Genomic DNA, 144179 nt, shown 5'->3' on the forward strand with positions numbered 1-144179 from the left:
CTTGAAAAGAAAGAGAGTGCAGAAAAATTCATCCAAATTAGCCTAGCTTTGTCCTTAAATGAAGAGTAATGGATTAACTTTGCTTTGATTTAGATAAGCACCAAAAGAAATAGTCACTGTCTCCAGGAATTATTCACACACCTTCAACAATGTAGTCTAGAAGTCCCATTCTCTCCTGGCCGTATACAGCAATAGAAACTCACTTCCTGTTTTCTCAAGCCAGATTCCCCTATCAATTCAATTTTTCCCTAGAAGACTCTCACTGATTTCTCAATGCTCAATGTAGTCAGCAAGAAAATTGGTCCTGGAAAAAATATTTGACTTTCTGCATAGAAAATAATGGTCTCTTTAAGATTGCAAGCCCACTGTGGAGGAATTTTGGCTTATTTTATGTTTTGTACCCTGATGAAGCACAGGAAATAGGAAAATAGATTATTTTTCTTGGCAAACCTGGGGTATGTTTGGTTTAGCAATTGGACAATTTTTAGTTTAAACTGGGCAGCAAACATGAAGCCACTCTCAAAACTGTGTGTCAGGTTCTCAAGCATAATTAGGAAATTATATAAATAGGAAAATTCATCATCACTCAGGGTTTTTTCTGAAATCTATGTGATAGAAGTTCACAGGAAGTAAAATATGTTGGGTTTTTTCTTTTTTCTCTTTTTTGTGATTGATTTTGTCATAAGAAGGCTTAGAACCTCAAAGAAACTTGAGAGATGGCGAGGTCCACAGTGAACCCAAAGAACAGCACTTGTTAGCTAACTAGAAGCTGGCATCTTGCTCGCGTTGGTGCCATACCACTCAGCATTGAAGATATATAAGAATAGTATAAAAGGGTATTTTAAAATTATTCTTATATGGGTATCTGATTCAAATTTGAAATGTAGATGTCACTTTTTCATCACTCAAACAGGTGACGCTCCATCTGGACAGAGTCTGATATATAAGTCTTATTTGAGGCTTGCCCCTAGAACTCACCATACATGTGTCTCTTTGCAGAGAAAATTTTAGCAGAACCAATAGGGGTCAATCTGTTTTTATCTAAATTATCTTCTAGCTTTTATATTCTATTCTATGATGTCTATCATTTTTAATTTTTTAAAGACTAATTTTTCCATATAATAATCATTCTGGGATGTACAGTGAGATCTTACTTGGAAAGATAGTTCATATTCATGTGAAATGTAAGCATATTATCTCCATTGAAAAATCTTCCTCAGTTTGTATTTGGTATTGACATTATTGTCTTCCAATAAAAGACTATAGAAAATTTGATATAAACATAGAGATATATTAATGTTATTCAACAAGAGAAGTATATATATATATATTATCAAATATAATAACCAATATGATAATAATGATTATCAGTGCTTGTTGTCTGATGTTAGCCAATGTTCTTTAGGCCTCAAGGGCAGGTCTGCATATATGATAGTCTCTGAAGTCATAGTGGGAATTTTGTTTTTGGTATGGATGTCCAATTAATTGAATTAATCAACATATGCCAACAGTTTGTTTATTACTTTGCAGCTCAATCTATTGATCAACGGCTTCCGTTCCTAGATCCCACATCTTACAGATCAAACCTTACATCATAAGGGCATTCATGGAGCTTCTGTTTCCATTGCTACATACTTTATTGGTCTGTCTAATTTTTTGTAGATTTATACAATTATACTGTTTTAATCAACTGTATTGAGGCATAATTTACATATAATAAAATGTACATATTTCAGGAGTACAGTTTAATAATCTTTAACAAATGTATACAGTCATGTAACCACCATGCCAGCCATGATAGGGAACAATTCCATTAGCTCAGACAGATTCCTTATGACCTTCAGTCAATTTCCCCAACCGAAGCCCTAGGCAACCAACTGGACTTCTTTCTACTCCTATAGATTTTTCCTTTCTAGAGTCTCACATAATGGAATTAAATATATGCACTCCTTTGCTTTATCTTCTTGCACTCAACCTGTTTTTGAGATATATCCATGTTGTCGCCTGCATCAGTGATTTGATCCTTCTTATTGTCATGCAGTATTCTATTTTATGCATATACCACAAATGTCTATCCACTCACCTGTTGTGGGCATTTAGGTTGTTTCCATTTGGTACTATTATGAATAAAATTGCTACAAACATTTGTGTTTAAGTCTCTATATAACCGAATGTTTTCATTTCTCTTGGAGAAATACTTAGGAATATAATTTGGTTTTCTGATGACTGTGTTTTCAGCTAGGTAAGAAACTGACAAACTGCTTTCCACGAGATTATACAAATTTTAATTCCCATGAGCAATGTTTAAGATTTCTAGTTGTTCTACATCTTTACCAATATTTGTTTTTGTCAATCTCCCTAATTTTAGCCGTTCTAATGGGTGTGCAGTGGAAGGTAAAACTAGTGAAGAATGTTGCTTCAATAACGTTTCATTTCTCCTGGAATTAGGAGCCCACTAACCCATTATCTAACATCTATTTAAAATGAGGATCATCTCAAATGAATCTTGTGATTCAAGTGCATTAACTATTTTTTCAAGACTTGGGTCAAAGTGACCCAAGTTACTCTGGGTCAAATATGCCAAGTTACTTTGGCTCACTTTTGGGTCAAGTCTTTAAAAAATAATGCACTTGAATCACAAGATTTTTCACTATTTTGATAAACAATAGAATTTTTTTACCTTTACAGAAGTAATTGATTAAAATATTGAGTAAAAATGTACCTACAACAAAGGCCTCAAGTATGCCAATGAATAAGCATGAACTTTGGGCATGATTATGCAGACAGTAAAAATATTTATTCATTTGTACAATGTCATCATCTGTCTCATATTTGTCTACTTTTTCCTGTTGAGAAATGAGAAACTTACTCAAAATCTTCTTGGACATTTTCAGCTTTCTAGCTGCCAGCCTAAGGATAAAGCCATCAAGTAAAAGAGCACAGAAGCCCCGCCATAATAAATTTCCTCATTTTTTAAAGGCCTCCAAAAATGAAGATGAGCAAGTGTTTTTAGAATCTCCTAATCTATCAATTTACTAATTCTTCTGACTTTAAAAAGTATAATGAACACATTCTACCCCCTTGTGTCCATATTCTCTCCTCCCCCAACCCCCAACTTTTTACTCAAAAACCATCTGCTCAACTGTTTTCTGGGAAGCAAAATCAAACATGACAACAAATTTTAGTAAGGGGCTTGGATTGACCGAAAAAACAAACACAAACATTACATCAGTAAATCAATCTGGATTCATTTTTCTAAAAGATCTTTAAAGAAAGTGCTGTGAGGATACCCAGCAGATATTCCAGGACAGAAGGATGGGTAAGTTTCCATACCCTAAATCCTGTGCATTTGTAGATTACAACATCCAAGTGAATGAGAGTCATATCAGTATTCAGGTAGCCTAGCTGCTATGCCTCTTCAGGCTATCATATATAAAACCAGAGGCTGGGCGCAGTGGCTCACACCTGTAATCCCAACACTTTGGGAGGCCGAGGTGGGCAGATCACCTGAGGTCAAGAGTTCAAGACCAGCCTGGCTAACATGGTGAAACCCCATTTCTACTAAAAATACAAAAATCTGCCGGGCATGGTGGTACACACCTGTAATCTCAGCTACTCAGGAGGCTAAGGCAGGAGAATTGCTTGAACCCGGGAGACAGAGGTTGCAGTGAGCTGAGATTATGCCATTGCACTCCAGCTTGGGCAACAAGAGTGAAACTCCATCTCAAAAAAAAAAAAAAAAGAAAAAACAGAGCAGGTCTGAGCACTGAGCATAGGTTGGTCCGCATATATGCTTGAGATAATCAAACTTACCACTATACAATATACTATATGATTACTGGGTACAGTTTGGTATAGTACATTCAGGCATCTCCCTCGGTCTGGGTAGACCAATATGAGCCCAGACCAGGTACACTCCTGAACTCAGTACAGTGGGATAAAAAATAGGCCGGGCGCAGTGGCTCAAGCCTGTAATCCCAGCACTGTGGGAGGCGGAGGCGGGCGGATCACGAGGTCAGGAGATCGAGACCATCCTGGCTAACATGGTGAAACCCCGTCTCTACTAAAAAATACAAAAAAAATTAGCCAGTCGTGGTGGCGGGTGCCTGTCGTTCCAGCTACTCGGGAGGCTGAGGCAGGAGAATGGCTTGAACCCGGGAGGCGGAGCTTGCAGTGAGCCAAGATCGCGCCACTGCACTCCAGCCTGGGCAACAGAGTGAGACTCTGTCTCACACACACACACACAAAAAATAGGGTTGCTCTGATGTACCCAGAAGCCAAGTCATCAAAACCTTAGACTGGGTATAGGGCTTGTCCCTATATACATACATAATAGATATAATGCCTGTTATCTCCCTTCCTTAAAATGTTGAAATATCTTCCTGGCTCTCCTATTCTGTAATTCTTTCTACTGTCTATGACTTTTCAAACATGGGCCATGATGTTTACCCCATCATATTTATTTTGTTAATTATATTTAATTAATTTACAATAAAAATGAGTTCATTGATATTTAAAATTATATTATAAATATTTATAAAGATTATGCTTGTTAATGGTCTTATTTAACTCTTCTATAAGCTTTCTAATTTTAAATCCTTATCATTTACTGACAGGTATGTTAAAATTTCCAACTGTGGTTGTAGATTTATAAATTCCTTCTTGTGATTCTATTGATTTATCATTTATAAATCTTAAAGCTCTGTTACTAAGTGTTGTTAGGTGTTATCTAAAATTTTTATAGTTTCATGTTGAACAATTTTGTCTTTTTATCATTATCTAATGATCTTCCTGATCCCTAACAGTGGTCTTTGCATTAATGTCTACATTATCTGTTATTGATGTGGGTAGACCAGATTTCTTTTGCCTAGTATTCATCTGATGTATATTTTCTCACACTTTTATGTTCAAAATTCTATCTTTGCATTTTACGTATCTCCTGTCAATAGCATATTTGCAAAATTTTAATATTCTGTCTGACCAGCAGTAATTTATTTGGTGTTGGGGTGAAGTGGAGAAGGAGATGCATTCTTTCCCTGAGACAGCAAAAGCTGAGTTAGGTACCTAGAGGTACACACAGCAGGGACTTATGGGAGCCAGCCCAGATATTGGTTTTCTGAGGCTCAGAGGACAATTCCGTATTCATCCATAGGCCTACAATGCCTGCTTTCTGCCTTACTGATGGAAAACCAAGCATTAACTTCAAGTAGACCCTTTGAAAACTCACCTGGAGCCAGGAAGGGTGGGATTGAGTAGGTCAGGAGAAGTAGGGACTGCTACCCTGGATGAAGAAATTTCTCTGTAACTAACTGGCTTCTAACACTTCATCCCTGAAAAGAAGGGGCATTGCACAAACAGCAGGGAGAGGGGATTTAAACAAAAGACTTCCAGGGACTTTTATTCACTCAAAAATTAATTCTACACTCTACTGCTTTGGGGCTAGGCTATTTTGTTACTAGAAAATAGGTTATTTTGTTAGAGGAAAAGGAAATTCTTCAGAAGTCCTCTCAGTTACTATTCTGTAGACTTTCCATTGTGCTGGGAAAAGGGGCTTCTAAACTTCTGAGTGCCATTTTTATACGTAAGGGGGAAGAAACCCAAACCCTCAGCCTTGTGTAGCTAAGCAACAGGGAAAACATGTTGTATATACTTCTGGAAAGAGCAGAGCAGTCACACACATTCCATGTACTCCCTCTTTTCCTTTCTGCAGTTTTCTTCCTCTTCTCACTGCCACATTACCCTCGTCTTTGAATTTCTTTTGCTGTAATGCCACACAGAGAACCTGAGCCTCCTGATCTGCAGCCCAGGACTCTTGCCAATGTATCTGAGTTGTTGTTTGATAGTATGGAAGGAAAAGGGACCCTGAAGTGTGACACAGGTACTGTGTTAATATTTCATGTATGTTGTCTCCTTTAATTTTGCCACTCATCTCTGATGTAGGTATCATTTTACAAAAGAAGAAAAAAGACTCAGGGGATAAGCAACTTGCCCAAGATTACACTGAAAGTAAGTAGCTAAACAGGAACTGGAACCAAGGTCCATGTTTTTTCCATTACATCATGTTGTCCCCTGAAATTCCCCTCTGAAGAATTCCTGTTAATGCTTGCTATTCTGCAGCAGAATCCTCCCAGACCTCACACATGTACTTCTCTTTTGCCTCATCTCATGCGTCAAAACTATATCCTATTCCTTTAAGACCAAGCAGTTGTATCCTGAGACTTTGCTGAAGTTGCTTATCAACTTAAGGAGATTTTGGGCTGAGACAATGGGGTTTTCTAGATATACAATCATGTCGTCTGCAAACAGGGACAATTTGACTTCCTCTTTTCCTAATTGAATACCCTTTATTTCCTTCTCCTGCCTAATTGCCCTGGCCAGAACTTCCAAAACTATGTTGAATAGGAGTGGTGAGAGAGGGCATCCCTGTCTTGTGCCAGTTTTCAAAGGGAATGCTTCCAGTTTTTGCCCATTCAGTATGATATTGGCTGTGGGTTTGTCATAGATAGCTCTTATTATTTTGAAATACGTCCCATCAATACCTAATTTATTGAGAGTTTTTAGCATGAAGGGTTGTTGAATTTTGTCAAAGGCTTTTTCTGCATCTATTGAGATAATCATGTGGTTTTTGTCTTTGGCTCTGTTTATATGCTGGATTACATTTATTGATTTGCGTATATTGAACGAGCCTTGCATCCCAGGGATGAAGCCCACTTGATCATGGTGGATAAGCTTTTTGATGTGCTGCTGGATTTGTTTTGCCAGTATTTTATTGAGGATTTTTGCATCAATGTTCATCAAGGATATTGGTCTAAAATTCTCTTTTTTGGCTGTGTCTCTGCCCGGCTTTGGTATCAGAATGATGCTGGCCTCATAAAATGAGTTAGGGAGGATTCCCTCTTTTTCTATTGATTGGAATAGTTTCAGAAGGAATGGTACCAGTTCCTCCTTGTACCTTTGGTAGAATTCGGCTGTGAATCCATCTGGTCCTGGACTCTTTTTGGTTGGTAAACTATTGATTATTGCCACAATTTCAGCTCCTGTTATTGGTCTATTCAGAGATTCAACTTCTTCCTGGTTTAGTCTTGGGAGAGTGTATGTGTCGAGGAATTTATCCATTTCTTCTAGATTTTCTAGTTTATTTGTGTAGAGGTGTTTGTAGTATTCTCTGATGGTAGTTTGTATTTCTGTGGGATCGGTGGTGATATCCCCTTTATCATTTTTTATTGCGTCTATTTGATTCTTCTCTCTTTTTTTCTTTATTAATCTTGCTAGCGGTCTATCAATTTTGTTGATCCTTTCAAAAAACCAGCTCCTGGATTCATTGATTTTTTTGGAGGGTTTTTTGTGTCTCTATTTCCTTCAGTTCTGCTCTGATTTTAGTTATTTCTTGCCTTCTGCTAGCTTTTGAACGTGTTTGCTCTTGCTTTTCTAGTTCTTTTAATTGTGATGTTAGGGTGTCAATTTTGGATCTTTCCTGCTTTCTCTTGTGGGCATTTAGTGCTATAAATTTCCCCTACACACTGCTTTGAATGCGTCCCAGAGATTCTGGTATGTTGTGTCTTTTTTCTCATTGGTTTCAAAGAACATCATCATCACTGGCCATCAGAGAAATGCAAATCAAAACCACAATGAGATACCATCTCACACCAGTTAGAATGGCAATCATTAAAAAGTCAGGAAACAACAGGTGCTGGAGAGGATGTGGAGATATAGGAACACTTTTACACTGTTGGTGGGACTGTAAACTAGTTCAACGATTGTGGAAGTCAGTGTGGCGATTCCTCAGGGATCTAGAACTAGAAATACCATTTGACCCAGCCATCCCATTACTGGGTATATACCCAAAGGACTATAAATCATGCTGCTATAAAGACACATGCACACGTATGTTTATTGCGGCATTATTCACAATAGCAAAGACTTGGAACCAACCCAAATGTCCAACAATGATAGACTAGATTAAGAAAATGTGGCACATATACACCATGGAATACTATGCAGCCATAAAAAATGATGAGTTCATGTCCTTTGTAGGGACATGGATGAAACTGGAAATCATCATTCTCAGTAAACTATCGCAAGAACAAAAAACCAAACACCGCATAGTCTCACTCATAGGTGGGAATTGAACAATGAGATCACATGGACACAGGAAGGGGAATATCACACTCTGGGGACTGTGGTGGGGTGGGGGGAGGGGGGAGGGATAGCATTGGGAGGTATACCTAATGCTGGATGACGAGTTAGTGGGTGCAGCGCACCAGCATGGCACATGTATACATATGTAACTAACCTGCACAATGTGCACATGTACCCTAAAACTTAAAGTATAAAAAAAAAAAAAGACCAAGCAGTTGTGGAAATGGTTAATAATTTTCTCAAGGTATGGGTTGAGCCCATGCCCCCCGTGCAGCAGAATTAATGGGAGACTCCTGGAAACTGCGGTGATGGCAGGAATAAGTCTCTGCTTGTGGCAATTTAGGTACAGTAGTAAACCAAGGGAGACATTTTTGGTAGAAGTCTTTTAGACTCTTGGTGTCTTTTACATCTAAAAGCTTGCCTGGACAAGTTGAATTGCGTGCAACAAAACTTTCTGTAGTTTTCTTAAAAATATATTACGATTTCCCTTCTCCCTACTTATCTAGAGCAAAGACAAGGATTGCACAAACATACCCACCCCAATCCCACATCTCCCTCTGCTGAGGTTGTAAAATATACCTTCCCATTCTTTCTTTCTACATTTAACAAATTTTGAACTATAATAATCACAGAAAAGTACAGAGGTTAACACCATAAACATGTTGTACTCACCACCCAGCTTTTTTCAAATTTAATATTTTGTCATATTTTATTCTCATATTTTTAAGAAATAAAATATTTCAGATGTATTAGAAGCACCCAGTATACCTGTCCCAATCCTATCCTCTGCCCTCTTGTTCAGAAGTTGCTTTTGCTGAAACTGTTTCTGAAACAATTCAGAAATTTTATGAAATTATTTCTCACTTCTATGATTTTTTTGCATTTTTACTACATACATATATGTTTACAAACAACATACTATTAGAGTGTGCATTTTTAAACTTTTTATAAAGGGTGGCACATCTTTCTACAACATGTCCTCCCCTCAAAGTTATGTTTCTAAGTGAATAAATGTAGCTGTGTTTCCTTCATTTTCTATTTCTGAATAGTATTCCATTGTTTGAACATGTCACAGTATGTTTATTCTCCCATTGAAGGACATTTTGTTTGTCTCCAATATTTTGTTATTGCAAACCATGCTGCAATGAACATTTTTGTTCATGTCTTCCTGTGCACATGTGTGAGTTTCTCTAACTGTCCAGGATTGCTAGCCTTATTTTACCTCTGCTTAACTGAATGACACTAAGCAAATAAATATGTGACTCTAGGAAATAGTTTTCAGATGCCTTTAATTTGTCGATGACCTAGCTATCTTCCTTTTAGGAATACTGACTTTTTATAACTAAAATAACAGTTTGAAATATTTTCCATCAACTCCAGAGTGTCAGGCATTAATTTCTTGAAAGGGTTATTTAGTGTATTTATTTGCTATAACATTCAATTTACTTTATTAGGTTATAATCCAAGGGCATAAGGTGCCACAAACTATGTATTACATATTCAAATATCCAATATGGGAGAATAATTTCCCTGTTCATTGAGAACTATAAGTCTGTGAGTTACCACAGGGATGTTGAAATGCTGGTGGTATGGAAGGAAGAAAGGAATGAGGGAAGGGAGAGTAGGAGGGAAGGGAGGGAGGGAAAGAGAGAGAAAGAAGAGGGAGATATTTTTACATTGGGCTGCATTGCAGTAACAAATAGACCTTGCCATGTAATGGTTCAACAGAATGGAACTTTATTTCTCTGTGGTACAACACTCCTGGATGGTTCCAGGTCAGTGAGGGTTGCAGCGTTTCTTTATGCAGTCACTTTTCTGTGTCCAGGCTGACTGTTACTTTACTGTCTTTAAAATGTAGCTTCCAAAGTTGATCAGAAGTTGTCACCTTAGACAGCCAGATGGAATAAATAGCAAGAAGAGTGAATGGGAGGTCTGAATGGGAGGATTGAAGTTGTCAAATTCCATTTATGCTCACATTCTATTGGCTAGGAATTAGTCATGAGACCAGATCTACCTGCAAGAGATGCTGAGAAATGAAATCTACCTGTGTGCCCAGAAGGAAGAGCAAATGGATTTTGCTAAAATGCTAATTCTCTCTTCCACAGGAAAGAGGAAAGAAGTTGTTATAGTTTTAATTGAAGTATTTGCAGCAAATATTTGCCAACATTAGTAAGAAGAAATAGGTAATACCAATTGAGCTAAAAACAATTTGCAATCAAAAGTGCTCTCTTTCTTCTTCCTTTCTCTGGTGTATCTGTGCTATTTTTGTCTGCCTACATTTCATTTCCTCATCTATCTTCTGATAACAACAGATCTCCACTACCCAGTCCTCATAGTTTTGAGAAGGATGCAGCCTAAGCCCCCCAAAAAGTGGAGTTGGAAGTAATGGCTGATATGCAGGAAGTTTACTTGGAAAATGATTCCACAGAGCTGGAATGAGGGGTTGAGAGAATACAGGTAAAAAGGATGCATGATCAAGGTGGCCACCACTTCAATGGTGACTGATGGTCAATAATTGTATGCATGTAGATTAAAAGTGGGGAGCATTTATCTGTTTGTTTAGTTGAAGTTCTATCTTCAAAGCTGGTAGAAATATCATGGAGACTGGGTACTGCAGTAATGACTGGGCTACAAGTGGGGACAAGAGGAGTTGCATTGGCACCCAAGTGGTGTCTAAGACAGGCAGGCAATGCTGGTCTGGCTACTCAGTACACCTGCACCTCCAAGGCACAATGATTGGCTCATGAGTGTACATACAACAAGCCAAGAAAACAGAATTCTCCCTCGGGATTTTTATAATAGCAGCTTGTTTCTAAGGTCCTTCTTCCAAAGCTAAATGGAGGTAAGTCTGCACCTTCAAGCAGCACCTTTCCCTACTGCAAGGAGAAAATTTGCCTGCAGAGGTGGGAGATGGAGTCCTGGTGACATCAAGTCTCAGTTCCAGGACCTGAGGTTCTCAGAGTTACTCTGATTCTTATAAATCTCCCTTTCATCCTGTGACCACATCCCATCCATCTAATAAATATTCTGATTGACTATCTTAGCCTAATTTGAGTTGGGTTGCTGCCACTTACAACTGAAACGTACCTGAACAGAAATGTAAAAATGGATAGATGAAAGTGGAGTGTTACTAAGTACACACCTTCAAATCTAGACCTAGATGACCTGTGGTAGTTTGAAGAGCTGGAGGATCTCAATTTGAGGCCAGCTACCCAAGACTCCTGAGTGTCATACTGAGGGTCAGAATCTGCCAAATGGTAGAAACATTTTCCCATTTTCAAACAAAGTCAGGAATTGTGAAACGCAGTGAAAAGTACTGAGGCTTAAGAGGAGCTAGAGAAATGACGGCAAATCTTCTTTCCCCAGCCCCTTCCCAATCCCTTCCTGCTGTCCTTGCTCCCCACGGGCCAGGACTCCACTCCCAGTCTCGCTGTAAATTACAATCTGCTGGGATCTTGCCTGACAAGGACAGATTATCTCTGCCCAAGACTCTTGTGTCATTCTATCCAAAGGCAGAAGATTAGAATGAAGCCTTTAAATTGAGGTCCTAGGAATGAGCAGACCTCTGTGTCCTGTCAAGAAAAAATAAAAATAAAAAAAAAGTGGGGTTGGGATGGGTTCAGACTCAAGAATATAACTCAACAATATTTCTGACTCAACAACATTAATGTCTAGTTATGGAATATCCAGAAATTGAATCAAAAAGCAGCCAAGCCAGATCTTAAAGTGTGTATGTCACTCATCCACAGGGATAATATAGCAGTGCCTGTTTCCCAGGCCTGGGTGTGCATGGCAAACAAAGGGTGAAGTAGGCAGATGTGTGTGCTGGATAGACTGACCAATGAAACCACTTTATTGTCAAGGGATTGCGTGCTCCGTGTTCCTGGTGTCACATGCTACAGACAAGTAAACACTATATATCTTCCCATTTCCTCTTCCTTAAATGAAAATTTTATTGTTAGCCTCTCTTCTCCACACCCATTAGGAATGGTTAAAATACCTTAGCTATAGATGACAGGATCATAAGTTAGACCTACAGATCTAACTGAAAAATATGGGTGCCTCAGAGTTCCGAGATAAGTGTTCTTGAGAGTTTTTGGCATCATGTTAAGCAGAGGCACTATGAATGGGAAGAAAGCGGTGTGTGTGCTGGGGCCCCCCGCATGGAATGTGTTGAATCTCTGCTGCTTTTGTCAGTCCGTTGTCCCTTTCCTTCTGGTATAGCATTTCCCTTCTTGTAGAAGGCTGCTCCTGCTCCATGACTATTTCCCTGTGGTACTCATGGATCTGCGTATCAGAGTGTCCCTCATAAAGCAGTCTGGTCAATCAGAGGATCCCCCACTCCCTGACCACAGTGCTGATTCAGAAAGCCCCATAAGCCTAGCCAGGCCAACCAGAATCTTTCCCCTGCATTGTTCTGCTTAGAACCAGCATGGAAGATTCTTTGCCGCTCATTAGAATGTGAATCTCAAGCTGCCACTAACCATACTATTTGTCTGCTCAAAGGCTGATTAGTTGGAAAGAATTAAGATAAGAGAAAGTAAGAGGCCAAAATAAGAGAGGGAAATAGACAGAATGCTGGAGTGTTGAGCTCTTGTCCAGTCTTGTGCCCAGGGAAAGAGTACAAATGGAAGGTCTGCATATTTATATCCATATATTTATGTTATAAATCAAGCTAACAGACTGTTAAAGTATGTTCTAGTCTCCTACTATAACAAACATACCTTCAAAATGACTTGAACAGCCAGGTTTGCTGTTAGGATTCTCATACTATTTGGAGTTTCTTTCCAGAACATGGCAGTGGTGGAGAAGGGGGTTAGACCTTGGCCCCAGCCTGTGGCCTTCCCATTTCTCTCCTCACCCCAGCCCCATCGTGCACCAAAAGTGGATGTGTGTGTAGGGGGTGGGGGCAACTGCAGCACACATAACCCAGGTCTACCTGCACACTCTCACCTCCACCAAAAGTAGTCTTTTGACTACCCCTCAATGATATATGAACCACAAGAAGAGCCTGTTCAGGCCCTGAGAGTGGGCTTGGGATCACTTGTTTAGGGAATTTCAAATCTCAAGTACCGCAGTGTGGTCAAGAACTGGGGGTGTAGGCTCCAGGTGGGCACATGCAGGTGGCTCCATAAACTCTTTTCTCAGGAGAGGGACACAGTCAGATGAATATAGGTGAGGCTCAGGGCATGGCATATGGGCCTTGCCTGATAGAAGGTTAAGGACTTATCGCTATGGTTTGGTTGTGTCCTCACCCAAATCTCACCTCAAATTTTAATAATCCTCACCTGTCAAGGAGGGGACGAAATGGAGAAACTTGAATCATGTAGGTGGTTTCCACCATACTGCTCTCCTGGTAGTGAATAAGTCCCATGAGATCTGATGGTTTTAAATATGGGAGTTCCCCTGCACAAGCTCTTTTGCCTGCCACCATGCAAGACAACTCTTTGCTCTTTCTTCACCTTCCACCATGATTGTGAGGCCTCTCCAGCCATGTAGAATGTGAGACCCACTAAGCCTCTTTCCTTTATAAAATACCCAGTCTTGGCCAGGCGCGGTGGCCCATGCCTATAATTCCAGCACTTTGGGAGGCCAAGGCAGGCAGATCATGAGGTCAGGAGATCGAGACCATCCTGGCTAACATGGTGAAACCCCATCTCTACTAAAAATACAAAAAAATTAGTTAGACGTTGTGGCGGGCACCTGTAGTCCCAGCTACTCAGGAGGCCGAGGCAGGAGAATGGCATGAACCTGGGAGGTGGAGTTTGCAGTGAGCTAAGATCACGCCACTGCACTCCAGCCTGGGTGATAGAGTGAGACCCTGTTTCAAAAAATAACATAAAATAAAAAATAAATTACCCAGTCTTGGTTATGTCTTTATTAGCAGTGTGAGAAGAGACTAATACAGTAAATGGGTACCAGTAGAGTGAGGTGTTGCTGTAAAGATACCTAAACATGTGAAAGCGACTTTGGAACTGGGTAACAGACAGAGGCTGGAACAGTTTGGAGGGCTCAGAAGAAGACAGGAAGATGTGGGAAAGTTTGCAACTTCCTGGAGACTTGTTGGATGACTTTGATCAAAATGCTGATAGTGAATGATATGGACAATATAGTCCAGGCTGAGGTGGTCTCAGATGGAGATGAGGAACTTGTTGGGAACTGGAGCAAAGGTGACTCTTGCTATGTTTTAGCAAAGAGACTGGTGGCATTTTGCCCCTGCTCTAGAGATTTTTGGAACTTTGAACTTAAGAGAAATGATTTAGGGCATCTGGCAGAAGAAATTTCTAAGCAGCAAAGTGTTCAAGAGGAAGCAGAGCATAAAAGTTTGAAAAATTTGCAGCCTGGTGATGCAATAGAAAAGAAAAACCCATTTTCTAAGGAGAAATTCAAGCTTGCTGTAGCAATTTGCATAAATAACAAGGAGACAAATGTTAATCACAAAGACAATGGAGAAAATGTCTCCAGGGCATGTCAGCATGTCAGAGACCTTCACCGCAGCCCTCCCATCACAGGCCTGGAGGCCTAGAAGGAAAAAATGGTTTCATGGGCTGGGCCCAGGGCCTCTTTGCTGTGTATGGCCTAGGGACTTGGTGCCCTGCATCCCAGCTACTCCAGCCATGGCTAAAAGGGACCAAGATAGAGCTTGGGCTATGGCTTCAGGGGTGCAAACCCAAAGGTATTGCAGCTTCCATGTGGTGGTGAGCCTGCAGGTGCACAGAAGTCAAAAATCAAGGTTTGAGAACCTCCACCTAGATTTCAGAGGATGTATGAAAATGCCTGGACATCCAGGCAGAGGTGAGACTGCAAGGGCAGAGCCTTCATGGAGAACCTCTGCGAGGGCAGTGCAGAAGGGACATTTGGGGTGAGATCCCTCAAACAGAGTGGGGCACTGCCTAGTGGAACTGTGAGAAGAGCACCACCATCCTCCAGACCCCAGAATGGTAGATCCACTGACAGCTTGCACTGTGTGCATGGAAAAGCCACAGACACTCAAGACCAGCCTGTGAAAAAGCAACCAGGAGGGGCGCTGTACCCTGAAAAGCCACAGGGGCGGAGCTGACCAAGGCCATGGGAGCCCACCTCTTGCAGCAGCATGCCCTGGATGTGAGACATGGAAGAAAAGGAGGTCATTTTGAAGTTTTAAGATTTAACCGTGCTGCTGGATTTCAGACTCACATGAGGTCTGTAGCCCCTTCATTTTAGCCAATTTCTCCCATTTGGAACAGGTGTATTTACCCAATGCCTGTACCCCCATTTTATCTAGAAAGTTACTAACTTCCATTTGATTTTACAGGCTCTTAAGTGGAAGGGACTTGCCTTGTCTAAGATGAGATTTTGGATTTGAACTTTTGAGTTAATTCTGAAAGGAGTTAAGACTTTGGGGGACTGTTGGGAAGGCAGGATTGGTTTTGAAATGTAAGGACATGAGATTTAGAGGGGACCAGGGGTGGAGTGACATGGTTTGGCTGTGTCCCCACTCAAATTTCACCTCAAATTGTAATAATCCCTATATGCCAAGGGCAGGGCCAGGTGGAGATTACTGAATCATGTGTGTGGTCTCCTCCATACTGTTCTCATGATAGTAAATGAGTCTCACGAGATCTGATGGTTTTATAAATGAGAGTTCCCCTGCACAAACTCTTTTGCCTGACACCATGTAACACAACCCTTTGCTCTTCCTTTGTCTTCTGCCATGATTGTAAGGCCTCCCCAGCCCTGTGGAACTGTGAGGCCACTAAACTCTCTTTCATAAATTACCCAGTCTCAGGTATATCTTTATTAGCAGTGTGAGAACAGACTAATATACCTGCCTTAAAAGGCCTGCAAGTTTGTGTACCATCTAAATTCATATGTTGGAACTTTAACCCCCAATCGGATATTGCTAGTAGGTAGGGTCTTTGGGGGTAATTAGGTTTAGCTGAGGTCATGAGGGTGGAGCCACCACTGTGGAATTGATGTCCTTATAAGAGAAAGAAACTAGAGCTCACTCTTTTTGCCGTGTAAAGCCACAAGAAGATGGCTGTCTCAGGAAAAGGGCCCTCACCAGACACGGAATCTGCCAGCATCCTGATCTTGCATTTCCCAGCCTCCAGAACTGTGAGAAATAACTGTGTGTTTTTAAAGCTACCAGTCTATGGTATCTTGTTATAGCAGCCCAACTTGACAAAAACAGGTATAGGCTTTGTTCCAGGGTCTAGGATCCCTGGGGCTGTCCTGGCTCTGGCAGCATATCTCGGCTGGGTGAGCTGTCCTTCAAATAAAGCCTCTTTATAAATTTGACTAGTTTGATGTTTCTACTACTTGCAACTGAAAGAATCCTTATTAATAAGCTTATAATGCCATGCTAGGGGTTCCATTTTTTAAAAGCATTTATTCCTACCATAACTTGCTAAATCAACCTTCCCCCTCCAGCACTCTGGTGAACGGTACTTTTGAAAGTCATGAATCCAATGGTCTTTCCTCCATTCCCAATTAGCTGGCCTTATCTATAATATTTGAATATATTAAACATTCCCTTCTTTTTGAAAACCTCTCTTAACTCTGGAATAATAAATAAGCTTAAATCTCCTATTTTTCAAACAGCTTCTTTTAAATACACTTTATTAGCCATCTCCCCAACTAGAGATGTTCTTCAAAGTATAGTCTTCCTCCCTGGCTGAAACTACTTTAAGTCATTTACTGGGAATAATTATTTGAGTCATAATGGCACTCTCTCATTTCAATGAACCCATTTGTTATTGTACCTCTAAGTATCACCTCCTTAAAGATTAATTTCAAACTTATATCTCCATCTTCGACTTTGGTACCAAGTCCCATTTTTATGTCTTCACTTACTGCATGCTTACATTTGGATTTTCAGCTTCAATAATACAACAAAAACCGTGCTTATCTTCTGTAGTTTGGTCTTTTCCATTTTGGGTAGATTTTGTCAGTTTTGTCAGTGATTCATTTTCCCAGTCCCCAGGTTTTAAACCAATATTACCTTTGACTCCGTTCTCTTTTTCTTGCTATGAAGTCCCAGTGATTCTTTCCTTGCAAGATGTTTTCTAATCATCCTTTCTTTTTTGTTCCCCTTGCAGCAATCTCTATATTATCTGCTTCCAGTTCCTGTTCTGCTCTAGTTTACCTTCATTCTTTTACCAGAATACTCCTGCTAAAGTAGCATTTTTTTTTTTTTTTTTTTTTGGGACGGAGTCTTGCTCTGTCGCCCAGGCTCGAGTTCGGTGGCGCAATCTCGGCTCACTGCAAACTCTGCCTCCCGGGTTCACGGCATTCTTCTGCCTCAGCCTCCCAAGTAGCTGGGACTACAGGCACCCGCCACCATGCCCGGCTAATTTTTTGTATTTTTAGTAGAGATGGGGTTTCACTGTGTTAGTCAGGATGGTCTTGATCTCCTGACGTTGTGATTCGCCCGCCTCGGCCTCCCAAAGTGCTGGGATTACAGGCGTGAGCCACCGCGCCTGGTCTAAAGTAGCATTTTTTCACATGGCTTTTTTTTCTGCTCAAAAGCCTTCAATTGATCTCTGTGGCCTGAGGAAAAGTCCAAACATCTTTGACATGTGGTACCCTGCAAGATTAAGCCTCAACTTGCATCTCTAGTATCTTCCATTCAACTTTAAAATTAACTCTCCATCTCATCCAGGCCCATCTTGCCATACATCTTTGAACACAAATTCCTCATTCCTATATCCCTGCCTTCACCCCTTCTTCTCCATGCCCTCACTTGAAAAGCCATCACCTGTTCTTCACCTGTCCGGATCCTTACTGATAAAATTCAAGTCCCAGTTCCTCTGTAAAACCGGTCTCCCACTTCAGCTAACAGCATGTTCTCTCTCTTCCTCTTCTGAACTCCTTTTATCTGTTCTGTTTAATACTTATTAATATATTATCTTGAACTGTTGCTTATTTTTGCATGCTAGGGTTGCTTTTTAAACCAGATTTTAATTGATATGAAAACAGCATCTGTGTCTCACAATTTGGTTTTTCTGTCCTCCCCATGACCACACACCCCATGCTATGCACAATGGATGCTTAAGAAATTTTATTTTTCTATTTCTTTACTCCAGAAGAAACAGCCATGCTTATATGAAGTCTTTTCCATATGGTGTCCAGTATTGTGAATGTTAAAGATATTGATTTTAAAAATGCTAAACTCTCATAAAAGTTCCACTCTATTCTCATCTATTATAATAGTAAGTGTCCCCTCTTCTTCCTACCATTGTCTTTTTTTCTGAGGAAAAATAGATTATTTTCCTGTTTTATGGAAAATAATATCACACTCAGATAAAGTTATCTTGTCTATAAGCCCTTCTTACCTTCACTCTTCTGCATGTAATCTCAGATTCTAGCAGATCTGTGTTTTTGAAGTTCAAAGAGAAAAGAATCAGCAGGCTTAAATGTATATAACAAAAGACATGGTAGTGTCCTTCTTTCTTTTTATTGAAAAGAAATCATTTCTATTCTAGCGCAAACAATGTATATTTTACAACATAAAGCAAGATATAATTTACATATTACATTTCTTATGAGATCTTTATACCCTAGATGTCATTCCCTTTTTTATTAAGTCACCTCTTCTGGTTTAATTTAACCTGCCAAGTACCCTACAAATCATCATCTTGTTTGAAGGGAGATTGAGGACACAGGCAGATAGTTCCTATGTATTCACCTGTATCTGGTATCATGATGGTGAGGAACAGGGATATGTCTTGACATTTGCAGCCCTGAGGACCTCCACTGACAACTGGCTTAAGATCCAGAAGGCATCTTTTCCACATCACGTACCAAACTTGTATTTTAAAAAATTGATAATAAATGAACAAAATTGAGAGCTTGTACAACATGTATATTTCTTGATCAAGTGCTTAGATAATACATGCTTATGGTATTGGTTCACCAGCAGTGAATGTTTCTTTGGCTGACCAGCACTTGTTACTCTATGATATTCCCAGACATTGCTTGCTTGAGACATTGGATAAAACCACCCTATTTTACCTATCATTTGGGTTTATGCGTTCAGGCTTTGCTGTTTGCCACTGGAAATGGATGTCTGGATCAAAATTTCAAATGATTTTGTTTCACATGTCCCTCTATCTAAGGTTTTCCCCTTCTCAGTAAAACCTTTTCATGTATGATTTCTGTTCCCTCCCTATAATTCAAATCTTCTTAGCCATTCTCTCCAAGCTCCAAACCTCCAAAGTTCACCAGTTTCTTGGATTATACTCATTTCACTTAGAATGTTTCAGTCTGTTGGGATGTACTGCTCCTTCAAAACTTGATAATCCACAGCAACTAATGGGACAAATGGATGAATGGGGGAACTCTTCAGGAAGCAAGTAATGCGTGCTGTTCAGCAAGCCTACATGAACCATTCAGTAAGAAATGTTTTAATAGTGGGCTAAAAGAAGAAGGAATCAATTGGTGAAAGCAAAATGTATAAGATGAGCTTCATTATTATTTAAAGAACTACAGAATCAACATTTGAAATACAATTTCAGATTGGTGGCTGTTAGATTGAAATAACATCACCATTAGCTCAATCTGATATGCCAAGGGAAATACAAATGTGTGCTAAAAGTGCATCTTAAACCCAAAAATCCTTGCCTGTCACTCAGACTACAAAGTTGGCATGTTTGACCAAAATTGATCCAAAGTTTTTTAATCACTCACAACTAAAAATTATTAGAACTAAGCTGGTCAGGATGAAAATATAAATTAAAAAAATCTGTTCTATGTGTCTTAAATTATTCTTTGGTCAAATGATGTGATTTTTGAGAGATCTGAAAATATAAACCTATTTCTCATTTCCAAATACAAGGTTATAAGTATGTACAGCAAGGTAGCATTTTCTTACTAGAAAACAAGGCTTTCAGGTACCGTATCATTCCATTAACATTGTACACTTTTATAGTCCCTTTCCTCCCATGGCTACAAAGTGCTGGACATACAGAGAATACAGGAAAGAATAAAGGAGCAAATGAATAGAGCCTCACAACACCCCTGTGAGGTAGGTAAGTATTGTTAATCCCATTTTACAAATGGGTAAACTGAGGCACAGCATGGTAATGTAGTTGGTCAAGTCCACCTGGCAAGTTACAAAAGCATGGCTGGGAACAAAGAAAAAGAAATGAAAGATCAGTCCTGGCTCCCAGCCCTAGACACTAAACTTTATTTCAAAATATTAAAAAATAAAAATAGCCCACAATTGCCTTTTAAATGTTGGAATTTAGAAAAACCTTTAGGTATTCCTCTTAAACATGTGCCTTTCTTTGATCTTCCTGCTAAGTGAAGAACGGATAGATGACTAAATGGTATTCCTTACTCTCTCTAACTGCAATTCCCATGATAGATCAGATGTATCAGCATTTCACCAGAGCTCAGGCTCCAAACTCAAGGACATTTTTATAGCCTCAAATGGTTTCTAATTCATTTAAAGCCCTAATGTGAAAATGGGACCTGTTCTCAAACAGCTGCCCTATTAATTATTCTGTGGCTTTAATGAAAACTTCGTGTAGAAAAAGAAAAGCAGCAAGATCCCTAATTAATGTCTCATCACTATAGAGATAAGAACAGTGGTGATGGTGTGTAATTTGCTTTTTGTATTGTTTGGGAAATTGCAAACTTAAGCTTGCAATATTATATATATATATATGAAATATATATATAAATATATAAATATATACAGTATATATATAAGTGTGCATCTCACTATCCTTAAGGCACGAAAGAGATGTGGGCATGTCTTTTAGACCTCACTCTTTGTGTTACTAGAGAAATTTCTCTTCCTCTCTCAGGTGAAAAATATTTCTTCTACCAAGTAGTCTGTGACAGCAAATCATTCAAAGACAACAAATATCTTTAACTTAAGATGATTGATTGATTGATTGCGTAGGGTGAGGGTTGGTGGTGATAGTGATATAATCTGTAGCTTCAAGCTTAAATCTATAGCTTAGATGTAGACTTTAGTGCTTAGAATTAGCCAGACGCAGCCAATTACATTGGACTAGACAGTCCAGTGACCAGATGTTGTGCACAACTATTTTTTCAGAGGCTGATGGAAAAACCTTACCATGACCAACAAAGATGGAGACAATGAGAAAGGGAATTATGTCTGTCCAGCACAGATTCTTCAGAAAGACTTTGGCTTTTCAAAAGCTCCTAGAGCTTCTATAAAGAGAACTGGGAAGAGGACAGGGTAAGGCACTAAGGTTCAAACAAGTCAATGAGGACAGTAGAGGCAATCATTCTGGAGATATATATATATATATATATATATATATATATATATATATATATATATATAGTTTCTTTGGCTGCTGTAGTTTTTTTTAAAACTTCATACAATCATGGGGGTGGGTGGGCTGAACCTAGCTGAAGAAGCCTGGAGTACATTAAGCAAAGCAAGAATAGAAAGAAAAACAAAATAAACACACACAGAAACAAGTGGTGGTGGTATCCCAGAGGGAGGAGGAACATTTGTTAACTAATTTTCATTTTGCTCCTCTCCTGCTTTTCTCTGCCATGGTCCCAATATTTTAGTTCTGCTTTGTTTGTTTGTTTGTAATTTACTTTTTTCCCCCAGCAGATGAAGAAATAACAGAGCGGGATAGGTGTCTTATGGTTTTTGATTTCTTCTTAGGCCTGTTTAATTATTTTTTTTCCTCAGTTGACTGTTGGCACCTGGTTCCTCTGTAAACTATATTCCTTGGCCTTCAGTCTCAGGTTGGCAATGCTGTTGGCCATGTTGATGCCCTGTGCAGGGCTATTGTTGGCACATGTGGCAGAATAAGTAGCCATGGCGCTGTAGGGACAAAGGAGAGAGCAGGGAGAATAACAGGCATTAGTTTCACAAAGCTGCAAGTCTGTGCCCCAGATGGATGTACTCTCAGCATGGGGGCAGGCAGGGGCAATGGCTTGGACTAGATGACCTCTAGGGTCCCTTACAGCCCCAGCTTTCCATTCGTCTAAGGTACTTAGGGAAGAGTGGTCATGTTTTGAAGAGCAGGAGAAAGTGGTGTAGAGTGAGGAAAGGGAGGGAGAGGTATTTGTTGTGGTGGATACAGTGAGTAATGATTTATTTCTGGGGTGAGAGAAGAAAGTTGCTCAAGTTGAATAGCAGGTGTTTCATCAGCTGACTTATTAAAACAGTATTTAATCTCTTGTCCTGCCTACCTCCCCAGCCTGTGGGAGCAGTGGGAAATAGAAACAAGCATTTGAAAATAAACTAAAGGGAATTTTGCTCCTTCACTCTAGATAACTGACCTTAATTCTAACACATTTTAGATAATAAATACCATAATAAATAATGTGCCTGGAGAACCAGTTAAACAACCTAACATACGTTCTCTGCCATTCTTAATTTACTGGTTGATAGCACCAAGCATTGCTGAATCAAGAGGTTACTAACCCACTGGCCTTGATTTTAAAACCTCCTCAAAAGAACTTGAATAGCACACACTGCCTTTTGGGTCAGTTATTTTGAAAATGTTTAAATCTCCTAGATAAACTATCAAAGTCTCCATTTTCAGCATTCTTGATTTCAGAGGTAACTGTTTCTCACTGTCTTCATTGCTGAGAAAAATCTGAAGTTGTTTTTCATTGTCAGAGATTACAATTAGGACCTAAGAACACCGCTAGGCAGAAATTTATCATTGGTGGGTTTCTGTTAATTGCATCCATGAATCTCTGTTAAAGGAAAAAGAAATGGTTTCATAGACTTAACAGCAAATTAGTCTTTCTACGAAATAGTTAAAAGCATACGTATTTTACTTCAATAAAAATGTTTTCAGTTGCTTCTAAGATTAGCAAAATCCCTTTCAACTCAGGGCTGGAATGAGATAGACTTATAAATGGAATGACATGTGCTCTTCTGTTGCCTGCATTCCAATGGAATTTTGTCAGCCACATAAGACTTTGTGGTTCTGGGGATCAAGTGACAAGATCAGAAAGAGAGAAAAGTAAAGCTACTCCACAAATAGAATATATCATTGATACTTATTTGGGACACCACGGAGTCAAAACTCATAATAACTTATTTCAGCTCAGTTACTAATAATTAACTCAAGAAAATTAAGTTGAGAAATATAATGATTCCCAGATCACTAGGTCTTTCCAGAAATATACATCTTTAATTTAAAATCTTTATAGCCCTGGTTAAGTGTATGGGTGACTGTGTGTGTGTGTGTGTGTGCACACATACATGTATGTGTTCTGACACAGGAGACTCAGAAAGGTTTCAAAAGGATCCTACCTTCTTCTATTTCAGTTTTGCCTGCTTAACTCTTACTCATCATTTCGTGATAGATGATCTCAACCCTCTAGACAAGGCTACGTTCTTTTATAGCACACTAAACTTTTGCTTTTAGCACTTGATTCAAGTTTAGTTAATAATTTGTTTAGTATCTATCACTGTTTCAACTATAAGCTCCATAGATCAGACACCACATCTGCCTTGTTCACAACTGTTTCCTCAGGTAGAAATGACACCATATCTAGTACCATGTGTTCAATGAATAGACAGATAACTAAGAAATATCTATATATAGTATGATTAAATTGATTCCTGCTCGATGTCATTGGTTTCTGTCATTCTGCTGTGAGCAATGATTTCTAAAAAAAAAAAAATCTTACCAATATGCTTTTATTCATAGGAACTGGTACTTACTGCCAATTTTACTATCTTAATAGAAAGTGCAAAGTCAGTAGGACATGACAAAAGCAGGAGCTGGTGACTGTGTATACTTGGATCCATCAAAAAATATATTTCACAATAAAAACTGAACAAGTTATTAGTACAGTTTAGACTATCACTTCTACCACTGCCTACCAAGGGATAGAAGCAGAAGAGTTCCCAGTTAAGGTAGGTTTAAATTAGAAGTGAGATAAATGACCAGAACGATACACTAAAGTGGGACAAGTTTGTTTTAGAATATACCAAGAAATGTCATTTATTTTCAAAGCCCATATATGTATTATCATTTAGTTCACAGTTCCATTCAAGACCTTACCATAAATGTATGTAAACCCACAAAACCTATATTCAAAAAATTTCTAGGGTATACCAAGAATCCGAAGATCTAAGTATCTGAGAAAAAAAAGACTATTGGATTTGGGAAATGTACCTAAGTCATAGATTATTATAAAATCAACCAAGTCAACCTTTCTTAATCAGGTTTCTGTGAGAGAATTAAGCCCTAAAGATGATGCACAATTAGTGAAATTGTAAACACATAGAAGAGAAGCTGGAATTAGGAGTTGTCTGTATTATTTGCTAAGTATTGAGAACAAATTTGAATGGCTTCTGAAAACAGAAAGCTAAAACTTATGAGAGAGTATAAAGAAAAATTTTCTCATCCTAAATTGTAGATTGTCGTAGAATATTGTGCTTTTAAGTACTTGGTCTAATTTTCTGATAGATGATGTGTTTTTTGAGATTCTGGACAAGCAAAGTCTTATGTAACAGAAATGTGCCCTTTCTTAGATAATCAAAGCTGTATTCCATCTCTTTAGCCAAAAAGGGAGATTAGAACCTTGGGGAGATTATTTTAGTTTACTGAAGATGCTATTGCTATTTCCCAGAAATGTCTCCTATAATAACGATTACAAGTTGTCTATTGCATAACCGTTTTTGCTGTAGTGACTCTGTAGTTTCAGAGTCAACTAGCTTTACCACCTCATATTCTAGTCTGAGGACTTAGCAGGGTAACACATTTCTTGGAAATACTGAGTTTCTCTCTCGAATGTAGGCAAGACTGTAATATCCCAAATGAGATTAATGTTAATGCACTTTCTATCTCAAAAACAAATTAATGGGAATTCAGATCATCTATTACACAGAAGACTGGATATTCACTGGCACATTTTTCACATAAATGGCAGCCTGCTTTTCCACAGTAAAGAACAGTGCCCTCGTCTGATTATATGGTGGCATTGTATAAGAACACCACCAGAGGCAAGTCTGTGACAATGCCTTATAGGTATCCCTCAAATTAGTGGATTAAAAAGTAGTTGTTTTTAATGAATGAATTTAGCAATTCCCTAGGAACTTGATAGGTGATAACATTTTTACTTGATAAATGCTTAGGAAATGTATAAACTTTCAAAATTGATTTAACTTGTTCCAGCATTCTATAGCCGCAAGAAGTAGGATAAAAGAACCAAAGCCATCTTATTTCACAGCCTCTTAACAAATGTTTAGAATATGTAATCCTACAAATAGGGATTCCAATAATATTTTGTACACATACTAAATAATTGCAAGTCTGTTTTCCAGCAGTTTGACATGGATCTAGCTTCTCAATTTGAGCTAAGAGTGCCATATAGGCAAGCAGTGAGCAGTCCTTGGATATACCAGTGAAAAGCAAAACTTGTATCACAAGTCAGAAAAGACAGAATTAGTGAGTGAGTACTCTAAGAGTAGCGTAGTCATTCTTCAAAAATGGCATTAGAAGTAAGATGCAGAGGACCTGCCTCCTAAAGTGTCAACAGATGCAAGAGAGCCTTGAGTGGCTGCCAATATGAAATTGTTTGTGACCATCTGCTTTCCATGTCATGGAAACTTCTGAAGTTCTGCTTTAGGAAAAGAAAGAGAACCCTGAAATGTTTTCTTAAAAGTCCAAAGAGGGTAATTAACTGTTTTCAACCAATTTATAGGGCCATTCAGAGCATGTAAAATGACCAGTCCTTCCTATACAGGATTAAGCTTGCTCGGGTAAAATGGTGAGATTGAAGCTAAGTGATTTGTACAGATTAAGCACATGACAACAACCAGAAGCCTGCTTAACAACAACCAGAGATCCTGCCTGTTGGTCTTGCCTTCTAAGTAAAACCCACTTATTCTTGGAAGTGGGGTACAGACATAAGTTCTGGGACTGAGTTTTTAGGCTTTGGCTAAAGCCCCATTTTTAGTTAGTTTTAGTTAAGTTCTTTGTGTCAGTGACCAAGAAACCACATTACTGAATAAAGTGCATTGAGAAATTAGAGATTAATAATAAATGCTTGCACCCCATCTGTTGATTCAGCTAATCTGCCCTGAGACTTACACAGAGCTGACACATTTAAATCAGCTTCAAATGTTTCCATTTACTTATTTGGAGATTCCTAACAGATGCAACACAGCCATAGAGAGCAGAATGCAACCACTAGCAGAGGTGGAGTACTGTTTTCACTGGGACAAATCATTTTTTATCATTTCAACCTACCCTGAAAGTTGTGAGGAAAAAAAAAATGTGTTAAAATGACTGTCAAACATTGAGGAAGTATGGAAAATACTATTCGTACTACGATTTTAAAGCCAGGAAACGTATGGACAACTGCCCCTCTGCTTTCTAAACACCTATAGTGTTAAGTCCCACAAATCACAAAACAATTGATAGCTTGGGAAAAAAATAATACCTGACTCTATTTTCAACTCTTTGTTTTCTATTTGGCCCTTTGAACAAATGATGACAAGATGTGTACAATTTCACCCTAAAGACAAATCTGTCAGCCGAGAAGTCTATGAGTTTTCCTGAAATCCTTGGGTTTCACCAGCTCAGGATTTTTTCAAAGACTGTAGGGGTTACGGTGTTCAAGACTGTGAGGCATAGAAGTTGCAGAAAGTCTCTGGTTTGTTCTTTTGTCAGTGCAAGAACAAAGGAGGCATACTTGCTTCACCTGATAAAATGTAATACCAGTTTTCCTAGGGAAATTTACTTTCAAAAAGAGATCTGGTAAATTCTTTGGAAAGGGATCTTTTGTGATTTAAATAACTAACTTCTGTTTCTAACTTCTGTTTTGAAATTTAGAAGTTGATTTTCTAATACATATATTTATCTCTTAAAGTGAACACTCTTGCACATTTCATTGGTAAGCTTTCCATTTGTACTGTATGTTCAGTGATCTTTCTGCTATGTTTAACTTTTCATTTTAGAAATACTTCTATATATAAAGCCTCTTGTATCTTTCTATTGTTGCAAGACTTTTTTTGAAGTGCACACTGCTTATCGATAGGTTCCAAACACCCCTGTGAAATAAGCAATAGGGAGATTATTGCTAGCTTCATGTTAGATACAAAGCTACATAAGAGAGCAATGATCTGACTGGCCTGAGGAGCAGCAGAAGCCAGGACAAGAACATAGTTCTTCCGAACCCCGTCCTGTAACCTAAAAAGTCTCGCTATTCAAAATGTGTACCAAGTGTCAACAACATCAGCATCACCTAGAAGCAAGTTAGAGATACACAATCCAAGCTCCAACCTGGAATTAGTGAATCAGAGTTTGCACAGTCATGCGATCCCAGATGTTTCCTGTGCACAGCAATCTCTGAAGAGCCCTGCTCTAGATTAGTATCACACTATGCTTCATTTCGTGGACATGCTTTCTTGCAGCTCTGGTTACCAATAATATTCCTCACTTGAGGACTTCACTGCTGAAATTTCTAGAACTGCAACCCCCACTTTCTTAAACACTCTGAATTCCCACTTAAACCCTACCCCAAGCAGCCACCCTCTTCCCCCTCTGACAAGTTACCTTTTCAGTGTCTTCCGTTAGAATCCGTTATGAAGCCCCTCGTGTAAACAACATCTTGGGAGGGACGAGGATCTATTTTTGAAAGTGTGAAAGGGAGAAATAAGCCAAATGCGTTCAGCAGATGTCAGGCAGCACCATGACCACGATCGAATGAGGGGAGGAGAAGGATGGGGAGGGAAGCTGTGGACAAGGATAGCTGACCTCTCTTTCACTCATCACTAGCTTTCTTTTAAGCCCAGCCCTCCCTCTGGATATGGCACTTCAGGTAAATAATGCAAAACCAGGCCATTCACTACCCACTTCACCTAGGAAAGGATGTCTCTGAGAAAATGTTTCTTGGCTACTTCATCTCAAATAACAGTCAAAAGTTCAGGACTTGGTTGATCACTGCTACCCAAGAAGCAAAGCACTGCAAGATTAGTGAGTCTGAATAATTCTGGTGCTTGTGTGTGCTTTCACTCTTACAAGTTGCCTAAGAAAAATAGTTCTGAGTTAAGCAATGGGTGTGTGTGCCAAAAACAAGCTTCCTTTAACTGGCCACGGATGTAAAGAAGGCACCTGCCAGGAAAACAGTGTCCGTGATAGGGAATGCTTTGTCCCTCTGGTGACTCAGTTGCCTGCCTAATGTCATCACCTCTAACATGCTCAAGGGAATGAGTGAGGTCATGACAAGCTATAATTAGAGCAAACTATATGTCCCAGTTTGCTAGGGGCAATCCTGGCTTATACCTGTTGTCCTAGTATAATTATTAATAATGCTCCCCTTTCACTCTAAAAAATGTCCCAGTTTGAACAATAAATTACACATCCATCACTCTGGATGTAAAAGACACCCAGAAAAAAGTATGTTGGCTATTTTCCAAGCCAAAATTCTGACCATATGCAAATAACTGCTTTTATGCCTTGGTTTTCTCCTTTCTTTTTTCAGGGGATAACTGTGGAAGTCAGCAAACTATCCTTTCTGGCAAAACTGTCTGCTCACTGTCTCTGGCTTGTATGACCAAGCCACGTCTATCAGTCCAATGGGATGAGGTACCCACAGAGTGTGGACTTCAGCTGCAGGCATGCCTCACTGATCTGAGATAGCTCTTGCATAAAAAGGGGATTTTAGATAGTTTTCCAATCTTATACTTTTTTTACTACTTTCAATACAATGCAAGGTTTAATTTGAATGAAAATATAGTCGTGTGGCTTAACATGTTGGATGAAAACAGGGAACACAAGCATTAGTTCTAATTCTCCTTGCTGAAGACTTAAATTTGGGCAAGTGTTTAGTCTCTTCTTTGGAAGCACAGCAAGACAGAGCTATCACACAAGAGTGTTCCAAGAATTAACCAAGAGAAATGCCTTTTAATGAGTGTCACATGTGAGATAACTAACTTGACATAATAGTACCAACAAGAACAGTGAGTTAATTTTTCATAACACAAAAAGTCTATCATTTCCTTTGCTTTGGATCACTTGTTTTTCTTTTTTATTTCCTTAACAATATTTCCTATGAAGCTTCAAAGTGTGAAATCATAACATAGTTTGGTTCTAAACATAGCGGAAAATTCTCCAAATAACAGAATAGCTTTTTGCTACTTTTAGAAATCAACCAAAATATAAACACTTCAGTCAACATTGGATCAAAAAACATTATTATTGATTAAATTATTGTTTTAACATCACTTTTCTGCTTATATCTGAAGATTAATTTATTCTTCATACAGAATATGAACATATTTTATGATTTTCTAAATTAATTTTTACAAATCCAATTTCTAAGAGAGAAATGATATAAAAGCATACCAAGAAATGAGTTAAACGTACTAGGTTATATGACTTTAAGTGAAAAGAGCGGAATACAAAATAATATATACACTAAAGCTACATCTATATAAAACATTGAACTCTAATCACAAAAATGAATATACTAGTTATGTCAAGATGGTGAATTATGGATGTTTTTAAAAATGTATCCAGTATATCTACATAATTCTTTCCATTAAAATAGAATATTTCCAAAAAAGGCACGCATAAATTGCCACGTTAATAATTTCAGTTAGATGTCCATATACTAAACACATATGATGCAGACACTGAGGCTCAAATGGCTGAGGTCCAAGTAATATAACCCTATATTAATTCAGGAATGATTTCATCCCCATTCATGCAGTGTGTGCTGTGTGACGCCTCTCACTGGTAAGGACCACGTGGCAGCCATCTGGATTGTTTATGGCTGGTATGAAAAGTTCCTATGGAGGACCCAGACAGAAAAAGGGGTTCCTGGTTGTGACCAAATTCAAACCAGAGATCTTGAAGCATCAGGCTTTGAACCACACCCATTTTCCAAGCCATTTAGCGTGTTCATGAATACACTAAATTTCTCTTATACCAATATTTATAAGAGAAATAAAGCAGCCTTTCATTTATTTAAAATATTAGAGAATATGTGATTTTACAATGGTCTTCAAAAAATGTATTTGTAGTAAATCTTATAGGAGAGGAGTTTAAATTTAAAATAGGGCACACAGATATAACTAATGTTTCAAGATCAGTAAGGCACACCACATCTGAGTGCAATAGGGCCCAGAATAAGACTTTCTTAGACGTAGGGTCTCTATGTGCTAAGACCAAAAGAATTCAGGCTAATTTTATAACAGGGGATTAAAACAAATTTCCAAGTGCATTTACCATGTTTCTCTAAAGGAACTGATTTGGAACAGAAAGAAACTTTTAGATGAGGCTTTTTGCTTTGATTAAAGCTAAGAACCTTTGAAAAACACTTGCATTTCAAAAATGTAGCATTTCATGTCAGAAATTCAACTTCATCTGAGACATAATCTCCTATATTTCATTTAAAACCTCTCCTTAAACCAATAATTAACCTTGACAATAAAAAGGTAAACAAAAGCATAATAAATGAATTTTTGAATAGTTCTTCCTCCACTGAAATCAGCCAGGGAGAACACGTAGGCTTGGCCTGGTTTCTCAGAGTACTCAGGTATATTTTCAAAGAAAGGCACTCTAGACTAATCCAATGGGTTAGGAATTTGTGTCTCAGCTTCCCTTCTGGCAGCCTATATTTTCTGAACAGCATAATAATTGGAGGTTAAAAGCCTCTTTATGAGATTGAAATAGTACTCTGTTACTTGTTTCTTTAAAAATGTTCAACTTTTTAATATAAAAGTTTAGTGTAAATTATACATTCCTTTTTTATTTAAAAGAAACACACACAGACACACACACACACGCACACACACAAATACACACAAACTGATCCCCAGAGAAACCTTCAGACAAGTAGACAAGAATTAGCAATAGATTAGGAAGGCATTTGGCATTATAAGAAATTCACACCTACTAATAAAGAACCTTGGCCATGAAAGTGATCAGAATGAACTTGGCTTTTCTTTCCTCCTCTCTCTGTCATAGTCCCTCTCTGTCTCTCTCCTTCCTTCCTTCTTTCCTTTCTTTCTTTCTTCCTTCCTTCCTTCTTCCTTTTTTTAATTCAAAGCCAGTTTTACTGCAAAGTTTGCCTTTGGCCCTATACTTGGAGTTTTACAAGTTACGTCCCTACATTTGCGTAATACAACGAATTTAGCTTAAATTTGGAAACAGGGTAAAGTTTTGTTCCAGAATTGTTGCAAGAGGAACACTGGGCACAGCTTAATGATCTTTTCTTTTAGATTCTTCCTCATCTTTGAAACCTTTGCAAGAGTTCCTGAGTCCAAGAGGAGATTGGTGAGATAGCCTGCCCCTCTCACTTCTGCCCCAAACCCTGCTGCTGGGGCAGCTTATAATCTCCTGGGAAAATGTGGGGATGTCAGCAAGTTGAATGTCTCTGAAGAGATTAACCCAGTAAGAAATGTCGGTGAGCTGCACAAGCAACTTGAAACATGACCGACCGCTGAGAAACATGTGGAAGTGGAGCAAGGGAGAGTGGGCCAGTCATTCACCTGTACGGAGACGCTGTCCCCCAGGAGAGATAATCGGTGGGTCTCGGAGCAGGACGAGGTACGATGGGCTGCTCCACAGCAGTCACGTCTCCTGAGTAGGATTTGAGGAGGGAAGCGTTTTTATTGGCTAGCATGGCTCTCTCATTCCTGCGGAACTTGGCTCTTCGGTTCTGAAACCACACCTGGAGGATTGTTAGGAGGCAAGAAGGCATAAGGAAAGAGAGGAAAAACAAAGAAGAAGGGGTTACATGAATGAAATTCTGCTTGATTTTACTATATAATGCCTTCCCAAAGAAGATATAAGATGGCTATGGAATTCTCCGTAGAACAATAGAAACATGCCATCCGCCTTCCCTCATGAGGGCCATTCTTAAAGGTCAAGACTATTACAACAAGACCATGCAATTCTCCAGTAATCGGGTCTCCAGATATGGGATCTGTGACTTACCCACGGGACAGCAAAATATGGGTTATAATCCCTGTTACAATTGTAATCAAGAAAAGTGAAGAAAAATCTCATTAGGCTTCTGCCACAGAAATAATGACTTTTCTAAAAGCTTTTTCAAAATTCTTCAAAATGTGAAAATTTCATCTGGTTTCATAATAATTATATTTTAAGAAAATTCCCCATCTCCCAAAAGTAGATGTTCCAACAAAGATTTAAGAAGGAAATGTTTTATTTGGGAGGTGCAAGGACCACCATTTGGGGAGCAAGGAAGTAACAGAGAAGAAAAGGCAACCACTAAAGGGTGTACTACTAAACCAGCTATCTCTGTGGTAGCTCAATCCTGCAGAGACCCTGAAGACTAAGACTAACGTAGAACACACACTTCAGAGTTATCCCTCTTGGAGGTGATAGAGCTGGGTGTGTGTACACTGGATCCTGTCAGTCATTGTCTATTAATGTTCCAGCACTTCTGGAATGCTGAAGGCAGGGCACTGTCCTGAAATTCTAGGAAGAAACTGCTGGCACAGAAATGCAGGCACTGAAAGTTGGAAGCTGACCAGACTACACCTAATTGTAGGGTTCAAGGGAAATGGACAGCACTGACAGCATTTGCTACAACTAATAATAAACCTATCATTTAATTTTATTTATTTTTATTTTATTTTATAAGTTCTGGGATACGTGTGCAGGATGTGCAGGTTTGCTACATAAGTCAAACTGTCTCTGTTTGCAGATGACCTGATCTGATCCTGTATCTAGAAAACCCTATCGTCTCACCCCAAAAACTTCTTAAGCTGATAAGCAACTTCAGCAAAGTCTCAGGGTGCAAAATCAGTATGCAAAAATCCGAGTATTCCTATACACCTACAACAGAAAAGCAAAGAGCCAAATCATGAATGAACTCCCATTCACAATTGCTACAAAGAGAATAAAAAACCTGGGAATACAGCTAACAAGAGAAGTAAAGCACCTCTTCAAGGAGAACTAAAAACCATTGCTCAAGGAAATCAGAGAGGACACAAACAAATGGAAAAACATTCTATGCTCATGGATAGGAAGAATCAATATCACAAAAATGGCTATACGGCCAAAGTAATTTATAGATCTAATGCTATTCCCATCAAATTACCATTCACATTGTTCACAGAATTAGAAAAATCTACTTTAAAATTTATATAGAATGAAAAAGAGCCCGTATGGCCAAGACAATCCTCAGCAAAAAGAGCAAAGCTGAAGGCATCACACTATCTGACTTCAAACTATACTACAAGGCTACAGTAATCAAAACAGCATGGTATTAGTACAAAAGCACACACACAGACCAATGGAACAGAATAGAGAACTCAGAAAAGACTGTACATTTACAACCATCTGATATTCATCAAGCCTGACAAAAACAAGCTATGGGGAAAGATTCCCTATTTAATAAATGGTGCTTGGAGAACTGGCTAGCCATATGCAGAAAACTGAAACTGGACCTCTTCGTTACACCATATACAAAAATTAACTCAAGATAAATTAAAAACTTAAGTATAAAACCCCAAACTACAAAAGCTCTAGAAGAAAATATAGGCAATATCATTCAGGACATAGGCATGGGCAAAGATTTCATGATGAAAACGTCAAAAACAATTTCAACAAAAGCAAAAATTGACTAATGGGATCTAATTAAAGAGCTTCTGCACAGAAAAATAAACTATCATCAGAGTGAACAGGCAACCCACAGAATGGGAGAAGATTTTTGTAATCTATCCATCTGACAAAGGTCTAATATCCAGAATCTACAAGGAGCTTAAACAAATTTATAAGAAAAAAACAAACAATCCCATGAAAAGGTGGGCAAACGATATTGTTTTTTAAGTGTTACCAGGGCTAGGAACTTATATAAACACACTACATACATTATTTCTAGTCAACATGACAATTCCACATATTAGGTTTTATTATTTCTATTTTACAGTTGAGGAAGCAATTTCAATGAGATTAAATACAGTCATGCACCATATAATGATGGACCTCATATACAACGGTGGTCTCATTAAATTATAATACCAAATTTTTGCTATTTGATATGATTAGATACGCAAATACTTACCATGGTATTACAATCGCCTACACTATTCAGTAGAGTAATATGCTGTACAGGCTTGTGACCTAAGAGCACTAAGCTATACCCTATAGCCTAGGTGTGCAGTCAGTTATACCATCTAGATTTGTGTAAGTAGACTCCATGATGTTTGCACAATGACAAAATTACCTAAAAATGCAGTTCTCAGAACAGATCCCCATTGTTAAGCATTGTATGACTGTAATCTGTTGAAATTCACATAAATAATAAATGGCTGAGTTTCTGAACTCAAGGACATCCAATTCATGATCATACAACTCTTCTAGAGTGCTATGGAATTCTACTCATTCATTTACTCATTCAAGAAATCTTTATGGAGCACCTGCTATGGTCCAGGCCCAGTACTAAATGCTGGAAAGAGAGAGATGAGAAACTTATTCTCTGCTTTTAAGCAGATCAAAACCTATTAAATGAAGACATGTAAATTTGAAAAACTACAAAACAAGTATTTTAAGTGCAATTATAGAAATGTATAACAAGGTATGGGAGAAGAAAGTTCTTTTTGTGGAGTGAGCAGTTGTACAGCTCGAGGGGCCAATATACACATAAGTTACCACGTGATCAGTGCCCTGTAGAGCTGTGCAGCATGAAGGGCCTGGGTGGAAATTGGCCAAGGTGGAATCTGGACTTGGCTTCCCAGACTCCTAGCTCTTCTGTTTCTAATGTGCCTTCACATTGCTCTTAGAGCTATCATCTTAAATGTTAATACAATCACCTTATTGCCTTGTTTTATATCATCTACTGGCTCCCCGTTACTCACAGAATAAAATAAAAACTTCTTAACCATAGAACTAAGGCTGTTCAGGAATTAGCTCTTTGTCCATCAATCCAGCCACAAACCACATCACTCTAACCTCATACACTGGCCCTCTAGAGCACCAGCTCCTACCCTGTGCTCAAAATTACCTGTGGACTCCTAAATGTGTTAGGCCCTTTCCTACCTAAAAATATTCACACTGGATATTTCCTTTGCCTATTATATTCTTCCCCGCTTTGTCCAGGTATCAAAGCCCATATATTTTTTTCAAAGTTCAACTTTAACATTGAACATGACTTAAAAGTCATACTGGCTACACTACTTTCAAGATTTGTCCTGTGAGTTGTTTCATTTCTCTGCTCCTTTGTCTCCTAATCAATTGGAGATAACAATATCTACTTACAGGATAGTTTTGAGAATTGGCCCAGAATTAGTGCCTAATAAACATAAATTCTCTCCCTTTTCCCCCAGGCAGATTAGATCATTCCTTCCTCTGTTCTATCACTAACTATTGTACATTCCACTGATGTAGGAATCATATTATGATATCATAAGTGTATGGTTTGTACATCTATCTTCTCCACCCCAGTCCAAACATCCTTAAGGAGAGGGTCAGTATCTTATTCATCCCCAGCAAAACAAAACCGGGTTCAAGAGTATAATATGTGCTTGATAAGTGTATGAGGAAAAAAAGAGGAAAAGAAGAAAAAAATAAATTTTGCAAAGATGAATAAAACATGGCCTCCATCCAAGAGGCCTCCTCAGTCCTGTGGGGGAAGTTGGCCCAGATACAACTCAATATAATACATTTCATGTTATGATAAATGCCATAAATGCAAAGAAGCCCAGAATCAGAAGGGATTGGTTCAGACTGGGAAAAGGTAGGCTTTCATGGGGGAAGAATGAAGTCATGAAGGGAGAACTCTGCCCTACTCATTTAGGAAATGTTCACTATTCTAAAAGTCATTAAATCATAGCAAGGTGGGAAAAGAGAAATAAAAAATAGTTCCAACATATAAAAAAGGTATTTCCCTGTCATGATAGGGGCAAGACAGTCCCCCAACCCCAAAATTGGTCTTTCATTTTTTTTTTGAAATGTCCACCATTGCCCTCTGCAGGTTTCCTTATTTAAAATTTAGATCACCATAGCAAAAGTGGCACATTAGTGTGCTGTGGGTTACTGGACTAAAAGTATTCATTACACCACCACAAGCTGAGGCGTGGCATAAAAGACATGGGGTTTTTGAGGAGAGAGGAAAGGATTTAACAGCAGAGTTAGAGATTTGCGGTAAGCAGTGTTGAGGAAGAGGGTGTGGGAAGACAAATTGCATAATCTGCACTGGATGGCGAATGGGAGAGCAAAACTGAGTGTTGTCTCTATGGGTCACTCTCACTTGAGCCCAAAGGGGCACCTGCACTCACACTTCCTCCTGACCTACCCTCAGGGGCCCCACAGGCTCCCACGACTTTCTTCTTTTGTCACTGACGTTTTTCTTTTTTCTCTTGGGGAGTACTTCTTGATGAGTTCCCTGTTTCCCCGTGGGAAAGCGTTCACACTTTCTCTTCAGGCTGAAGGGAGCACCAGGATCTCTGCATCAACTCCACAGTGGTCTCCCACTGTGTACTGTGCCTCCTCCATAGACACAGGCCCTAATCAATGGGCTAGGAATCTACCCTGAGGTCTAGCTCAAGTTCTGGCTGTTCAAGAGGGTTATCATTTGCAGAAAGAAATTATTAACACTCAGACTGAACATAGATATACAAACAATAATTTTGTAAGGAAGACAAGACAGATTGGACCTACCCACCTTATCAAAACAGCATCTTGCTACTGGCAATATGGAAGACAAGATCTTTCAGCACAGACACAACAAAGCACTACTTGAAAAGGCATTTAGCCAAGAGACTCTTATTCATTCAGTTTTTTTGGGAGGCGGCGGGATGGGGAGTGGTAATTAAAAGCATGAACTCTGGATCTGCCTATCTGCATTCAAATCCTCTTTCAGACACTTCCTAGCTATGTGATGTTGTGCAAAATACTTTGACCTCTCTGTGTCTCAGTTTTCTCATCTGCAAAATGAAGAATACTATCCACATCACTGAATTGGTGTGAGGATGAAATAAATTACTTATGTAAAGAACACTACTTGGCATATAAGGGCTCCAGTAGTGTTAGTATTACATATTGTTATGACTGTTAATCACAGGTTGTATCATGTTCTAGATGTCTGGCTTGCAGTTGGTGTGTCATGGCACTAATGTTAGAAAGAATGGCTATTCTCTTTTTCCTGCCTTTCATGCTCTTACCTTCTTTCAGTTCACAGAGACACTGAAGGAAAATAAAATCATCCACTTAAGTGTGCTCTTAACTCAGTTCATAAGTATTCATTTCCCACTCCATCAGTGCTCATACTCATGTGTACTTACAACAAGTTTCTTGAAGACTGGGGAGGAGAGCTGAGGTAGGGGACAGAGAATTCATCTCTTTAACCACTTTGAGATCAGATTGAAATCTAAGGGTGCAGAGTAAAATACTCAGATGGACAATGTATATCACATAAATCTGGAAGTGTCAGAAAGAAAGAGGTGCTGGGAGAGGAACCTGTAGCAAGGATTATTCTGCCCTACCTGAAGGCATTCAATTTTATTTTAAAAAATACTTGCTGCCCAAAGAAACACAGCTGGAAACAGGATTCTATCCTCATGCTGACCATATGTAACCCTTATAAGTACCAGCTCCCATCTGAAGCCTATAACTTGGGTATTATTTATTTGTTTGTTTTTTTATTTATTTTTGAGTCAGGGTCTCACTCTGTCACCCAGGCTGGGGTGCAGTGGCATGATCTCAGCTCACTGCAACCTCCACCCTCCAGGCTCAAGCAATTCTCCCACCTCAGCCTTCCAAGAAGCTGGGACCACAGGCACGCACGATCATGCCTGGCTGTTTATTTATTTATTTTGTATTTTTGGTAGAGATGAGGTCTCACTATGTTGCCCAGGCTGGTTTCGAACTCCTGAGCTCAAGCAATGTGCCTGCCTCAACCTCCCAACGTGCTGAGATTGCAGGCATGAGCCACTGTGCTGGGCTATAATTTGTGTTTTTAAACAGTTTTCAGAGATGTGCCTCTGAGGAGGGTACTACTTGGTGCCAGCCTCCCACAGCTTGAGTTACCTGCACTCTCGCCTCGGTGAGGTTCACCCGGCGGGCAAGGTCTTCTCGCACAAAAGCATCAGGATAGTGTGTCCGCTCAAAGACACGCTCCAAAGCCTGCAGCTGGCTGCTATTGAAGGTTGTCCTATTCCTTCGCTGCTTTCTCTTCTTTTTTTCTTCTGAGTTCAGCTGGTCATCTGGAATAGAACACAATGATGAAAAGAAGCCAAATTCACTGTAGGAGTCCCAGTTAAGACTTTTTTACGGTATATCTATAGTGAGATCTTGCTTCATTTGCTCACATCTTTATCAAAGTCCTATAGCCAAATGCCACTTTGCATGTGCAAATGTGGCCATTAGTGCTCTCAAGTTCATATGTCAAGAATCCCAGCAACTCTAATGCTTGGCTGTTGCCTCTAAATCTGGGACAAGATCTGAACTGTCAGAGAGACATTACTTGCATGATCCTTGATGCCTGTTTGTCAAGGAAAATCTTACCCCTGCCCACGTTCTTTGGACTTCTCTAGAGATAAAGGAAGAAGAGTAAATAGTTTTGTACCTTATTTGTCTTTGACAATATTATGCTCACTCATATAGTTTAATAATCAAGTAGACCAATTATCTCCTGGTTCCTTCTCTCCTAACATATATACATGAACACAAATATAGAGTTATAGAGAGGAAACTATGTTCAAACCACATTACAGGGATTTGTTTTACCATGCACTCTCCTTGAAGCAGCAAGTAATTTCTAACAGCATTCACTCAAGGCTCCATGCTGTTGCAAAGGCAGGCTTCAGAGGCCTCAGCCTAGATCAGGACTAGTGCTACAATGCCATCAACCCAAGCTAACATTAGCCTGGGGCTCACTCCCTGAAAACCCAAGAACAGGAAACAGTTCAGAAAGATCCCTGAAAATGTTTCACTCAAACTTGAGTTCTAGGACCCTGAGATCTTAGGGACCTTTGAAGAATCACAACTCCATTTTTACCTGTCAAGATCCTTCCTTGGTTTTCTCTGAGTTCGCCTGAAGGTAGCGTGGTGAGATAATTGTCCAGGTTGTCCATAGCAGTCAGAGTGTAGTATGCTCCTCTTCTGCTGCCCCCACCCAGCCCAGTCAGGAGTGATGTATATGTGAAACCGAGTGGAATACCAGCTGTGCTGACACCTCCATCAAACTATCACCCTAAGGCCTGAGCTCTGCAGAGCCTGTGTAGGTCCCGGAGATTTGCAACACCATGCTGCCAAAACCCAAGTCACATGCTCCATCTAATGAACTTGACTTACATTCCCCATAGCTTTTCCCCAAAGAGGCTCAGCCCAAAGAAAATTATGAAGCGTTGGAGTGAGGATGGGGAGAACAAGGAGAGCTTGGCCATTCACTATTTAGAAAGTACTTTTGGCTCTGTCTTCTAATTTGCAAATTATCCTGATTCTCTCTGATTATAAACACACAATGTACTCAGCAAAACTATTAGCACAAGTCATGATGACACCTACCTCAGCTATAATATTGTTTTTATTACAAATTGAGGGAATGATCTAGATTTGTGTACAGAGTCAAAATGTAGCTTAAATCCAGAGGCCTGACAACTGAGGCCTCTAAGTCTTTTGCTAAGAGAATCCTTCTTCATCAATGCTTCCTTACCAGGAATACCCTTGAAGCTTAGAATAGAGACTGCACATTTCTTCTTGATAATTAAAGCACCCAGATATAGTAAATGCTTGTTGAGTTTGTTTTCAGGGAAAACGTGAAACTCCTCTTGTCCTTAGAAGACTGTTTCTGTAGAAAAAAATGTCAGATGATCTCAACCAGATTCCTCCAGCCAAGAAGCTACCATACCATTCTCTCTGCTTCATGGTTTTGCACAGTCAGCCTTCTCTTTGGTATTTTACACTTGTGGTGCCTTACCTCAGGGCCCACCTTTGGTGGCACTTCTGTGACACTCAGTAAGAATGTAAGATCAGCTGCATCTTGGAAATGGAGCAAATTTAATAATAATTTTTGAGATCTACCAATGCCTAAAATATTCCAACCAACATCACTGATTATACCACTAGCTATTAGCAAAATTAGCTTGCAATAAGATCAGCACTAGAATTCAAACACCTAGGATTAAATACCTCTCAGTAGTTACATTGCACTTGCATTCTCCTTCCTATTTAATATTTGGAAGCATTCCTCCCATTCCTATTCATTTTTCCAAATCATTTTGTCTCGTACTTCAGGTCTTTCTAAGTAATACAAGCCCTTGTGATAGCACAATTATCTGAATTTCATGCCCCCGAAACAGAAGTCTGCAAAAAAAAAAAAATCCTTAGCTTCTGTACTTTGTTTTAACCGAGACCAATTAGACACTAAGCCATTATTTTTAATCATATAGAGAAAATCCCCTATTAAGCCAATCCCATGACTTGTTTTCTTCTCTCAAAGAAAATTCTTTCTTAGGTGCAACCACAAATTATAAATCTTTTATGTTGTTTCAAAAGCCTATTTCTTCTTGTACTGCCAACTGCAATCAAGACCAAGAATATTTTATGTTTTGTTCTTAGTATTACAACCTGCTACATAATCTCAGTAGTTCTTTGAAATATTCCACTGTTCAATCAAATTCCGCTGACTGTCCACCATAAACCACCAACTCCCCTGATGTGGGAGTAAGGGAAATGGAGAATTATAGTTTATGACAGGGAATAAATAGCTATGATGACCTGAAGCAATTCCAGCAAAAGTTTCCCAGTGAATGTTCTTGTTGTTTTTAACAAATGAAAACACTAATTCAGATCATGTTGAAGGTGAGAAAAGACACAAATAACAGGGATCCAGGGAGTCTGGCTCTGGCAAATGTCCTTCAGAGTGCAAGTATAATAGAAAGAGACGATGAGTGGGCAACAGAGACAGCTCGAGCAGCAGTCCTGGGGATGGTCTGTCTTTGCTCACTAATCACAAAATGTGAGCTCCCTGTTTTTCCCCAAGAATGCAGAACAGGACCCAGCACAGTATCTTCAGCAGTACAAAAGCAAACATAAACACTGTAGAGGTTTACAAATGCAGGGTATCTGAAGGACCTGCGATAAACACATTTATCAGATTCTTGGCTCTGGTTGAATACAGGGGAGAGAAAGCAGTATATTTTTACTAATTCCAAGAGGGTCATCTTTTCTTGCAAAAACAACTACAGTGAAAGTTGATTTTGAAACATGCCGTCTGAGGATACTGACATCCAACTGGATATTAGAATGCATCTCATTCTTTGGCATTCTAAAATGGGAAGGATTCACCAAGTTGTAGAGTAACCAGCGGAAACATGAATACATTTTTTTTTTTTTTTGAGATGGAGTCTCGCTCTGTCGCCCAGGCTGGAGTGCAGTGGCGCGATCTCGGCTCACCGCAACCTCCGCCTCCTGGGTTCACACCATTCTCCTGCCTCAGCCTCCCGAGTAGCTGGGACTACAGGCACCTGCCACCACGCCCAGCTAATTTTTTGTATTTTTAGTAGAGACGGGGTTTCACCGTGTTAGCCGGGATGGTCTCGATCTCCTGACCTCGTGATCCACCTGCCTCGGCCTCCCAAAGTGCTGGGATTACAGGCGTGAGCCACTGCTCCTGGCCTACATGGATACATTTTTTATCAAAGTCGCAATGTTTCAAATCCAAAGTGTTTATGGATTTTATAATTTTTTTGATGATTGAGTAAACTGAAAATATGTAGTTATTGTCACTCTTAGTAAAAACAAGCAAAACAGCCTTATAAATAGGTGTAGTCTTGCTGGGATCATGAGTCATAAAATATTGGCATCTAATGAAACCCATGAAATTGTCGAATTCAACCATCTTATTTTACAGATGAGTTAAATTAGATCTAGAAGAACAACGTGACTTGCCCAAAATCACAATGCGGACTTGGGACCTCCAGCCAGAGCGAGAAACCAGGATTCCCAATTCCATTCCACTCTTAAGTGCAGACGACAACATACACGCTGTGCAAGAGAGAAACAACGAAGCATCCAACACATAAATGGAAACCATTCCCCAGGGAAAATATTTATAGGAAAGACAGATTTTTCCATACTAGCTGTTATAAAGAGGGTCTGAGAAAGAGGGTCGATGAATATCACGTGTTGTCCTTTCTACCAGAATAGCCATTAAAAAATGCAACCATTCTCATCTAGAAAGCCATTTTGATCCGGATGTTCTTGCATTCTTCTTTACAATGATATCCATAAGTCCTTGCTTCATCAATTAAATAAGTGCAGGGTTATTTTAGCTTAGTAATATGCCCCATCTTCTATCTTCTCCCACAATCATAGGAGATGATTTTCACTTTAGGACACAGTTTAAAATCTCTCTGTTCCTAAAACGCATCTCAAATCTTACCTTCTCTATAAACCTTTTCTGACAGCACCAATTCATATGGATTTCTCAGGCTCTAAATTTATATACATATATTAGTATATTATCAAATACTTTTTAAAAATTATGGTTCAATATTTTCTCTGTAAATATTTTGTCACCTTAATGCATTCAGGTATTTCTATAGAAAAGAGATAGGATTCCTTGACATATTACATTACAGTAAAAGTTGAAAGAGTTATAGTAATGTCATGGTATAGAAGCAGTCCCAGAACATTAGAATTTTGGTGATTTATTTAAAGTTTTAAAGGACTGAGTAATTTCTGAATTCCAATTATTCTTTTTAACAATACATAGCAAGTAATTATGTTAGCATTGTCTTTTGTCTCTGGATAGTTTTACCCACAGAGGAAAAATTCTTTTGCAGTGTTTCTTTATCAGACAAGATAGTCACCAGATTTAGAGAGGGAAAAAGCCTTGTGGTCTGATTCCTCTGCAAATGTAGGAATTATTCTTTCATTTTTATCCTTTACTAGAAAAGCGGCTGCAGGATACATGAATTACTTAAACCACCAAGAAAATACACAAGAAAGAGGTACTAAAAGAGATGGGTGTTTCTAATGGATCACAATGTTAGAATACATATGAAGAACTTCTTGAGAAAAGAAGACTGTAAGCCCAAGGTAGGCTACCCTCTGTGCATTCAAATATGAGTTAAAGAGAACAATAGCCCTGACCTTGGCTCTAGTATGAAGTTCACTCTGGACTCCTCATGTGGCTGCTGAAGTTGCCCTAGAGGGAAGGTGGAGAAGAAGGCATAAAGTGCCATCCTCAAGCATGGGGACCTGACAGCATGTGGTGATCCCTATTCACTAAGGCCTTGCTCTCGCCATGCAAGCTTCAGCTAACTCCAACACCTCTCACCCTCTTCTGCTCTGCATCCTGTGGGAGGAACCTTAGAGATTCCAAATCATTGGTCAGCCAAACGTAATTTAAAGGTACGGTAAAAACATATTTTAGGAATAAAATCTGAAGAAAAATGCGTTTCCTATGCCTGGGTCACATCAGTTTGGGAAAAAATCTGATGCAAGAAGATAAAATGCCAGCTCCAGTAGCAGAAACCAACTACCACATCAAAGTTTGTCATCTGCCTTTTGGTTGAAAGCATGGCAGGCAAGCGGATCTAAAGTGCAGCCCGCTGATCATTTTATGGGCATTGAAGAATGTTTTCAAAGGAACTTATATTGCACAACAGCTACTTACTTTAATGGGATTTGTGTGGTTCAGGCCCTGTAACCTTTGGAAAATTGAAAGGAAGTGTAATTGCAAAAGCCACTAAAAACCGTTTAGCTTTTATTGCAAGGCCTATGAAAAGCAGTGAAATAGAGCTGTGGCATTCATTTGAGTTTCTTTGGCTACACTTAGCATTAACTGAAATTAGGACAGCATCTTTCTAATATGTGTCCTGATAAATGGCACATGGGTCACTTAACTGGGAAGATTGTTGCAATATAGACTGAGCTTAGTGCATCACAATGACCAAAGCCAAGTTTAGCAGCACACACACGTCGTCTCAACAGCATAGTCCTTCAGCGGTCCTCCATCATTGACTCCCAGCACGTATCAAGAGCGAACAAATCTCTGCCAATACAAATACCCAACTGTGCAGCTATTGTGCATTATCACAGCACAGCTACCTGAACTATAGCACACTAAAGCCCCTAAACTTTGTATGGTCGTCTTTACTGTCATCTTGGTATAGACTTGGTTCATTTTTAGTCAAGTATCAGACTAAGCCTTAGCAAATAGAATTAAAACATCTTATATGTGATTTGGGAAATGGCATATGTTCTCTGGAGAACAAAATGCTCTAAGAAGTGTGAAATTACATTATTTTGAATGGTTTCGATCAAAGAGATGAGTCAGTGGCTCTGTGTAAAGCAACAGTGGTTCTGTGTAGATAGCTCAAAATTTAACTTTCTCAATATAGCCAACCCTCCTTTCAAGTAGAAAACACTCAAGAATCTGAGGTACTCTAAGGTGATTTGCACTGTTTTTAGCTTCTTTGTTATATATTTCTTTTCACCTCTATAGAACAAATACTTTTCTATAGCACCAAAAACGTTAACACAATCCATATCACCTTAAGCGCTTTAACTCTCTTAAGACATTTTCCTTAAAGGATTATTGATCAGAACCCCTGAGAATATCCAACACAAAGCAAGGTTCTCCATGTAGTCCCATATTGGAACTGTACTTACTTCTGAGGCTATGTTGATAAATCTCCCCGCCCCACCGCATTATGTGGGCATTTTCCGTGTGATGATGAATCTGTTTTAGACTATAACTCCAGAGCACAACATTTGTGTTTGTATTTAATTTAAGCTCTTATCAGTGTTCAGTAAGTGAATAATCAGACATGAAATAATACTACTAATAATAATACTAATGTATTCATGAATCCATAATTTACTAATACGAATAACAATAATGTATTCATGAATATGTTAGAATTCTTACTGTAAGAGATGCATTATTGAACAGACTACCCTCTCTTTGATAAAGACATGAAATTCTGGCTTCAGATATGTAAGCTAACTCCAATTTTTCTATGGATGAATTACCAGTTTACTCATTTTTTCAATTCATTGCAGGATGCCAAAAAAGGGGAAAATAAGAATCTTTTTGTCAGACCCAACTAGCTATAATTGGGATGGAAGCATAGTTGGAAGTGGAGTGGAGTAGAAAGTAAACCAGCTTAGAAATAAGAACAACCTTTGTTCTCATACAGATCCTGCCACTGACTAGCTGTGTGGCCTTGGATAAGATGTTTCACTTGTCTGAGCCTCAGTTTCCAAAATGATAAAATGGGAGTAGGATCACCTGCATCCCGGGGTCATTTGAAAATTTAATAAATGCATAAAAGGCACATAGGCTGACACATAGTAGGCATTTGACAAGAGGTGGAGTTTACTGCTACCAGTGCTACCATAATGTGTTCTCAAAAATGGGCTGGTCAAGCCATTGCTGCTGTACCTTTACTCTTCTGCTCACTCTTTGTTGTTATTTAGCTGTTCAGTAAGATTTCTATCACAAAATAACTGGAGAGAAAGTGAGAAAGCTATTCAAATACGTTTATATGGCTCGGTCACGTTTGACGGAGAGCATAACAGAACTAGGAAACTGGAAAAATGAATAAAAGCTTTAAAATTCAGCAAGAACTGAGATATGGGGTAGACTCAAAATTGCACAAGGATATATATCATGCACAGGTGTTTGTCCCAAAAGTTCAATTTGGGGCATTTTTTTGCTATTATTCAATTCTTGGCTTTCTAAAAAGCCAACTTGCCTTCTTAAATTCAAATTTTGGGGAAAAAATCTAGAAAGCAAATAGATTCTAGTACTCAGACGGATAAGCAATTGGTACCTTTAACAAGTAGTCTCACTAGAAATTAGCTTCAGAAAAAAAGACAGGAAAGAAAAGAAAGCCAAGAGCTAAAGACAGGTTATGAAAATTCAATTATTTCCCAGCCTATTTGCTTTTGGTTAACTAATTTGATTGCCATATGCCTAAAAACACAACAGTTGAGTCATATTACTCACTATTTATTCAGTGACTCTTTTAAAAAGAAATGTCTGATTATTTTGGTAAATTCCAAAAGGATAAGAAGAAACCAAAGTTCTGGGAAAAGAGTGAGTTCTGACTGAAATATTAGAAGCTTTCTAAACTTGCAATAATCCAGATGTGTGGTCCCCTTGGAAGTGCCTGGTATTTGACTAGGAATTTGACTAGGATTACAAACAGAGCTGAGGATGAGGCATATCCTCTTGTCTTCTTCTGCTGAGGTTTTTTTCCCTTTGCACTGAGACTGCTGTCACTTCATAAAAGAGACAACATCAATCTTGCCATTACCAGTAGAAACTAGCGTTTTCATGAGAGGCAAGCATCATATGTCACCTTTTTCAATGATTCCTTATCTTTTTGGTTATAATTTTTAATGTTCTAAAGAAAAATCTGGTAAGCACAGGTTCTAAAAAACCAAGACTGGAAGCAGACAGGAATGGAGATGTACATAGTTAATGAGTAAGCTCAGCTCTTAGAAGGACAGGAGTGATGGAGCAGAGCTTCTCTGCTTAGATAGAAAGACAGCTACAAGGCATTTGAACTTACGAGAACAAAAGTATGACTTGAATTTTCTTATAATTTTTTATCTTGTGTTAAAAGGACAAGGTGCTTATAGCAGAGAAAGCCACAATAACAGAGAATTAGCTTTCCATCACAGTAAGAGATAGAACCAAAGGTAATTCTGTAACACTATATAGAATAAATGAAGAGGGCTGAAAAGGATATCAAAGTTCTTCTTGGTGTTACTCTGGTCTTGGATGTCAAATAAATCTGAAGATGAAAACATGCTAAAATGGTCAAAATAAGAAGCTTGATATTTTAAAATACTTTTAGATGAAATAAAATTCTCTTTAAAGAACAAAAATTCAAATTTTGTTTAAAAAATAAGAAAAGTCGAAGTGTAAATAGTGGCTTAAAGCTTGACTTTTTTGAGGAAAATACCATTCTTTAACATCTGAAGCTTTCAATTTCCGTATCTGTAAAATGGGTTGTTGGCTTAGTCAGCTCGGGCTGCCAAAACAAAATACTATAGACTGGGTAGTTTAGACAACAGAAATACGTTTCAGAGGCTGGAAGCCTCAGGAAGAGGGGCTGGCCTATATGGGTTCCTGTTGAGGGCCTGCTTCCTGGCCTGCAAACAACTGCCTTCTTACTATATCCTCATATGGCAGAGAGAGCAAAAGAGAGCAAGCTTCCTGGTCTCTTCTTATAAAGACACTAATTCCATCATGAGGACTCACTCATGTGACCTCATCTAAACCTTATTACCTTTCAAAGGTCTTACTTCCAAATAGTGTCACACTGGGGGTTACGGATTCAATATATGAATTTGGGGAGGATGTAAACATTCAGTCCATGACAACTGCTTTAAGATACAAGTGATACATATATTTTTAAATGATACAAATTGTGACAACTAGCTGTACCATTTCCTTATATTTTATTGTAAAATATGTATTATGGAGCAATAATGGAAATGGCTTTGGATTGGAAATAAGGAGACTTTGATTCTAATTCAGGGGAGTTACTGGGAAAGCCTGTGATGTTAGCCCTCAAGTGTCCTAACTGGCATAATTGTAAGTTGGGCTGTGGGACTAAGATCTGTTTCAAATTCAGCATTGTGGAGTTATAGGATAGTTTTTACACTTCCAATGCCTAGCCTAATAAAAAACTTTCAGTAATTTCTCATTTAGCATGATGACTGAATTATATTCTTTTGGTGGTGATGGTGTTGGTGGTGTGTTTTTTACCTTTTTGAGAAAAAGTTAGGCTGGATTTTATCTTGCATAAGGGCTGTAATGTAATTACCAGGCCTGAGGAAAGCTTCAATGATTGACATATTCCTCCATGCCCACAGCACTCTTCAGGAATAAACTCCAGACTGAAATCAATGTGAATCTTTAGAAGACATTAGTTTACCTCTAACCACAGTCTACAGAAAGAAGAAACCTAAGATGTTTTTTAGAATAACTATAAAGAGTTATTCTATCTTCTAAATTTACTAAAGGGAAATAAGAATAGCTACATACTTCATTTCTCTGCCATCCTTGACCTCTTAACCATGAGTCAAGTGGCGTCAGCCTTGCTGCAAACACTGCCTATATCAACCATTTTAGGGTAATCCCAAAATGGATGCCACTAACAATGGTTACATTCAATCTTGACTTTAGCATCTTCCCTATCACTTTATTCATTCATTTGAACAAATATCTATTGAGCACCTACATGCCAAGCAATGAGATGCTCTGAGTAGAGAGAAATGTTGTATGTTGTCTGCACTTCAAGATACTTACTTTCTAACTGATCTGGAGAAAGAAGTCAAAAGCACTTGACAAGTAAAGTAATAGTAGAAAAAAAATATTCCAGTACACTTGGTGACCATCAGAGCCAGGAACGGGCCAGGAAGGAGGACAGATATACCAAAGAGAGTGCAAGGTTAGAAAACGCATGGGCCTCTCTTTGTCATACCTGAAGCTTAGCATCCTTTTCTCAGCTGATCTATTATTTCTCACCCAATCACTCCACTCTAGTTGTACTGCTAATGGTGATAAAAACATAATTTTCTTGTCCTTTTCATTTATACTTTTCTCTGACCTTGTCTTTCTTTGCCTAATAACACATCACAGACCTTACCCATACCTACTAACTTTTACATTAATGGCCCCTTCTCCTTTCCTAAGTCTCAGCTGACCTGTCAGTTCTTTGTAGGAACCTTCTGTGATCAACAACCAGAAGTAGTCTTCTCACTATTCTTCATCCAGCATCTTAACCATTTGCTTTATAACACTTATGACAGTCTGTAATTATTTATGTTGATTATCTCACACTAGAATATAGCTTCATGAGGGTAGGCACCTTACCTGACTTGTTAACTGTGCTATCCCAGCACCTGACATTAGTCTTCCATATTTTGGGTACTTTTCTTAGAATTATTAAATTAATATGTTAGACTCTGCTTGGTGAAAGTGCCTACTCTGAACAACCTGGTCCATTCACACTCAGCCACCAAACCTGACCACTCTTTCAGGGATCAGTTTCTGTAATAAGGTCTTGACACACAAAATTTCCTGCTTACTGCATTTTTGTAAGGCATGTAAATTCCAGGATCAAGTGTTATGCAGATTTCTCATGCACTTTCTCAGTGAATGACTTTGCAGCAGTAATTATTCTGATTAGAAAGTAAGCCTTGAAGGCAGGTGAACAAAGTGTATAGAATAGAGCCCTAAACCTCTTAGTAATGTTCAATAAGTGTTTGACTTTGATAATGATGATACATATGGAATTATTGACCATCTTGCTCCTAGAAAAGATAAAGGAAGTCTCAAAAGGCGTGACCTGATACAGTTATTTCTATGTTCCAAAAAACATATTTAGCTTGAGGTTGTATTTTCTTCTAGTTAGTCATTTCCAGTCACTGTGTTTTCTGTTCCCTTTCTCTGGCAAAGGAGCTTGGGCAAAAGCCTGGCTAATTCATTCTCCAATATACAGGAACATTATGGCCTGTCAACCACACCTAAGCCTTAATTATATGGTGATTTCCTCTCCAAGGATATGTGACTGTTTTAACTAGTAAGGAAGCCGATGCACTAAGGTCATATGAGAAAAAAAAAAGTTACATTTGGGTAAAACACCCAAAAATTCATGTGGAATAATCTTATTCCATTGAATCATGTCCCCTGTTGTTGAACAGCCCTAAAGAAGTCCTTGTTAATAGTCATTCTGTCTGCCTGGAGTGGAAATCTATGAGTAATCTGTGTGTCACTGTGACTCATGTAGTGACCAACACTTCCAAATCCTCATCATCTAAAATCTGGCAAGAAGAATTTACACTGCTCAACTCATAACAGGAAGAAAGTAGGATGAAGGAAAGACCTAAGAAAAAGTTGTATTGATTAAACATAAAATGATAACCAGAAAAGGAAGATAATCAAGGTTAAGGAAGGACAATGACTCTTTAATCACCATCTGGGTCATTCTCTTCCTTGGCATCTGTTTCCAATATGACTTACATGGCAATTACAGATATATTTCCTCATATAACCTTGGGTCTTTTTTCAGGTTTTCCCTATTTCTAAAAATTTTCCAATTTTTAAATTACTTTGAAAAAGGACTTTGATAGTAATATGTTGAACCAAGAACAAGGACAAACTGGATATACTAGTGTTTAATTCCACTGCAAGAGCATTTCCAACAATTGGTAAAAGTTTCATTTACAAGCCTTCTTATTTCTTTTCTTTAATCTATTTGATTAAAATGGCACTGGGTATAATTATGTGGTTAATTAACTCAGAAGTCAGCACCTTTAAAATAAAGCACCCTAGGAATAAACATGAAAATTTCATAGACTCAGGAGATTCTTATAGAAAACATATACTGGTTAGATAAGTAAATGGAAGAAAGGATTTGAGAAAATCAGATTTTATAAACACAGTGTTTGCATTAAATCAATTAAAGAAGATGTGTGCATGGTAACTGATTTGGGCAAAGGTGGGGACATTCTAAGCTACATTTTAATTTTTTTTTTAATCTGGCCAACAAGAGAGTTAAAAGGAAATATTTTCCTTTCTTGCTATTCAGCTGTGTTCTGCAGACCCCTGCTGGGCTCCTTCACTTTATTCTATTTGGTTATTTCTATACTAGGGCTTTTTAGTAGTAGTGGTCATACTTTCCCTGATGATATCATTAAACTTATTCCTTTACTACAGATCTGTTAGTTTGAGGAGAAAGCTTCTTGACTAGAAGGATTATTACAATTTTCTTTCCTAGAGACATCCAGGTATTTTTTTTCTTTTTCTTTTTCCTTTTTTTTAAGGACAGGGTCTCACTCTGTCACCCAGGCTGGGGTACGGTGGCATAATCACAGCTCGCTCCAACCTCATTTACTGGGCTCAAGTGATCCTCCTGCCTCAGCCTCCCCAGTAGCTGGGACTGCAGTTGCACACCACCATGCCCAGCAGTCTTTTTTTTGCTAGGTTTGGGGTCTCACTATGTTGCCAAGACTAGTCTTGAACTCCTGGTCTCATGCAATCCTCCTGCCTCAGCCTCCCAAAGTGTTGAGATTACAGGTGTGAGCCACTGCGCCCTGCTGAGACTTCCGGTTTGAGCGCCAGTCTTAGGTCTTCCCAAGACCAAATGGCACTGAGCTTTTCTGGCCATGAAGTGTAGGTGGTCACCAAGTGATACGAATATAGGTAACTTCTTGACCTGAGAGACCCCATTTTTTATATCAAAACTTATCTCTAATTAATCATAGCCCCAGACCAAATTTATACAATTATAACTTTATACTCTTTCCCACATTTTCAGCAATTCAATGTTAGTAAAGTTTTTTCATAGAAATGTATGAGAAGTCAACTTTATATAATGGGGTATAGGGGAATGTCAGTGGATCAGAAGCCAGACAACATGAGTTCTCTGCCTCTGGCCCAAAAAAGTCATGTGATCTTGAGAATGTAACTTTGCCAATCTAGGTTTCTATTACTGTTGCTGTTGAAAAAGGGCATAGTATTAAATTGTTTTTAATAACTCTTTCTAATTTTAAATTACAAACTCCTCTTCAAGTACTTGACCAATAGATACATCTGTGCCTTCAAAGAGGTATATAGTAAAGAATAGTATACTTAATTGCTAATTATCTCCATTTTTGGAATCTATAAATTTAACAATGGATTAACTAGACACTGTGTAATTCCATGGATATACATTCCTGTGGTCAAATCTGCAATGTCTTTGACTATTTTTAAATAACACTAGTAATGATATTTGCAGATATCAGGGTTATTTCAACATTGCATGAATGCTTATTTTCTTTTAGATAACTTTTAAAGATAATGTTCAGATTTAGCAGGTATTCAAATACTTAACAAGAGACCAAAGAAAACTGTTGAAAAACTATTTATAAAGTTCCAGAGTTTTTTAAAAATCTAACATTTAAGGGTGGGGGGCATAATTTCTTATAAAATATTTGTGTGTGTGTGTGTGTGTGTGTATGTGTGTGTGTGTGTGTGTCTATGTGGGTATATGTGTGACTTAGCCCAGAGAACCCAAAATTGAACTGGTAACAGCAGTGCTAGAAACATGAGAACTAGAAGCAGATTCAATTGCTCACGTGAGAAGGAACAACTTCTTGCAATGCAAAAGTTTTACTTGTTTGAGTTCTCTGCATAGCCCACTAAAACTGCTGAGACCTACTGTCATTACCTAGTACAGTACTAACTGTATCTGGTAGCTCACTTTGACATAGTAGTTTCTGGTAGGAGCTCCCAGACAATAGGTCACATGATATCACTGCCTGCTGAACTTAGCAGTAAACAAAAAATATATATTTTAAATAGATATTTCAGGGCCAGGAGAGGTGGCTTACACCTGTAATTCCAGCACTTTGGGATGCCAGGGCGGGTGAATCACTTGAGCCTGGGAGTTTGAGACCAGCCTGAGCAACATTGCGAAACCCTGTCTCTACAAAAATAACAAAAATTAGCTGGGTGTGGTAGCATGCTCCTGTAGTCCCAGCTACCTGGGAGGCTGAGGTGGGAGGATCACCTGAGCCCAGGTGGTTGAGGCTGCGCTGAGCCCATGATTGTGCCACTGCACTCCAGCCTGGGCAACAGAGTGAGAACCTGCCAAAAATATATATATATATAATGTCTAAAATTTAAATAAACCAAGGCAGAGGATGTAAGGTTCCTAGTGAAGTAAATAGCCAGATTATGCTGGTTGGCACAACCATGAGCTATATAAATGAGGTCTTAAATTGCTATGTAATGCACACATGGAGTAGGAAAGTGGCAAAGTGGTGACAAAAAAAAAGAATGGGGTACATTTAAGGTGAATCACTAAGGATGTTCTCCCATTACATTGTGAGAGTTTATATATTGAGACCATTCCACTAGGACCCAAATAACATGTGTGCCTTTGGAACTCTTTGCAGTGTACGTTTCAAAGTTCAGACCAAAGCCACTAGGTAAGTTTTATGGGTCCCTCTAGAAGAGCAGTTTCTTGTCAGGGCTGGAAAAATAATGGCACAAAGCATCCAGTAACAACAGGATCTAGGCCTGTTAGTTTGATCCCAAGATGATGCCCCTTCCAAAAGGAGAGAATCCAGAAAAAAATTTATTCTCCAGACTGAGTGTGAAAGACTAATATTGAAGATTTGGAAATGTTTTGGGTATAGTCTATTACACACCAGGTGCAGATCTGTTGGGGAAAATCTATTTACCATTTTATTTGTTCCAACAAAGACTCTCATGAAGTTGAGTTTCTCCAAGATCATCATTTGTGGAGGCTAAGGACAGGAAACAGGAAAGATGTATGACACCAACTTTCCAAAGTCTATCTTGCTTCTCAAGGTTCCTTTAAGAACACAATACAGCTGAGAAGGCAAGTTTGCATTCAGGCCTATACAATGACTGCAGTGACCAATGGCCAATAAATCAATTACATCTTGTGTACCCTACTTAACCTATGAATATGATGAATATTTGGAGTGTGTTTTTTGTGGTCTCATGCCAAAAGTTAACCACAGCTTAGAGATTCTTGAACTTTAGAAAAATAAGTAGAAATCTATGTCCCCCACTTTATTCTCAGTGTAGTTGGAAAGAACAGAATTCCATGAGAGAGAAACTTAATTGTGTTCATAACTTCCCAGCGTTGAGAGGTTGCATTTATATAGGCCTTTCTTTCAAAGATCATAAAACACCTCACTTATGTTATTTCATTTATATTCTAAATGTGTGTATAGTATAACAAAAGGACACAATACAATTTTAATTTTAATTTTAAAAAGTGTTAATTTAATAAATTTAAACAAAACTAAGCAAAGTTATATTTATCTAGTTTAACACTTGGGGAAATCAATGTTTAGTTATATTTCAGAATAAAAATGGTCAGTGGGTAAGTTGACTAGTTTTATCTTTAATTAAAATTTTTATTTTTGCTTTGCTTTTCCCAGTACTCTAGGCCACATTAATTATTCTCCTTCCTTAACTCTGTACTAGGGCTCGATTCACACAATTTAGCACATGGCTGTATATTTTCATGATGTCTTCTTTGTTTTCTATGTATTTTGGTCTCAACTACATATTCAGGGAGAAGAGCTGACATGGACTGGAAATGACATTAATTAGAAGACAGAGCCTTGAGAGCCAGTCCTGTCACTCACTGTCTTTCAGCAAACTCACTCATCTTGCCTGAGCCCAGGGCATGCAGCTGATATCTGGTAGTTTGGCTACAGAGCCCAAGTTCTGAAATAAAATGTAAAATACCAATGGAAAGTGTCCTAAATGCTTTAAAGAGTTGTTGTGAGGTTCAAGTAAGATGACTTAAAAAAAACACTATTACATAATGTATTATTATTATAAACTCTGTGAAGACAGAGACAATATTTTGTACTTTTCCTATATACTTTCCAGGAACTAATGTAATGTCAAGTCAATATGATTTACCAAGTAAGTACTTAATAAATATTTCTGAATAACAAACAATTATTAAGTACTAACTACTTGCTAAGAACCTCTGTTAAGTGCTCTGCATGGACCATTTTGTATTTCACTACACTAGGAGGTCTTGCAGATGAGGAGACCAAGGCTCAGGGAGCTGATCATCCAGGCCCAGGGCACACAATGGACGACGTCTGGTAGTTTGGCTACAGAGCCCAAGTTCTGAAACACTTGACATTCGTAGAACCAATGATCCTGAAAGAATTCAGAAGTTATAAAATTTTCTTCCTATAAACTATTAAGAAGTGGAAGAACTTTTAAGAAATGGATAGGAATTCGTGGCAGTGTATTGGGTATAATTTTAACCCGGAAATTAAATTAGATAGACAGATAAACTTCTTGATATGATTGGATTGCAATTCTATGATTTTCATAAGAGATGTTTTCTTCAAAGAAATGCCTCTGAGCATTTGATTTGGCTTTGCAAACTGAAGTTCCAGCCTGCAAGATATTTCTGTTCTTCTCTTGATCAAATGGTTATAAATCCCTCTCAGAATAGTGGGAGCATTAATCTAATTATGCACGAAGCCAATGAGAGCAAGATAATTGCATAGATCTACCCATCCATTTCACCCAACATCGTAAATTATTGAAATGCTGCAACCTAGCTTTCTGGGTTTTAAAAAACACTTTCCAAGTTTTAAAAAACACTCTGCTATTGCCATTTATGGGAGACCCACATTATATTGTCTTTTTGCCTTAAGTACCATAAAACTAAAATTTTAAATTTGAGCGTTTACCCTTTAGAGGGTGCTCATGTGACAGAAGAATGGAAAACATGTGATACGTTCTTACATGAACACGGGCAAAAGCCTCAATCCTGGGAACTAGTTACCCTCACTCTAAAGAAATTAAGTTGAATAGTTCTCTTTTTACTTGTTATAAATTACATTTGTTAACAGAAATATGGATCTGCTTTGCCTGCACACACACTCATTGTACAGCACTGCCAACTCCATAGGGAGGAGTCCGACAAACCCGCTTCTTAAAAGTTCTTCCAAGTAGAGAGTACAATTGTGGTTATTAGAGGCTTGAAAGGGTGAGGGGAGGGGAGGACAGGGAGAGGTTGGTTAGTAACAGATACAAAATTACAGCTAGATAAGAGGAGTAATTCTAGTGTTCTAGTTCCAACTAGTGTTGTAGTCTCCAACCCCCAGAGCCGTGGACCGGTAACAGTCCGTGGCCTGATAGGAACAGGGCCACACAGCAGGAGGTGGGCGGCAGGTGAGTGAGCATTACTGCCTGAGCTCCGCCACCTGTCAAATCAGCGGTAGCATTAGATTCTCATACGAGTAGAAACCCTATTGTGAACTGCGCATGCGCGGGATCTAGGTTGCAGGTTCCTTATGATAATTTAAATTAATGCCTGATGAGCTGAGGAGGAAGTTTCATTCCAAAACCATTCTCGCCCCCTCCCCCCGCCTTCCCCCATCCATGGAAAAATTGACTTCCATGAAACCGGTCCCTGGTGTCAAAAAGGTTGGGGACTGTTGTTCTATAGTGCTATCGGGTGACTATAAAATAATTTATGTATATCTTCAAATAGAAAAGAGGATTTTGAGTGTTCCCAACACAAAAAAAGATAAATGTTTCAGATGATGGATATGCTATTAATAATTACTCTGATTTGATCATGACATTGCATGCATGTATCAGAATATCATGCTGTACTGTATAAACAAGTACAATTACAATGTGTCAATTAAAAATAATAATATAATAAACAAAATATATTTTCTGTCTGACTTTAGGACATTTGTAAAACCTGTAGTTGAAGCATTCTCCCTGTTGCAATAACCCTTTCGAATAAAATCTTTCCTTAAAAAAATTCTTCTACTTCTTAATAGTTTTTGGAAAGAAAATTTCATAAACTCTAAATTTGTAATTCTTGAACAAAACAAGCAAAACATTTGGCCTGAGTAGAAATGGAATGATCAGATGCCCACAAGTTAAACTGATTTCATGCCCAAGGATTATATGAGCCTTTAAACCATGGAATTCAAATTAAGTTGCAATGACAAATCACAATTCAGAGTTCCTATGTTGTGTTTTCTTTCTATTTAATGTAATATATGCTTACTACTGGTGATGAGTACTGGCTGGTAAGTATGAAAGGTCAATCTTTCCCACAGGGAGCTCAAAATTTAGTGAGGAAAAACAGATATATAAGCAAGTAACTTCAAAAATGAGTTATGTAAGATAATGGAGGATATATATTGTAAAGCTGTGATGCAAAGGAAGGATCAACTGTACCTTAATAGATAATAGATGAGTCATAAAGAAGAGGAACTAATTGCACTAGATTTTGATGGAAAAATACACATTTTGACCAGTGGAAAAATACTGTTTGTAATGGACAGAGCAGGGCGATAAAGGCAGTATTACTCATTCCTAAAAGTGGCTTTTTACCTCATTTATTCCTCATAACAGCCCTATGAAAAACTATGTCACTGTCCTAATTTCAGGAGTTCAGAAAAATAGACTTCTCAGGAATGCAGTGCTGGTAAGTGATATGATCATGATTTCCCTATGTTGTCTCAGCCGAGCATTTGGGAGCTTTAAGAAGGGAAGATGAAGCCGTAGTGGGAAAGTAGGGCCAGATGGTAGAGGACCTTTCCCAACATGCTAAGACTCTTTGAACTGCATCCTCCAGGGTAGGACAGTCAGTAACGGGTTTTCAGCAGCAAAGTGGGTGATAGGGGCAGTTTTGTCTCCAGGTAGCATCCTGGTAACTTGGAGTTTGGTTTTGGCTGGGCATGAGACAAACATTAATGCTTTACAGATACAGAAGGACAGTACTAATAATACGGCCTGTCTACTACTTTTAATAGATAGGATGCTCAAGGCCTCTCTGACTGCTCAACTTTGACCACAATATCTCTGTCCATCATCTCCCACTTTCTCCCCTGTATAGGTCTGTTTTTAATTCTCCTGGTCATCATTCTTTCAATCTATGACATACACGTGTATCTAAATTACTAGATAAGTAAAGCAGGAATTCAAGACACAAGGACATGTCATTTTTTAATGTATGGAAGAGCTCTGAAGGACTTTCCAAATGGTCTGAATATATATCCTAAAGGTTCTCCCACCCTATAGTAGAACCTGCAGTAACACACTCATCAGCGGTTCTATACTAGCTAGAAACACCTCCACCTGCCAACATTTCACCTGAGACCTACTGGACTTCCTGGGCTCAGGAATTATTTCCTATGAATGAATTTGGCTTGAACCAACTCATTCACAAAAAAAATAATTTCCAAATGCATAAAATTGAATATGGTGTTTCATTTGCTTAAAAAAATGGCCATAGGAGGCCATAGGACATTTTTAAGTTTGTAACCCCATCAATACATTTAAATATGATTATAGGCATATATATGAAAACCCTTGAAATCCATCCGCTTGGCTGGGCTCAGTGGCTCACACTTGTAATTCCAGTACTTTGAGAGGTTGAGGCCAGCAGATCACCTGAGGTCAGGAGTTCAAGACCAGCCTCGCCCCATCTCTACTAAAAATACAAAAATTACCCAAGCGTGGTGGCAGGCGTCTGTAATCCCAGCTACTTGGCAGGCTGAGGCAGGGGAATCACTTGAACCCAGGAGGGGGAGGTTGCAGTGAGCCTAGATCACGCCACCACACTCCAGCCTGGGTGACAGAGCGAGACTCCTTCTCAAATCCATTCACTTGCACTTTTGAGGCACACTGGTATTTCTCGGTGCACTTTTGTGTTGCTTTGTTTCATTGTGAAAGGTATGAATCTCAGTTTACATCCAAGCAAGCCAATCTTTCTTTGAGCCCATAGGAACCTGATTTCTCTCATTTTTGCCATCCTCTGGCCCCTTTTACTATAATTTTCCCTTCAGTCTTGTGGTGCACAGACCCTTGGGGAAGCCTTTCCCCAATCCCATTGCCCATAATACAGTTTTCTGTGAACAGACTAGAGAGCCATCTTCTTGCCATTTATCTAGAGGAGCTGTGTGCAAACTAGAGCTCATGAATGGGACAGAGAAAGAAATGAGACCCATTTAAAAACTCAAATAATTCTCATTCCAAGGAAGTAAACATTTGCCCCTCTGAAAGGGTTTTGTAAAATAATAAAATAAAAAGTAAAATAAATAAAAATCCTTATTAATGTTCACTAGAGAAACAGAAAAGTCTTTTCCACAGAAAAGTCCTTTATGTGCTGAAATTGGCAGCTGGACGGCCTGAGCATTTATCTCCTGCATAGAAAGTGCTCTGTCAGGAAAGCTGTGACTAACAATAAGCTGAAAAACACACCACAGACTTCCACTGTATTTTATTTGGCAGAGAGGAATTATTCCTCAGCACAAAGTATTTGCAACTGGCATCAGTTAAACAAGAAATTACAACCTTTAAAAGCCCTATTTATCATTAGCTGCAAAAGTGCAGACTTCACCGTCAATTACTCTGACAAAGGATTACAGACCATCAACACTGCACACAGGATAACAGTCTTGGCAGCCAAAAGGCCTTGCTGAGGGGAGGATTAGACAGCTAGCTAATAGCCCGGGGCCCCTTCTCCAGACACCCCCTTGACACTTCCTTAGCCACCCTCCTCCCCTCTCAGGACTGACTCTCCTATCTCCAGCCCTTGTCTCCCTTCACCTCATCCAGTGGAGACTGCTGGACTGACAAGGTTTTGGCAGAAAGATGTGACAGTTGTGCCACCGTCATTTCTTAAGAATCATTGGCCAAATCAAATCAGCAACAACTTTACGCCAATTCTGCTCTGAATGTGTTCTGTGGATGAAAATGGAAATTACTAGATAGATATCTGAAAGCTGAAGAAATAATACGGTGTTACTCCTCTCAGCTGCTTTGCAAGGCTAAATGGTCAGGAAAAAAAATAGTCTATTTTAATAAGCAAAAGGCCTCTACTGTGATTCTAAAACAACTTTCTAAACCCTGAATAGTGCCTATGTATTCTCGGAAGAAGCCTTTTTGCATTGAGCTGAAGCATTTCCCCATCTTTAAAGGATTCCATTCTTTAGGATCCGAAAAATAAAGAGACGCTTTGTTTTTCAGTTTTTAATTTTTTTAAAAAGTGTTTTTTCTCAAGTGGTTATATAATGATAAGAAATCTCTTTCAAGAAACATATATAAGTATATAGCCTTATTTAGCTTTAACTTTCCAAAAAAGTACAAGGTAATAATCAGTGTTTCTGTCACCTTGTTGCCAGTTAAGTTAGTTTGAAATGGTCCTGGAGTTTCTCTCAGAGGCACAAAGCTTACAGATGATTATTATTCTCTTCAATATTTTTGTTTTTGTTGGCTATATTTGTCTCCCTTTACAAATGTGAATAATTCTTGAGAATAAAGTAAAATAGCGTAATATGTGTAAACCACTTACATAAGATTTGGCTCATAGTGTTTAACAAATGATGATGATACTGATCTTGGAGATGATACTAACAAAGATAAAGATGATGATGATGGGGAGGTGGAATATGCAGTATTAAAAGATATGTTATATAAAGGCCTTTTAATAATACAAAAGAACACAGTGATTTATATATAGATCTAGATCTATTTATATATGTATATATAGATATACATATTTGTATATCTATATATTTATACAGAGATATATTTCTACATATTTATATATACATATTTATATATCTTTATATGTATATATTTATATATCTATATATGTATATATTTATATATGTATATATTTATATATCTATATATGTGTATAGATATCTGTATATGTATATATATGCATATATAAATTTATGTATATTTACAGATACGTAAAATATATCTTTTTTTAAGGATTCCAGCTGCAAATATGGTGTATTCTTAACTATATAAGAAAATGTTCAGCAAAAGATTGGAAGAAAGCGCCTTTGAATAATGCAAAGATTAGAAGAAAAACCTCTGAATGATGCAATAATGAAGACTTTTTCCCTTATCTTCCTTTCTATATATTTCTCTAATTCTTTAAGATAAGCTTGTCTTACATGTATTATTATAAGAAAATAGAAAATACAGGCAAGTCAATAAATCAAAACAAAAATATCACACTTGGAAGATTATGCATTTATAAAACTTTTACACATGCAATATTATAACCCTTCAAGGGAGATCATTGTTCCCATTTTACAAAAGTAACTAATGCTCAAAGAGATGAAGCTGTTTTCCCAATGGAAATTAGTTCCCCAGCACAGCCAAAGCTAAGAAAGACATGGCTTATCTTACTCCTAGGCCTCTGTGCTTTCCATTTCTCCTGGCTGTCTCCTGCCTGGAGAGCGTGTGCATGCATGTTCACATTCCATATCTTTTCCAGTTAATGTGTATTTAAGAAGTGGCTCTATTCATGTATGAGGCCCCTAATCTCTCCAGATTAGAGAATGTTCCTTCACGTTTGGTCTGCTATGTTCATGAAAACTATCACAGGGCTATCGCTTGTAGATGACCTCCTCCAAAAATCACAGGAGTTTGGATAGTTTTATTTAGCTCTATTAAGTTCAAAAAATGTGCCAGGCAGATTCTCAGTCCAAAAATAATCTCCTTTCATTGGTGTTCTAAATTAACTCATGGAGGAATGAGCCGAGCTAAATTAAAGCTTTCATACAGTGAGGCCCAGGGATTTTTACTGAGTGGTAAACGTTTTCTTTCTCTGTGAGAACTTTACTGTTTCCTTCCTCTAAGAGAGGCTGTGCTTAGAGGCAAAGAAAGTAGCTCAAAGCAGATTTGTGAGAATTCATTTTATTTGACAAAGACTCTTAGTGTAAGCCCCCAGTGTGGAACCTTTAAAATTTTATAGGTTTTCCTACCTTTTAAAGTAATTTGCATGTAAATAAAGGGATATTAATCTCTAGCACAAATGGCAAAATGTGTTCTTTGCCCTTTTTTTAACTGGAAAATTGAATTCGTAAGAATCATTGAGTGAGGTATTTTTACTTATGAAAGACTTCAAATAGTTTGACAAATCTTGACCACATCTCTTCTGGACTGCTGGCTGCACCTTATGTTATCTTTTCATAACTATTGGAATACTGTGGCACATTCCTCTCTGAGAACTGCACACTAGAGAATAGGCAATGTAGGACGTAAAATATAATGTTAAAATTCAGGGTTGCCTCTTTTTCTCTAATATAGACATATCTCTGCTGGTCATGGTTAATGACGTATTTACCACTATTCTTGCAGTGTGGGGATAACACCCACAGGGTTTACAAATAGACCTAGACAAGCATGCCTGGCTTGTCCTACTGCCATATGGCCTGGATACTTTTCATGTGTCACTCTCTCCTTTGCTCCTGCCTACCTTGCACCTTGAATGAGTGACCAGTGCAGGTGTGAGGCACATGCTGATCCCTTCTGTCTCTTTTTCTGTACTGGTCTTTGGACATGTCTACTGCTAAAGATAGAGAAAACTAAAAGGCCAAACAAAGCCTTTATGTTGAAATGTAGAGAAAAGCATGTTTTATTTTATTTCTCCACACTGGACATCTGGATGATCCTAGAAAAGTCATCCTAAATTGCTCCAAGCATGTGCTATGCATTCAATAAAGGTTCCATCAAAGGTCTCAGAGAATAGAGAGGGGGGGAAAAAAAGCATACCCAGGAAAATAAGGGAAGAGAGAAAAGAAGGATGGGGATCATGATATTTGAAGGAAAAGATGCACGTTCATACTGATCACACAAAGAAATGTGTGTGAGAGTGAGGGCAGGCACTCAGGGACTCTTTACAGATTTGTTGTTGACTGGAGAAGTGTTTGAACTAATAGGAAATATAATTGATTGGAATTGATATGTTTAATTAAGTTGCAAAAACTCAAGCCTGGCCACATAAAAAATTGTGGTCTTGATTCTGAAGAAGAAAATACCCTCTTCTATTCAACTGTGACTGAGGATCCCACACATCCCCAGCAGAGAAGAATAGCCTTTCTACCCCTGGACAATTACTCCTTCCACCAAGCGTATGTCAACAGACAAATGACACTAGTGTCAAATATGTTCTAAAAAGGTTTTGGTAAAAAGAGAAAAACATCCAACTGATTGAACCTTAGGTATGTAGTATTAAAATAGCATCTCGTTTAGAGTGTCTACAACCATAATGCAGCTATGGGAAAGCCATTGGTGGGACATAATGAGCATTATGTAGGGGCTCAGTTTCCAGTCACAGTTGTGCAGCTAGCTGGTTGATCTTGTGCAAATCACTTCAGTTTCCTCATTTTGCCAGTAAGAGATTTGGAAGGGCACCCTCTCTAGCTCCTTCTGTCTCTAATAGTTCATGGGGTATGGTTGTTGCATTTAATCATAACAACATCAGATATCTTGCAAATCAGGCCTTCACGGACATTTAGCAAACCATCTCCACCATCACTGAGGAGATAGACTCTTCCAGTGCAAGTCTTTGCAACTACAAGTAAGGTCAGATCACCGCAGCATATCTCCCAATGCATCGGATTGTTAGACTATGTCAGTTTCTCCAACTTACTACATGAAGAGGCTGACTGACATATTAGAAGCATTGATGCCTTTAGCCTCCTCTTAATTCCTAAGTCTACTGTTATTCTAAAAACAACAAAATCCTTAGATGTTATCATACTTTTAATTTTTATCTATAAGGCCACTTCAAGCACAGCTGTTACTCATTAGATCCAGTGGCTGAGAGCATTTGATTACTACAGGAAAAGGAAAAAGGGAAATCAGTAAAGTTTCATTTACAATCTGCTTTCATTGTAAAATAGCAGAAGTCCTGAATCAACAAGAAGATTTGCTTGGTACTAAAAGCATAAATATGCTTTCTTAAAACAGCGGTAAATACTGTGGGCACATTTCCCAGATTTAAAGTACTATCCTAATTCTGTCTTATTTTCCCCATAAGTACCTCATACTTCTCAACTCGTGTGACTAGCTTTTGAATAAGCAAATGCAATTATATAGGGAATATGCCTCTCCTAGATGGAAATATAAATTTTGCATGCACATACACATAGAAATTCACAGAATTTTCATATAAATTTCATAAGAATCATTTCCACTCTACAACGAAAACAGCTGTTCTGTGTGAAAATCTTGAAGCAAGGCCAGATCCTGTCTGCCAGGAATACCGGAGAAGGAATTTCGGCTCCCAGAATAGGTTTGGTTTGATCATTTATAAGCTCTCTTTCAACCCTGAATTCAAAGTTTCTGTAAGTTACTATTTTTTCCTAAATTCATTTTAAAAAATTGATCAAACCTTTCTACCGTGTTTCATGTGTTGGCAGGTACTATAAAAAAAAACACAAGTGAGAAACTGAAACCTTATGGTGCTGAAATTTGAATATATTTGCACCTGGGGTTTGGACTCACTTGCACCTGGAAACCAAAGTATGTGGTAATAAAGTCCTTCGTGGCGACAACTTTCCTCCAGGAAAATTGCAAAGTTCTTTACAAAACTAAGCCTCTCTTTGCTTCATGGAATCTCTGTGTGGTGAAAACATGAAAAAAAAAACTAGTAATAAAATATGTATAAATAAGATGGAATTATTGCTCCCAACCATTTTTCTTTGTGGGCACAAACCTTGCCTGAGTTGTATACTATGCAGACCCATTGCCTTGCCACTACATCTCATTTTCCCCATTTGGATCAGATTTCTCAGAGAATAAATGTCCCTCGATCTTGTGTCTCCTCTTGTAAATTTAGTCTGATTCAAGGTCTGAGCTTCTCATCTTTTTGATCCAACTTCCAAAGAAATTTTAAATAATAAATTGTCAGCTTCCATCATACTATCCACACTATCAAATTTCTTATTTCTAATAGTTTTTCTTTTAAGAGTCTAGCTGAGTAAGTTTTATCTAACAATATACATTTCCAAATTATTTACAACAGTGATTATTGATTTTAGTGGGGGATGGTGGATAGGGAAAGTGGAAGATTGCAGCCCAGCAAAAAAGTCAACTGTTGTTCTTTCCTGGTACCCTTCATAAGAAAGGCTGTACTGCCATATCAAATATCCTCTTTCCTGAGAGCCTGCCTCTGAGATTGGTATGTGCAGGAAATTACATCATACTAGAATTTGGTCATACTGACCCTAAGTACACCCATATTCCAGTGTTTCTCCCTTTGACCCCACCTCCCTAATCACATTTGCATGCTGTCTCCACTCTTTATAGTATATTTAGAACCTTTCTACAGCATTTTCTATTTTGCAAGTCATTTATCAATGCTAATTCATCTCTTCTCACCCTGATTCCTTTGAGGTAGAGCCCTGTAATTAGTAGTAATAACAAAACCATGGTATTTAGCTTTTCTATAGCTTCTGTCTCCTGAGAATGCTACAAATATTAACAGCACACATTGCAGTCTCCCAGAATTGCTTAGGTCACAGAAGGACTGGGGAAAAATGCTGTGACTAGCCTAAGTGGAATAAATTGAAGGTTGGGTTGGAAGTGAATCAAGATGCTGGTGTTAACATGCCTGAATATTTAGGAAAAGTTCCAGGATCACTTCACGATGAAAAGCAATAAGGCTGTCAAAATTTGTCTGGAATATATATAGGATTAGGCCAAGTCCTAAAATTTCCCAAGACACCTCAGGGTCAAGGGCTTTCTGCAGAAGGTAAGCCTTTTGATGATATAAAAATTCTAGAAGTCTCAGTTGCAGAAAAATGTGAGAGATGCATGGCATGTGCATGTGTGTCTGTGTGTGTGTGTGTGTGAGAGAGAGAGAGAGGATTTGTTAGTTAGTTAAGGGGTTTTTTCCACTTATTTCCATGAAGATTCTCTATTCGACCCATTTTAATCCCCAATACTTGTTGTAGATTATTACTTCCCATCTTGAAAAAAAAAAGATTCAACTAGAACAGACCTGGTTCTTAAAAAAGTAGAACTCTAGTGGCCTGAATTTAAAAAAAAAAAAACAGCTTTAATTTTTCATCAAATACACACAACAATTTAAGAATAATGTAAGGTGATCCCTTAACTACATTCTAGAAAGTTAGCTACATTGTAAAATATGTCAAGAGTGAATTAAGGAAAGATATCCCGACAGGCTCACCAATTCTATTTATTGGAATTTTGTAGGCTGTTATTTTGAGTTAAACCCTTCAAATTAAGAATTTAATCAAAAGTATTGAAACAATGGAAAATAAATTGGGTTCTTACCCCATAAGGATTTATGTCAGTTATTAGAAAGGGCTTTCTGATCCTGGACAATTGTTATTAATAATACAAATGCATATTTTTCCTGGAAACATAAACCTGAATAGATCCAACTTCAATTTTGGTCTGCCAGGATAAAAACAACTTTATTATGGAATTGGCTCCTCTCTCATGGCATGACTTTCCATTTGATATTATATTTATGTGTATATCTAGAGTCTAGATTCTAGACCCATATATGACCTCTTAAGTTTCCTAAAGGAAAGGGAGCTTTGTATTCCTCATAGCACTTAACACAGTACCAAGCACACAATAACTGTGCATTAAATAGTTCTTGAATAAATGTGCTGATAAGGCAGGCTTAGAGAACACTGCTAACACCCCTCACCCTAACAGAAGGCCCCATAGTGCTCTGAAACCTGCTGCTGGAACTCTGTTGACCACAACCCAGAGCACAGGGTTAATATTTTCATCCTTTACATTAAACCATTTGGACTATGCTTCATTTTGTTTATTTTCAATACTATCTTTGTCACAACACACAAGAGTAGAAGAGAAAGCGGGAAGGAGAGGAGGGGAGAAAAGGTGAAAAGAGAAGGGAAAAGAAAGAAAGAGAGAAGAGGAAAGAGTGAAATTAAAGAAAACAATTGACACAACAATATATCTGAAATAAAAACAAAAATATTAAAAAGAACTAAAAAAGGTGGGGGAAGAGAGGCAGGCAAGGAGGGAGAGAGGAAGGAAGGAAGAGAGGGAGGGAGGGAAGAAGGAAGGAAAGGAAAGGAAGTGAAAGGAAAGGAAAGGAAATGGAAGGAAAGGGAAGGAAAAGGGAATAAATTTCTTCTTAGGGATGTCAGAATCCATTTGAGTGGCAACTCTATAAAAGCAAGCTGTTTCTCATTATTTATGTAAGTTTGATCTGATTAAATCCATCAACAGTTTCTAAAAGACATTACTTTATATTTCACTCTCTGGTTGGCTAATAAACATTTTTTAATCCACTCTTTGGTTGCAAACATGCAACCGATCTGCTTTATTTCTTTCATTTATTCATTCAACAAATACCTTTCGCACAACCATTTTCCAGGTCTATGATTGGCACTGGAAAAACAGTGGTGAATAAAATACGGCCCTCACTTGAAAGGCTACATTACCTTGCTCTCTCGATAGCTTTCAAAAACACAAATTAGTGTATTATCCATCCCTAAATTTTGTCAAGCATCTTTTCGTTACATTATCCTCTCAAGCCTCTTTTTTTCTGTCTAGATAAAACCACGAGTACCTTCTCTTTGGAATCAAGCCTTTTCTGATGGACTATGTCTGACCAGTTCATGCATTTCCTTATTTTGATGCTCACAGCAAAGACTGCATCGAGCTAACTTGCTGTTCTCTCTGTAGTCTCTTACATTTTCTGAAATATCCATCTCTCTGAATATCTTCTAAATTTAATTTTACTGATACCTTTCCCAGAGTCACAGTTCCAGGGCCTCTCTGGTACATAATTCAGGTGGCACATATTTAATCTGCCCTGACCCAATAAAAACATTTGAATACTTAAAGTCTAATTTATATTATAATTATTCTTATCACACAAATTCTCATATATAGGAGGAAGCAGGGAAGTTGAATTTTACCAAACATTTCTTTTCTCACATTTTCAAATTCAAAAACTAGGCTGGTAATGTTAACTACAGATTGTGCTTATGAGTATTATTATAAATAAATGCTAAGATCCAACTGACTTTCTCATATGCACCACACACACCTGAAGGGTTCAAAGGAGCAAAATTGATTATTATAACTTCTCTCTCCAAGTCTATTCTAAGTGATGAATATCTACTCATCTGCCACTATTCAGCTTATAGTTCATATCTCCCATGATGTTTTTCTTTACCCACTGAGCCGACAAGTTCATCCTTGTGACCCTTCTATATCCTGCCTTGATCCTGACTCCATCGCAGAAGCCATAACATGCAGCTGATTTAGGGTTCATATGTCTATCTCTGCTAAACTATAAGCTCATAGGGGGCACGGACCAGACCTTATCTGATGCAATATTTCTAATACTTATTACAGTGCATGGGACATTATAGGTGCTCAGTAAATGTTGAAAAAATGGGGGGGAGGGGAGGAGTAAGGATCTTATATACAGTGAAATGCTAACCAAATGCTAGCAAGAGCTAGAGACCCGGCAGCTCTTGGATTTTCCAAGCGATATATTGTATGGAATCTGTTGAGAAGTGTTTCATACAGATGAGGAATGCCAATCCAGTCTTTCTCAGACAAAATGGAACCAAATCTTTACAAAGTTTTCTCTTTTTGGATCTCTCTCCCTCTCACACACACACACACACACACACGCACACAGAGAGAGAGAGAGAGACGGAATATTAAATCTCATCAGTTCGCTCTACAGATGCTTGGTCTTTATGACAACCCAACCTGTGTACCCCATGCACTCCCCACCTCACTCCATATCGCCACCTGGTGCCCAAAAGCAAGAAAACTACCTAAAAAATGAAAACGATTTTTTAAAAGCTGGTAAGTATCAGGACCTTGGAACCATAAACTGAAAGTTTAAAACAAAAACAAAAACATGTGCTTCTTGGCATAGACATCTGGTCACAGGCATATAAAGATTAAATACACAAATCTTCCTCAAAACTCACCCTTGTTTCCACTCACATCTTTATGAATGTTCTCAATTGTTGCAGCCCCATGGACTACCTTCCCACATAGATTCCATGATTTAAAACCTTTTCTACTAAATCAACTATATTTTGTCATTTGCATTAAGTAAATTCAAAATTGTCAGACTATGATATCATTTAGCCTGAGATAGCCAGGAATATTGTTCATTCATTGACTTATTCAGCTCTTTAATGAGTCCCTACTTTGTTCTAAGAACAGTACACAGCTCCACAGAAAGAGTCTCACTAAATTATTATCAATCCTGTCAAAAATCTTAAAGTTCTTCTTTTGCTTATAGAGAGTAAACATACATTTTAATTAATCTTTTTGAAATAACAGAAAAAGAAAAAGGTCCTCTATTACTGCCCAAAGAAGTTAGGGAATCTGAGATGGGGAAACAATGGATTAGAAAAGAGCATATTCTGATAGATTAAATACAACTTCAGATCAATAATTCCTGAAGAAAAAGTCTCAAATATCTATGTTTAGCTCAGTTAATCTTTCATCTCATTATCAATATGCTATTGATTTCTAATGTATATTGATAACAATTATATTGTCACAGAACTAAAAACCAAAAGATGCATAGCTAAAGAATAATATGAATTTCACTTGAACTTGAGTCAGCACAAAATTATCAAATAAGTTTCAATACTGAAATTAGCAAGCATATAGTTAAGATATGGGAAGAAAAAAATGTCAATCAGAAATTTCCTGTAAACAGTTCCCAGAACAAAGACAAACTCTTCAAGTGTCACAATTAAATGGGTGCAAAAATCAGTACAACATAGTAAAGTTTTATATGTTAAATATGCCCATTTATTTTACTTTGCAAGCATAGCAGTTTTATTATTTTGGTCTTATAATGTTCTTTCGTCTATGAAATGATACAGTCAGCAGACTATAGGAGGTTTATTTAAATGTTTTTATTTAAATAAGTAAATATTCATACCTTTTAAACATAAAATTTTATTGGGAAATAAATTTCATAAATCTGTAGAACCCTGAACATTCACCTGAAATTAATTTTCAAGGATATTAAAAGTTAGAAACTGTTGAAACATACCGGACAAAGCTATCTTTAAGAGTAAATTTTTAAAAATTCTATTACTTTTTCAAATGGATTGGTTAAATGAAAGCAATTTTTAAGAAAAATAGAAAAAAAATAGATACCTTAATTTTCTGCCTCAGTACAGTCCAGTTTCAGAAATATATATTAACACTATATAACATTACATTTTTTGGACCCACTTGGTACTTGGAGTGTTAGTTTTCCTTACATTCTTATTTTATACTGCTTTCTGGGTCCAAAGTCAACAATGAGCTCCAGGATTTATTTCATCTCTCAAGATCTTTAGGGTAATAGAAAAATAATAATAATAGCAACTTTTGAGCAGTATGACAATGAATTTAGAGGTCACATAGCAAGTGAATAAATGTATGCCTACATGCTTGACTTCTAAATTATAGAGTAAGCAACACATTGCTTCTCAATCAAAATATTCTTGATGATTAGCTCTTTCTCTTGCCCGGTCCTTCTCTTTCTCCTGTCTTTTTCCCCTTTTTCTCACCACAGAGCTTTTTGAATTGAGTAGAAGTATTTGGTCACTTGCTCTTTGACCCCGGTGTCTCCTGAGACTATATATTCATTTTGAGAATGAGTCCTTTTAGTTACCTAAAGTGTCCTCAGACTAAATTGCTTCCAGATGTTTACAAATATTTCAAGGATATATCCACACAGTTTTTATGGCTGAGTGATAACGGACTCCACTATGTCTGTTCAATTGTAAAATAAGAATCAAGCACATGCTATAAAATAACTTCCATGAAGCAGGGACTTACTACACGCGAGGCACAATGCTAACCACATCCTATACATTATCTTACTTAATGCTTACAAAAACCCTATAAAGGATGTATTATAATCCTCATTTTAGAGAAAAGGAAAGTGAGGCTCAGAGAGCGACTTCATAGAACAATTAAGTGACAGGAGAAGGGTGCTATATCAAGTCCATGTTCTTAGCCCTTGTGTCCTGCTGCTCTGTCGAAGCAAACGTCATCTACTGTTAGCTTAAGGCAGGAAAGAAAAGACAGAATTCACAAAAGTTGGGGAGCATCCCTGAGCATCCAAACAGATTGCCTTTAAGAGGCTAGAGAAGGAGACTTGTAGGCCAAGAGTTCTTGTTTAGTTTCAATAAATGCCTCCAATGGGCTTGTTCACCAAATATGCTTTCAACAGACTGTAAATGTGCAATGCAGACATTTTCTCATCGTTTAAAAACCAGCCTTCACAAATGGGGTTTTGGAAATTGCCTGTTTAGTGTTTATTTTGTTCTTCACTCACAACATTCTGACTTGTACAGTTAAAAAGAGAGAGAGAGAGAGAGAGAAATCCTAAATGGTCAAGGTGACCTTTTTGTAAAAAGCTCTTCTTATCATAGAAATTTTGCTTTTTTTTTAACCTTGTGGTACTCTGAGGGTGGGGGGCTGGGGGAGGATACTTAATTAGTAAGAAAACTTGAATGACGTGCATTTGGGATGGGATTGGAGAAGCGTCCAGTCAATTCTTGTTTATTCTAACTAATGGAGAGAGGCAAGACATAACCATTTATAAGGCACTCAACCAATGTTATTATAGTTCCATCTCCCACATTACATAGTTTCCTCATTTTTGTTTCATTTCCAAATGATTTTGAATCCTCAAAGTGTAGATTCTCTGATAAGGAAATAAAGAAACTCTGGAGTGTGCAAGTTAGAGAGAGGTATCAACTATAGATTTTAAAAGAATACACCAAGTGGTAAATCCATATGCAGGCAATTAAAAGGTGACTCTGTTTGTTCTGGAAATATCTCTCATGGAATCGACTGCACAAGCCGCTGCAGCCGCCCGTCTCCTACCAATGCGAAATGTCATCTATTCATGCCACCTCCTTCTCTGTTCTCATCAAACAGCTACCCCCTAAGGCTAGAATTTGAATCAGTGTCAGAATTGCTGACCTTGGCAGGTCACATTTTTCTTAGACCCACTCCCCAAGGCTCTACACAACTCTCAGACTTTTGACCTTGCTGAAAACTATGGGATTATTGGAACAAGAAATTCTATTCCCCACGTCTCTTCCTTCCCTTCTGCTTCCCCTACGCCCCAGTGCTGCTGTAGCTCCTTTTAAAGAAAAGCTCGCTTATGAAGCACAGAGCTGCTTGCTCTTGCCCTCTTAGGTTTTTAGTCCTCTAAGCTAGCATTTTTTCCGAGCTGCCATTTTCCACTCACCAGAGAGTATTTTTAAAAAATATCTGAAACGTAAATAGCAACTTGTTTTTTTTTTTTTTTTTTTTTTTTTTTTGTACCCTTAACTAAGGATCTACCAGGCTTTTTTTTAATGTAATGTTGTTTCAAATCATTTTTAAGTGAGCTTAATGCTGGTGAAATGTGCCGGATTGACAGCCTTGGAGGCAGACGGTCTACATTTTAACTATAACAGAGTGAAGCAATACTGACTACTGCCAATGAAATTCACAAGCCTCACCCTTCAGTTCAATCTCTTGTGGGAATGAACAGGTATATGTCCAATTGAATTTGCTTGTTTAGTGTTTATATTGTTCTTAACTCTCAATAGTCTGACTTGTAAAAAAAAATCAATTACACTCAAGTTGCATTCACATGCTGCCTTGTGCACTCAAGGCCTGTCCTTATATACCCTTGCTAGATATGAAAAATCCACCCTCTGAATCCCTAGCAGCTTGTTACCCTCTTATTATATTAGAGCTTCATAGAGGTATTCATTAGACTTCAAACCATGTATAACTTTTCCTCCACATTGTGCCCTCTTCAGATCTCCATGATTAAAAAGAAAGAAAGAAAGAAAGAAATCAAGCAGGCATTACCGTTTTCATTTTACAGGTAGATAATACAAGCCAAGAGTGGCAGAAATAGAGGCAGGATTGAAATCTAGATTTTCTGACTCCAAATTCCAAAATCTTTTAGTCTCCATCTATCAAAATGAATACTTTTTAAACTTTCAAGTTTGGATGACAGCACTTTCATTCCCAAATCATTTTCCCTCTAAATGTGTCTTGCAGATGGCCTAACAAATCCCCTAGCTTGAGTCAGCCTTCAGAGCACTGCCAGGTTGTTCCTGAGTCAGCTGCTAGCCCACACTTGAATCACCCTTTGACAAGACTTCCCAGGCTGTGGCCTCACCCACCTCACACAGTCCTTGGTGTCCTCCTGCATCAGGAGGTGAGCAAGGATAATGGGTCCAGTCACAAATGGTGTCAACTGGCTTACTCTGACCCAATTTTCTTCTCCGTTCCTTATTTCAGATCATTAATAAAGACATTAGTGAAAGCTCAAAGAAGAGATAAACCTCAAATAAGCCTTGGTCCAAAACCAATATTTCAGCATCAGGAAAAATATTGATTAAATTTCCTGTGCCAAGAAATTAAAAAACTGGTAGGTTCTAAATTGTAATTTGGAAGTCAGATGACTGCCTTTCTTGTTCCAAGCTTCAGTTTACATGAAGTCCAGTTTTTCTTTTCAAATACTAAACTTCTCTGCATGGTCTACCTAATCAATGGCATAACTCTAGGTTTATACTGATTATAACTTATCTTTTGCCAAATTATTTTTAAAATCATGAAAAATGTTGGAAAGCTCAAGATGCTGAGAAAAATGAGATAGTGAGGCATTTCTTAACTTTCTTCATGGTGCTACAAACTGCAGAATGCTTAAAGTATCTGAGTTCCAAATCTTTTTTTGTGAGTGTGAGATGGAGTCTCACTCTGTTGTCCAGGCTGGAATGCAGTGGCATGATCTTGGCTCACTGCAACCTCCGCCTCCTGGATTCAAGTGATTCTCCTGCCTCAGCCTCCTGAGTAGCTGGGATTACAGGCGTGTACCACCACACCCAGCTAATTTTTGTATTTTTAGTACAGATGAGGTTTCACCATGTTGGCCAGGCTAGTCTTGAACTCCTAACCTCTAGAGATCTACTTGCCTTGGCCTCCCAAAATGCTGGGATTACAGGCATGAGCCATCCCGCCCAGCCGATTCCAAATCTTTAAAAGCAAGATGTATCTATACAAATAGTTTATTCTGATAGTATTCCAACTAGCTGTTTCTTATGGGTTTAAAATTCTCATAGCCTGGAATCACTTCAGGGTCATACAAAGTTCCATCTGTAAGAAACTACAAGAAAAGATCTGATTAAGTTTCTGAGATAAAATGTCTGTCTTGGAAAAGAGAGGACAAGCCTGAGAAATAGGCATAGAGAATAAAAGACAGGAAGAAGTTGAGGTTGCTATTAACATTTTGAGCAGGTGCCACCTGAGAGCACGAGGGACCATTGAGTGATAGGGAAAAGAGGAGGAACAGGATCTATGACCCCAGGAGCAGACATGTTAAAATCATGCTGAATATGAACTATGTGAGGCACAATTTTAGATCCATCTCGTCAGCTGGATGATTGGCAAGAGGTCATGCCATTCACTTCTTTAATATCCTCCAAAGTGCTTGGCATGATGCTGAATACAATGCACACTTGTTAACCAAAAAACTGGTGGTGGGTATAATTTTCTGATTTTAGCTCCCCTGAATTTTGGTTACTGTTTCATTGTTTGCTTGGAGAAAAAACCTAACTGATTTCTGACCTTTGGCTCCATTAATGCATACACACTAAAAAGAAGAGACTAAGACCTAGGAAACACTAAAAACTTCTGAAGACATTTCAGTTACACAAGTCTTCACATATCTGAATTGCAGTCTTTAGCAATGCTGCCTTCTGATGTTTTGCTAAATTACAAAGAGCCGCTTTTGCAGAATTTAAAGCAGAACCCTTCCTTTCTGGGAAAATTAAAGGCAGTACCTGAATTATAGACTCTAACATTTCAAATAACAAAATCAAAATAAATTGCTCCTATTTCATACCCCACTGCACACAACCAACCACTCCTTCTCCTGGAAGCAGCTGCTTCCAGGGAGCCCACCATGGTAAGGCTTGGAAGTTTGAGAGAAAACCCAGGTACAGAAACAGAGAAAAGATGAGACTGAGAAAAGATGAGACTAAGAAAGATGAATGTCCTAGGTCAGTCCTCCAGGGCAGGCTGCACAGCCTCATTGACATTGTCCTCTCTTTTCCTCTTTCATTTGCTAAACTCCGCTGGCTCCGTCAGCCTCCTGAGCCCCTGTAGGAGTCACACTCTGGGTGCCGACCACTGCTGCTCTATCCTCACCCATACAGCCAGTTCAAGACACCATCATCTCTCATCTGGCCTGTTGCAATAACCTCCTAACTGCTTCTCCTTCTTCCTCTAATATCCATTCTCCATAAAGCAGTTGGGTTGTTCTTTTAAAGACATAAATCACATTACAAAACTCTCCAGTTTCAATGTCTCCCTGGCTTCCCATTGTCATCACACTTCGAATATAAGCCCAGTTCCTCAGTGTGACCTACAAGTCCCTGTCACCTAGCCCCTACATACCTCTCTGACTTTGACATCTCTCAAAGTCCCATCACTTACTATCTTCCAGTCACATTGACCTTCTTTCTGTTCCTTGGCTATAAAGCTTGTTCCTGCCTCAGGGCCTTTGCACTTGCTGTTCACTTCCTCTGCCTGGAACGCTTTTCACCCTGCTCTCTACATAGTTAGCTCTCCTTCTTTTCTTTCATATTCCTGCTCAAATAGGCTGTTTCATTTCTTTCATAAAACTTACTAATCACAATTGAATTACTTATCTAGGTGTGTGTTCATTTATTTGTTTATTGCCTTTTCTCCCCAGGAGAATATAAGGTTCAGGAGAAAAAGCAACGTGTTTATTTTATTCACTGCTGCATCCCAGAACCTAGCATAATGACTGGCACATAGTAGGTAGTCAAGACATATTTGCCAAATATGTATGAAAAAAAAAATGAGTGAGAGAAAGAAAAAGAGATGGGCATGGAAGTCTGTTCTACAAATACAACAGATTTAAACCTAGGCCTCCAACTTTGTTATACTAACAAATCCCAGGAGATGGGGGCATGGGGTGCCCAGAGTTTATGGAGTGTTTGCCTAGATGATGATAATTCAGTACCTTATTTCCTCTTCAGCTACTATTCTATGTGTTTATCTTCCTTACGAGGAACTCTAGAGGAGTGAGTAGGATGTGACTGAGGCACCAAAACCTCACTGGCATTCTTAACCCATGCAGTGTGATAATACTATCAAGGGTGACTGAGAACATGGGAGCACACAGAAGGAACACTGAATTCAGACCTTAGAGGTCAGGGGAGAAGGGGTTTGGAGAAGGCTGCCTAGAGATTAAATTCATCTAGTTCTAAATTTTGCCTAAATTTTGGTCCTATACCAGTAAAGAGAGAAGGGCCATCCCTTTCTTCTTCATTCTGAGCCACAAATCTATTTCTTCCAGGATGCAACACACTAGCTGCTTCCATTTACACTACAGTTCAACTGTATCACCCATCCACCAATCTTTTGGAGGTTTCCTAGGAACCTAATCACAAATTAAAACATTGCATTCGGACAAATGAATTTCCAGTTCCAAACAGCCAAATTAGAAACAACTGTCTGAATCTTTTAAATAAGATTATATTCTTGGCTATAAATATTCATTTCCATAGCAACAGAGAACGTAATCGGAAATGTTGAACCTGTCCCCTTTTTGTCAGTGTTTCACAATTCAATATTAGATGATGCAAATGAGGAGCTTGGTTCCACCTGTGAGTTAAGTTTGTTACATAAATATCTGATTTAATCTTCAATAGACTTGTCAAGAAGATATTTCTATTATTCCTGTGATTAGAGCTCATAAGGGCTGGGTGGCATGTTCAAGGCCATACTTTTGGAAGGACCATGGTCAAAATCAACTCCTCACCTTCAGGAAAGCTCTCTGGCTCACCTGTTTCTTCTCTAGTACTATCTTCCAACTCACTTCTTCATTTATGTTCACTGAGCCCTGTAATTGACTCAGTTTTGCTGCTTATCTGACATCTAAATGTCTAGTGCTATCAAGAGGGTTGGTTTTTTTTTTTTTTTTTTTTTGCAAAGATAACATTTTCTGAAGGATTATCTGCAGTTTTAATTTGTAATTCTAGCGCAGTCAGGTACCACAGTTACAAGAGTTCTATGTTCCACTGAATAAATGCCACTGAAAAACCATTGAACTCAACCACTTCCTTCCAATTTTCTAGCCACTGGAGTTAGAAAATACTGGAATACAGTAGAACAGAGGGGTCAAGACAAGTTCTGGTTTGTCAATAACTAACTTTGAGGCTTCAGGCACATTGCTCCAACTCCTCTGAGTCTCAAAGCCCTATTGGTAAGGTGGGGGTGGCAATATCTATCACTCAGCATTATTGTGAAAATTTAAACAACATAATTAGTATACATTACCCAGCACAGTACCTGATCCATTATGGTACTCAATACACCTTAATTTCTTCCCTTTAGTTCCCTTCTTCCATTAAGAGACCCAAAGGCACAAGTTAAGTGGAATCCTTTCTGAGTCTCAAGGTTAAACACAAATAAATATGGAGACAAATCCGAAGTCTCCTCGCTCACCTAAAAACTGCCTTTGTTGTTTCATTGATACATTTTACATACCCATGGGTTAACAGGAATAGAACCACATTTTACAGTCACATTATAGAAGTCACTCCTACATGGTTCTGGAGTTGTCTTTCTACGGAAGCAATATGCTTGCTACTCAGAAAATTGTATTTTATTTAAACCAGGAAGCCCAGCTGTCTTTGGTAACTGTTCCTCCAAAAGGAAAACTCATTGAGAAGGTGATGCAGCCGGGATAACTTTCAGGACAATCATAACCAATGCCAGCATCTGCAAGGCCTGAACTATAGAATGTTATGACACTTGGTGAATTACTTCTGACGTACTTAATTATGCAACAACAAGATTTGCAGGAGCATAACCACATAGTTCCCCTGAGTATGCTGCCAGTATGCTCCACAAATGATTAAATATAAAATAAACAAGAGCTAACTGTGAATTATGAAGTTGTAATTCCACCAACGGGGTTCCAGTGATGTCATAAACCACTAGAGCAAAATTCATGTCACCAAAGGATCCCAGATGGGCTTAGAGAACTGTAACTCAGTAGTGGTCTCTACTACAGACGTGGGTCCAGGAAACCCTTTCACCTCTGTTTTCTGCCCCTTCACATCTCTACAAGTGCCCTTCTTTCTTGTTTTCTTCCTTCAAGTTTTCTAAAATCATACTTATCCTGCTTTTCTAAATGTAGTTCCTTTTAATTCATTCATTGGTCTGTCATTCAGGGCAGATGAACAAATACATCCTTTGGACAACAATTCATAATTATATATACTTCATTAGAAAAAAAAAGCCTGATATTTAATAGAAAATCCATTTAGGACAAGAGCCCTGAAACATACCTTAAAAGGGGATATTTGAGATATAACTTTAGCATATGTCAAAACTACTAGTGGAATAAATGCAGTTGTCTTTAAATGATACATTTGGAAAGGTTATGTTGAAATTTCATACACAACCTTTTCAAAAATCAGCATCAGAAAAAAGGGAAAATTAAAACTTGGCTTTATCAGACCATAAAAAAGATAAGTAAACAAAATTTCAAAATAGAAATATTGTGCTTTATCAACTGTCTGAAAGTAAGGAAGGACTTTGTAAGAAAAGAAGATAAAGATAAACTTTCATTTAAAAACATACTTAAAACTAAAATTAAATTGCAAACATCATCCATGGGGTAGGTTGCCACTTCTTTGACACGTTTTTTCTTCTAGAATAAGTGCTAACAACCACCTAAAACTAGTTTTAATATGTACAACCACAATTTATCAATATATGACAAAAAATAAAATGCCTGTAATCCCAGCACTTTGGGAGGCCGAGGTGGGCGGATCACAAGGTCAGGAGATCGAGACCATCCTGGCTAACACGGTGAAGCCTCGTCTCTACTGAAAATACAAAAAATTAGCCAGGTGTGGTGGCAGGCACCTGTAGTCCCAGCTACTAGGGAGGCTAAGGCAGGAGAATGGCATGAACCTGGGAGGTGGAGCTTGCAGTGAGCCGAGATTGTGCCACTGCACTCCAGCCTGGGCAACAGAGTCAGACTCCGTCTCAAAAAAAATAAAATAAAATAAAACAGTTAGTCTTACTTAGAATTTTGACATCCCCTGATGGTTGCCTCACATTGTTTTTCTTGGTTTTATGTGGAGTGCTTAACAAAATGCCAGATGCCTAATAAGTGCTATATGTGTGCTCTTTCTCACTTGTTTGTTCACATATTTGTTTATTCAGCAACCGTTTGTTAAGCCTCCCATAATATAAAAAGCACCATGATAAGTGCTCTGAGGCTTAAACTGTTTGCCTCTGCCCTTGTCTTTAAAGCTGTATGTACTCCTTTGAAGAGATGAGACTGACACTTAAGGAGAGTTAAATAACAATGGAACACACAGGATACAGTGGATGTCACGAGGAAAATATTATTCAATACCGATTGCTGTGGGAGAAAGTGGTCTAGATCAGTGTTTTCAGACTTTGTGGGATATAAAAATCATCTGGGATATTTAATATGCATATGCTTTGGAGATTCTGAGTCACTGGGTATGAGTGGGGCCCTGGAATCTGCATTTTGAGAAACCTCAGTTCATTCTGATGCAAGTGAACCAGGCATCACATTGAAGATATGCAGGATTAGAGTATAAGGACACTAGAGAAAGAATCTCATAATCTGTTATTTCTCTTATCCCTATTCTCTAAATTATCAGACATGAACTGCACATATGGGAGAGACATAGACAGAAGAAGAAAAACAACGGCCAAAAGAAAATCTTCCTAGATGAGGAAGGGCTTCATGTGCTCCAAAGAACAGAGACCCAGAGTTATCTACATCCCCAGTTAGAGATCCTACACAATATGATAAAATATTGACAGCATTTTTAGCAAACACACACACAAACACTTTTCCGTATATCAGAATGCTATTGCCAAGAGAGCTGTGCTCCTAATCTTCGCCTAACACTCACTTAGCATGTTGGGGCTGACCTGCCCCTTCTCTCTTGCATAAGGCACATGTTAAGCTACTTTCCTAGACCACAAGCACACTGGCCTTGCAATAAACTTGTCAAAGTGCCTCACCCATGGTGACCAGTTTTCTCCACATGTACGACAACTGCTAGCCATGCTGATCTATTGCTCAAATATGCCAGAGAGATTTAATTGTTGATTGCTTGGCAAAAAAATAGAGTCCTGGATGTTTCATGATATAGAAGTGCCATCTGTATGTCTTCCAGGCTTATCAGATTTCAAAGGAAAATATGTATGAAAACAGGTCACATATCAAATGGAGGACAGAATGTTTATCTTACTCAACTGGTTTAGGAAATCTAAGTTGGCAAAAGAATGGCAACTTTATGTATAATTATAGTTAACATGGTGAGCATTATTCATGTACAAAAAATTAAGTAAACCCACAGAAATCTCAGTGGAGTAGTAAGGCAGTGCTATGTTAGAGGCACTATATGACAGAGAGAAATTAACGTGGTTGGCCTCCAGAAATTTACTAGCTATGTCAGTTCTGGAATAAGAAACCTTAACACCTTGTGTCCCAAGCATATGTCATAGAGTCTCTATAAAATTCAGAAACTAGAGGAAAGGGACTTGTCTTCTTCAATCACTGTAACATCTTAAATCCCTGTAAAATCTTTAATATTGGTGCCATCCAAAAATATAAAATGATCTGTGTTATTGTTTCACGCTGAGAGAGGAAGGGTGACCTAAAGGTGATAACCATGGTCAGCAACTTCTGAGCCAAACTCCTGGCTCTTCCAGATACTCATGGTGTGGCGGTATAAGTATCACTGAAAGTTATGAGGCATCAGTTTCTAATTGTAGATAGAAAACAAATAGACTCAATAAGTGACATGCTGTAAGACTATGGCTTTTGGAATATGCAAATATTCCTAATTTCAATGGCACTAAATGGCCTCCAACATTGATTGGGAAGCCACAGTGGACATATATCCATGCCTGAAATAAGTCATACTAGTCAGAGATGCTGTGGGGTGGAAATAATGTAAGCAAAATGCCCAGTACCCTACTACCATTCCCACTGAAGGCACTCAAATAAATGCTTGCCCTAAAGGGCATTTATAACAATTTATAATAAAGCATTTATTTGAGTAGGGTACTAGGCATTTTGCTTACATCATTTTATTATTCCAAATAACAAATCTGTGTGATAAATATTAATGTGCCAGTTTTATAGATGAGGAAATTGAGACATAGAGATTTGTCTAAAATCAGTTGGCAAGTATTAATAAATGGTGGAACCATAATTTAACACAGAATTTTCTGAATCCAACGTAAAACACATGAAGACTCCTAACGTGTCTAAATCTAAATTTAAAATATTTCACATTTTGAGACCTTGCTGTAAATCCAACAAAATGCATTCTTGTTTTTTTATTGTTACTTGACAACTTAATTTAGAAAATTCGCCATTCACTCCCTTATAGTATGACAACTCACATGCATTTAGCCCTTTATTTCTCAAATATTTTCACACACACAATCTCTTTCCGACCTGCTGTGTTAGCATGAAGAAGATAGGTGCAGCAGTCACATGCCAATTTTATAATGAAGAACATGAACCAGAGGAATTTAAAAAGGTCTGTGCAGCATGGCAATATGTTATGAAATGGCATGCCAGACTCTTCATTCCTAACTCAGTATGATTTCACCAGATAATAATGCATCTAGAGGAATTTGGTTGACATCAAAGATCATACAATATAATGAAAAATAAATAAAATGGGGTCAGAGCAGCTCCAAGCCACAGTTTTCCTATCTGTAAAATGAAAATAATTAGCCCTACCTTCTTAAAACTGGCTTTATAGACCATAGCAGCATCTGCACATTTTCTTAAAGTTTGTGAAGCAGTTTTATGTTTTATCCCAACTTATCTTTCATATTAAGAATGTTATTAATTCTTTATGACAAAGTAAGTCATCTAAATAAACCAGCAGTCTGAGTATATTAATTCAGCTGAAATGATTATATTTCAAGGACTACATAGATTGGATTTCCTGGCCTTCAAGGTAGCTCTGATTCTCCAAATCAAAAAGCCCAAAACAGTTCAGAAAACAGATATTCTCACCACCCAGAAAAAAAAAGAATGTTGAGGTAAAGAAAAAAAAAGAGAGAGGGGAGATATAAATTTAAATAGCAGTCCGTATATTCTGAGTAAGAACGATCATACCAGGAAAAATTTCTTCCCTGAGGAAAGCTAAGAACAGACTGTAACAGTCAAATGTGGAGTGATATTATTTTCTATTTCCCTTGTCAGAAGGGATTCAGTCTTTGAAATATGCCTAGCAAAACTGCAGATTTTGGTTCCATGATTAATTAACTAAATTATATTTTATTTCTTAAATGTGTTGAGGATTCAGCCTGTGGTCTTCCCCTGATCTTGAGGATTAGAGCTGTTGAACAGCACATCTGGTTATAGGCCAAGAGCTCTCTGGGTGGTTCTCTTTCTTTCCTCTCTTAGAAATAGGCAATGTGGGGGAACTTCAGAAAGTTTTATTAGGCAAGTGTGGTTTTTAGTTTTCAAAAATGGTGTTTACTCTCTCTCTTCTCCCTTTCTCATGAGGAGAAAGATTAATTATTAACATATATGTCATTCATAATTTAAAATTTCTGTTCTACGGGATTTTATATCACTTGTTAATACTTTCCCTAAATAAAATATTTGTATTCATCAGGCAAATGTTTTAATGTCCACTTGCTTGGGAAAAATTTTTACATAGACTTCATAATAATAAAATATGTTGTTTCCCTGAAATTATCACATTAAAAAAGCTGAAATGCTGTAGATGCTCATGTCTGGGTAAATGCACTATCTTTAATTTTTTATAATTGCTTCTTCCTCTGTCAAACCACACTATCATGTCCTGGAAGATGTCACTATCTTACGTATACCTCTAAAAGGTATAAAGAAATACCTTTATATAGTAAATCATTTTCCTCCTTCTTTCTTTCAAAAAGCATGTATGAGCCTTAAGATATTTAATTTTAAAAATTCAAGATTCAGGGACCAAGAGTAACAGAAAATTTCTAGTTTGCTACAAAATTTTTCCCCAACTAATTTTGTGAGCTCTTCCTCACCAAATCATGTAAAAATTGATTTTTGGAGCAGTAGTTCTCTAACTGTGGTCTAAGAACATCCTTTAGGTATTACGCAGGCTTTTCCCATTTCAAAAGAAGACATGTGCTCATATCTAGGGAAGGTTCCCAGCTAGAACAAAGAGAAAAGGAAAAGAAGCTGTTTACTCTGAAGGACTTTACTGCTGAAAATGTACCCACTGGAACTTGAGAAAGCTGGGAATTAACTGATGCCACAGCTTTCACAATCCTTGGAGAACTGTTGTTAGTGTGGTGCATGTTTGTTTAATTTTTCTGATCAGAGCAAGTGGGTTAAATGCTTACGCAGTTTTTTAATTTTAGAGAAACACAGTCTTTGAAAATGGGGTTAAAACTTTTTCCACTGAGTAAAGAAAAATCAATAATGAAGAATGTTAATGCAATATGATGCCAATTGTGTAAAAAGTGTAAGAGAAAATATTTTAACACCAAAATATTAATTGTATCTAGCTCAGACTGGTGAAAAATTGGTGTCTTGATAGTCCCGTTTCAATTTTGAAATGTAGAATAATACATTTTCAAAAATGAACATGTATTACACTTTGGTATTACTCCTATAATTTACAAAATTACTTGCAGCTAAAGATTACAAAAACAGAGATGGGGAGGAGGGGAGAAAAAAAAGGATTACAAAAACAGTAGAAGTACTCCGTACAAAAAAAAAAAAATTTGCTTACTGCAGCGGTGTTGTACACTGCAGAATACGCCTTTTCCCCAAAAGTCTCTAAATCTTAAAAAAATCTAGATAATCATAAAATATTTAGAAAACAATTGAGCACTACTTGTGGAGCCACTGATTGTTATTTCCCATAGTAAGTCTTGAGAAAAGAGATTTGTGTGGTCTGGAATAAAGTAGTCAGAGAAGGTTTCGCAAGGAGGTGTGATGGGAGCAGAATCTTGGAAGAAAGCATGGGAAGATTTGCAAAAACGAGGCACAGAGCAAGGACACTTCACATCAGAAGTCAGAGAAGCCAAAATGAGACCAGAGCACATGAAAGGAGACTAGAGCACAGGGAGTTAGTATACTAGCCTAGCTAGCATACTAGGGAACAATAGGAAAACAGTTACAATCTGTGTGTGTGTGTGTGCGTGCGTGCGCAAGCGCGCACGTGTGTGTGTGTGACAGAGAGAGAGAGAGAGGTATCAGGCAGGCTGCTAGAGCAGGGATGGGAAGGTAGACTATCAAGAGTGATTTTTAAAATCAAGTTAATTCAATTTTGATGTAAAGAATGAAAAGTGATTGTGAGTTCTAAAGAAAGAACATGACATGATTTTTTACATGTACTTGTAGAAAAATACACTAGCATTTGTCATTTGGAAATTCAACAAATATTCTTTAGGGATCTATTATATCCAGTCTTTGTAACCAACACATTAACGACAAGCATGGATACAGAGAGTTTCCACAGGCTAGGAGGGTGGTACAGCAGTGCAGGTGAGCCAGGATAGAGACTTAAACAGTAGATGAATTCAAATTATTTTAGAAGGTAAACTTGATAGGATTTGGGGATGGATGGAACAGAATCATAAAGGAAGGAGAGTCAAGGATGAGTCTGAAGTGCATGAGTCTTGCATCCACATGTTACCATATAGGAAAACAGGGAAAGCTGTAGGAGGATCAGACTGGGGAAAGAAAGTTCATTAGTTCCATGTTTTGTTGATTTTGAGGTCGAAGCACGTTTGTGATATTCAAATGGAAATGTCAAATAAGTGGCTGCAGATATGGATTGCAGCTCCAATAGAGAGTCTTGAAGCTGTAAACAGGGAGTGGTTAGTATATAGATGGTTATTAAAATGGTGGGCCTAGAAGATAACTCCTAGGCAAAAGGTATGAAATGGGAAGGGGAGGGTAAAGTGGCTAGTACTTAGGCTAGATTCGAAAGGTGTTCCACCAAGGATGGAGAGCTCATTCTCTCACTTGGTAAGCATTAACTGAACACAGGCAACAATTTAGCAACTGTCCCAGTAGTATACTACTGCTGGAGTCTAGACCAGTATTTAGGGAAGCAGCACTGGTAGAAAATGGAAAGTCACAATGTACATAATTATTTAATGTTACCTCCCAGTTTGAATTAATGGTGATATGCGAAAATGCCCAGGTATAAAGGTTTACATTGAATACCTACTTCAATGGGAACTTTCAAATTCATATATTTATGAGTTAGCTGAAAATAAAACAGAATGATATCCAGTCCCCAAAACCTAAATCTCCAAGAAGTCTGTAACTTGGCTATTATAAAATGAATTAGCAGAAAAGAAAAATACATAAAGATACCAGGTATATTACATATAATTGAGCTCAGCGGTCCTCTTGTTTTCTGAGGATCCTAGAAAACAGCATTTAGGAGACCTCTGTGGCCTCTAGGTGTCAATTTTCTCTGCAACACAGATTTTCGGCAAACTGCTGAAGCAGAGAGAGTACCAAAAAAAGGGGAGTAGACAAGGACAGGAGCCTGGGGCACTGACTCTCACCACCCTCCCGGCCCAAACCAAATCTAACAATCCCTTTGAAGACTAACATTAAATTTGTGTGGAAAATAACAATGGAAACTTGAGAAAATGTGGTTCTCTGTATATATCTGAAGTGCTGGCTAGGTCTTACACTTTGCCCATATTCAAGCTGATTGAACTTAGCATATAGTGGCTCAAATTTTGATTGAGTTGGGCTCCTTGGCCTCTAAGTTGTATATACGAATTCTCTTTGAAAAGATTTGGCATCCCCGATTATATTTAGAGGACTGGGATCACCCATCTGTTTTTATGCTTATTTATAACTACACCACTTTCCAGCACTGTGAGGTCCTTGAAAATATAATGACATGACTGATGATGAGAAATTAAGTGAATGGGGTGAATGTTCTTATTCTCAGACAAACGTTTGTGGGAAAGCAATTTCCCTTACAGTTCTGGCCTTGTGCTCCTGTTTCTAGTGAACGCTCCAGCTCAGATTATCTTGGAAAGTATGTATTAACCATCATCTATGCTATGAAGAAAAAATATTCATTATTCCAGTTTGTTACTCTCACCGTTGCCTTGATTTGTTGACCCCCATTGTCAGGGAGTGGTAAGAAGTCGAAAATCCCTAAATTTACAGAAGGGGTTAAAAATTTATCCTCATCTGTCCTGTGAGTCTCTTGAAACTCTTGCCCAAAAATGGAGGATCAGTGGAGGCCAGGAGTCAGATTTGCAGATTGGAAATGGCTTTAGGTACCCAAGTTGCAGGCTCACACAAGATTTGGGGCAGTTATTGTTCTTCCGTGAGGAGGAAAGGTTACCCTGATCCCAGGGCCTAAAACTCTATGGTGCCAGGTTTTCTCTTCTGTCTTAACACTCCAGGCACTGTGAGGGCTTCTGTGGCAGTTTTTCAACATCTCACTAATACCAGCCACTTCTCCATTTCTCAGATCTGCCCTTCTTTCTTTGAAGACCTCAAGTACATATGCAGAAAAGTCCACACAGCTCCATGGGGACAAATCCTCTCCTCCGCCATGGAACCCAGGCGTCAGTCCTAGCACCCACCAATTCCATCCACGGTCATCTGGCCCCACTCCTCTCCTGCCACCCTGGAACCCCGACCACCCTCATTTGAAAGGAGGAGAGGCAGGCAGCCAATGCTCCTGCCAGCTGTCTACATGTTTCCATTAAGATGCATGTGTGTGCAGCTTATATTCCTATAGTCCCTGAAGTGTCTTCAAGCTATTATTTCCCACGTTTTGTTACTGTCTCTCCTGCAGGAACACAGAAATTTTTGAAGGCAGGACAGGTACCAGCGCAGCCTGGGAGGAGCGCGCCCCCTTTCGGCGAAAGAAGGCAAGGAGGAATGCGTCTGGCGAGGCTCGCCGCTAATTTACCCGGCGGAAAGCAGCGCCTGACGTCGGTACAGCAGAGAGGAGAACTGCGAAGATGGGGTGGGGGTGTTTGTTTCTTTGCCGAGGCAGAGACCACACCACTATAACCAAAAATACTGTGGGCTCTGTTTTCAACGTTAAAATTCTTCATTCAGTTAATTACTCTTCCACCCATTCCACAACCTCAAGCCCCAGTAAAGGTGAGATCCAAAAAGAGCCCCCTGTTCCGACTACTATGTCAACTTTATTACTGCATCCGAGTTTCCGTGTATTCTCTCTCTGCCCGTTAAGAAAGTTTCCAATCACTTCACAGTAACTCGGTGAAAGTAAACAAAATAGGAGTAGAACCTGCCCTTGCCCTTTCTCATAACTCGGATCTTGGGGATTCAAATTAATACATGAATTTCAGATTTTTCCCTTTGTAAGAGAGCTGAGCCTGGGCAGACTCAATGATGGTAAAAATAAGCCCCAAAGTTCTCGGGAATTAGAGCTTCTTCATTACGTGGAGCAGCTAAGGGACTGGGACATCCAGTACCCGACGAATGTGTTCTGGGCATAACTCAGACCCTTATTCCTATATCTGAGAACCGCGGGAACAGAAGAATCCCCAAGATGCTGGTTGTCCTCAGATTCCTCTAACTCACTTGTGCATCTGATTGATTTATTCTGACATGTTTTCTTTATTTTCTTTCATAAAATTTCCTTAACCAACCACCATTTGTGCCTTAATTCCCCTCCCCTACGCTAGCATGGCCCTAAAATCATCTTCCCAGATATATTTTTATCAAGAAAAGTAGTCCCAAGGCAAGTGAAATATGGTATTTTTTTAATCTTAAAGTTAAAAATCGATACCCCATAATTGTCTGGATGAGTACTTCCCTGAGGCTGCCGCATTAAATTAGAAAAATGACAACGACAATCTACTAATATTTAGTCCACAGTGGAGAGGTATTACTCAAGAACATCTACACCTGAAAAACAAACCTGCCAACCCTGAACCACTAATGACTGTTTCTCTGCAATGTATCTCCTAACTTATTGATTTTAGAATAAACAGCATTTGGAGAAAAGGGGGCATGGCAGCCGTTGGCTGACATTATTATTGCTGCTTGAGACTGTTGGGTTTTGAGTGCTTGCCTGCTCACCAAGCCGTTTGATTTTAAAGGAATCCAAATTCTTGTGGATACATAACGCTGACATATGCATCCTCTTTATTAATATATTGCTGTAAACGGAGTTAAAGGACACCCAAACAATGGGAGTGGTACTCAAAAAGCATCAAAGTAAAATACAGAATTCGACAAAGGGCTCCCAATCAGATTACAACGGTGTACACTCACAGGCAGTTCTCTAAATGTTTGGACATGGAGAGTTGGCCCCTTATCCAAACATTGCCTGTAATTTTTTATCTTTAGCTATAAGGAATACTTTAAGGGTCCTGTTAATTAAACTTACAAAGGCTTGGATAGAGAATGCGAGCCCCCACGTTTTACATTTTCCTTGAGAGGATACTCTGACCCCCAAAACACTTCTATCACCTGTAGAAAAATAAGCGAAATGCAATCCTTATCTCCTTCTCTACAAACACACTCCCGATTTCAAAAAGTTGTTCCTCGTATAGCTTCTTCTAAAGGGGGGAAAAATACATTCATATTTCCAGAGCGGTTGAAAGTGAGCTCGGCCTTGGAACTGGAGGCGCGCCGGGGGTCGCAATGCAGGCACAGGCACTTACAGACCTTTGCAACAATCCCGTACCTGAGGGCCCTAGTGCTTCCGCCAAGGAGGGTTTTCCAGGAGTTAGGGGTCTGCGATGGTGGTGTGGTAGGCTGATGGATGGAGCGGGAAACAGTGTGTAGGAGAGGGATTGTAAAAGAAACATGCCTTTTAAAATAAAAAATCAGACTGGTCTAGGGATTGTCGTGGTTGAAAATCTACAGTTGTTATTTCTTGGAAAAGGGTCCTGGCTGGGAGAGACATTCAAAGCTGGGTCGGTGGAATAGAAAGGCATCACTGCTTCTGAATGGACTTTTTTTTTTTTTTTTTTTTTTTTTTTTTTTTTTTTGCAGCGGGGAGCCTGAAGGTGACATCTTGTTGGTTTGGAGATGATTTATTCGCTCGTGTTGTAAAATCTAAAATGACACTCCTGGGAAGGGGAAGGAACTATAAGGACCCGTGTGACCCATTGCTGTCTGCCTGAAGCCCTGGCGCTCTGACCTGAGTGCACCGGGGTTAGGTGTCTCAGCCAAAATGCAGGACTGCACGACGTCTAACGCATGGGAGAGATGCTCTGAAACATGGGGGTGGGTATTCACTGCATTCCAGAGTTGGGGGATCTGGAGGCCCAGTGAGTCCTTCGGACTTCACAGGCCTGTCTCCCCACACTTCAAATTCCAAATCGTCCTTCACCCAAAAGTGGGTAGGAGTCACTGGACTATCAATTTCCCCAAAATTCTAAGAGAAGGCGGTCACCCGGGCCCCTACTTCTGCATGTAAAATAAACCGAAATCACCACCTCTTGGCTAGCCTTGACATTCAGCTTTGGGGACTCAGTGAAGCACTTAATCCTGTATTTCACCTCCTCTAAAGAGAAAAGTTTCCAGGCTACCCTTAAAGCTATATATTTCATTGGCTCTCCTCTTCAACGAGATAATTGAAGCTCAAATTTAGACTGCCAGCACGGGCTCCAGAGTCCCAGGATGGTGCTGCATAAGAAAATTTCTGGCACCAGGGTTGTTGCAAAAGATGAGACTCTAGAAGTTGATATTACTGTGATGCGAATTCCAACTTGGGAGCGCCCTAGAAAATGTTCCCGCTCTCCTGGGCGTTTCTCTGGGGAAGAGAAGTTGGCGGGGCAAGGTCCCGAGAGAGTGTGGCTGGTAGATTGGGCAAGCAATTCCTTTGCGCTGCGTTTACACCTCTCCCTTTGTGACAAATCGATTTCCCGCGTCGCTGTTTTGTATTTGCATCCCGCCGCGGCCCGGGAGCCAGCTGCGCCGGGTGCACACTTAGCACCGGCTTGTGAATGTGTGCGTGTGTGCGCGCGTGTCTAATTGACTTTCCGTCTACCTTTTTATGACTACATGTGTTTCCAACAAAAGGTCTTATTAGGACAATCTGGTTTCACTAATTTAGAGGTTGGAAACGTGGAAGGCAGGCGCATTTTTTTTTTTCAAAGAGTTTGCAGAAGTTCAGATTAAGAAATGACAGCGGGATGCACTGTCCTCATTGAAGTAGGTCTGCCTATTTTTATGACCTGTTCCTCTTTCCTCTCCCTGATTACCCACGTTCTGCCACCACCCCCATTCACACTCCACACTCTCCCATTAGCCACTGGATCCCAAACAATGTTAAAGAACTATTTCTTTGAACACTTAATGTATTTGAGCACAGAAGTTGAGAATTTACTAGTCTGGGAGACTCAGTAAAAAGTGAAAGAAAGCATTCTACAGAGAGGACAGTGTAGTGAATATCAACCAAGGTGGGGGTGGGGACAGAATTGCTGATGGTGAGTGGGGTGGGGAGGGTCTGGGAGAAGCCCTCACTTTAGAGAATACCTACTCCTTCTAACTATATTCGGTCCAGGTTATAGTTAGGAATTTTGCAAAATTAAGAATCTAATATTGAAGGTGTAAGTGGAGTTTGTTTTGCTAATTTCAGCTGAAGAGAAAATTTAGAAAGGACGAGGACTGTTTCTATATAGCTAAAAGAGCCAAAGGCTTCTTTTTAATATTCCCCATCTCTCCGCAGGAGACAATCGTTTCCCACTCGAGTAGACTTCCAGCGGGATACAAAGGGCGCCAGACTCCTGGTTTCATCCCTGAGTCCCTTTGGGGGTGGGGGAGAGTCTGCTCTAGCCATCCTTTCCCGAGACACTCCCCTCTTCCCTGATTCACAGTCTGAGCCTCATTGTCACTGCAGGCTGGAGACCCAGCTGTCCTGACTTCCAAGTAGCTCACAACAGCTTTCTTGGCAACTCTTGATGGGAGCCCAAAAACTAGGATTGCGGGTTCCCCTGGACGCTTGCTACCATAAGACTCGTCAGGCCCTCCCATTCTCATGCCAGCGGAGAAAAGAGAGGTTGAGAAAAGTGCTTATAAAAGCAACAAACTATTCGTTAGAACGCTACCCTCATCTCTCTAGGAAGCAAGGCCTGGAGTGTGTGTGTGTGTGTGTGTGTGTGCGCGCGCGCGCGCGTGTGTGTTTCTCGGCTACTTTCCTAGCTCCAGGTGCCTGTCACTTCGTCCCCATCACCTCACTCTGCCTTCTGCGGCCTCCTCCGGAAGCTGTCTCTTGATCATGCTTCCGCAGAGCATCGTCTTTCTGAGCCTCAGTTTCCTTTCTGGGTCTTCTCCCCACAAGGCCTCTCTAGTCATTGTAACTCTGAGATGAGCCCGAGTATCACGTGGGCGAGTTTCTAGAGTCTTCTCCCCTTCTCCCGGGACATACAGTCCCCAACTCCGCCCGGGATGCTGAGCTTGTCCTCGAGCGCTCCTGAGGACTCCACGTGCTCCACAGGGCCTCTGAGGCGCCAGGCTCAGGTCTCACAGAAGCCAGTCCCCAGTCCAGGGCAGCCTCGCAGCCACCGCGCGTCGCCTCCGAATCTGCTCGGGGGCGCTCCATAGCTAGCTTCCTCTGGCCAGCCCGCCTCCATACCCACTCTAAGGCCACGACGAATCCCGAGCTCCCTTCTTGGGAGTGGCATCCACTCAGAGCCAAACAACCGGTACAATTTGCATCCCTCTTCCCCTGCAGTATCTGAGGGCCACCACGGCTGGCTTGTTCCCCAGGCTGGCCGAGGCCGCTGGCCTTGGCCCTGGTTTTCTCATCCTCCAGCCTCCTCATAGGGCAAAGCAGCATCTAGTCTCTCCTGCCCCACTCTGGTCTTCTAAGCAGAAGTTTCTTGGTGGTCCTGTTTTCTGTTGTGGGCCCAGCCTCTAGTATCCGAACAGTGGTAAATGTTGCAATTAATAAGTCGTCCTGGCAAAACAGAAACGACTGGACGTGCAGAATTGGTGAAGCTGGGGTCTACACCAAATGCTGTTCTCCCTACTTTGTTTTTTTTTGTTTTTTTTTTTTTTTTTTTTTTTTTTTTTGAGACGGAGTCTCACTCTGTCATCCAGACTGGAGTGCAGTGGCACTATCTGGGCTCACTGCAACCTCTGCTTCCCGGGTTTAAGCGTTTCTCCTGCCTCAGCCTGCTGAGTAACTGGGATTACAGGCGCTCGGCACTACGCCCGGCTAATTTTTGTATTTTTAGGAGAGAGGGGTTTCACCACGTTGGTCAGGCTGGTCTCGAATTCCTGACCTCGTGATCTGCCCGCCTCGGCCTCCCAAAGTGCTAGGATTACAGGCGTGAGCCACCGCGCCTGGACTCTCCCTACATTTTTCGTTTTTCATTTTCCCTGGTAAAACGTTTAAAAACAATCATAGTATTTCTCAGTGCATTTTGTTAGAACTAAGAGTGCCTATGCAAACACTTAAGTAATGCTGCGGGTGCAGCCTCTCAAGCACCCAAACCCTAAACAGAACGTCTCTGTCTCTATCCCTAGCCCTTTATGCGGAACTTGGGGACACCTGGTTCTTCATTCCTCAGAGCTGGCCACCTTTCTCTGGTGTCCAGGCCAGACTTCCTCATTCAGTTCCTGTAGCCGTCTGCTAATGCATTGGGTGGATCGGCCCTAGGCCGCTTTTGGCTAAAAACACCCAGGGGCGCCCAGGCCGGAACTAAGGAAGCAGGGTGAAGACCAGGCGCCCTGAGCACACCAGAGGCTCTCTCTGCGGCTTGCTGTAGCGTGGCCCGCGGGGCCACCACTGTGCCCGGACCCTGTTTCCAATTGTTTCTGTGTGCAGTTTGATTTGTATGTCTATTCTTTGAGAGTCTGAAATAGGCAACGTTTTGTGAAAATCATAGAATGCTGGCGGGCCCCCCGGTTCCACGATTTCCAAATTTGAAGACAAAATGGTAACCAGCAACTACTGACATAGAAAGCAACCAGCCTCATTTGAGAACTTACAGCTAAGTTCAGACTCTTGCAACCTCGAGGAGAAGAGGGAGTATCTGTACATATCTGGCCACACGTCACCTGGGATGAACAGGGTGACCGGTCTGTTACAGACTTGGGGACATGGGGATACAATTGCAGTCTCTTTTTAAGGCACTAGCGAAGCGAGATTTTCATGGGTCGCGAGGTTGGTCGGTGAGGATGGGGAAGGGAAACTGGACTTTTCTGGGCGTTTAAGAGCCAATAGGGAGAGCTCCTCTAAGGTGACACTGACCTCCGCACTGAAGCTCGCGCCTCCCGGATGCAGCTCGCCTGTGCGGGATCATGCGGGGCTGGATTTCAGGTTTCACCCGTAAAGGACATTCCCTTTGCTTGGCCTGCGTTTTCCCAAGCCAGCCGGGCTTTTGACTCTGCCAGTCTCAAACCCATTTGCGGTAGAGGCAACAGCAGGGGGCAGAGAGCAGCTCCAGCGTCTGGGGCCGGGCGTTCTCTCGGGGCCTCCCGGTCGCGCCCGGCCTTACGGTGCCCGCGTGGAGAGTGCAGCCCGAGCAGCGCCAAGTCCTGCTCCCTGTGCCTGGTGCCCTCCCTCAAGCCGTCATACGCTGCCCGAGAGAAGCCCTTCCAACCCGACTCAGCATCTTTAACCTGCTGCTTTCCCAAACAGCGCTGGCTCTCTGAGTTTGCACCCCGCTAAGACCTTTTCCCAGCCCAGCCCCGCCGCCCCGCGTGCGGGATGAACCGAGCCGGTGCCTGGCCGAAGTAAAGAGAGTCCGCCGCGGACAGAGTCCCTGCCTGAGACCGCAGGGCCTCGGAGTGTCCCCGGACCTTGGAGCCTCTCTCCAGCGTCCTCCTTGGCTATGCCCTCGGCCGAGACCCGCTTTTCTCATCTGGTTTCCCCTGTGACTGGCCCTTCCTTTGAAGTCTGCCATCACCTCTCCTGGTCCCAGGACCTTGTCTTTCTGGCCGCGGACGGGCTCTAGCTGCCCTACACGGGTCCCCGCCCTCTGTCCCGGGCACACACCCCCGTGGGCATGCGCCCCTCACTCACTGTCCTGCTGCGGGGTGTCGCTGCCGCTGGTGAGTCCCGGCGACTCCAGCAGGCTCCGGCCAGCCTCGCCCACGTTCTCATCCGCCTGTGCCGCCACCATGTCCCCGGCTTCCTCCAGGTCTAGCAGGTGACTGACGGAGAAGTTCTTTTTCGCCTGCAGGGTGTCGAGGTTGCCCGGGCTGTCCAAGCGGCCGCCCAGCGCCGGTTGCCGCTCCAGAACGTGCCCGTAGCTGGAGGTCATGGTCTCCCCCACCGATCCCACCCACCCCCCTCTTCCCGCTCGAATCAACACCAAACGCTGTGGGCGCGAGGGGGGAGAGGAGCCGAGTGGGGAAGAAAGAGGGGGGTAGTGGAGAGAGAGAGAGAGAGAGGGAGGAAGAGGGAGGGAAGGAGAGGAAGGCCAAAAAAAAAAAAAATTGGAATAGAGGGCGGGGGACCCCCTTCTGTAGAGCAGAGCGTTCTGCACCAGCCGCCTTCCGCAGCCTTGGTTGCTTTCCTGAGGCCAAGTCCGGCGCGGTCCAAAGAGATAATCCACACTAAAATACAATATTAAAAAGTCACCCTATGTTCAAGTCAGGAGAAAAAAATCCCTTCCAACTCTCCAAAAGTGTCCACACGCACAGACTAAAAATAATAATAAGGGGGAGAGAGGAAAGCGGAGGCCAGCAGGGCGGGGGAGTTAGGCAAACAGAAGAAGAGAGAAGAAGGGGTGGGAGAGAAGAATCAAAGTGAATGGTTTTTTTAAAGGTTAAAAAAGTTATTCCCAGGCAAGAGTTCAAGCACCAACAGAAGAAGGCTTGTTCCAGCTTTAAAACATCTTCAAGAAAACGTGTTCCCCCCTCTCTGCACTCCTGTGGATTCTCAGGAGTGACTAAAGTTTCAGGAGGAGAGGGTGATGTCTTGCAGATGTATTAGAGAGCAGGATTCTCACTTTACTTTTTGTAAAGAGTAAAAAAAAAAATTAAGAATTAAAAAAAAAAAGGCTTCAAGAGTCCGACGGAGGGTGCTGGTGGGTTCCCCCCTTTCCCTTCTCTCTCTCCCCCTCTTCTTGCTGGGCTCCTTTTTCCTTCTCAGTTGGATCAAGAAGCTCTCTGGCACTTCAAAAGGCACAAACTGGCATGCAGAGGAGGCTTTGTAGGGAATACAAGAAAATTGGAGACCCCTGGGAGGGCAGATCTCGACTTAATAGGAGCCTGTAATTACGTGGCAAAGCCTTTGTGCTGTGCCTGACGTTTCACAGACCCCCTTTCTCCATCACAATCTCCTTCTTCCTCCTTTCCCTGGGACCAAAAAACAGTCTGATTAAGAAAACCCCCTTTGCCAACATCAGAGTTAGAGAGAAAGGGAGAGGGAGGGAGCAAGAGAGAGGGAGGGAGAGAGGGAGGGAGGGAGGAAGGGAGAGAGAGAGAGAGAGAAAGAGAGAAGAGAAATGAGAGAGGGAAGAGAGCAAGAGAGCCCCTTTGGATTTCTAAAGGTCTAATTATCATTCCCCTGCAATAATATCACGGGGAGAAAAGACAAACTGAAACTCACAGTCACTTCAAACGTGCTGATTATTTTGCTTCGGCATTAACTCCTCCAGATTTGTTTAAGATCCTGTTGGAAAATCTCATTTGCATGTTTTGATAACAGCTGTGGGGAAATTTGGAAAAAATCCACCACCATCACAATCAAATTTTCTTCTCCTTCTGCCTTCCCCCAAACCGCCCCCCCCCAAAAAAAAAAACATTTTCTGCTGTTCTAACAGTTTGGGGCGGAGTACAGGGAGAAAGTAAGCATATTAAGGCTATTTTTGGTTCCGTAGAGGGAGCCTATTAAATAATGTAATAAAAATAACAAGAGGGATGATAATAGGAAGTTCTCTCACGCCTCTCGCAAGGACTAAAGGCAGGTTGGGGAGATCCAGAGGGCACCGAGTTTATTTGAGGCTTTCCCCGCCATTAGGCATACCAGGACTAGGGCAATGAGAAAAGTACGTGTTTATTAAACTGGAAGAAAGGACTCCAAATATATATTATAATCTTTCTCCCTACCCCCGCCAATTTTGTAACTTCTACTGTAAGGCCAAAGTTGCTTCCCCAGGCGAGGACGCTAAACCCAGAGGGTCCCGCTGCCCAGATTCCTTGGAGCAGGCAGGAGCACTCCCAGAGGCAGGAGTTGGGGAGGCTTCCGTGCGGTTCTGCGTCCAGCCTGGCTGTGGTGGCAGGAGGACAGAGAGGGGCGGAGGAACCCCCATCTAAGTCTACGGATAATCCTCTGTCGTCCGTCTGCGGAGCCCTAACCTGACAGAAGACAGAGAGGTGCTGAGCAGTTTTTTCATGACCTGTTGGAATTTGGTAACAGCTTTAACAGTCTCATTAGAAATGAGTTACTGTATGACGACTAAGTAAAATATTAAGTGCTTATTTGTGGCGTTTTATGTTCTTTAAACGCGCACTCACACACACACACACACACACACACACGCATCTGTACTCCCGCACTCCCTTGATTGCTAGACTTTTTTTTTTTTCTTCCTATAGTCAAGAGGCTCGACTGGAGAGAAAGAAGGGTACGAGTGTGTGTAAATGGTTTCTGGGCTCCAAACGGCCATAGTTAGCCCAGAACTTCCAGCCCTGATCTGGGAAAAGAACATTTGATGCCATCAAAGGGCTGCAGATTGAAACCAGATGTGCTCGCCTCGGTTCTTTCCATGCATTTAATTAAGGAGCTGGGATGGAGGAGACTTTTTCATCATTAGTCCACCCACTCCCCCCTCCTCTCGGCGGTCCTTCGCCCTCCCCCCACTCTCCCCGCCCCCACCCCCATCCCTTGGCCGCTCGAACCCCCGACCGGGAGCCCAGAGCCCTGCCAGCGCCGCACTGTGCGCCGCGCACGTCGCTCGATCTCCCCAGCGGTACCGGCTCTAAGCAGTAAACATCTGTGCGCTTCTGAGCCAGGGACGCGCGTGGGGGGTGGGCGTGCACGCGGGTGGGCCAGCGCAGAGTGGGAGCTTGTGGGTGCTTTCCGTCGGGATTTCCAACTCAGCTGCCTCCGAGAGCCTAAGCTGAGCGCCGCACGTGCTCGTGCCATCTGCTGTACTGGACGCAGTCTAATAGCGCAGAGAGGTTTCCATCCGGCATCCAGTTCGATGTGGGCCGTTTTTCCCTTCCCAGCGGTCTGTCCTTGGAGCTGATTAGTCTCCCCAAAACCTCCCTAGAAATAGAGCAGCTCCTCGCCTCTCCCTCCTTTCGCACTCTCTATCCTCATTTACAGAGTTGCGTTTTAACGTTGCTGTTTTTCCCCTACACAGACCCAATTGCCCGTCGTGACAAAGGTGTGGGTAAGGGCTGGGGACTTTTGGCACCCCCAAGACACGATGTTCCCCCTAAAGATCCAGCGTCTTCAGTCATTTAGGGGGTCAGCGTCCTCAGATCGCCCTTTCGAGGAAATTGCCTTATCCGGGTGAATGGTCAATATGGTTGGGGAGCGAGGAATAGCCACAAGCAAGAGAGTTTATAGATGGGCATCCGGAGGCATACGCAGTCGTCTCCGCTGATATTCGGACGCATTCTCTAGAGGGACCGGGCGCTTCTTGAAAATCACCCACTTGTCATTCGTGTTAATATCAACCAGTACCACCAATACCAACTAGGATGCTAACGGTTTCAAGAAAAACACCGCACACATTTACTAATTTATGGACTATATATATATTATATAATATACATAATGTATAATATGAATTTCTATGTGCAATATTTTCCCCAAATGTCTTTCAGACTGATGGCTCAGATACCCGCCAATGAGCTGGGCTTGTCAGACCTGTGCAGCGCCGCTCCTGCAGCTCTAAAAGCGCAAGGTCGGGGAGCCCACCTCTAGAAAAGGAGGTGGTCTTTGAAGAGTGAGGAACGGAGACTGTCTTTGAGTCCTCGGAGCTGGAACTCGGGAGCAGAGTCCCAGGGTATTCAGGAAAAGGGAAGAGCTGCGTCGGGGACTTAGTCGCGGTCCCCGGGCGGGTGGGGGGCGCGAAGCAAGCAGCAGGGCCCGCTCCCGCCGTTCCGCAGTGCTTTTCTCAGAATCCCGCGGAGGTCACCAGAGCGCTAAGGCTTGAGAGACTCTTCACCACTACGGAGAGGCTGCTCTTTCCTGGGATATCCCGTAGGCCTCAGCTGCAGGGACCAAGCCCTGGATTCCTCTAGCCCCGACATCACCGCAGGGAGTTGCGAGGCAGGGTGGGCTGCGGGACGCGTTGGGACAGTCTCCTAGGAAGCAAATCACAAAGGCAAACACCCTGCAGAACTGATCCCCCCCACCGCCCCCGGCTTTTCTTGCTTGTTTAAGTCTTTGTGGGTTTTTTTCTTTTCCTTTTTTTCTATTAGCAATTACAAGTGGATTGGATCCACACTCTGATTATGTTTACACACATTTGTAATTTGTTGAGAGTCTGGATTGCAATTTTAAAAATCAGGATAACCCTTCAGGGAAATTCAAGACAGAGCTGATAATGCGTTCACCTCATAAACGACAAAAGGCGTGCTTGAGCTGGAGAAGGCGCTCCCGAAACCCTCCGAGCCAGAAGTGATGCTCTCCCCAGGGCACCCATAGGTCCTGGCAAGCCGGGAGCTCCTTCCCAGAGCGCCATAGGTCGCTGCTCCTAGCCTCTCCTTGACCTCCAGGCTCCAGGTCCTGCTCACAAGAGGGGTGGAGCAAGGGGGAAATTGAAGGACCAAAGTTCTCTGGGCTTGGCTCACGTTGTAGGAACCAGAAGGGCAAAGCACCCTGAGAATTTGAATGACCATCTGGCAGAAAGATGTCAGGAGAGGAGACTTGAGGAAGCTTTGGTGGACAGCACATACTCATCTCCCAAGCAGGCAGCAGGCTTGGCCTGGCATTTAGAAGGCCCGGGAGAATAGCCTGCTGTTGCCCCTGTAGTTCCTTAATCACTACTTTGCTTTCCCCATGTGACTTTTGGGGGTGGGAGAGAGAGCTGGAAAAAGAGAATTTCTAACTCAAAATCTCTGAACATGTGTAGGCCTTTCTTTGGCTTTAGCTTTGACTTCCATCCATCAATTATTATTTTTTGAAGTTTGAAGCCCTGCATGATGTAACTAACCAGAAACTTCTCCCTTATGACCCTTCCAGCATCTGAGACCCACTTTCCAACCATTCCTTCTGCCCTGCCTCCTTTACAATAACTCCTGTTTTTGAATTCATCCCTATGTAAGTGGGAGCAAAGCTGGATCTAGCAAGGAAACTTGCCAATAGATCAGACCAAGGTAGGAGAGAGGTTTGGTTCCCAGCCATGTGCCTTTGGGTGGTCCTATTAATAGTCAGGTTTGGTACTGATTACTGTCTAGGGTTTCCCTGGCACTGAAAGTTGGCAGAACTCTGCCTTATCTGGCTAGCAGAATGTCTCCCACCCTAAGAAATTTCCTCTCTGAGGTGGAAACCAGGGGTTGCACTCCCTGACATGTTAATAAACTAACATGATAATTAGGTGACAGGTCACAGGTTCCATGACACATAAAGAAGACAACACCACTCTCAGGCAACTAACATGCTGTGGGAATGAAAATGTTTTCCTTCTCATGGTTGACAATCTAGGACATATTCATTAGCAATGATACAGGGGAAAAGACAAATGCAAAATGGATTCTGCAGGGTTCCCATATTTTAATGTTTTTAGGAGTCTTTATGTCAGGCTTGAAAGGAACTCTCCTTTATCCTTCCAATTCTGATTCTTGTAATAATAAGTGTTATTTCAGGAGCATTTCTCCTATGCTCTATTCTTTATCCAATAGCCCCATTGAATTATTTTGAAATTTTATAATAATCAAAGGAAGTCAGACTAAAAATACATTTCCAAGTAATGAGCTGGTAATTGATCTGCTCTGTTATAGTCTGGGAAGCCCAATATATTCAGGTGGGACCTAGAATAGTTTCATTAAGTCCATCTGCTCCTCAAATCACTGGCTGGACACTGACTTTGCATATATCACTGAGGCAGCTTTAGCTAAAGACATCAGTGACCTGCACATTTACAAATGCAGTAAGTATTCCTCAGGCCTTATTTTGCTAAATGCTTCTGCTATAATTGATAGTGTTGAGCATCCTTTTTTTTTTTTTTTTTTTTTTTTGAATATTTTTCTCCTGGTCCTCTATTTCTCTGACCACTTATTTTGGTTTTCATAGTGTATTCCTTTTTCTCTGCTCACTCCTTAAATATTTATATTCTCTAGAATTCTGGTCTTCATTTTACTGTCTTTCAAAATAAATAGGTTGTTCTTAGAAGATATACTTTTTATGGGTTATGTCTTGGTCTGTTTTATGTTGCTATAAAAGAATATCTGATTAGGAGGCCGAGGTGGGCAGATCACAAGGTCAGGAGATCGAGACCATCCTGGCTAACACGGTGAAACCCTGTCTCTACTAAAAATACAAAAAATTAGCCAGGCGTGGTGGCAGACATCTGTAGTCCCAGCTACTTGGGAGGCTGAGGCAGGAGAATGGCGTGAACGCAAGAGGTGGAGCTTGCAGTGAGCCGAGATCTCGCCACTGCACTCCAGCCTGGGCGACAGAGCGAGACTCTGTCTCAAAAAAAAAAGAATACCTGAGACTGGGTCATTTATAAAGAAAAGACGTTTGTTCAGCTCACGGTTCTGCAGGCTGAGAAGTTCAAGGATAAGTTCAAGTTCAAGTCCTGGCTTCTGGTGAGACCTATTCTGCTGCATCACAATATGGCAGAGAGGGTAAAAGGGGAAGTGGACATGTGTGAAGAGAGGGGAACCTTAGGGGCATTCCAGCTTATAACAACCCGCTCTCATGAGAATCCATTCTCCTGAGAACTGATTCACTCTTGTGAGAACAAGAATGTTTTTACTACTGCTAGAACAGCACTGAGCCATTCATGAGGGATCCACTGCCATAACCCAAACACCCCCCACTAGGCCCCACCCCCAACTCGCCCTCACTAGGGATCAAATTTCAACATGAGCTTTGGTGGTAACAAACAAACCATATCCAAACCACAGCAGTTAACTACCACCTGTTTGTCAATGAGTCCAAAATGTAAACCTTAAGCTTGTCCATCTACTTACTGTCATCTTGTGCAAACTGAGCAAGTTACCACTCCAAGCCTCAGCTTACCCATCTCTCAAATAATGCTAATTATGGCACCTACCATATATATTTGTGAAAATTAAGTAAGAATGCAGGCAATCAATTTATCACAGTGCTTAGCATATAGTAAGCTCTGAAGAAAAAAAAGATAGCTATCTCCTTGCTGGATCTGCACATTTATTGAAGAAACGTAAATTTAAACTCTTGCCCCAGTAGTAAACCTAGGAATTATCCCAAATTCCTTCCTCTTTGATACCACCTCCAGGTCTGCCTATATTATCTAGCTAGCATCAATCCTGATGCAAAATAGCCAATAAATCCTTATGGAACTGGAACTGAAAATAAAGTAATACAGAAGGAGGTGAATAGGCAACACTATATGTGAATATGTATGTATTATGTTTATAGTGTGTTCATATTATATAAACATAACAACAGTTAGTAGTCCAGGTGTCTTGCCAGATGCTCTCAGAGGAAATATGAGTATGCAGGTGCCATACCTTCTCTGTCTTGAGGAACCCAAATCTTATTCACCAGGCCAATTCAGATGTACCACAAATGGCTACTGAGAGGATTAAGAAAGAGAATAAAGGAAAAATGCCTTATCATAATCAATACTCAACAAATGTTAGTTCCCTTCCTCCACTCTTTACCTTATGCTCAGATTCTTCTGGGCTTCACAGGATAATAGGAAGTTTAATTCTTGCTATCTTCCTATTTTAGAAAAATCCTTTAAGGTTGGGCATATGCATGTAACTTAGATGCTTAAAAATGGGAATGGCTCTAGGCAAGCAGCAGCACACAGAGCTGTAAGATAAACCAATGCCAACCCCTCATTCCTTTGCAGGAAAAATTCATGCCTGGTAGGTTTTTTTGTGTCTCACTCTGAGAATTTGAGAACCTGCATACTCACCAGACTATTGGCCCTGAATAAGACATCTAAACTGAGATCCCAGACTAGGTTGGTGCCTCTGCAAGCTCTTCAACTTTTGGGCCCTGAAGCTCTGTTTCCAGGCCAGGCAGACGTGAGATGGAATCCAACAGTACAAATACAAAATTCTCTGGACCTGGGTAAGTTAGGCTGATTTGAAATGCATAAGGTCCTTCAGCTGACTTTGGTGCTTATTTATAGCATACCTGGTGGGTGTGCCACTTTAGATAACCTTCCTTGGCTTGCTGCTCCCATAAATCTGGAACCAAGTACAGCCCACTTCTCTGCTTGCTTTCCTCCCCTTCTTCAAATCTCTAAACTTCTGAGCTTGTCTCTCTCTTTTCTCCCAGATCTCCACTTTTCCTACAATGCTAGCTCACAGGTAAACATCCAAGCTGGTCACAACTTCTTTTGTCCCTTTATACCTGTTAGGTTAGGTATATATTTTACCCTAATTTTTCTTGTTTTTATCTTGTTAAAACACCCGGATCTGCCTTATTTCAAGTTTTTCTCCACAGTAATTTCACAAAATTTCAGAGACTTTTCTTTCCTGCCTCAAAGTGATGCTTTGAGATAATGCGTATGTGAGGAACTCAGTGTAAAAGGTATGAGTGTATATACGACCAGTTACATTTGTCATTACCTCCAGTTGTCATTCTTTCCTTACATTCTTTTCTTGCCTTTATCACTACAGAAAAGAAGTAAGGATTTATATAGTGGAAATAAGAAAACTAACTTTTAATAAAAAGTCTAAAATACTGTGTTATATCAGCACTTTGCAGATCACAAACCTATTATTTCCACATTTTGTTAAGTCACCATTCACCTCTTTATACAATACATACCTTTGTCTTTCATGAACCTGGTACCCAGCTCTGCATTTAAAGCACCAAAACTACCTGTCTCCGAAACACATACTGGGAAAAAAAAACACTTCCTTTTGCTACTTACCCTTTTATTCTTTCCTCTTTCCTGATTTGTTCTTTTGAGCATCATCTGCTCCTTTAAGGGAAAAGTCAGAATTATTTCCTTCAAAATATGAAAAGAGATTTAGTGACCTCTCTAATACTCATTACTATTGTGTGTCTCAGTCTCCATTAAAAATTATTACACAGGATCAAAGATATCAACATTTATATTCTATTTTGGACCAAATGACATAAAGTAGTAGTTCACCATTAATCTTTAACCATTTCCAGACACTGTGTTACATCCTACTTTGTCCCTAATGTGGTGTAAAGACTAGAGGCTTTAGAGGCTTTGAAAGTTTATTCTTTGCTTCTAACTCTTTAAAGAAATTTTGAGCAAGTAACTTAGTTCCTCTGAGTCTCACACTTTGAGTCTCAGAAGCTCAAAGTACATCTGAAAGAAAAGTAAGGCCGGGAGCGGTAGCTCAAGCCTGTAATCCCAGCACTTTAGGAGGCTGAGGGGGGCGGATCACGAGGTCAGGAGATCAAGACCATCCTGGCTAACATGGCGAAACCCCATCTCTACTAAAAATACAAAAAATTAGCCGGGCGTGGTGGCGGGTGCCTGTAGTCCCAGCTACTCGGGAGGCTGAGGCAGGAGAATGGCGTGAACACAGAAGGCAGAGCTTGCCGTGAGCCAAGATTGCGCCACTGCACTCCAGCCTGGGTGACAGAGCGAGACTCCATCTCAAAAAAAAAAAAAAAAAAAAAAGTAAGATAATAAGTAAGACCTAACATAGTGCCTGGCAAGTAATAAATACTCACTAAAAGTTAGTTCAGAAATTCTTCTGGCAATGATGTAGTAGCTTATAGCAGAAGAGTAGTGCTCCCTGCAAAAGCAACTTAAGAACCTAAAAATATTTATATCTTCCTCACTTCAAATATCAGACACCTGCCAAGGCGATCAAGACTTGAGCAACTGTATATTCCAGACAAGGATGCTCTGAGGTAAGTCAGACTTGTTTCATTCCATTTTTATCCTTGGGTTATCGGCAGCACTTTGGAATAAAACAAGAGACTGAAAAAAGAGATAGTATTTGTTTTAAAAAGGAGAACAGTAGAGATTTATGCAACTGTATGGCCTTGGAGGAAGAGAAATTGGAGTTTGGTATTGATGAGATTTTATAGAGAAGGGAGGCTGAGACAAATGAGACCAATATTCACATCAGTTTTCCCCACAGGGTATTAGCCAATTAAGCTGCATAGGCAAAAGGCTAAGAAGCAGAACACAATGTGAATAATGGCAAATCAGAGATTTTTGCAACTTGACAATACTAAGGAGACAAAAACTGAAGTTCACGTCAACGAGAAGAATCTGTAAGAAACACTCCAGGCTCTCTGTTAGAAGTCCTGGAAAGCTACACCCTATGAATGCAAAAAAATTGCATGTAGACCGAGCCTTAGAAAGACTGAGTTTAGTCCCAGGTTGGACTGAGCTAATCTGTCTCTCTGTTGCCTTTCAAGATAGGTTGAATCCTCTCTGGAGGAATATAGCACTAGAGTCATTTTTTTTTTTTTTTTTTTTTTGAGACAAAGTCTTGCTCTGTCGCCCAGGCTGGAGGGCAGTGGTGCAATCTCGGCTCACTGCAACCTCTGCCTCCCAAGTTCAAGCGATTCTACTGTATCAGCCTCCCAAGTAGCTGGGATTACAGGTGCCTGCCACCACACCCAGCTAATTTTCATATTGTTAGTAGAGACAGGGTTTCACTCCGTTGGCAAGGCTGGTCTTGAACTCCTGACCTAAAGTGATCCACCCACCTCAGCCTCCCAAAGTGCTGGGATTACAGGCATGAGCCACCAAATCTGGCCTAGAATCATTTTAATGTTTACACAAAATGTCCAACATTTGATAAAAATAACAAAAAAAAGCACCAAAAAATCTAGTGTATTAAAAAATTAGTCCAAGACAAACAATACACAACAGACATGGACTAATTAACATAATCAAAGTAATAAATGATAAGATGAGAATTTCACAAGAAAACATGCAACTATAAGAATCAAATGAAATTTTCTAGAACTAAAAAATGCAAAAACTGAACTTAAGAACTCAAGAGATGAGTTTATCAGGATATGTGACACAGCTCAAGAGGGAATTAGTGAGCTGGAAAATAAATAGGTCAGAAGAAAAGACTGAAGCAGAGAGCAAAAATAATGAGAAGTATAGAAAAAAACAGAGAGATATATATGATAAGATATAGACATATGGATAATATCTAACATCCACGTAGTTGAATTTCAGAAGAAGAATAAAGAGAGGATGGGGGAAATTTAAATAAATTGGGTTTGATTAAAATTTGTCCAAAGTTGATGGAAGACATCAAGTCACTGATTCAAGAAGCTCTTTAAACAACAAGATGAATAAATACAAATAAAAGAAAATGATACGTACATACATCATAATAAGACTGGTGAGATACAAACAAAACACAAACAACAAAAAGGAAAAATTTTTAAATGGCCAGAGAAACAAAGATATTTTGGCCCCAAAGTAGCAAAAGCAAAACTTTAGGCTGACTGCTCAACAGAAACAATGAAAGCCAGAGACAATGGGATGACATTTTTTAAGTACTGGAAACAAATAACTGCCCTCCTGAAGTTCTATGCCTAGTGAAAGTATCTTTGTTAAAACAAAATGAAGATAGTTTCAGACAAAGTAAAACTTGAGATCAATTTGCTACCAGCAAACTCACACTAAACACAGTTTCTAAATGATTTTACCTAGAAACATAGAAATTCAGGAAGAAATAAAGTGCAAAATAAATGGCAAATATGTCAGTAAGTCTGAATGAATATTGACTGTAAAAATAATGATAACAATAATGTCTTATGGTCTAAATACACTAATTAAAAGACAAGAAACATCATGCTGCTACAGATTGCTACAAGAGCTACTCCTTAACTATAAAGAAAAAGAGAAGTTAAAAGCAAAAGAATGAGAACATTTTGTGAAAAGATCAGCAAAACAAAGAATATGAGTACCAGAAAAGATAAGCTTAAAAGGAAGAAACAATTTTAGACATGAAAAAGGACATTTAATAACAACAAATAAAGTGAATGTTATAGGAAAACATTACAATTAAACTTTGTATGCATCTATTAGTGTGGCTTCCAAAAATAAATATTAAAAATTAGATGAACCAAGAGGAGAAATATACAAAACCATAATTATAGAGAATATTTAATATATCTTTCTCCATAACATAAAAAAAATTATTAAGAAGAGGGGAGGTCTGAAAAATACTTGGCCTAGTTGACACATATGGAACACTGAAGTCAACTATGACGAACTATGTATATTTTTTCCAAATGCATAGATAACATTGACCAAAATGTTAATGACTATATGCACTGTGGTTTGAATGTTTGTCTCTTTCAAAACTCATGTGGAAACTCAGTCCCCAGTGTAACAGTATTAAGAGATGAGAATTTTAAAATGTGATGGGGCCTTTAGAAAGGTTATGAGGGCTCTGTCCTCATCAATGCATTAATAGGTTTGCAGGAATGGGTTAGTTATCATGAGAGGGGGTCTGTTATTAAAGCCAGTTTGGCTGTCTCTAATAAGCTCCCTTGCCATGTGATGCCACCTTGGGGGCTCTAAAGAAAGTCTCTACCAGTAATAGGGCTCTCGCCAGATGTGGCTCCAAGAACTTGGACTTCCCAGTCACCAGAACTATGAAAAATAAATTTATTTTCGTTATAAATTACCCAATCTCACGTATTCAGTTGTAGCAACAGAAAATGGACTAAGGCAGAAAAATATATGCAGAGCCATTAAATGAGTCTCAAAATTATTCAAGGCATTGAAACTAGTCAATTAAATGCTCAAGCTAGAACTCAAGTGTAAAATAAAGACATAATCAGATAAGATAACCAGAAGATTCCAGTATACTTGGAAATTAAGCTATTTTATTCCATAAACTATTTATCAAAGAAGAAATTTAAATGGAAGCTAGAAACATTTTGGACTACACAGTGAAAATCCTACATATCCAACATATAGAATGCATCTAAGGATATTTGTGATGGAGATTTTATAGTGTTATAGTCTTAAGATATATTAGGGAAAAAAGGACTGAAAACTTGTGATTCAAGTATCTATCTCAAAAACATAAAAAACTGAAGATTAAACACTAATAAAGTAGAATAAAAGAAACAATAAAGATGAATTGAAACTAATAAGATAGAAAAAAAAGGAGGTACAATGGAGAAAGTCCACAAAGCTAAAAGCAGATACTTCGAATAGACCAAGAAAAGCAGTAAGTTCTTTGCCAGTCTAAGAAAGAACAAAAGAGAAAAAAAATGAATTATCAATATTGGGGTAAAAAAAGGGGAATCAACACAGATCTCTATGTATTAAATACATCTTAAGAGAGTAATTATGTTTTCATTCAAATAAATTTGAAAATTCAGAAGAAATGTACAGATTCTTTAAAAACAGAATTTAACGGCCGGGCACGGTAGCTCACGCCTGTAATCCCAGCATTTTGGGAAGCCGAGGAGGGTGGATCACCTGAGGTCAGCAGTTCGAGACCAGCCTGGCCAACATGGTGAAACCCTGTCTCTACTAAAAATACACACACACACAAAATAGCCAGGTGTGGTGGCAGGCACCTGTAATCCCAGTTACTTGGGAGGCTGAGGCAGGAGAATCACTTGAACCTGGGAGGTGGAGGTTGCAGTGAGCTGAAATGGCGTCATTGCACTCCAGCCTGGGCGACAGAGTGAGACTCCTCAAAAAAAAACAAAAACAAAAAAACAAAAAAAAACCCAGGCGCGGTGTATCACACCTGTAATCCCAGCACTTTGGGAGGCCGAGGCGGGTGGATCGCGAGGTCAGAAGATGGAGACCATCCTGGCTAACATGGTGAAAACCGGTCTCTACTAAAAATACAAAAATTAGCTGGGCGTGGTGGCGCGCCTGTAGTCCCAGCTGTTCCGGAGGCTGAGGCAGGAGAATCGCTTGAACCAGGGAGTCAGAGGTTGCAGTGAGCCAAGATCTCGCCACTGCACTCCAGCCTGGCGACAGAGTGAGACTCCGTCTCAAACAAACAAACAAACAAAAGAGAATAGAATTTAACAAGATTAACACAAAAATAATTATGAGTAATCTTGCACATTTTAAAGAAATTGAATTAATCTTTTCCTCTCAGAGATCTTCAGACAGACTCAGAATGCATGAAGGATCAATTTTTTCACTAATTTAAAGAAGAAATAATAGCAATATTATAAATACTCTTCTGAAGAATGAATAAAGAGGACACATGTCTGCCGGGCGCGGTGGCTCACGCCTGTAATCCCAGCACTTTGGGAGGCCGAGGCGGGCGGATCACGAGGTCAGGAGATCGAGACCATCCTGGCTAACACGGTAAAACCCCGTCTGTACTAAAAATACAAAAAATTAGCCGGGTTTAGTGGCTGGCGCCTGTAGTCCCAGCTACTTGGGAGGCTGAGGCAGGAGAATGGCGTGAAACCCGGGGGGCGGAGCTTGCAGTGAGCCGAGGTTGCGCCACTGCATTCCAGCCTGGGCGACAGAGCGAGACTCCGTCTTAAAAAAAAAAAAAAAAAAGACACATGTCTCAACTTGTTTTATGAGGCCAGCATACTTCTGAAAACAAAACCAAAATGAGACATTATAAGAAAAGAAAATAACAAAAAAAGGAAAATTACAGGTCAATAAGTAAACAAACAAAACTATTATATGAAATACTGACAAATCAAATTGAGTAATACACAAAAATCATAATACTTCACAATCAAGTTGAGTTTATTCCAGGAATGCAAAGCTGGTTTAATATTAAAAAGTCAATCAATGTCATTCACCACTTTAAGAGAATAGAAGAGAAAAATTTTATGTTTATCTAAACTCATGAAGAAATAGTATTTGATAAAATTACACATTCATAATAATTTTTAAAAACCTTAACAAACTGGGGATACAAAACAAGTCCCTCAATCTGGTAAATAACAATTATGAAAAGCCTACTGAAAAAATAATACTTGCTGGTAAAATATTCAAAGCTTTCCCCCCGAGATTTAGAATGAGAAAAGGATACCTACTAATATCATTTCTATTTACATTCTTTTAAGGCCCTAGTTTGTACAATGAAAAAGAAGAAAAACTAATTGAAAAATTGGAAAGAAAGCAATAAAGCTCTTTTTATGTGAAAATGACATAGTGATATATCTAGTCTAAAGCCACATTAAGATACCATCATACATTCACCAAAATAGTTAAATGAAATAGACAGTGCTTTTAAGAATTTAGAATAGTTAGAACACCACTCTCATACGCTGAAATACTCATATACTGCTGGTAACTTTGTACAAGCAACTGAAACTCCGATACACTGCTTCAGGGAATGTAAATTGGTACAGCTTTTGAAAACCAGCAGCACCTACTAAAGTCAAATATATGCCATGACCCAGACATTTTATTCTGGGTCATAGGTAACAATCCAACAGAAATGCTTTCATACATGTACCCAAAGAAATACACACACACACAAACAGTAATACACTATTTGTACCAGACCCAAACTGCAAATAACCCAAATATCAGTATTATGGGTAAAAAGAAATTAATATATTTATATAGTTGAATACTGTCTGCTGCTACATGCACCAACATGCTTAAATCTCACAAAGATAATGTTGATTAAAAAATGACAGGCACAGAGTACAGTTTGTACATTTCATTTATTTAAGAAAAAAAATGGTTCTCTCCATATTCTACTTCCCAAGCTGAAAACATCTCATATTATTACATTTCTCACAGAAACTATAGTTCAAGCAAGAAATCAGAGGCTCAGTTTTTGGTATTTATCTACCACAGAGGATTTCTGTAAGAATGAGTAGGAAATGTGAATAAAATGCTTAAAACAGAATGTTAATTGCTCTAAAAAACATAAAATATTTTCACAAATTGCCTTCTAATATTTAGCAGGATTTTAACTATGCTTTTTTGTGTCTGATGAAATTATATACTAAGTATATAGCATTGCACACAGGCATCTGAAATATATAAGGCCATGATAATTCTCTCCCAGCTATCCAGTTGTTCACACTGACCTCAATTTTATAACCAAGGAATTGTAGTAGTAGTAATAATGGCTTAATGAGTATTCACTATATGTTAAACACCGTGCTAAGTGTATATTCTTTATCTTATTTAATCTTCACAATAACCCCATAAGGTAAGTTTTACTATTTTCTTTTACAGATAAGAAAATCAAACAAGTAGTTTTCCCAGGGGATCACCCAGGCATGATTAGAATCTGGTTCCCTCTGATGACCAGGCTTGGACTCTTAACCACCTTGCTAGATGGTATATCATGCCGGAATGCATTAATGATGTAAATTCAGACCAATTCAATGGTCTGAAACTGTATAGGTAAGATTTAGAGTAAATTTATTCCCCCATATCCCTCTGTTTCCCTCCCTTAGCCTCTACTTCACCCTCACTTGACCCCCTTGAGTTACTTTGCACTACACTGGCAATTGAAAACATAAAAATATCACAAGGAAGAGGAAAACAGTGATACCTTTGCTTATCTTATTAAAGGGTTCATATCCCAAAATAGAGTTAACACGGATTGTTTTAGAATCTGTCTAGTTTTTGAATGCTTTTCCTGAAGATGGAGTAAAGAGGGAGGTTATATAGTCAGCATCCAGACTTGCTGTTTTTCTTGGTAAAACAATGGAAAAGAGGGAATTACAAAATGAATACTTAGCCTATAAATCAGAGAATACTTGTACTTAGATTATTTTTTCTCCTTATCTTTACACCCACCCTATTTTTGAAAGGTATTCATTCTTTGCAATGAAAAACTCATTTGCCATGTCACATCGGGATGCATATTGTTATCAGTATGTTTCTCAGGTGCTAGGAATCAGGCTCCTCTTTTTGGACAGAAGGGAATATTTGTCATGGCTCTGCCTCTGGATTGTGTTGGTGAAGTATGTTCTTTCTGGAGATAACAGCTTCAACTGAAAAAAATCTGAACTTACATAAGTTGAAGAAAATTTTCAGCTACTGCACCCTACTGCAGTGAGAATAATAATAAAAACCTTGAACCCATTACTCATGTATGAGAACAAAGGGAGCTTTATTGAAGATCAAATAAAAAGTATAAATACTGAGTCAGACAGCACAAGAAGTGAGGATTAAAACATTCTTATTGCCCATATTGTTGTTAATGGCATTTGAGATCGAAGGTCCAATATAATTCAACACAATAACCCTTGTACGTCTTGATTTTTCTATATTTGCAGATTCTTAACTATTCACCTTTTCACCTAAAACTTTATTTCTCAACAAGATGTGTGTCTTCATTGCACTTTTCATGTCTGTTTATCTTAAAGCCTAACCAGCAAAATGTGTATTTTTAAAACAATCCTTCAGGCCTTTCTGAATTAGATACACATTTATTCACTTACTAAAAAGGTGTCTAGTGTCTACCAATTCTGAGGGGTAAAAAAAAACAACAAAAAAATCAGATCTGCCTACAGTGTACTCACTATCTAAGAGGGAAGAGAAACAAATTGATATTTGTAAAAATATCTGTGTGGTAGAGTCAATGATTGAACACTCTATTTCTCAAATCTTAAGAGAAGTATTTAAAAAAATTTTTATAACATCTATTTATCCTAGCCCTTCATCCATCAAGGCCAAAGGAAAAGCCTAAATTAAGTAATTAACAGCATCTCAGACCTCTGGGGAGTGTATAATAGTCTCTCAAAGATAACTTCATCTCTTTGGGGATGTCAATGCTCAGTCTTTCAGTTTGCTTTCCCTTCCTCTGAGTTTCTTCCACAATGGCATCGTAGTACAGCAGGTCTTCAGATAATGTCATTTTACTCGACATCGTTTTGCTATAAAATTGATGAAGAAAAAATTTGATTTCTGACCAGGGTCACTGTCTGTGCAAAATTTGCATGTTCTCCCCATGCCTTCGTGGGGTTTCTTGGATACTCCAGTTTCCTCCCATATCCCAAAGCTGTGCACATTAGGTGAATAGTTGTGTCTCACTGGTCCCAGCCTCAGTGAGTGTGTGTGTGTGGGTGAATGACCCTGAGATGGAATGGCATCCTGTTCGCGTTAATTCTCGCCTTGCATCCTGAGCTGCTGGGATAGGGTCATGGGAGGCCATCCATGACCCTGAACTGTAATAAATGGTTTGGGAAATGAATGAAGGGACACAAATTATTGTCAAATAAAAATCAGTAAAGTGTACAATAATCATACAATGCATGGCAATAAATGATGCAGTACAAAAGTACTTGGCAAGCCCACCACATTTGTTATTATTTTCTAATGGCGTGTGGGTAGGAAGAGCTCATTACAATTCTTGCTTTGCAAACATTATTCTTTGATTTAACCCACCACCACTATGACCACTGTCACTCAATGATTCGCCAAAAATTGGATAAATACGTGTCTTACTTGCGTTTATTAATCTTTCTTTAATGTATATAGAGCTCACTTTTATTTCAATGTTTCATATTAGAAGTATTTGGTGTTCTTTTTTTTTAGAAGCTTGGTGATTTTTGTGTGTATGTGACCAGAAGTATGCCATAGGAACTTAAATCTTGTTTATATCAATTAGCCTATGGTAAAATTGGTTTTGTTATATGCTGTTTCGCTTAAAGTCACAGTTTTCAAGAACCTATGGACAACATTAAGTGAGAACTTACTGTATATCAAGGAGGGGTCTGAAGTCTACTAGAAGCTGGGAAGAGAGAGTCTAACTTCCATGAATAAAAGTTCTATGTTGACTTTTAGTTTCTCTGTGACAAAGTGTTTGGTGGGGATCAATCCTTGGGCTCCCTTTTGCAGTTATTATTAATACAGGTGTTTTTTTACTTAGCTCATCAGTTCATTTTAGTCTTCCCCAACTCACTAAGCTCCAGTTCAACTCTCTCCAGGATTGCACATTCCTCTCAATCTGAGCCGGCTGGGTTCAGCTTCCCAGCACTAGTATATTGAGTAGGTCCCCTCACTGTTTACTGCAGCAGTCTCTTACAGGTCCAATGGGTCAACTCAATTACCTTTCTCACTCTCGCCCTGCTCCACACCATGAGGCATGCAAACTTCTGGATCCCTTCCATCTACTAGAGGAGATGAGGGAGTCTTTTAATAGCTAACTCAGGCCTTACAAGCAAGCCAAGTCTCTCCACCATTTTATTCTGATACAGGATTGTACCCTGTGAGGCCATCTCTTTCCAGAGTTCCAAAACTCGGGTCTTTGGGAAGTAGGGAGACAAGCTCTTGGAGTTAGTGAAAGATGGGGAAGATGGGGCCCCATGGAGAGAACGTCTGAGGGACAAGGTCTGACCTTTACCTCCTCCTACCTCTTTTTCTCCTTTCCTTCTCATAATCTGTTAGATCAATATTAGGCCATATTATTCTCCCTTCCCTGTATGGGAAGGAATTATGCCTATGAATTCTCTCTACCCTTGAGAGCTTGATATTGAGGTCAGCCTGTCCTAATTCTTGATATGATAAAGAAAGTTTGAAAACAGAAATTTATTTACTCTCTCCACAATGCCAGCCTTCTGAGAATATTGTCACAAAAATGACTAAAAAGTCCCATTTTTGGTAGTCAGAAGTTGAATGTCAACTATTTTCTTGCTTTTTTCTTTTTCATTCCTATTTACCACCTTCAGGTAGATTAATATTTCTGAATAACTAGAAAGTTACATGTATGGAAATATAAAAGAAAGGTATACATTTAATATGCATTATATATTATGATATATTTATATCTTATGACATTAAAAATATATTACACTTCTATAGTTTTATAACATACTATATGCTATTATATACTATTAAAAAATATATTATCCCATTTTAAATGTATAAATTACAATGGAAACACCAAGAAGGAACATATAGCTGTATAGAAAACTAGAGAAAGGATTAATTAAATTGCTAGAATTGGCTGTTCCTAATTTTTAAAAATATAGCTAGCATAATCTAGATACCAAAATCTTAGAGCACAAAAATCAAAAGACTCATCAATTTCCTAAACAAGATATTAACTGAACAACCTAAACTATTTATTAAAATGCCAAGCCACAATGACTAAGCAAAAGAAATGGATGGTTTGATAGCAAAATATGTATTACCATTATTCATCAAATAAAAAGTATCAGAAGCCATACTTGGATGGTGTTTAATAAAATTGAGCATATATTCTCAATAAAACTTTAAAAAACAGAATTAGAGAGTGACTTTTTAACATGATAAAAATGCATATCTTAAAATGATTGAACAATATCATTCATCATGATGTAATCCTACAGAAATTCTCATTAAAGTCAAGACTAATGAAAGGAGTCTATAATTGCAATGGTTATATAAGACGATACAGAAAATGCCAACTAACACGATTAGATAGGGAAACTATGTAATAATGTAATAATACTGGAAAGAGAAAGTAAATTTACCAAATACCATAAAATAAAAAATCAACAAAAAAAAGTTCCTTAAAACTAATGAATTCAATAATGTAGTCAGTTACAAATCAAACATTTAAAATTCCAAAGTTTTTCTAGATATCAAATATAGTCGGTCGGAATACACGATGTTAAATGAAATACCCCAATCATAAGGATAATAAAATTTCAAATATCTTAAGTGCAAAATGAAAAACAAATGTGTAAGGCATACAAAAGAAGACTAAGAAAGCACTATTGAAGGACATAAAAGAAGATATGACTTGACATGGACAGGCATTTCCTACCCAGATGAAAATACTCAATATATTAAAAATGCCAATTATCTCCAAATTAATCAGTAAATGTAATGCAGTCCCAATAAAAGTTACTTGTTTTGGCTAGGCACTGTGGTTCACACCTGTAATCCCAGTATTTTGGTAGGCCTAGGCAGGTGGATTGCTTAAGCTCAGTAGTTCAAGACCAGCCTGGGCAACATAGCGAGACCCTGTCTCAAAAAAAAAAAAGTTCCTTTTTTTTTTTTTTTTTTGCAATGTGAGAAAATGGTTTTTGAGTTCAGATAGAAGGAAAGTGTCTGATTTTCTGGAGAGTATTTTGGTAAATTGTATTAAAAGCATTAAAAAATTGCTATGGCATAATAATCTGGCTTTTAGGAATAAATGCTTAGAACATAATCAAACAAGAAGACAATGATCTATATAAAGTAATATTCCTTACAGCATTTTTATAATAGAAAATATGGAAAGAACCAAATAGTCTAATAATGGGGTGATTAAATAAATTATAAATGCAATTAAATATTGTGTAGCTATTAAAATAATGAAGTCAATGGAGTTGCTGATTTGGAAAGATATTCACAGTACAGGTGTTACGTGAAAAAATTAGGCAAGCATATTTATAAACTATATATTTGCATAGAAATGAGACTGGAAGAAAGTGCACATGTTGGAATTTTTCATGATTTAATTGTATAATTTTTTGTTTGGTGGTTATTTATTTCTTCCAAATTTACATTCATTTCTTGTATTATAAGCAATAAGTAAAAGTAAAATAAAGCAAATAGAAAGGAATTACCCAGGGCTGGGATCAGTGGCTCACACCTGTAATCTCAGCACTTTGAGAGGCCTACATGGGCAGGTTGCTTGAACCCAGGTGCTCAAGACCAGGCTGGACAAATAGTGAGATCTCATCTCTACAAAAAATACAAAAAAAAAAAAAAAAAAAAAAAGCCAGGCATAGTGGTGCATGCCTGTAGTAGCAGCTACCCAGGAGGCTGAAGTGGGAGGATCACCTGAACCCAGGAGGTAGAGGCTGCAGTGAGCTGTGATTACACCACTGCACTTCAGCCTGTGTGGCAGAATGAGACCTTGTCTCAAAAAAAAAAAAAAAAATACTATATCCAAAAAGAAATTAAGTCCTTTCAATTCTCTTTCCTTAATATTGTTTGCCTCAATTCTGTCTCCACTGACTGGACTACTGCAGTAATTTGCTAACTGGTTTCATTATGATCAATATCTCTCCACCATGCCAACAAAGTGGATTTCTTACAAAGAATATTATCATATTTGTCTCTTTTAATATTATCCAGTGGTTCCTTATTGCCAGTAAAAGAGAGCATACATATCTTAGTATAGTGATGGCATGCACTTCCTTACATTGACTAGATTAGCATTACCTCCTACCTTCCTTTTCATGTATCAGGGACTTAGCTTGTGCCCTTTACTTGTCTGTAATGGTTATCTCACCTGCTTTGCTAAAGATTAGCTTTTGCTCATGCTTCAGGTGTCAGTTTCAAAGCCACCTCTCACAAAAACACTTCCTGAACTTTAAGGAATACTTCTGACCCTTCTCATCTTCTTTGCCCAATTCTCTATCTCAGCCCCCACTTTTCTTTTTCTTTATATGCACTTATGCTTTGTAATTATATTATTTATCTATTCACATAGTAATTTTTAAAATCTGCCTTCATTACTGTAACATAGTCTTCCTGTGGGCATGGACTGAACCTATCTTGTTCACTACTCTAAGGAACTTATTTAATAAATAAAGAGTTGCACCCTTATTCTGATCAAATCTATCTTCAGCTGTATAAATGTGTCAGACTATTTCAGACTCTACTTTCACATTTTTAGTTTTATCTGCTTGGAGAATCTGTCCTTCTCCTGAAAACCTGTATTTGGTCCTGTTTCAGGAAATTGACTCAAACTTTACTTCCTCTAGAAATCTTTTTTGATCACTCTCATCTTTGGGCCCTGTTGAATCATAGTTTACCCTCATATCATAGAATATATCACATTCTATTGCTTTTATTAGTTCACATGTCTATTTTCCCCTGTTAAAATGTATGTTTCTTCTGGGTATGGAGTGTTTTTATTATCTCTGTCCTCCCAGTGTTTGGCACAACCTGTAGTTGGCTCTCAGGAATCAATCAAAGTTGGTTGGATGAACCAGTAAATATGTTTATGTAAAATGCTTCATAGAATTTGTAATTAGTATCTTCACTTTATGTCAAATAATTCATATTTAAAATCATTACAAGATTACTTGATTTATAGTAGAAAGAAAAGACAAGAGCTTTCTAGAGGAAATGTCAAAGGACTGTCCATCTCTCTTTTACCAATGGGATGTGTTAAAATAAAGCCCAAAAGATATTCTCCATATATCACCTAATCCTTCATCAAAACCACCAATAACGACAATGAGAAAAAACAGTTGAAAGAAAGGTTAAATTCACTGGCATTGTCAACTTCAGCTAAGCACCTATTGTATTGCAGCTGCCTGGACCTTTGAAAGAATTTTAAATGGGCATGGCCTAGAATTCTCAAGTCTTTGGTTTACACTTCATTAAAAAACAAAACAAAACAAAACAAAAAAACAAAAAACAAAACAAAACAAAAAAAAACGGCACTGACTTTATCTCTGCTTACCACCGCTGAACTGAAGGCACTTTTAGCTTTGATGGGACCAAGGCTTGGAAACTGGTCTATCCCAGTGGGACTGAAAATCTGTCTCCTTTGGTTTTGGAATCACCATTGTGCATTCTTTCTCCAGGCTCACAGTAGTGATGTTATTTCCTTAGCCTCAGACTCACAGTTATGCAAGGACAGCCTCCAGTACACAGATGAGCATAAAACAGCTATCACTGCAGGTGCAGGGTTGCTTTTATAATGAATTAGTGCCTCCTTACTGGGAACGAGGAGAGTCCTGCTGCTTGACACTTTTTAGTTATTAGGCAATGTCTGAAGGCACCCAATATTTCTATTCCACACTTACCCTTTTCTGGAGCAGAAAGCAAGTGCTGTAACAGCTGTGTGTGTATTTGTTTTCTTTGGGGGCAGATAGAAGCCAAAGAAACCACAATAAAGTCTAAAGCACAGCACTTCCTTCACTTACATAAGGATTACAGAAGCAGGTGCACAGTGTTTGTTTCTTCTGGGTGTAAAATAAGGCATCAGTTTTCATATTAATAATTCATATTTGTTAATTTATATTTCATTTTTAAAAACTTGCACCAACTTAATCTCTGCTCACCCCCTCTGAACTGTAGGTACTCTTGGCCCTGGTGCAACCAAGCCTCAGGAAACTGGCTTATTCCAGTGAGACTGGAGAAAAGGGAACCCTCACACACTGTTGGTAGGAATGTAAATTAGTACAGCTATTATGGAAAACAGTATGGAGGTTCCTCAAAAAATTAAAAATAGAAGTACCATATGATAGAGCAATCCCACTACTGGGCATATATGAAATCAGACTCTTGAAGGATAACTGCATTCCTCTGTTCATTACAGCACTGCTCACAATAGCCAAGATGTGGAATCGATCTAAGTGGCCATCAGCAGATGAATGAAGAAAGAAAATATAGTATATAGCCACAATAATGTAGTCAGTTACAAATCAAACATATATACAACTACAAATCAAAATATATACTATTCAGCCTTAAAAAAGGAAGAAAATACTGTAATTTTCGACAACATGAATGAATCTGGAGGACATTATGTTAAGTGAAATAAGCCAAGCACAGAAAGATAAGTACCAAATGTCCTCATTCACACGTGAGTGTAAAAATGTCTAACTGGCCAGGCATGGTGGCTCATGCCTGTAATCCTAGCACTTTGGGAGGCCAAGGCAGGTGGATCACAAGGTCAAGAGATGGAGATAATCCTGGCCAACATGGTGAAACCCCATCTCTACTAAAAGTACAAAAATTAGCTGGGCGTGGTGTCATGCACCTGTAGTCCCAGCTACTCAAGAGACTGAGGCAGGATAATCAGTTGAACCTGGTGTGTCTGGAGTTGGTTTCTTCCGGTGGGTTCGTGGTCTTGCTGACATCAAGAATGGAGCCGTGGACCATCGCAGTGAGTGTTTCAGCTCTTAAAGATGGCATGGACCCAAAGAGTGAGCAGCAGCAAGATTTATTGCGAACAGCGAAAGAACAAAGCTTCCACAGCATGGAAGGGGACCCAAGTGGGTTGCTGCGGCGGGCTGGGGTGGCCAGCTTTTATTCCCTTATTTGTATCCCCCCATTTCCTGTTTCTGTCCTATCAGAATGCCCTTTTCTCAATCCTCCCCGTGATTGGTTACTTTTAGACTCCTGCTCATTGGTCCATTTTACAGAGTGCTGATTGGTCCATTTTACAAACCTCTTGCTAGCTACAGAACACTGGTGCGTTTTTACAGAGCACTGATTGGTGCATTTTACAACCTCTTGCTAGCTACAGAGCACTGATTGGTGCGTTTTACAATCTTAGCTACAGACTGCGGATTGGTGCATTTTACAATCCTCTTGTAAGAAAAGTTCTCCAAGTCCCCACTCGACCCAGGAAGTCCAGCTGGCTTTACATTTCACCGGGAGGCAGAGGTTGCAGTGAGCCAAGATTGTGCCACTGTACTCCAGCCTGGTGACAAAGAGAGGCTCCATCTAAAACAAACAAACAAACAAACAAAAAGTCTAACTCCTAGAAACAGAGAGTAAAATGATGCTTATTGGGGGAGATATTGGTCAAATAACACAAAATTTCAGTTAAACAACAGGGATAACTTTAAGAGATCTACTGTATATCATGGTGACTACAGTTAAGAACAATATATTTTATACTTAAAAATTTCTAGGAGAGATTTTACAGGTTCTCATAAAAAATGGCATGTAGGCCAGGCACGGTGGCTCACGCCTGTAATCCCAGCACTTTGGGAGGCCAAGGCGGGTGGATCACGAAGTCAGGAGATCGAGACCATCTTGGCTAACACGGTGAAACCTCATCTCTACTAAAAATACAAAAAATTAGCTGGGCGTGGTGGCAGGCGCCCGTAGTCCCAGCTACTTGGGAGGCTGAGACAGGAGAATGGCGTGAACCCTGGAGGTGGAGCTTGCAGTAAGCCAAGATTGTGCCACTGCACTCCAGCCTGGGTTACAGAGGGAGACTCTATCTCAAAAAAAAGAAAAAAAGTAAGGTAATGCGTATGTTAAATAGTTCAATTTAGCCATCTCACAAGTTATACATATATTAAAACATCATGCTGTACATCATAAATGTATACAATCTTTACCTGTCAGTTGAAAAAATGACAACACAAAAAATAATTCACAAACAGCCCATCATCATGGCCATATATATGGGGTGAGGGCTATCTTAGCTATGCTGTAGAACTCTTTGAAAAGACATACCTGATGTTTGCCTCTGCCCTATTAACTTGATCATATCAGCATCATTAGCCTTAATCTCATATTTGAGGACCCACAAGGTGAAGGGTCACACATATATGGTATAGATGAGGTCTACATTAAACTGAAACCCTCAGTCTAAACATTGTAAATTCCAAGGAGTCAAAAGGGCCAAACAGAAAATATTTTATGTTTTGTTTTTTGTTTTTTTGTTTTGTTTTGAGATGGAGTCTCACTCTGTTACCCAGGCTGGAGTACAATGGAACAATCTTGGCCCACTGCAACCTCCACCTCCCAGGCTCAAGCGATTTTCCTGCCTCAGCCTCCCAAGTGGCTGGGATTACAGGGGCCCACAACTGAGCCTGGCTAATTTTTGTATTTTTAGTAGAGACGGGGTTTCACCATGCTGGCCAAGCTGGTCTCAAACTCCTGACCTCAGGTGATTCACCCACCTCAACCTCCCAAAGTGCTGGGATTACAGGAGTGCATTTTATGTTTTAGGAATATTTTTCACTTTGCTGTAACCTTGATTGTTCGCTAAGATGAAGAACAGATTGTTCCAGAAATATCCTTTTTTAAATTCATTTTATTATTATTTTTTTTTGAGACAGCGTCTTCCTCTATCACCCAGGCTGGAGTGCAGTGGTGCAACCAGGGCTCACTTCAACCTCTGCCCCACCCTGAGTTCAAGTGATTCTCCCATCTCAGTGTCCGGCCCCCTCAGTAGCTGGGACTACAGGCAGGTGCCATCACGCCTGGCTAATTTTTGTATTTTTTGATAGAGATGGGGTTTTGCCATGTTGCTCAGGCCGTCCTCGAATTCCTAGGCTCAAGCAGTTCACCCGCTTCAGCCTCCGAAAGTGCTGAATTACAGGCATGAGCTACGCTGCCTGGCCAAGATCCATATCTTGAAGCACCTAAAGACTAAGGCTGGCCTTTTTCATATTCCACAAACACTCCAAGCTTTTGCCTACCTAAGAGCCATGTAGAATTGCTCGGTCATGGATTATCATTACATTTGAAAGTTTTATAGGTATCACCAAATTGTGAAACACTGAATTTCAGAAGATGTTTCTTACATAGGATTTTATTTAGATATATGGGTGATACTGTGAACAATACCCTTGACAATGTTTATGAGTTAATGCAATAGTGAATTATGTGTTTGAAAGAGACTAATCCTAATCATTACTATTAAATAGATATAGTTATATAGCAAAAATATTTCTGAAGCCCATGGGGTGGCTATCCAGTTTACTTCTCCTGAAAAGTGAAGGGTAAGGAGCGTGTGTTGTTTTTCTGCTGTGTTTCCATAGGGTAACGGCATCCTGCCTTTGGCTTCAGTGCTTGAAGCCAAAGAACAATTAACAGAAGGTAGTGTCAGGTGAGGATCAGTGTAGTCATTTGCTAGGGCTGCCATAACAAAGTACCAGGAACTGAGTGGCTTAAACAACAGACATTAATTGTCTCACAGCGATGAATGCCAGAAGTCTGAAATCAATATGTCCACAGCAGTCATTTCTTCTGAGTATTGTGAGGGAAGGATCTGTTCCAGGCCTCTCTTCTTGGCTTATAGATGGCTGTATTTTCTCTGTGTCTCTTCACATCGTCTTCCCTCTATGTATTTCTGTCTCCTTTTTGCAAGGCACCAGTCATATTGGGTACCAGTGATTTTTCCTTCATTATCTCCGTGAATACTCCATCTTTAGGCCTTTACGAAGGTCATATTCTGAGGCACTGGATAAGACTACAACATATCTTTTGAGGAGGGAGGGTGAGATACAATTCAACCCAAAACAATAAGGATGGTCTGAGGTTGGGCAACCAACAGATGAGAAAGCCAAGATCCAAAAGCAAGGGAGACTGGAGATTTAAGAGAACCCATTCATGATGGGGTTCAAAGAGCCCTGAGTGATCAGAAACTTGGAATAATTCCTAAGCTGAAATGCCAATAATTGCAGTAATTTTTTATGTGATGTCCCTAACAATAATAATGTTTGGGTCAGGAGATTTTAAAGAAGGAAAAAAAAAAAAACCAAAAACTGAAACAAGAGGCCAGACACCATGGCTCACACCTATAATCCTAGCACTCTGGGAAGCCAAGACGGGCAGATTGCCTGAGTTCAGGGGTTTGAGACCAGCCTGGGCAACATGGTGAAACCTCGTCTCTACTAAAAATACCAAAAAAAAAAAAAATTAGCTGGGCATGGTGGCATTTTCCTGTAGTCCCAGCTACTTGGGAGGCTGAGGCATGAGAATCGCTTGAAACTGGGAGGCAAAGGTTGGTTGCACTGAGCCAAGATAGTGCCACTGCACTCAAGCCTGGGCAACAGAGACTCTGTCTCAAAAAAAAAAAAAAAAAAAAAGGGGGAAAAAAAAGAAAAAACATTTGAACAAGAGGAGAGCTGCGGTAGCAATGGTGTAAAACGAGGCCAAGTTGTGACACTGCCCATAATCAGGGGACTATAATATTATTTAATATTATCATCTTTGACCCTTCTGAACGCCTTATTTATTCTCATTTTGGTTTTTCTTTCCTTTCGTTTTATATTGAAGTAATTTAGATTGGGTTTAATCCCAAGTAGTTTTTGCAGCAATAAAGTCTATTTTGCTAAAGACTTCCATGTTCCATGTCTATTAAGTTTCTGAAGATGGTGAATTCTATTAAAAGAGAGCTAGAGAAACAATTCTTCAAAATAATTTGAATGCTAAGTTTGCACTCTTTAAGGGGAAAATAAATTTTTTAAAAAGAGCATAAGAATCTAATAAAAGTGTTGCCATGTCTACAAATTCAGGTCAGAAAGAAATGTTGCAACCTCCCTGTCAAATCAATTTAATTCCTATTTTAAGACTGCAACACATGAGACAAAAAACATAAACTTTAATATTTCTTGGACTTCTCCATTCTGGGTTATAGTATAGATTTTAGATTTTATACAGGGTGAAGACTAGGGGTGAGGCACCTTGTCTTCAGTCTTTCTGCCACATTGATAGCCATGGAAATGTCTTCTGCCCACATGACCCTTTCAGGACCAACAGATTCCTACTACTTCTGGAATGTTTCCAGCACAGACTCTTTCTTGATGAGATTGCTTGTGTGTTCTTCTGCCTAAGAACTGCTCAGCCAGGTCCTCTTGGAGGTCTCAGAACATTTCCTGTGGTGCCCTGAGAAGCAGGATGTTGATCTCTTCTACTCTAACAGCTCACAAATCTCTTTCTTTTCTTTCAACCCACTAGCTCAAAAGGGGCAGGGTGATTTTCACCCTAATGGAAATAATTTTCCATTTGTTCATGCTAATGCTATAGAATTTCCTTCTTTTTGCCTCCTCAGCATACTCCACAACCAATCATTTCCTCTGAAGCTTGGGCTTTTAGAAACAATGGACAGAATGACTTTGGTCTGTGTTTTCTTCCTTCCTTGCCCTGTATCATCATTCCTGAGTAATGACAGGAGGAAAAACAACCTTTCAATGTGGAGAAGGGAAGGTGGAAAATAGAAAAAGGGTATGTTAATATCACAAAATATGTTTCCAGGAGCACAATTAAGGTACAAGTGTTCTCAAACCAGTTACATCTTTACACACAGTCAGTAACAAGCAAGACTAATATCATGGCTAATAGCATAAAGGGAGACCACCAGAGTTAGCCAATGGCTTTTTTATTGTTTTGCTGGGGAAAAGACTCAGTGAAACTTTACCCAATTAAAATTTATCCATAGCTTTTTTCATCTTCTGAAAACAATGTGACTTAAACCTCTTCAGTTTAGAATATAATGCCTCTGGAATTTCCCAATGCTTCATTGAGAGTCTGCTTTCTAGAGTCCATATGTTGCTTGTACATCACTGACATCTCATTAATAGCATTAGTAAAGGATGACCCAATGAAAGACTCTCCATTCTATCAAAGCAGTAGATTTTGTGGTAAAAAGAGAAAAAGTAAATTGGAAGTTGCAGTTGCCTTCCCAGGGCCTGCATGCCTTAGTCTACATTGTAGTCACCCATGTAAGATGTGCCAAATCAAAAATAATTGTTTTTAGAAACAAATGCCAGCTTTCTAAGGACCACTCAATTTATTTCATACTTTTTTTCCACAAAAAGTAGACATTTCAGAGTGGCATTATCATCTACCAGAAAAAGTTATCTGATGGCATTTGGCTTACCAGAATGAGAATTCTTTTTAGATTGTTAAGCAGCTACTGACTACTTAACAGTTCTCACATTACACTGAATATAAGCAGTATTGCTAAAAGCCAATACTCATCTGACATAGTGAAATTGAAATTAAGCACAAAATTATAGAAAACATCAGAATATTATTATTCACTTCTCAGAAACAGTGTCATCTAGGCAGATGGCATGGCTAATTCCTGTAATCCCCACACTTTGGGAGGCTGAAATAGGAGGATCTCTTAACGCCAGGAGTTTGAGACCAGCCTGGGCAACACAGCAAAACCCCATCTCTACAATCAAAATATAAACAAATTAGCTGAGCATGGTAGCACATGCGTGTAGTTCCAATTACTCAAGAGGCTGAGGCAAGAGGATTACTTGAGCCCAGAAGTTTGAGGTTGCAGTGAGCCATGAGAATACTACTGTACTCCAGCCTGGGTGAAAGAGCCATACCACATCTCAAAAAATATAAAAGAAAGAAAGAAAGAAAAAAATAAAGAAACTAAAATCAATGTCATCTAAGCACAGATAGACAAATGAATTCTCACTCTTTTCTTAGGGGATGAGCAATTAGCCAAATGCAATAGCATGTATTTATAAATTTTTATATCACAAACTAGACTTCTAGTCTCTGTTCCAGTATGTAAGCTACTTGGAAATTGTCATTCTCATCCTCAAAACAAAGCAACAACAAAAAAAGCTGAACAAACTGAAAATAAACACTCTTCTTATATCCATCAGAAAACTGAGGTCACAGGGCAAACTCAAAATAGAGAAGTAGGTTAATACAGAAAATCACAATTACCAGACCAGAAGCAAAAATCTTCTGCAAGAACTAGTATCAAGATATGAAGATTTCAACTGTAATTGACAAGTTGTTGGCAGCTCAGTGTGGACAAATTTGAGAGTTAAAAACTCTAGGGGGCCTAATCTTAGGGGAGCCCCTATTCTTTTGTGAGTTTTACATCTAGAAGCCCTACCAGGTTTTCACAGTGAATATCTGGTAAAAAAAAAAAAAAAAAAGAAAACAACAACAAAAAAAACCCTTCTGTTTCCTGAAGGGTATGGGGAAAGTTACCATTTAAAATTTGCCCAGATTATTTTGTTCTTCTCAAGCAGGCCTACTCTCATGAAAAACTATTTTACCAGAGTTTAATCAATTGGAGGTCTTATCAGAACCTAACTGACCTGAGAGAAATACCCTACTTCAGCTACCTCTAGCCAGTCTTACTCACCAAAGAGGAGGAAAAATTGAGAAGCACTCATGAAGCTCACAGCTCAGGAGCACAGGCTAACTAAAAGCCTGAGACTGCATCAAAGGACTGTGGAACACTTACTCTTGCCACACACCTTACCATCACACCAATAGGGCTCTTGTATAATAATTGGGGAATACAACTAAAAGAACTGGATGTGTCAGACTTTATTTAAGAAGAAATCTCTAAGGAAACTCAGAGACAACCAGAAACACAAATAGAAAAACACAAGAGGAAATGTTAACCTCTGACATCTACAGCTACAGCCTAACTCCTAGTCAGATAAACATAAAGCCTCACAAAAAAGACCCTATCTACCTCTGTTCCACTTACCCAGTATTTCATGTCTAGCTTCCAATATAAAATTGTAAGGCACAATGAAAGACAAAAAAAATTTTTTTGAAGAGATAGAGCAAGCATCAGATCCAGAGTCAGACATGGCAAGGATGTTGGAATTATTAGATTGGGAATTTAAAACAACTATGATTAATATGCTGAGAGCTCTAGTGGAGAAAATGGACAACATGTGAGAACAGATGAGTGATGTAGGCAGAAAGGAGAAAATTTTTTAAAAGAATCAAGAGGAAATATTAGAAATCAAAAACACTGTAGCAAGAATGAAGAATACCTTTAAGGGGCACTTCAAAGAACTGAACACAACTGAAGAAAGAATCAGTGAGCTTAAAGAAATGTCAATAGAAACTTCTAAAACTGAAATACAAAGAGAAGAAAAGACAACAGAATATCCAAGAATTGTGGAACAATTACAAAATGTATAACATACGCATAATAGGAATACCAGAAGGACAATAAGGACAAAACAGAACAGAAGAAATATTTGAAGCAATGCTAACTGAGAATTTCTTAAAGTTAATGATAGACACCAAACCACAGATACAGAAAGCTCAGAGAACAAGTAGGATAAAAAACCAAAATTTACATCTAGGCATATAATTTTCAAACTGCAGAAAGTTAAAAACAAAGGGAACATCTTGAAAGAAATCAGAGGAAAAAACACCTTACCTATAAAGAAGTAAGAATAAGAATTACACTGGTGGTGTGGGGGTGGTACATTGGTGGGGGGTAGGGGGGTGGGGGTCGCGGGTAGGGGGGTGGGGAGTGGGGAGGAGGGGGATGGAGGAGGGGGATGGAGAGGCGGAGGGGGAGGGGGAGGGGGCTGGGGGAGGGGCCAAGGTGGCTGACTAGAAGCAACAGCATTAGGAGGCTCTCATTGAAAAATAAAACATAATAGGCTTGTGAATCCTTTACTGGCAACCAAAGTAGCAGGTTCTGTCATCAAAATGGACTCGAGGGCTGGCATGACCCATGGAGACAAGGAAGAACAGTGTGGTGCTGCGGCCCACCTGAGAGCCATATGGGGAAGGGGAATTGCAGCCCCCCAGCCAAGGGAGGCAGTGAGTGAGCACGCTACTCAGCCGGGGAAACTGCTTTTTCCACGGAACTGTGCAACCCACGGATCGGAAGATCCCACTTGCGAATCCACTCCACCAGGGCCTAGCACCCCCACCCCAGAATGCGCAGATTCTTACAGCTTCTCAGCTAGAATCTGATCAAGCCTATCGAACTCCCAGCAGGAGGGGCGACCAGCACCGGCTGTGGCTGCCTGCTGTCTAAGTTGTTTGAGCTCCTTTGGGGAGGGGCAGCAACCAGCACTGGGACTCACAGCTGCCTAACACACTAAGCTCCTTGGGTGGCGGAAGGGCAGCAACCATTTCTATAGCTCCAGGCTGCGCTTTTCCCCTGCTAGAGCCAGGGAGGCTGGACGGCTCAGTCCCAACACTTGTCCCCACAGCCCAACACACCAGCTGGCCTGCGGTCAGAGTGCATCTTCAGGTCTAACTCTGACCCATCCTTCCTCAGTGGGCGGGGCTTTCCTGCAGGATCTCCAATAACTCCAGCCAGAGCCTCAGGGACAGAATTTGGATCTCCCTGGGCCTGAGCCCCTAGAAGGAGGGGTGGCCACAGTCTCTACAGACCAGCCGACTTAGCCTCTTCTCCTGGTAGTTCTGAGGAATTCGGGCAGCCCAGATGAGTCAGTTCCCCCAACCAGTGAAACACACCTTCTCCGCCAAGGGACAAAGTGCTCTGTTAAATAGGTCCTGCTCCCTGTTAACCCAACTGGGTGAGACCCTCCAACAGGCGTTGTCAGACACCCTATACAAGAGCAATTCTACTGACAACAGGTTGGTGCCCCTTGAGATCAGAGGTTCCAGAGGAAGGAGCAGGCACCCATCTTTGCTGTTCTCCAGGCTCCTTGAGTGACATCTCTGGACATGGGAGTGAATCAGATAAATAAGGCCTGAAGTGAACCCCCAGAAACTTCAGCAGCCCTATAGAAGAGGGACTTCACCATTGAAAGGAAAACAAGCAGAAAGCAACAACAACAGCATCATCAACAACAACAAAAAGCCCCCACAAAAACCCCATCCAAGGATCAGCAGCCTCAAAGACCGAAACTAGACAAACTCACGAAGATGAGAAAGAATCAACAATACAGTGTTGAAAACCCAAAAGAGGGAAATTTATAGTACTAAATGCCCACATCAGAAAGCTAGAAAGATCTCAACTTGACACCCTAACATCACAATTAAAAGAGCTAGAGAGTCAAGAGCACACTAACACAAAAGCTATCAGAAGACAAGAAATATCTAAGATCAGAGACGAATTGAAGGAGATAGAGAAACGAAAAACCCTCCAAATAATCAACTAATCCAGGAGGTGGTTTTCTGAAAAAATTAACAAATAGATTGACCGCTAGCTAGACTAATAAAGAAGAAGAGAGAGAAGAATCAAATAGACACAATAAAAAATAATAAAGGGGATATCGCTACTGACCCCACAGAAACACAAACTAGCATCAGAGAATACTATAAACACCTCTCCACAAATAAACTAGAAAATCTAGAAGAAATGGATAAATTCCTGGATGCATACATTCTACCAAGACTAAACCAGGAAGAAATTGAATCCCTGAATAGAACAACAATAAGCTCTGAAATTGAGGGAGTAATTAATAGCCTCCCAAACAAACAAACAAACAAACAGGACCAGACAGATTCACAGGTGAATACTACCAAAAATACAAAGATGAGCTGGTACCATTCCTTCTGAAACTATTCCAAACAATTGAAAAGGAGGGACTACTCTCTAACTCGTTTTATGAAGCCAGCATCATCCTGATACAAAACTGGGAAGAGACACAACGACAACAAAAACAAACTTCAGGCCAATATCCCTGATGAACATTGATGCGAAAATCCTCAATAAAATACTGGCAAACTAAATCCAGCAGCACATTAAAAAACTTATGCACCACAATCAACTCAGCTGCATCCCTGGAATGCAAGATTGGTTCAACGTATGCAAATCAATAAATGTAATCCATCACATAAACAGAACCAAAGACCACATGATTATCTCAATAAATGCAGAAAAGGCCTTTGATAAAATTCAACATCCCTTCATGCTAAAAACTCTCAATAAACCATATAAATAAACTAAATAAACATATATTGATGGAACATACATGTAAACAATAAGAGCTATTTACGACAAACCCACAGCCAATATCATAATGAATGGGCAAAAGTGGTAAGCATTCCCTTTGAAAATCAGCACAAGACAAGGATGCCCTCTCTCACCACTCCTATTCAACATAGTATTAGAAGTTCTGGCCAGGGCAGTCAGGCAAGAGAAATAAATAAAGCGTATTCAAATAAGAAGAGAGGAAGTCAAATTGTCTCTGCTTGCAGATAACATGATTGTATATTTAGAAAACCCCATCATCTCAGCCCAGAAACTTCTTGAACTGATAAGCAACTTCAGCAAAGAATCAGGATACAAAATCAATGTGCAGAAATAACAAACATTCCTTTACACCAACAATAGGCAAGCAGATAGCCAAATCATGAATGAACTCCCCTTCACAATCGCCACAAAGAGAATAAAATACCTAAGAATACAGCTAACAGGGGATGTGAATACAGCTAACAAGGGATGTGAAGGACTTCTTCACTGCTCAAGAAAATAAGAGAGGACACAAACAAATGGAAAAACATTCCATGCTCATGGATAGGAAGAATCAATATCGTGAAAATGGCCATACCACCCAAAGTAATTTATAGAGTCAATGTTATTCCCATCAAACTACCATTGACATTCTTCACAGAATTAGAAAAAACAATTTTAAATTTCATATGGAATCAAAGAAGACCCACCCCCCCATATAGCCAAGACAATCCTAAGCAAAAAGAACAAAGCTGGAGGCATCACGCTACCTGACTTCAAACTATACTACAAGGCTACAGTCACCAAAGCAGCATGGTACTGGTACCAAAACAGACATGTAGACCAATGAAGCAGAACAGAGACCTCAGAAATAACACCACAGATCTATAACCATCTGATCTTCAACAAACTTGCCAAAAACAAGCAATGGGGAAAGGATCTCCTATTCAGAAAATGGTACTGGGAAAACTGGCTAGCCATATGCAGAAAACTGAAACTGGACGCTGTCTTTACACCTTATACAAAAATTAACTCAAGATGGACTAAAGACTTAAATGTAAAGCCCCAAACCATAAAAACCCTAGAAGAAAATCTAGGCAATACCATTCAGGACATAGGCATGGTCAAAGACTCCATGAAAAAAGTGCCAAAAGCAATGGAAACAAAAGCCAAAATTGACAAATGCGATCTAATTAAACTAAAGAGCTTCTACAAGTGAAAGAAACTATCATCAGAGTGAACAGGCAATCTACAGAATGGGAGAAATTTTTGCAATCTCCCCATCTGACAAAGTTCTAACATCCAGAATCTACAAGGAGCTTACAGTTACAAGAAAAAAAAATCAAAAATTGGGCAAAGGATATGAGCAGAGACTTCTCAAAAGAAGGCATTTATGCAGCCTACAAACATATGAAGAAAACCTCAACATCACTAATCATCAGAGAAATGCAAATCAAAACCACAATGAGATACCATCTCACGCCAGTCAGAATGGCAATTATTTAAAAGTCAGAAAACAATAGAATAGAAACCGGCAAGGCTGTAGAGAAATAGGAACACTTTTACACTGTTGGTGGGATTGTAAATTAGTTCAACCATTGTGGAAGACAGTATGGTGACTCCTCAAGGATCTAGGACCAGAAATACCATTTGACCCAGCAATCCCATTACTGGGTATATACCCAAAGGAATATAAATCATTCTACTATAAAGACACATGCACACATATGTTTATTGCAGCACTATTTACAATAGTAAAGACATGGAACCAACCCAAACGCCCATCAATGATAGACTGGATAAAGAAAATGTGGCACATATACACCATGGAATACCATGCAGCCATAAAAAGGAATGAGGTCATGTCCTTTGCAGGGACATGGATGAAGCTGGAAGCCATTATCCTCAGCAACTTAACACAGGAACAGAAAACCAAACACCACATGTTCTCACTCATAAGTGGGAGTTGAACACTGAGAACACGTGGACATGGGGAGGGGAACAACACACACCAGGACCCTTTTGGTGGTGGGCGATGAGGGGAGGGAACTTAGAGGATGGGTCAATAGGTGCAGCAAACCACCATGGCACACATATACCTATGTAACAAACCTCCACGTTCTGCACATGTATCCCATTTTGGTTTTTTTTAGAAGAAATAAAGAAAAACAAACAAAAAAAGAACTACATTGGGCTTATTTTCAGAACGCATGCAAACAAGAAGAGAGTAAGGTGAAATATTTAATGTATTAAAAGAAAAAAACCACCAGTCTAGAATTCTTCATTCTTCTAAACTAAAAGAGAAAGATTTTCTCCAACAAGCAAAAATTGAGGAATTTGTCACTAGCAGATCTGCCTTGCAGGAAATGTTAAAAGAATTTTTTCAGAAGGAAGAAACATGACATGATAGATACTTGGATCTACATAAAGAAAGGCAGGGCCGGGTGCAATGGCTCACGCCTGTAATACCAGCACTTTGGGAGGCCAAGGTGGGTGGATCACGAGGTCAGGAGTTTGAGACCAGCCTGGCCAACATAGTGAAACCCCGTTTCTGCTAAAGATACAAAAAAATTAGCCGAGCATGGTGGCGGGCGCCTGTAATCCTAGCTACTCAGGAGGCTGAGGCAGGAGAATCGCTTGAACCCGGGAGGCAGAGGTTGCAGTGAGCCAAGATCACGCCATTGCACACTCCAACCTGGGCAACAAGAGTGAAACTCCATCAAAAAAAAAAGAAAAAGAAAGGCAGAGTGTTAGAGAAGAAACATATGACAGTAAAATACCATTAACTATGGATCGTCTTCAAAAGATGAGCTTACCTACTTAAATCATCAAATATACAGAACTGAAGTTTTTCTCAGAAGAGAATCATAAATTCTAAAGGATTTTTTTATTTACTCAATACATTATTTTCCTATCAATAATATGTCATTTCTAATGGTTTAATAATAGGGTGCTTTATTTGTTCAACAAACAATTATTGAATGTATGCTAAATGTTACTCTATTACTATTAATAGAAAAAAGGAACAAAGATAAAAAGAATTATTTCTCCCCAAAAGAAGTATACAATTTAATAAAGCTAGAGAAATGCTGCTTGAAAATTTACTAATACAGTGAGCTGAAATACATGAGTGTCATATACACAAGTTAAATGTCACTTTCAGGGAAGCATCTGACTTTAAAGATGTCAGGCAAAGTTCATTAGAGGACACAGCATTAAAACTGAAATTTAAATGTGGGAGGAGTTTACAAAGGGATGATAACTGTGTATGCAAAGGTATAAAGAAGCATGACATGTATCAAAAATGCAAAGTGGCCAGGGGTGGTGTCATACCTGTAATCCCAGTAATTTGGGAGACCGAGGCAGATAGATCACTTACAGACCAGCCTGAGCAACATGGTGCAACCCTGTCTCTACCCAAAAAAAAAGCCAGGTGTGGTGGCACAGGCCTGTAGTCCCAGCTATTCAGGAGGCTGAGGTGGGAGGGTCTCCTGAACTTGTGAGTCCGAGGCTGCAGTGACCCAAGATCATGCCACTGCACTCCAGCCTGGCGGACAGAGTCAAAAAAAAAAAAAAAAAAAGAAAAGAAAATGCAAAGTGATTCGGTATCACCCACATTTAGAGAAAAAGAGTGGGGAATGAGGCTGGACCAGTGGAAGTCAGGTAAGAAAAGTCTTACATGCCTGGCAAAGGGATTGACTTTTGTTGATTTGTTTTTGTTTTTGTTTTTTGAGACAGAGTCTCACTCTGAAGCCCAGGCTGGAGTGCAGTGGCATGATCTCAGCTCACTGCAACCTCTGCCTCACAGGTTCAAGTGATTCTCCCATCTCAGCTTCCTGAGTAGTTGGGATTACAGGCATGCGCCACCATGCCTAGCTAATTTTTGTATTTTTAGTAATGATGGAGTTTCACCATGTGGGCCAGGCTGCTCTTGAACTCCCGACCTCAGGGGATCCGCCTGTCTTGGCCTCCCAAAGTGCTGGGATTACAGGCGTGAGCCACCATGCCTGGCCTTTGTTTTTGTTTTTCTATAGACAAATCAGGTTTATTGAAGAATAGTGGATTATACTAACAAAAGCACTAGGTAACATTTATTGACTGTTACCTTATTCCAGGCTCTGTTCTAAATAGCTTACATTTATTAATTTGTTTAAGCCTCACAATCTGCTGCAAGACTCAGCATGGTTAAGTAACTTGTCCAAAGTCATTCAGCTCAGTGGCAGAGCTGGGTAGGATGTGACGTAGTGGCACTTGTGTTTAGAATTATCTTTCTGATAGCCATGTAGAAGATGAAGAGGTCGGTGATAAACTCAGGCAATGGTCATGGGGATGGGAAGGAGGGGCAGATAGTCAGAAAGTAGAATTGACAGAATTGATGATCAAACAGTCGTGTGAGGGCTAGGAGAGGAAGATCTAGGATGACTTTGAGGTTCTTGGCTTGGGAAAATGGAAAGAGATGATGTCACCGTTCCAAAAACAGGGAATATTGGGAGGAAAACAGTTCTGAGAATATTTCATTCACTCATTGATTCATACATTCATCTCTTCAGTCAATATTGTCTGCCTATCCTGGATTAGGCAATCTGTTAAGTGTTGGATATACAATGTTAAGCAAATTAGACAAAATTGTCATATAGCCTGCAGTCTAAGAACAAAGTCAATTTCTGAAAACATTAAAGCTTCTATAGGCCATCAAGCTAGGCATTTCTACAAGAAGCCTTGTAGATAGCTTTCAAAATTCCTGTTGATCCTCTAAAATTTACTGGAGACCCAGCCTTTTCCTGGACCCACAGCCATGTCCAGTCCAGGATCAGGCCCTGAAATGTGTCTTAGATTCCATGCACATTCACTCTGGTCTGAAGTCAACACACATAGCCAGAGGTAGGGTGGCTCCTAGGCTTTGACCAGTACACCTGCAGCAAGCCAGCCTTGGGAGAAAGAAGATTCTATCTTTAAGGGAATATGTCCAAGGGGGCAGATTATATGTTTAGCTTCAAGAGAAATCTGAATTGGAGGTAGACATGTGAAGGTCGTCAGCATGTATATGGTAGATTAGGCCACTCATGTGAATGACTTTGATAAGAACCGACAGCTGAAGACAGTGCTTGCAGTAGCATTAGGAACAGGTGTCCACAGAAGACTTAGAAGAAAAACCTGGATAGGGAGCAGGAAAACCACTAGAATAGTGTCACAGATTCCCAAGGAGAGGAGAGCTTTAAGAAGACAGTAATGAGTAGAATAAAATGCCCCTGAGTGATATGTAAAGCATGAGCTGACAGTGTCCTGAATATGGGCTCATTTGTACTGACCTTCATCCATTTATATATTAAGAGTCTTTGCTGGGGATTTTGGTATTGACGCAATAGATTCCATCATTATAATGAACTCTTGGGCCAACATTACCCAAGCTCTAGACTGCTTTTGGGCTTGAGGGTATTGTAATGATGGTTAAATTTATAAAGTATTCTTCCAGGATGATTTGTTCAAATCAGATATCTTAGAAACATATTTGCTGGAGTCTTCAATTTTTTATTTTTCTTCTATCACTTTGAGTTGTGATAATAGCCAAAAAGTATAGAAAACAAGATTTTTTTCTTTGGATAGTTGATCTATTAAGGTGGAGTTTTAGTTTGCAATAAATCCAAATTATTGTCAGCTTGGTTATACATTTTAATTTAAAACGTGGTTTATCTGGTCTTTTCACCCTACCATAATAGAATTTTGGCCTCAAAATTAATTTGGCATCCTTTTTGTATAGGTAGCATTTAGCATTCTGGCAGAGCACAGTGGACATGTTCTGTCTTTGCTTCATAGTATACGTGGACTCAGCTGAAGAGACTTAAATGACTGGGAGTGACTTGAACAATTGAGAGACAGAATCATTTAGAGGCTTCTTCCATGTCTGGGAACTGGTCAGGAATAAATCAGAGCCTGGGCTAAGCAGGGACTGTCACCTAGAACTCCTACATGTGACTATGTGATCTGCATGTTGCCATGTGACCTCTCCATATGGCTTGGGTTTCCTCACAGTATGATGGCCTCAGGATATGCTGTTGGACTTATCACATCATGACTCAGGATTCCATGAGCAAGTGTTCCAGCAAACACGGTGCAAATTGCATGACTTTTTATGACTCAGTCTCAAAAAGCCTGTGGCACCACAAACTCACCCAAATCAAGAATGAGTACACAAATCGGACCTCTTTATGGGAGAAATGACAAATAATTTACAGTCATGTTTTAAAACTGCCATACTTATCAAAGGTGCTCTGAGAACGAAATTACAACAAAAATAATTCATGAAGATTGACTAGCTACATATTATGATGTGAGAACGGTATAGAACCTTAGTTAGAAAGACTTGTGCTGGGTTTCCAAAAATAAGAAATCATGCAAAGAACATTATCTGGATTCATTTTTGCATTCAAAAATTATTGAAAATACTGTGGTGAAAAGACAAAGTTCTTGCTCTCATAAAGTTTACATTCTTGTAGGAGGATGGAATGGAGGGAAACAGATAATAAAGAAGTCATAAAATACATTAATAAGATGATTTATGATAGAAATATATGTCTGAAGAAAACAAATTCATTTATTAAAGATTTAGCATTTAAGAGAAAGTTCAATGCTAGACCAAAGGATCTAGCTTATCATAATCATGAAAGCATGGGATATAAATTATATAAGATCCAGAGAATCTACACAAGAAGGAAAAAGATGAGATGACAAAGGTTGAGTGCTGAACAACATTATCAGGAAGCACAGAATATAAAAACTTGGATATGCAAGTTCAAATGTCATACAAAAGATTGGATTTGAGGCCAGAGAAAAACAGAGCCAAGGGCTAGAAGCAAGGTATAACTGAAGTTGAACAAGAATGAGGTTGATAGAAAAGCACAGTGAAGTTGCTGTAATATTTCCTTTTTGGCATCAACTATGTATAGTGGATGAGGCTGATTTAAGGAATTGAGGTGAGATGTGCCATTATATACAGCAGTCTATAAATCATTAAAGAGACATAGTAGAGAGAAGTTATTTGCAAGGCATATAATTGTCAAAGAAATGACATTTAGAATATATTATAAACTGCTAGAAATTAATTTCACAAAGTCAAACAATCCAGTGGGAAAAATGGGCAAAAGATATGAAAAGAGAAATCACAGAAAAGGAAATCAATCTCCCTATAATCAAGGAAATGCAAAATAAAAAGTACAACAACAATGAAAAGTAATAATAGCGAACTATCATTAAATGGCATCCCACACATATACATAAGTAGACTAGTTTTAGGGGTTACAATAATTAGAAGATATATATATATATGTATATACTATCTTGGATAAATGTTAATAACTATGGTAGGGTAAAATCATACAAAAATGTAAAACAACATAATATTATCTAAGCAAAATTTTAAAATGTGCAAACGATACTACATAATGACTGCTGATACATCTACAGGTAGTAAGGTATAAAAACAACAACAAAATACACACCAATTTCAGGTACTAACATGGAGAGAAAAAAGGAAATGGAATTGCAGGAGAGGATTGTCTTCTATTGTACCCTTCAAATATTAATATATCTGCTATGTCTTCTTTCTTACAAAGAAGGTCTTTTTGTGTGTGTGTGTGAGATGGAGTTTCACTCTGCCACCTAGGCTGAAGTGCAGTGGTGTGATCTTGGCTCACTGCAACCTCCACACTCCAGGTTCAAGCGATTCTCCTGCTTCAGCCTCCCAAGTAGCTGGGATTACAGGCGCCCGCCACCAGGCCCTGCTAATTTTTGTGTTTTTAGTGGAGATGGGGTTTCACCATGTTGGCCAGGCTGGTCTCAAACTCCTGACATCAAGTGATCCGCCTGCCTTGGCCTCCCAAAGTGCTGAGATTACAGGTGTGAGCCACCGTGCCCAGCAACAAGAAATTAGATCTAAAGCGAATATGATAAGATACTAAACCATGTAAAATATGGCTGGTGATAGTATACTATTTTCTGTTGTTTGAAATATTTTACAATCACCTCTTTTTTAAATATTAGAAACATAAAGCATATGGGTTATTAATATGTAATTCTTTTTTGTGAGACAACTGGGAAAAGCCACTTGTCAGATCTGGCCAAGGAAGATGTGTCTGTCCATATCTAGTTTGGGTCATATTCTCCTCCAGTAAGACCTTTCCTGTATCAAATAAAAGTCTTGTCCTATACCTTGTTATTTAAATTTTTACTTCTATATGTCAGAATTTTAATACTGATTACAGACAATTCTTGGTTTCTCCATTTTAAATATTCCAAAGTTCATACAGTAAATTCAGAGGTTTTTTTTTCATTTTTAATCAATTATATTTATAAGGAGATTTGCTTACTGGGAAACATGTATTTTCTGAAAAAATACTAACTATGAATCTCTTTGTTTCTCTCTTCTGAGTTTTCAATCTTATTCTTGTTGATGTTATGGTGGGAGATAGGGGATTTTTATTCTTGAACTTTTTGGTGGGAAAAGAATAACTATAAGGATCTGCAAATGACTCAGTCATTGTGTAGAAATTATAGACTTCATGATATTTCATTTCTAAAATTATTTAAGCATCTAATTCCTACTGCAAAGCAGCATCCTAGGATATGTGTTGGCTATAATGTGGACCATACAAGAACACAGAGAACCCCTGGAGAGTCTCATGAAGGAGGTACCATCCTTACCTGAATTAATATAACACTTTTGCACAGGGTAAATTGTTGCCGAAGAGTAGATTTTGTAACCATTTAAATGCCAAATCAAATATTCTATTATTAAAGGGTAGTTTATCCTTTCTCTGTCTTACTCCTAATACCCATAATAGTAACAGTAATTTGGAAATTTCTCCAGTGGGATTTTGCTCAAGTTAATACTACTGAAGTTTAATTTCTTTTTCTTTTTGGTGATACCTATACCAAGCATTCATGCTTCAGAAAAAGCTCTAAGCTTTGGCTGCAGCAACTTGAGCCTTGCTTTCTGCCATGCACACTGGAATGCACAACTCACAATAGTTTCCAGATATATCAGTTCCCTTCCTGTCTAGGACATTGCATTGCCACATGACCTTTGCCAAGTCACTTCTTTCTGCTCTGCCATAACATAAGGTTGTAATTATGATGATCTCCCTCTTAGAAATGTGATGAGAAGATGAGAAGCTATTCATAACAAAGACTGTAAAAATTGCAAACATGATGAGAGAGGCAGATATTAAATGTAGGAAAACGTTCTAAATTGAATATTTACTTCCTGCCTGACTCCACCTGTCCTTAAAATTTATCCATAAAGACAACAGTAGCAAGAGTGCCTGATTAAGCCCTTCTGTTAATGCTATCCACTTAAAATATATTTTTCTGATCCCAAATATGGCCTGGATTTTCAGGCAGATGATATTTATGTGTGTAAGTTATATTTTCATTGTTCTTTCATCAGGCACATGGTCTTTCTTTTTTCTTTCCCAAGAAAACTGAGATCACTTCGATGGTTTTAAATTGGCAATGTGATCTTGTTCAATGCCAGACACATGACATGTTCTAGTAGCCCTCTGGACCTGGGTCTGGGATCATATTCCCCTCTATCCCCAATACATGTTCCAAACACTTGTGAGCATGCTGGAGGCAGAAGGCTTAAAGAGGTGAGATCAGGCCAGGCTGGCATCCACTCTGTAGGATTCAGGGACAGACTCAAACTTCAAAGTGGTGCAGGAGTGACTGGCAAGGCACCAGAGTATTCACGGTAGGTGTAAGGACAACAGGAGAAAAATAAGCCGTCTTAGTACATTTTTTCAAGTTTCTGTTTGTCTTCCATCTGCAGGCTCTTTAAGCTGCCTTCATATTTGGATGTGGAGGTTGAAGTATTGCTGACCAATGCCAGAGTCACAGGAATATCCTGCTGTGCTTTTGATCTTCCCATATGACTGAATTTCCTGAATCATCATGTAACTGTGTGTGCACATATGTGCACATGTGAATCTTCTGGCACATCTCCCAGAAGCGCTAGTTCTGGGACAAAGGATCCATTGGTGCTTTCAGGATGTAATATTGATCACTTTGGCTTTCCTTGGCTCAGAGCCAGACACTTCGTCTCTCACTGCACAAGATGGCTGCCAGCTCCATAAGCTGTCTCATTGTGACGGCCCTCGGCAGGACTTCCTGAGAGCAGACTAATTTCTGAGAGGCTTTGAAAAATGTTGTTTTAAAGTGGAACTTTGTGTTTTACCAACTATGGACAGTGCTTGGAATCTTGTTATTGACTTTTAAGATCTGTGGTACATCCTATGTTTAATTATGTAATACTCTCCAATACTCAGTTAAGCAGGAACGTCAGTGACACAGAAAAACTCACTAGGTTTTTTAATCCCATGGTTTTGCACACTTTTTTATCTAGTATCAGTCTTAGTCAACTCCATAATTTGGACTTCAGACTTAATGATAGTTCAAAAGTCAAATTCGCAAGTATGAAAGGACGAAATCTCCTAAGTTTTCAAAGTGTTTCTTTCATGTATAGTACCATTAAAATTGTAAAAGCAAAGGATTTAGAAAAAACCTTGAAGCCAATGCTTTAACATTAAAATAACATTTAAATTAAAACATTTAAAATAAAATGTTTAAAACTACGATTATCTTCAGGTAGATATCTTTCAAATCAAGAACATGACTGCAAATTTGACCCACTGCAAGTTTCCAGACTACTCAAGAAAAAAACACCACCAGAATCTCCTTTTCTCTTCTTTTTCCAAGTACTGTGTCTAGGACTTGACCTAAGCAGAAAGTGAAAAAGACAGAGTGTTCTTTCATTTCCTTTCCAGATTTCCATTCTGCTTTCAGCCACATCATCTTCACACACCAAAAATGTGTTGACTGCCTTTCTTCTTAGAAAGAAAGATTAGTCACTAAGCACTTGAGTGTGAATTTATCTCATATATGATTCTTTCCTGTCTCCCAGAGAAATAATTTTATTTTTAAAAAAAGGACATAGGAAGGAACACTTGTGGTGGACTTTAAGAAATCACTGCATCTATGAGAAGGAATGGCTGAGAACAGAGTATTTGGTCATGTCATAATTTTTATTCCATTAGTGAGACCCTGTCCTTTGCTACTGAGGTGTGTTAGGCTTTGTTAGGAGATGAATTTGCTGTTTTCATTAGCCTCTATTTTATTTGACTCCTGAGAAATGTCCAGAGCAGGTCTTTAACCTAGGCCAAAATGAAATATAATCTGAATTCCCAACATTCCATGTGTAATGGAAAGAGCACATGCCTCGGAATCAGGAAGACCTGGGTGAGCCTCCTTGTTCAGTCATTTACCATCTGTGTGATCCTGGAGAAGGTATTTAACCTCTTCAAATCTTAAGTTGCTAGTGTACAGAATAAGGATAATGCTACTTAGCTCACGGGGTTGTTGTGAGGCTAAGTGAGATCATAGGTATGAAAGTATTTACACAGTATGTGACACAGCTGATTTTTAAATAAATTTCCTTCATTGTATGCTCTTAAATGTCAGTAGTCTCTATCAAGCCTGGTGGAGCTCACTTCTTAATGATACTACGTAATCTAAAAATTCAGCTGTGATATTTTTAAAAAATTATATTCCATGGTTATGATATCACCAGTGTTCAATTTAAACTTGCGATGACAGCACAGCTGTGAACTCTTTGCGTGTCATATCCTTTGGAAGCAGGGCACTGTGACAGTCCTGAAGAAAATGCCATGTTTGCCATTCTTTGGGTGCACTCGTTAGATTCTTGAATTTCCAGACAGAAAAAGCTGATTGTATTTAGCTCATTTACTCTGAAGAGCCTACTTCAAATCCTTTCTTTGAAAGTAGACAGATTATATATAAATGTGTAGTGTTATTTCTCTATATTCCTATTACTTATAAGTGAACTCAGTAGTCTTTGATGTTAATAATAATCTGTTTTAAAACTCATGTTTCAAACTCTCCCAGAGAGAAACTTAATAAAAATTTTGAAATTACAGAGTAAAATAATATGAGTTTGAAGATAAGCTCAAGACAGTCTGTTGACTCAATAGAGTGATATTTTGTTGTTGTTGTTGTTTCCAGAATGACAACAGTATAATGGTAGCAGCCTTGAAAGTCTAGCCATTGATATTTTGACTGAGGAAATCACTCTCTCTCCACAGTCTTGAGAAAACATGGCATTTTGCTACAATCATTACACAGTATGCATGGCACTGTCTGTTTAATCCCACACATCTTGATGTCATCTAGATAACAACAACAAAAATGGGTTGTAATTAGGAATAGGGCTCATGTTCATATAGGCAGTAGTACAGTGAACAGACCATTAGAGCCCAATCAACAATTAAGTAGGCTTGCAATTCAAATTCTGTTTTTGGCCTTTCTCTCTCATATTTTGAAATCACATTTGAGTTGTTATTCCAGGCAATCATTTCTTCACTACTATAGTATTCAGACTCTGTGCTTGCAAAATATAGGATAATGATTTCATTGTTTTCCTTTCCCTATAAGAGACTCTTTGAGAAGCATGGCAAATAGGAAAAAAAATGAAAATTCATGGTTTTGAGTTCATCTTCAGGTTATACCACAGGAGACAAAGCTTTGCATACAGGTGGTTGTCATACTATAAAATCTTCAAATCCTCATGGTTGGGACAAAACTTCTTGTATTCCTCATTAAGCAGGACTCATCGTTCAGCTAGCTCCGTGCCACAGGTAAGTTGGACAGCTGAAAGTTTTGAAAATATTCTGGTTTTGCAGAAGGCACATACTTGCATATTCTGCTTACCTTAATTGAAATCAATTTCAGGGAATTTTTTTGTTCATGACACTATATCTCATCTCTCTTCACACTTTCAGTTGCCACATTAGTAGCTTCCTTTACTGCAGTACTGTTTATATTCACAAAAGTCAGACCAGTCACCTATTAGTCTCTGACACTGGCACCAAGCATTGCCTTTCTTCATTCCACAAACACCTACGAAACGTCCTGTGTCTACCTTCTGCTATACTTGGAACATTTGGCAATAAAAAACTAAGTAGAGGACATGCCTCTGTTTCCAAGGAACTTGGCTAAAGAGAAAGCATGACAGTTGCCTTCCATCATATGTGTATTAGTTCATTTTAATGCTGCTGATAAAGACATACTAAAGACTGGGCAATTTAGAAAAAAAAAAAAGGTTATTGGACTTACAGTTCCACATGGCTGGGAAGGCCTCACAATCATGGTGGAAGGCAAGGAGGAGCAAGTCTCATCTTACGTAGATGGCAGCAGGCAAAATAGAGCTGGTTCAGAGAAACTCCCATTTTTAAAACGATGAGATCTCATGAGACCCATTCACTATCGTGAGAACAGCATGGGAAAGACCCACCCCCATGATTCAATCATCTTCCACCAGGTCCTGCCCACAACATGTGGGAATTATGGGAGCTACAAGATGAGGTCTGGGTGGGGATACAGAGCCAAACCATATCAATACAGAATTTAAAAGTTAGAGATGTCCATCTATTATCCAAAATACCATCTACTCTAGAGATCCTAACCTAGGACGCTGCAGGCTGAATCCAATCTAAAGACAAGTTTGGTTTGGTTCACACAGTATTTGCAAAAACAATTCCACAAATCTTCAATATTTTGAAAAGAAAAGATATTAAATAAAATTCCAGATTTATGATTTTTCTTGAAAAAAATGGAGAGATGTAGCAACACAAGGTCTTCCTTCCCACTTGGCAATAATTGGATGGAGTGCCCCACTATGTCACAGTGCCCATCACTCTCTTACTGTGTCCTCTCAATTTCAATAATTTCTACAAATATAGTAGGAAGTTTCTAGCAAACTGGTAACTTGAATGTAGCTTGTTTTCCCTCTTCTTTCAACCGTGGTCTATTCTGCTTTCTGAGCTTCAAGACCACTAAAGCTGATTGATACACTCTCATGCTGGCAAAACTCAAAGGAGTTTTGGACTTTGGACTCAAAGGAGAAAACTTATATAGGGTTTTTTTTTTTTCTCTGTGTTGTCTGGGAGAGCCTGGAGATCAAACAGAGATCCTCAAGGTGAAGATTATAAGACTGCGGATCTTGAAAAAGAGTTTCTGTTTCTAAAACAGCATAGATCCTTGGAAGAAGATTGGCATTCATTCCATTGAAGGTGCCTGGTTTTCTGACCTTAAAGAACTGAGGACCAAAGCAGGTTGAACTTTCATTGTCCCCAGGACTGGAAAAGAATAGCTCACAGCAGGAGAGTTTTCATATGGTACTTCAACAAGGGCCAGCCCTTTATTTGTAAAGGTTGCTTCACCTTCTACTATAGGGTAGGCTTATAGTAAATTGAAATATTTAAATAACTAGTTTACTTGTGATGAAAAATAATCAATTGAGGAGAGCCTATCAGCTCATGAGAAGAAGATAGGTCATAATGCATAGCACACTCCACATAGCTGCTGAAGGAGACACATAGATTTAAATGCAGCCCCCTCTTTATCAAAGATGGCTGAATAGGAACAGCTCCAGTCTACAGATCCCAGCAAGACTAATAGAGAAGGTGGGTGATTTCTGCATTTCCAACTGAGATACCCAGTTCATCTCATTGGGACTGGTTAGACAGTGGATGCATCCCACAGAGGGCAAGCAGAAGCAGGGTGGGGCATCACCTCACCGGGGAAGTGCAAGGGGTCGGGGAACTCCTTCCCCTAGCCAAGGGAAGCTGTGAGGGACTGTGCAGTGAAGGATGGTGCTATCTTGCCCAGATACTACTCTTTTCCCACAGTCTTCACAACCCATAGACCAGAAGATTCCCTTGGGTGTCTATACCACCAGCGCCCTGGGTTTCAAGCACAAAGCTGGGTGGCCGTTTGGACAGACACTGAGATGACTGCAGGAGTTTTTTCATACCCCAGTGGTGCCTGGAACACCAGTGAGACAGAAACGTTCACTCCCCTGGAAAGGGGGCTGAAGCCAGGGAGCCAAGTGGTCTTGCTCAGCAGATCCCAACCCCATGGAGCCCAGTAAGCTAAGATCCACTGGCTTGAAATTCTCGCTGCCAGCACAGCAATCTGAAATTGACCTGGGATGCTCGAGCTTGGTGGGGGGAGGGTCGTCCATCATTACTGAGGCTTGAGTAGGTGGTTTTCCCCTAATAGTGTAAACAAAGCCACCAGGAAATTCAAACTGGGTGTAGAACCCACTGCAGCTAAGCAAAGCCACTGTAACCACACTGCCTCTCTAGATTCCTCTTCTCTGGGCAGAGCATCTCCAAAACAAAGGCAGCAGCCCCAGTCAGGGGATTATACATAAAACTCCCATTTCCTTGGGACAGAGCACATGGGAGAAGGGGTGGCTGTGGGTGCAGCTTCAGCAGACTTAAACGTTCCCGACTTCCAGCTCTGAAGAGAGCAGTGGATCTCCCAAAATAGCCCTTGAGCTCTGCTAAGAGATAGACTGCCTCCTCAAGTGGGTCCCTGACCCCCATGCCTCCTGACTGGGAGATGACTCTCAGCAGGGGTTGACAAACACTTCATACAGAGGAGCACTGGCTGGCATCTGGTGGGTGACCCTCTGGGATGAAGCTTCCAGAGGAAGGAGAAGGCAGCAATCTTTGCTGTTCTGCAGCCTCTGCTGGTGATACCAAGTGAAACAGGGTCTGGAGTGGACCTC

At 39.4% G+C, this 144179-nt stretch overlaps 1 protein-coding gene across 2 annotated transcripts; it reads right to left on the minus strand.

Annotated features, from left to right (window-relative positions):
• Positions 1 to 21586: 21586 nt before the first annotated feature.
• On the minus strand, positions 21587 to 95023 carry PRRX1 (paired related homeobox 1). 2 transcript variants are annotated; one of them, XM_003308600.6, is made up of 5 exons: positions 93459 to 95023; positions 38094 to 38269; positions 31589 to 31770; positions 27648 to 27719; positions 21587 to 21940 (listed from the first exon to the last, which is right to left on the minus strand). In XM_003308600.6, the coding sequence occupies exons 1-4, from the start codon at positions 93697 to 93699 to the stop codon at positions 27665 to 27667; spliced, it is 654 nt and encodes a 217-aa protein (XP_003308648.1). In that variant the 5' UTR covers positions 93700 to 95023; the 3' UTR covers positions 21587 to 21940; positions 27648 to 27664. The 2 variants fall into 2 exon arrangements, with proteins under 2 accessions (XP_003308648.1, XP_001141191.1); XM_001141191.6 differs by lacking the exon at positions 27648 to 27719 and having other exon boundaries at positions 21755 to 21940.
• Positions 95024 to 144179: the final 49156 nt, after the last annotated feature.

This window comes from Pan troglodytes, chromosome 1 (genome assembly GCF_028858775.2).
Source record: "Pan troglodytes isolate AG18354 chromosome 1, NHGRI_mPanTro3-v2.0_pri, whole genome shotgun sequence".
Taxonomy (NCBI): Eukaryota; Metazoa; Chordata; class Mammalia; order Primates; family Hominidae; genus Pan; species Pan troglodytes.

Bases quoted from the DNA above. Each gene is read 5' to 3' on its own strand.
- PRRX1 (XM_001141191.6), bottom strand. From the start codon at position 93,699: ATGACCTCCAGCTACGGGCACGTTCTGGAGCGGCAACCGGCGCTGGGC. The intron at 31,771-38,093 runs GTAACTCAAGCT...ACAATCCTCCAG, and splicing joins TCACCGAGGCGAGAGTGCAG to GTGTGGTTTCAGAACCGAAG. The intron at 21,941-31,588 runs GTGAATGACTGG...TTGTCCCTACAG, and splicing joins GGGACAGCGTCTCCGTACAG to CGCCATGGCTACTTATTCTG.